The 144179-nt window shown below is 38.4% G+C and overlaps 4 protein-coding genes and 1 pseudogene across 6 annotated transcripts; 2 read left to right on the top strand and 3 right to left on the bottom strand.

Moving 5' to 3' along the window:
- Window positions 1–3550: 3550 nt before the first annotated feature.
- Window positions 3551–12491, top strand: LOC140835380 (cysteine-tryptophan domain-containing zinc finger protein 3-like). The gene is given in 12 exon segments (XM_073200872.1): window positions 3551–4103; window positions 4790–4862; window positions 4948–5081; window positions 5165–5566; window positions 5779–7052; window positions 7705–8146; window positions 8228–9634; window positions 9636–9725; window positions 9912–10069; window positions 10613–10773; window positions 11257–11411; window positions 11984–12491. Coding segments are annotated over 12 exon segments (4647 nt in total). The 5' UTR covers window positions 3551–3971; the 3' UTR covers window positions 12203–12491.
- A 4636-nt stretch (window positions 12492–17127) lies between these two features.
- Window positions 17128–20056, bottom strand: LOC140835379 (uncharacterized). Its single transcript, XM_073200871.1, has 4 exons — window positions 20013–20056; window positions 18130–19411; window positions 17630–17701; window positions 17128–17153 (listed from the first exon to the last, which is right to left on the bottom strand). The coding sequence occupies exons 2-4, from the start codon at window positions 19016–19018 to the stop codon at window positions 17128–17130; spliced, it is 987 nt and encodes a 328-aa protein (XP_073056972.1). The 5' UTR covers window positions 19019–19411; window positions 20013–20056.
- A 62039-nt stretch (window positions 20057–82095) lies between these two features.
- Window positions 82096–89226, bottom strand: LOC140833868 (cullin-1-like; annotated as a pseudogene).
- An 18147-nt stretch (window positions 89227–107373) lies between these two features.
- Window positions 107374–108419, bottom strand: LOC140833369 (nuclear transcription factor Y subunit B-5-like). Its single transcript, XM_073197729.1, has one exon. It carries the CDS (start codon window positions 108332–108334, stop codon window positions 107936–107938), a length of 399 nt encoding a protein of 132 aa, XP_073053830.1. The 5' UTR covers window positions 108335–108419; the 3' UTR covers window positions 107374–107935.
- Window positions 108420–127083: 18664 nt separating this feature from the next.
- On the top strand, window positions 127084–130452 carry LOC140833367 (uncharacterized). 3 transcript variants are annotated; one of them, XM_073197727.1, is made up of 7 exons: window positions 127084–127794; window positions 127899–128163; window positions 128273–128449; window positions 128517–128624; window positions 128693–128756; window positions 128848–128946; window positions 130235–130452. In XM_073197727.1, the coding sequence occupies exons 4-7, from the start codon at window positions 128557–128559 to the stop codon at window positions 130331–130333; spliced, it is 330 nt and encodes a 109-aa protein (XP_073053828.1). In that variant the 5' UTR covers window positions 127084–127794; window positions 127899–128163; window positions 128273–128449; window positions 128517–128556; the 3' UTR covers window positions 130334–130452. The 3 variants fall into 3 exon arrangements, 2 of the variants coding, with proteins under 2 accessions (XP_073053828.1, XP_073053829.1); XR_012118445.1 differs by lacking the exon at window positions 128693–128756; XM_073197728.1 differs by lacking the exons at window positions 127084–127794; window positions 127899–128163; window positions 128273–128449 and having other exon boundaries at window positions 128463–128624.
- Window positions 130453–144179: the final 13727 nt, after the last annotated feature.

Below are 144179 nucleotides of genomic sequence, written 5' to 3'. Positions count from 1 at the left end.
TTATGCATGACATATTATGTTGAGCTTGATATCTTTTGAGATATACCTCGTTTGTTGGGGCCGCTCAGCCCTATTCTGTATTTTGGACGATGGGGCATCGAGAGCTATAGTGTCCGACGGAACCCGCGGGATCTGATGACCAGGACATTGCAGGTCCACATCTTGATGATGAGTGTGGGAGCCAAAACATGCCTAGGGCAGATCAGAGACTACACACTCACGCGTCTCTAGACTGAACATGAGATTCTTGACTTGATCCTAGATATCCGAGCATATTTCATTTCGCATGTATCATATCAATTTGTATACTCGTACATTCTTGTATTGAGCGATTGTCGCTCACGTCCTTGTTTTCATCTTGAGCACCCCATTCCACGGGGCAGGTCTTAAGTTGGACGGTTCGGACGACCATGGCAGTGGCTAGAGCAGTTGGGTTTTCGGTGGTGATTCAGTGGAAGTTTTCTGTGATTTATCGTTTTCTCGTTCAGAATCATATATTTGTTATGGCTGTATTAATGTTTAAGACTGCTGTTATTGTTTTGTTTTCATTTGGGTTGTAAGATGATTAAGTATTTTGTTTTCGCTGTTTAATTGTTGTTATTAAGTTTAATGTTGCATATTTATTAGTCTGTTTAGTAGTGGCTCGGGTAAGGGCGCTACATAAATTTTTCTCAAGCTGCGTACAATTATGCTATCGAAACTATTAATTCCAAATTCACTCTGAAAGTAAATAAAGATAACGTGCAAAATAGATTAAAAACTTTGAAAAAATGGATGATCATTGCTTTGGAAGTCTTCAAACGAGGTAGTGGGTTTGGTTGGAATGACATAACAAAACAAATTGAAGCACGAGAGGAGGTTTGAGATACATTAATCAAGGTATGCATTGTTATTGTGTTCATTTTTAATTGTTTGTATTTTTTTCAATTGTTATTATCTTAAAATATAAATATAATGTATTAGGTATATCCTGAAGCTAAACATGTCCGAAATATTGCAATTCCTTATTTTCCTGTGCTTCGAGAAATATTTGAAAAAGATAGAGCTACTGGAAAAAGAGCAGAAACTGGAAAAGAGAAGACACGTCGTTGGGCAAGAGAGGGAAAAGAGCCGAGCTATGGAGAATCTTCAAGAATAGAAGAGATCGATCAGTTGGTAGCCGAGCAACACATAAATTTAGAAATTTTGGATGATTTTGTGGAGGAAAATATTCAACAAACATTTGTTCCTCATTCATCGTCCACAAATAATAATTCTAAAGTTGGCAAGAAAAGAGTGTCAAAATTTGATGAAATGAATGAGAGATTTGACACTTTGAATAGCACGATCTCACAAATAGCTAATGCGATGGATGTCAATGAACAGAGCAAGTGTTAGAACTTTTCAAGTTCGCAATCTTGATTTTGATGATAAAAAAACTTGTTAATTTGTGTTACTGATAATCTACCTTAGTATGCAGAATCTTGGATTATTTATGAGCTGTTTACATCGCAAGCTAAAGACCTAACTGATAGCTCAAACTGAATCAGTCTATCTGTTACATCATTTGAGCAGTCCAGCTGATTGTCCAGTTGATAGGTGGTTCAGCAGGAGAATCACAGAAGCCTAGCCAACCGATCAACTGACGAGTCAACTGATCTCACCAGCCCACCTGTAGATCAGTTGAGCTGACCGGTTCGAAGCATCAGTCAGAATCTTTCAGTTGTAGATGAAGACAAACTCTTTCAGTGGATTCCAACTGTGCGTGAAGTTACAAAGCCATTGTCCAGTAAAAAGACAATAATGGACGTTGCATCAGAGCATTAAAGACAAAAACATTTCAAAATGGCAGTCGGAAAGTCGAGACCCAAAGTCCAAGAAACAAATTCAAGATGCAACATATACAATAAATGAGTCACTGTACGTTCAGTTTTTCGTCTATATAAAGAGAAGATCAATGAAGACTCAATAACAAGAAATAGACTCAATAACAAGAAATAGAGAAGAGAAGCAAAAACGCAAATACGAGAGAAAAGAAAGGGCACGCATATTACATATTCGCTTTCAGAAGCATTTAGCCTAGAGGGACACTTTAACGTGTTATCTGCTTAGTCTAGAAGCTTATTTCCCTCAGTGTGTGGGAACATCCTTGTTCAGTTCTTTCACACAAACTCTCTCAACCACTCAAATACAGTCTTACACAAAGACGTTAAACTTGTGTATGTATCTTTGACACATAGACGTTAAAGAAGTATTGGATGGAAGGTGCTGCCTTTAGTCGTAGCTAGGAGTTCAGTTTAGGCAGTAGTATAAGTCCTAGCTGAGTGAGTTTGTACAAATAGTTGTATAAATCAAAGTCTTCTAGTGGATCCTACCCGATGCGGTAGAAGGGGTGACGTAGGAGCAGTTGAAGTCTCCGAACATCCATAAACATATCTAGTGTATTTAACTGATTAACTGTTGTTTTCAAACTGTTTGGATCAGTTGGAGTATCCGTCAGTTCAGCTGTCACCATAACTGAACTGATGAATGCAAAAACCAATATACCTTTTTTTCGGTTATTCAGTTTACATAAGTTAAAATGTTTTCTAATAAAACAGTTTTCTTCACGGATGATTACTTCGAGTTTCTTCCGCTTGGTTTTAACCATACTCGATTTAATTCATCGGTATTAATATTCTTAGAACACGAGCTATTGCAGCTCATTGAAGAATATATTGTTAAAATACCTTCGAAGACACTAGCACACTTGATCTTTTAGCAAGCGTCGATGTGAAGATGTATACACTGAACTGACAAAACTTAATGGAGTAGATGAAGGTTTCATTTTTGCAGAAAGTGATTATCTTATGTCAAATCCAATTGCAGCAGCTGATTTTTTTTTGGGGGATTCCACATCATGCTCGTCTTCGCTAGTTGAATTGGAAAATGAACAACTCATCTTACGATAAAATATGAATATGATTATGCATTAGATTCGTTTATGAATTTATTGATGTTTTAGATTATTTTGGTTTCTATATTGATAATTTTTTTGGATTTAAATTTTCGTATTTTGAATTTGATTGATGATTTTTTAATTACTATTTATGTGCACTATGATTAATAAATTATTTTAATTTTTGAATTTACATATGAAAATAATAGAGAAGAATTATTAATTTCTAAACTTGTTTGAGTTATTTATGTTTAGATGATTTCTAAAGGTAGCTTAGTAAAATTTTAAAATTCTAAATTCGATTTTTTTTCTCTAACAAGAAATGGATTTGTAAATACTATTTTTAAATTTTATACCAAACACCAAATGGAATTTAAAATACTTGAATTTTTAAATCCAATTCCAAATCCAAATCCAAATCCATATTTTGAACGAACCAAACACAATGGAAGCCGAAAAAACCAGAAATCTCGTCCTTGTTACGAGTTTTTCCGACCCACGTGTTATATATTAATTTTGTGAAATAATTATTAAATTTGTAGAAACGTTAGATAAATATTTAAAATTTTGATTCGGGATTAATTCAAATCTTTTATCTAAAGATTTTAAACATTTTAAAAAAGGGAAAAAAAAACCACAAGAAAAAAGGAAAACCTCCTCTCTCTCGGACTCAAAAATTTATCACATATGCACACTTCAACAAACAGAAATAAAAAAATCAGCATTGTGTTGAGATTCCATACAATCGTCACTTCAAGGGAGAAAAAGAGATCATCAATTCTGTGTTATTGCATTCGCTCTTCTTGGAATCGACAGTTCTTTATTGGCGTAAAATTCTGATATACACTTTTGTTTTATATATATTTTAGATGATCAAGTAGGGTTTGGATTGGATTTTCGAATTTTGTGAATTAGGGAGATCAAGGGTGTCTGTTGGTGGGCTCTTGGAGTATTTTATTTTGTTGAAATTGATTTTTTTAATTGAAGAGTGATACGTTGGATTTCAAAAATTGGTGGTGAATTAGGGTTTTTAGCTTTTGGTGTAGGGATTGGGATGAGTTTTTCTAATATGGGGAGTTGGGCATGTGGGCCTGGAATGATCCAAGCGCCAGAGCTTGAAGAAGGAGAGGCTTGCTACTACAAGGACGATACAAGAACGAACCCTGACGTTGCTCTCTCTTACATTGTAAGAGTTCATTATCTGCTGTTGACAATCACTACTATTATTACGATAGAAAGGAGTTATCTTTGAGTGAATTGGGAATTTGAAATGCGTATGGATGATGACTGATCCTACAGTGTTTGATATGATTTTATAATTAAATGGCCAGGTGTTAGTCTCTGAAATGCTTAATCGAAGTATAACTAGTGATATTGAATAGTTGAATCACTTAACCTCCGAGGCTAAAAAATGACTTCTATCTTTTCAGTTTTCCGAGTGGATTGAAAGTGCTTCTGTTCTTATGAATGGAGAAGTTCTGATGTTTGTTTGAAGAAATCGAATGATAGCCTATTTTTAATAGTGTCATGAGGTGGAAGTTGAAAAATACGGTTCTTATGATCTTGTTGGCACTACGAAATGTTAATGATCATTTGAAAAGAAACCCTTGTTCGATGTAAGTTTTGACAGTGTAAACTGACCACATTGCAGTTAAATGTGTTATCTCTTAGGTTTTCATTTCACTGCAAACTCAGTTTCATTCAGTGTCTGCTAATACATGTTTTGATAGTGATCATGAGCTACTTTACGCCTTTCTAGTACTGCATTTCGTAACACTTTGATCGATGCTTCCTCTTATGATCTTGATATCTTGCTCTCGTAATCATTCCCACTGACAACAATACTTACTGTTTGAAACTCTATTATTTTAGGGAGACAGGGTTCAAAGTTTACTGGGTCATTTTCAGAAAGATTTTGAGGGAGGGGTTTCGGCTGAAAATTTGGGTAAGTGTTGTTTCTATGAGACGTTTGTTTCTTTTTCCTATTGGAAAATATTGACCGCACGCTTGAACTTTTGGTGCATTTCTAGGGGCTAAATTTGGTGGATATGGTTCATTTTTACCCATGCACCAGCGTTCTCCTTTAGTGCCATCACAGCCAAAATCCTCCCACAAGGTTCAAAATTGCCGTGGGCCTAGATTTTCTGATACTTTCATTCAAGATGTATACAAACATATTGCAAATATGTCTTGTTTTCCTCTTTGGTTCGTATTTAGTCAGCTTTGTGGTTTACGTCAATCTGTCAGGGTACTGCCCCAAATTCTATCCAACTAAGTGATGCTCCTGCCGCTCAGAGGAATGGATTTTCTTCTTCTTCCACAAGTATTGTTCCTTCCAGAAACTTTAAAGTTTCCTCTAAGGATCGGTCAATTAAAGAAAACACATCTGTTTCTTCTCATAAAGATGCCGAGGCGTTTACTGGAAAAGCTGAACTTCCTCGAAGTAAGTCAGATAATCCAACTGAGCAGAGAACACTGAAGGTTCGTCTTAAATTGGGTTCAGAGATGATGGCACAATATAATGCCGAAATAAACAATCTCGGGCTTACATCTCCATCTTCGTCCACGGAAGTTAGTCCCGAGGAGGGTGCCAGATTTAGGCTTGAACATTGTGAGACTCCTTATGAATCTCCTGCAAAGATTCTTCAGGTACTATTCCTTTTCCCCACTGCGGTTATTAATGCGACCACTTTCTCATTTATCTCCCTTCTTGTTTTTCTACTATGGTTATTTCAAGATTATTTAACAGTTATCATCATATACCTAAGGTTTCTCCGATTATTATCAAAGAATTTCTAGTAATCTCGTTCTAGTTGATATGTTGTGTCACTTAGCATTAATTTCTGAATCTTTTCGAACAGATAATGACTTCGTTCCTAGTTTCTGGTGATTCTCTTCTTTCACCTCTTTGTGAAGATTTTCTGAGCTTGGGCAGAGATACTGAATCTTCTACAAGAAGTGGGAATAATACTAACCCCAGGAGTTCTGCCATCTCCCTTGGGTTCGAGAACAAAGATATTCTAAAGGAGAAAAAAGAAAAATCTGCTGTTAAATTTGGAAATTTTGAGAAGTCTGAAAACGAGCGTATTCCATATCTGAATGATTTGAAGAAGGAAACTTCGGGAAGTGAGACCCTGGGATGCAGACTTCAGCCTCTCAATGGCTTGAATTCAAGACCTTTGTCTGATGCAGTCTGCAGCGCTAATGAGCCTCAGAAAGAAGCTGTTAGGCCACCTGATGTTGTTAGGGTCTCTGAGATGGATGTCCCACCTGATAACGTTAGGGGCTTTGAAAAGGTTGTTCCATTGAAGAAGAGGAAAGGAAGTAAAGACAGGCTGAATGAAAGATCAGTGTCAAGTGATTTGGTCGAGAATGCTTCCTTGGGCTGTACACCAACCCAGAGTTATAGTAAGTCCGATCAGAAAGAATCCAGATGTAGTGATGGACAGAAGTTTGGCAAAGATCAAACAAGACTTTCTGAGAATGATATTTCAGTTAATCATAGGCAGGATAGCAGGAACAGAGTTAAATCTTACTCTGATGTTTCTGATTGTGAAAGTGTTAAAGTAGCCATGAATAAGTCCAGTTTGAAAGTTGGTATGAAAGTTAAATCTGGCGAACAGGAGCCAAAAGCCACTCAAAATAGTGCCAAGTTAGCATCAAAATCAGCTGTTATTTTGAGGAATGGTGGTTGTGCAGCACCAAAAGTCAAGAACAGTGGAAAGAAAAGGAATTTGGTGAATCTCAACTGGAAAGATGTTCTAGATACCAGTATTGAACATATGGATAACTCTAATCATTTGTTGGAAAGGCCTTCTGGTGACAGGTTAAAGAACTCTAATCTTGATGCAGTGAAGGAAGAGACTGGATATGCTGATAAATTTAAGGGGAGATCAAGTAATAAAAAGTACACAGACAAGATTACTTCCGAAACTCATGTGATTGAGCCTCCTGCTGAAGCAATACCTTTTAAAGAAGGAATCATCACTGGGACAGAGGGGACAACGATGGATCCTGTATTAATAAAGGAAAATTGGGTTTGTTGTGACCATTGTGAGGCGTGGCGTCTTCTACCATATGGTACAGAGTCTGAACAACTGCCAGACAAGTGGGTTTGCAGCATGCTTAACTGGCTGTAAGCTTCTTTATTGATTTGGTTGCTCATGTTTGGACATTATGTGTGTGCATTTTATTTCATTTGTGTAGACAGATTCATTTGCTTCAAAGATAAACTTTAACGGCTCTTTAGATCGGAGGACTCTTGTGCAGTAGCTCATATCACATATAATTAAATGTACACAATAGTTTATCGAGGTTTGTTCTCCTGGCACTTACTTTGGGCACTTACATGAGTACCATTGAGGTAACATCCACCTATTGGATGTACAGTTTCATCACATCTAATAGGGTGATATTATCTCAGCGGTGCTCACATAGCTGTCCGCAATGGATGCACGGGAAATCAGTTCTCATAGTCAATCATCTGGGAAAACCAGGCATAAAATACTGTCAATATTAAACATTTAAGTAAACCAATTTAAAATTTAGACAGCTGTCACTTGATTAAATGGTCAAACAGGATGTGCATTTTTGGGAGGAGTTATTATGTTTCTATTGCCACTTGTGTCCAGTTTTGTAAGTGCGTTGCATGGAACTCTCTCATTCAATGTTCAGCACATGCATATGCCGAAATCTCTTTCTCATCATGTATTTGTTCCAACACACGCTCTGTTATAAAGTCAACTGCAGTAAAACCTAACTGTGAGTTAATTTGTATTGATCTTCAGTCCAGGAATGAACAGTTGTGACGTTAGTGAAGACGATACTACTAATGCTGTACGCGCTTCATTATCAGTTCCTGTCCCCGAGAAGCACTATAATGATGAAGCTCATGCAGACACATTTGTGCCCGGAGTGGCTTCAGTTGGAGCCCATAATTTTACTCCCAACCACCAGAACTTTACTTCTGATAAAGTGGCTTGTCAAGCTAAGAGGCAAAATTTGAAAGAAAGTTCAAACAGCGTTTGCTTGAGCTGTCCAGTCCCTTCTAATGATGTTCAAAAGAACTTCCAACACCATTCCATGAATATCATTAATTTGAAGGAGGTGAATCAGCCTCTTGCAGGACCAGAGGCAACTAAAGAATGCAAATTGCAACATCCCAAAAAGTCAGCAATCAGTTTAGGTAAATTGAACAAAAGAAAAGATGAGAATATGCATGAAGGTATGTAATTTGTTCAAGCTGTCAATTTTTGTTTCTATCTTAATTATGAATTTGTTTCTTTAATTTTTGAATATTAAATCTTGCAGATTTTGAAAACCCGAAAAGAAATAATCGAAAGAGAATCTTTTCAACATGTTAAAGGGACGATGAAAAAGATTAAAAGTAAGGGTGCTCTTAACGTGGACAACTTCCAGGTTTCTGGTGGGAACCTAGATTGGGTTGACCACGATTTGAATTCTGATTTGCCACGTAAGGAACCTGTAAAAGAAGAGAAGAGATTAAGTTTACGAAAAGATTCAAGCTTTAGGGAAAAGGGCAGTGTTCATATTCATGTGAAGAAACAGAAAAACCAGATACAGGATTTACCATATGGCGAGCTCTTTGACATAAATGCAAGTAATAGAAAAGAAGTATCTACAAAGAAAAGAAAATTCAACAGGGAGCATCGAGAAGAGGCGCAGCAATCGATAAAAAAGGAGGAAAGGGATATTGATTTTCAGAGAGTACAAAAGTCTAGAACATCTCAGATTGATAATGGGTTCAAAAGAAGCAAGGGTGATGACTCATCAAAAAGGCAGGTTGCAAAAGCTAGAGTTATTTTGTCTAGAAATAATGAAAAATCAACTAACAGTGTTGTTAAGGAAAAACAACAGTCAAAGAATCTTAAAGTGAAGTTATCACTGACCAAGGAGGATATAGATGAGCTGAGGAAGGATTTGTGTTGTGAAGAATTTTCAATGGCTGCCACTTCAAGCTGCTCCAAGATTTCTGACTCCCGTAAAAATAGAGTTGGTCTCATGGAGGTCAAAAGCTCACCTGAGGAATCAGTTTCCTCATCTCCTATGAGGATGCCATATCTGAATCAGGTCTTACCAGTTACATTGGAGAGTGCAGGTAAGGTTGGTTCTAGAGTAAATGAATTTTCTGCAATGGGCAGTGGGAAGAAATCTTTGGGCATGAATAGAAATTCTGAGTTGGGGATAACACGGAAAGGGAAAACCACTGGCGTTCGTCATGTGGAATTATTGAAAAAAAGTGCTGGTTTTCGAGAAAGTACTGCCGCGGAAACACTTTGTGGTGAACATATATCAAGTGGCAACCTTCCTTGTGCGACATCTTTGGTTGATAACAAATGCAGTGTCTTGGAACAATGTGGCCAGTGTTCCCCCAGCTTACTTGTTAATTGCATTCATAGAAAGGAGGAAATGAGCATGGACTTAACTAAAGCATTGTCAGATCAACAGAACTCTGGAAAGAGGAATAGAACACATGGTGAGAGGTCGGCAGAGAAGGTTTCTGATCCATCTACTTGCTCAGAAATTTTTGAATTAAAGGAAAAACAGAAAGAAGAGACAGATATTGATGACAATTATCATGTGCATTCTGAAGTGTTGAGCAATGTGAAGCACTCATTCTCCGACGAGTCTAGCATAAAATCTGTTCATCGCGGTAATCCTGCTGCTTTAGAAACAAGCTTAGAAAATGAAAATATCTACCAATCTTCCTCTATCTGCTGCCTTAAAAGAAGCTCAGGATGCTTTGAAAAAAGCTGAAGAACTTAAATCGCATGCCAATCTGATCAAGGTCTTTTTGGATTGCCTCTTAATCTGTGGTTATTTGTTATGGTCTTCCAGATTGCTTGTTAATCTGTTTGCGCCTCCTTTTGTTTTAAAAAAAATCGTGGAAATGTCGATTATTTGATTCTTGTGATATACAAAATCCTCATGCTTTGCCACATGTCCTTACTTTTTCTCTCAATAACTTTTGCAGACTTCTGGTTTTGGTTCTGAAAGTAACTATGAATACTTAAAAGCTGCCATTAAGTTTCTTCATGGAGCTTCACTTTTAGAGGCCTACAACGGTAGAAGTATAAAAAATTTGGAGACTAATCTTATTCAAATCTATGTTACTGCTGCCAAACTTTGCGAGTAAGTATATGGCTCAGTCGTTAGTTACTTCCAACTTTGGATATTATTTGATCAGTTTTTTATTTTTGTGTGTTGTTTTTCTCTCTTTTTTCAAATATTGCCAGTTGAACATGGACTGCTAGTGTTCAATCTTCAAATTTGCATGGTCAAATTAGCAGTGAACATTTGGTATAATCTACTCGTATCTATGGACCTGCTTGCATGTCTTAGAGGAGTGAAGAGTTGATTTGATTTGATTTTTGAAATTGCGGTAATGAGGTGTCAAATGTAAGGGGGCCGCTCTTTAAGTTTTGTGCTGAAAAGTAGATTATGAGACTATGGAGTTAATTGTTAGCTTTCTGATTATACTTTGAAGTTGAAGTTCAGTATCATGTTTATTAAAATATTTTTTAGAGTATAAAAAACTTGATGTGGAAGATCATCATTGCATGTTTAAAGCATTGATTTTAGTCTCTAGAATCATTCAAATATCTTTTATTGTCTTGAAGCTTCTTTCTCAAGGGGTATTTTCTAGCTTCACAATAAACTTCATATGATTTTCAGAACCTGTGCCTATGAATATGAAAAAAGCTGTGAACTGGCTGCTGCTGCTTTGGCCTATAAATGTGTGGAAGTGGCTTATCTGAAGATAGTATACTGCAAAAGCAGGAGTACACGCCGAATTTGGCTCTATTTGCAATCAAGTATGCAGATGCTTCCACAAGGTATTTTATTTACAATTTCAAATGTAAAATTTTCGTTAAATTGGCACCAAGGGGTGTGTGCCATATGCATCTAAGTTTCATTCAGCACCAGAAAAATGAATGATGAGTACCACGATTGTCTTCTATTTCTTTACGTGTTTAATGTCTGGTCTCATTAAATGAATACAAGCATGTGCATTGTGGGTCTACTGAATTATTTAGTGGTTCATGGCTCTCTATTCATGTAGTAATCCCACCTGTAATAATTACCTTCAAGAGCCTCCATATAATTTCCTTACTAATATCACACTTTATTCACATTCAGGAAACAAAGTTATATAACAAGCTTCTCTCATACTCACTTTTTTTTTTATCTCAAGACCAATGAAATAGTGTTACTTAATAACTAATTTTCCCTCTCTGTTCTGATTGTTTTTTTTTTTGGTGTCTTGATTGATTCCATGCGACACTTGTGGACATTAATCGTGGCCTTATCATCATCAGGTGAATCTCCATCATCTTCGGCATCTGATGTTGATAACTTAAACAATTTAGTGGTTGCGGATGGGGCCGCTTCATCTAAGGGCAATGATTCTCATGCTTTGAATCATGTTATGGTTCCCCACAACCGCATGAACTTTGCTCGGCTGCTTGACTTTGTAAGTGTATTGACCCTGGTTATGCCATTTGCCTGTATTTTTCCTAGCACTTGTTTTGATTTGAATGTGGTAATGATGTAGAACTATATTTGGGTACTTGTCTGAACTTTGTCATTACTGGAAATGAGGCTTCCTGAAGTAATCAAATATTTCACTTTGCAGCAATGTTATAGTCAGAATATGAACATTGTGATGTTAAACTATCAAATATGTAGATAGCACAAGTTAATTTATGTTTCTTCTAATTTCAGGAAACCTTCAAATCACAATTGTTATATAGTTTGATACTAGTTTACCCTTTACATAATTATGTTATTATGTTTTGTATATTCTAAATAAAAACTAATAAATGTCGCTAATTTTGGTGTGGTAACAGCAGTAGATACCCATACATTTCATCCGACTCTGTAGTATTTGTTCATTTAGAAATTGGCAAATATAGTTTACATCTCTAGGGTATACTGTAAAATTTTCGGGTCCACCGATTGGCCGTAGAGTCGATGCTGATAGAATGCATCTTCTTTCTTTGGGTACATCTGGGCTATAAAATTTAAATCAGAGTTCTTTTGCAGACAAAAGATGTAAATTCTGCTATGGAAGCTGCCAAAAAATCGCTAGATACGTATAAAGCTGCTCACGTAAAGTTTGAGGAGTCACAGAATAAAGAGGCCATTGCTTCTGTCAAGAGAGTAATTGATTTCAGCTTCCATGATGTTGAGGAGCTTATAAATTCCGTATGGCTTGCATTTAATGCCATCAACCGCCGAGCTCCCAGTCGGGCCAGAGAATAATCAACTGTACAGACATCCTTCACACCAGTTCAGTTTTGATATTTGAGGTTAACAGAACATATCGTAACTAGAGAAAAGAGAGATTATCATATAGAAGTTGGGCGTATGACCAATCCATTCAAATCGAGGCTTGTCATTTTGTTTATTATGTGCATACATGGAATCAACGTTTTACAAGAGTGTCCCTTACAATTGTAAATTGAGCTTTCATCTTCGAGCCTGTCTTTTTCCATGTATAGAAAAATAAAGAAGTGATTATCTAAGGCCATCTCCATCTTACCTTGTGGAACTGTGAATGCTATTTTTGGTCTGCAGATAATAATAATCATATTGTCTATAGGATGCAATCTGCAAATTTTTCTGAAGTTGCAAATAGACTAGTATCTTAGATTCTCGATATCTTGAGTTGTTGTATCTTTTTCATCTTGTTATAGGTTTGTGAAAAACTAATATTACGAGTGTCTAATTTTTTACTAAATATAAATATAAATATAAATAAAATAAGTGTCAAATATTTATTTATTTATGTCTTCCAATAACTTGAGGGTCAAACTAAATTAAAATAAATTAAGTTATTAATTAAATTAAATTGTCATTACATCTTCAACTTTATGCAAATTATGATTTGTAACAACTCTTACCAGTTTTATAAAATAACACAGCGGAAATTAAAAAATTTACTTGAAGGGATGAAGGATTTAAAATTTTCTTGACATAAAACATTTACAATCAAAAGTATATACATGATCAGTCAAATCTTGCGTCAAAATACAAAATATCATTTTTGATCATATCCAAAATGCTAACAAAATAACTTTCCTCCTTCCATCTTGGTATGCATATGACCCTGGCTCCAATCAACGTCCCGGCTCGTCGCTCTTATCTGCATCACATGAAATAACTGAAATGAGTATAAAACTCAGCAAGTGGAACTCTTACATAACAATGGATACATATCATACTCTGTAAAACATGACTTTGAAATCATTAAATACCATCCAACTCTTGAAACTTGAATAATATAGTAGAACATGAACATAACGATGATATTTCTCTTTTCTCTGTTGGATTGATATCTAAATAGTATCTTTGTCTCTGTACCTATATCCCATCGATATAAATCGATACTCTGTTGGGATATAAGCCTATGGTCGTTGATCAACTAATTGCATACAATATCTGACTTTGTATCTATCAATCCAATAAATCAATTTGAACTCTCTCTTTGGCATTAAATCAAACATTTTGAAGACTCTTTTCTCTTGTATTCTCTTGTACATAATTGAGACATAAAAATGCCTCTAATATACAACAAAGTGTATCAATACATAATATGAATAAAATGGAAGGGAATAACATGTTAAAACCATTGAAACACAATACATATACTATCATGTGAGCACAAGGAAATAAATTCCACTTATTACACTTGGAAACCTTGAATCTAATCTCTTGGTAGAAAACCTACAACAATAAACCATGAATTGCACCATCAACATCTCAACAATCACAAAACCATATCATAAAAGCCATAAAATCAACACCATCAACAAACCCATTATTTCCCAACATCAAAATCCAAAGCATAACCAAAGCCACAAGCTTACCTTAGCTCCTTGAACCCAAAATAATCTTGTTCTAACTTCAAAACCCAACAAAAAGCTTGAATCAAAGAAAGGAAAGAAAGAAATGTAGGAACCCTAGTCTCCCTTGAGCTGCAAACCGAGAAGAATGGGGAGAAATGAGGACAACTCTTGTAATTATAACACTTAAATCTCGAACACACGCTTTTACTGTTCACGCACCGCAGATGCGCTAAGTCTTGGACCGCGGGTGCGCTGCGTGTACTGAACCATATCCAAAAAAATCTGAAAGTGACGACCGCATGTGCGCTGAGTTCTTACCGCGGGTGCGCTCTGCCTACTGGAGTTCAGCCAAAAATCTGAAACAAACGACCGCGGGTGCGGTACCTTTCCAACCGCGAGTGCGCTGCCGCCTCTGCCCAATCATCGCGGGTGCGGTGTCTTCTCCAGCGCGGGTGCAGTCTCCCCTGAAGCCAACAACAAGCTTAGCATCTAAGATCGAATCGCAACGTCGCTTCTCCTCATAATTCGGCAACACTCCCAACAAGAAAGTTGCACCTCTATATCTCATCTAATCATTATAATTGGCCTCATACCAATTGGCTCAACGTACAGTTTACCATGAATTAAACCACAACGACGCTACAACAAAACCACATATCAAGTATAACCAACAATACCATAAACCATAAATCACAATTCTTAACATCAAAACTATATTTAAACTTAACCAAATAGTCCATAAACAATAGAAATCTTAAACCGTACCGTTCACCAAGCTTGGATATTACCATCTCCCCTCCTTAAAGGAATTTCGTCCCCGAAATTGACGTCACTGCGCAAACAACTCAGGATACTTATCTTTCTTCTCATCCTCTGGTTCCCACGTGGCTTCTTCAATCAAATGATTCCTCCAAAGGACTTTAACAATGCCGATCTCTTTGTTTCTCAACACTTTAACTTTGCGATCCAGGATCTGGATTGGAATCTATTGGTACGTCAAATTCGGTGTCAAATCCAATGGCTCGTGGCGAAGAACATGGGAAGGATTCGCAATATACTTCCTGAGCATGGAGACGTGAAAAACATTATGAACTCTGTCAAGATCTGGCGGTAGGGCTAACTGTAGGCTCGATCACCGACTCTGTCCAAAATCTCAAATGGACCAATAAATCTCGGACTCAACTTCCCTTTTTTGCCAAACCGCATCACACCTTTAAGAGGTGCTATCTTCAAGAACACATGATCACCAACCTCAAACTGCAACGGCCTCCGTCTGACATCCGCATAACTCTTCTGTCTCGACTGTGCTGTCTTCATTCTCTCTTGGATAACAGCAACAACATCAGCTGTCTGTTGGACCAACTCTGGACCCAACATCTTCCTCTCGCCAATCTCATCCCAATACAAGGGAGATCTACACTTCCTGCCATAAAGTGCTTCATACGGTGCCATGCCAATCGTCGCCTGATAACTTTTATTGTACGTGAACTCAACAAGAGGCAATTTGGAATCTCAGCTACCAGGATAGTCAATAGTACAAGCTCTAAGCATATCCTCCAAAATTTGAATAACTCTCTCTCATTGACCGTCGCTCTGGGGGTGATATGCTGTACTGAATGCTAACCGTGTACCCAAGGCTCTGTGCAAACTCTTCCAAAACTCTAAAGTAAATATAGGGTCACGATCAGACACAATCGACACAGGAACACCATGAAGTCTAACAATCTCTGCTATGTACTCTTCGGCATACTGGTTCATGGAATACGTTGTCTTGACTGGGAGAAAATGCGCTGACTTGGTCAATCGATCAACAATAACCCAAATAGAGTTATAACCTTTCTGCGTTCTAGGATCACAAACCACGAAATCCATTGTAATATGCTCCCATTTCATTGAGGAATCGATAATGATTGCAATGTCGCAGCAGGTCTCTAGTGATCGATTTTTACCTGCTGACAAGTTAGGCACTGAGAAATAAATATGGAAATATCCTTCTTCATACCTGGCCACCAACTACGAAGATCCTGATACATCTTGGTACCACCTGGATGTATCGAGTATGGCGCGGTATGTGCCTCTGTCAAGACATCTCGTCGAATATCATCACCAACAGGCACGCAAATACGGCCTCTGAATATCATCAAACCATCTCCATTCAACCCAAACTTTGAATTACCTCTCTCTTCTGCTCTGGCTCTCATCTCTGTCAACTGTACATCATTGACCTGCTCTCTACGGATCCTGTCCTGTCAATGTAGCCCGAATGACCAACGCTGAATAGCGAGCAATTGTTCCTAGGACTATCAAAGCTATCTCCTCTTGTTGCAAGTCTAACAACAACGGCTTCTGAATCATCGAACTCAAAGTAGAACTTGACTTACGGCTCAATGCATCTGCTACAACATTCGCCTTCCCTGGGTGGTAACTAATCGTCACATCATAATCCTTGACAAGCTCTAACCACCGTCTCTGACGCATATTGAGTTCTTTATGAGAAAACAAGTACCTTAAACTCTTGTGGTCCGTGAAAATTTCACACTTTTCGCCATACAAATAGTGTCTCCAGATTTTCAAGGCGAATACCACAGCTGCTAGCTCCAAATCATGCGTAGGATAATTTTTCTCGTAGTCTTTCAATTGACGAGAAGCATAGGCTATAACCTTTCCACGTTGCATCAGCACTGCATCAAGACCTTTCTTCGACGCATCGGTATAAACAACAAAGTCCTCTGAACCATTGGGCAATGCAAGTACTGGAGCTGTCGTCAACTTATCTTTCAACTCTTGAAATCCACTTTGGCATTCATTGGACCACTCGAACTTCACAGTCTTCCTCGTCAGATTGGTTAACGGCAGGGCAATCTTGGAAAAATCTGAAATAAAACGACGATAATAACCCGCCAAACCAAGAAAACTGCGTACCTCTGATACAGTGGTAGGTATAGGCCACTTCTGAATCGCCTCGATTTTCACTGGATCAACAGCTATACCATCCTTCGAGACAACATGGTCTAAGAAAGAAATCTGCTCCAAACAGAACTCACATTTCTTCAACTTAGCATACAACCTCTTCTCTCTCAACAATTGAAGAACAACTCTGAGGTGCTCTGCATGAAGCTCTCTGGTCTTGGAATAGATCAATATGTCATCGATGAAAACAATGACAAAGCTATCCAGATACGGCTTCAACACTCGGTTCATAAGATCCATGAAGACTGAAGGAGCATTAGTCAGACCGAATGACATAACAAGAAATTCATAATGACCATACCTGGTCCGGAACGCCGTCTTAGGATATCATACTCTCTAACTTTCAACTGATAATAGCCAGATCGCAGATCAATCTTCGAAAACACTGTAGCCCCCTGCAGTTGATCAAAAAGGTCGTCTATTCGTGGCAACAGATATTTATTCTTGATAGTCACTTTGTTGATTTCTATGTAATCAATGCAAAGCCGCAAAGACCAATCCTTCTTCTTGACAAAGAGAACCGGAGCTCCCCAAGGCGAAGAACTCGGCCGAATAAAACCTTTATCCAAAAGATCCTGCAATTGCGTCTTCAATTCCTTCATCTCTATAGGGGCCATTCTGTACGGAGCCTTAGAAATAGGAACCATACCCGGAACTAGATCAATCACAAACTCTACATCTCTGTCCGACGGTAAACCTGGCACATCATCCTCAAATACATCAGGGAACTCTCTTACCACATCAATATCATCAATATTTAACTTCACAATTCTATCCATATCAATAATCAAAGCCAAAAACCCATCACAACCTCTAAACAACAACTTCTTAGCCTCAAGATAGAAAATAAAAGGAAGGACGAGCGAAGTACCTGCACTGGCGAGCATACCTCCTTTATCAACATCATCTGTAAATTTCACCGTCTTAGCAACGCAATCAATCACTGCATGATAGGTTGATACCCAATCCATGCCAAGTATGATATCAAACGCAACCATCGGAATAACAATCAAATCGGCAAAAACCACTCGCTCATCAATTTGAACAGAACACGTATACACAATAGACGTCGGGCACAACACATCCCCAGAAGGCAATACAACATTAAACTGGAGGGGAAGAATAGAAGGAACTAAACCCGAAGATCTCAAAAATATTTCAAACATAAAAGAATGAGTAACACCTGTATCAATCAATGTCGTAGCTATTCTGCATGAAACTAAAATAGTGCTATAGATCACAAAAGAGTCATGGTTTATACCTTCCTTCGTCATGGTGTAGATGCGACCCTGAACCTTCTCTTTACTCGATCCTCTTGGACAGTCCTTGGCAATATGGCCTCAGTACCACATTGGTAACAAGTGTGAGTACCAAATCTGCACTCTCCCCTATGATGCCTATTGCACTTGGGACACAATGGCTTCTCAGGATCAAATGGAACTGTCGGTGCTTTAGAACTCGGTTCCATCTTGACTTTCCCCTTAAAACTGCCTTTGCTTCTTTGGCTCGAACCTTGACCTCTTTGAGCAATAGCCTGTTGTCTCGCCTGTCTCTCTCTGGCAATGTCTTTCTCGTCTTGCTCGGCTAACAAGGCTTTAGCCACAATCTCTTTATATGTCACCGCCTTAGACATATTGATGTCTCTTCTGATCTCTGCTCGAAGGCTTCTAATGAAATGAGCATCTTTGTCTTTGTCATTGGAGGCAATATACGGGACAAACAGACAGCCCTCCTCGAACTTGAAAATGTACTCGTCGACATTCATACCTCCTTGACGAAGCTCTAAAAACTCAACCACCTTCCGATCTCGAAGTGCATCTAGGAAGTACTTGTCATAGAAAAGATCCGTGAAATCTTGCCACTTCATTGTCGGAACATCAACACCTACCTTGGTAGCATTCCACCAAATACGTGCAGCTTTGACTAACATGAATACTGCACAACCAACTCTGTCTTTGTCTTCATAATTGAGATGATCAAAAATCGCCTTAAGTGCTTTGATCCACTCTACAGCCACCAATGGATCAGTGCTTCCTGCAAACTCAGGCGGATCCATTCTCTTGAAAGCAGTAAATATCCCATCGGTTCCAACTGCCTGAGCAACTTGGCCTCTACTTTGGCATGTACCTTGCAAACGGAGCAACTGTTGAATCTGCTCACTATGGACCTTGGCTTGATCTTTCAATAACTTGCCGAACTCGTCGACAACTCTCGATGAGGAGCTATCCTCACCCTCTGAAGCCTTCCTCTTAGGAGGCATTACTCCTATAATGTGCTCACATAATACATATCAACTAATAACAATAAATAGATGAAGAAGAAGACATACCCGGACTGTTGAAAGTAGACGAAGTCATATGCATTAGTCCGAAGAACGGTGCTCTGATACCACTAAATGTAACACCTCTGACCAGTTTTATAAAGTAACACAGCGGAAATTAAAAAATTTACTTGAAGGGAGGAAGGATTTAAAATTTTCTTGACCTAAAACATTTACAATCAAAAGTATATACATGATCAATCAAATGTTGCGTCAAAATACAAAATATCATTTTTGATCATGTCCAAAATGCTAGCAAAATATCTTTCCTCATTCCATCTTGGTATGCATATGACCCCGGCTCCAATCAACATCCCGGCTCGTCGCTCTTATCTGCATCACATGAAATAACTGAAATGATATAAAACTCAGCAAATGGAACTCTTACATAACAATGGATACATATTATACTCTGTAAAACATGACTTTGAAATCATTAAATACCATTTAACTCTTGAAACTTGAATAATATAGTAGCACATGAACATAACGATGTTATTTCTCTTTTCTCTGTTGGATTGATATCTAAATAGTATCTCTGTCTCTGTACCTATATCTCTTCGATATAAATCGATACTCTGTTGGGATATAAGCCTATGGTCGTGGATCAACTAATTGCATGCAATCTCTGACTATGTATCTATCAATCCAATAAATCAATTTGAAGTCTCTCTTTGGCATTAAATCAAACACTTTGAAAACTCTTTTCTCTTGTATTTCCATGTACATAATTGAGACATAAAAATGCCTCTAATATACAACAAAGTGTATCAATACATAATATGAATCAAATGGAAGGGAATAACATGTTAAAACCATTGACAAAGTGTATCAATACATAATATGAATAAAATAGAAGGGAATAACATGTTAAAACCATTGAAACACAATACATATACTACCATGTGAGCACAAGGAAATAAATTCCACTTACTACACTTGGAAACCTTGAATCTAATCTCTTGGTAGAAAACCTACAACAATAAACCATGAATTGCACCATCAACATCTCAACAATCACAAACCATATCATAAAAGCCATAAAATCAACACCATCAACAAACCCATGCTTTCCCAACATCAAAATCCAAAGAATAATCAAAGCCACAAGCTTACCTTAGCTCCTTGAACCCAAAATAATATTGTTCTAACTTCAAAACCCAACAAAAAGCTTGAATCAAATAAAGGAAAGAAAGACATGTAGGAACCCTAGTCTCCCTTGAGCTGAAAACCGAGAAGAATAGGGAGAAATGAGAGAAATGAGGACAACTCTTGTAATTATAACACTTAAATCTCGAAAACACGCTTTTACTGTTCACGTACCGCAGGTGCGCTAAGTTCTGGACCGCGGGTGTGCTGCGTGTACTGAACCATATCCAAAAAAATCTGAAAGTGACGACCGCATGTGCGCTGAGTTCTTACCGCAAGTGCGACCTGCCTACTGGAGTTCAGCCAAAAATCTGAAACAATGCGACCGCGGTTGCTGTACCTTTCCAACCGTGGGTGCGCTGCCGCCTCTGCCCAATCACCGCGGGTGCGGTGTCTTCTCCAGCGCGGGTGCAGTCTCCCCTGAAGCCAACAAAAAGCTTAGCATCTAAAAACGAATTGCATGTCGCTTCTCCTCATAATTCGGCAACACTCCCAACAAGATAGTTGCACCTCTATATCTCATCTAACCATTATAATTGGCCTCATACCAATTGGCTCAACTTACAATTTACCATGAATTAAACCACAACGACGCTACAATAAAACCACATATCAAGTATAACCAACAATACTATAAACCATAAATCACAATTCTTAACATCAAAACTATATTTAAACTTAACCAAATAGTCCATAAACAATAGAAATCTTAAACCGTACCGTTCATCAAGCTTGGATATTACATGATTTCACTTACGGTTTGGTTTATGACATCGGTTTTGGTTTTGGAATCGGAAAAACGATTTTAATTTCGGTTTTGGGAGATAGTTCTGGTTTTAGTTTACGGTTTGACGATAACTGTTATCGATTGTACATGAGTTTTGGTAATTTTCCTATAATTGTTATTATGTAATCACAAATATGAGGCAATCATCAAATTTGTGTTTATCTTTACATAGATGCTATATTTTTTCTTGCAAGAATTCCTTTACGTGACAGGAAACACGAGTGATTTGAGATTTTTCTTCAATTTCGATACCATATCAAAATGATTTAATATTACAATACTCTTTTTCAAGAATATTAGAGCCGGGTTTAAAGCTACTTAAGTGACTTGTTTATTTGAGACAGCGAGTCGAGTTTGAACTAAATATGACCAATTCAAGTTGCATATATGTCCATAGATTTGTTTCGTCAATGAAAAATAAAATAGGAAAAACTGTAATTTTAATCATATATTTTTCAATATTTGGTAATTTTAGTTTTTTTTAATGAGAAATGTTGATGTCATATTTATACGCTAGCCTCATGTCAAAGTCAACACATAAGTACGATATTAACTTCAAATCAAAAAATGATTAAAATGGTGAAAAAATGATAGATGTGCAGTAAATTAGATGTTCAAGTTCAAAAAATCGATGATCGATATTGTATTATTCGTGATTGCTATTGGCTTTGTCTTAGCTAATCAAATTGCTGGAATATGATTATTATTGATTTTACTTATGCGCAACAAATTACATGCATGACTGGTAAAACAAAGTGCTCCAACTTCACCCCAAAAACAAATTACCCATATATTTAAAACAATAATATTTAAAATTGGGGAAGTTGGGGTTCAGTACCCCTTTGACCCTTTTCTTTCTTTCAACTCCCTCTTATATTTCATTTTCCCAAATTACCCCTCAACTATATATTTAAATAATTGATTTTCTATTTAAATTAATGGCCCATCATGCTTCCGTAAAATAAATTTAATTTTATACCTTTTTGACCGGAGTACCACCGGGTTATATCCACCGTATTTTACAGACTGCTCCTCACAGCCCAACCACGCGATCGCAACCGATGGTTACTGACGCAGATTCCTTCAGCAGCACTTGGCACAACCCTAATTCGTTTCCTACCTTAGGGTGTACAATATAAAATAAAATTTTGAAAATAATACATGAGAGGGGCTAGAGCAAAGATTTCTTTTATTCAAACACAACCATTAATTTATTACATAGTAACCTCCTGTAGAGGAGGAGAAACTTGTTTAGCTACTAATAGTAGCTGAACTCACTAAACACATAAAACTTGAAAGAGAAAATATTACAAATAGATTTGAAGAAAAATGAAGAGGTTGATCGATGCCTTCATCTTCCTTCTGCTTCTTTATTTATAGAAGGCTTCCTTCTGATTTGAAACTCGGACTTCAAATCTTCATAAGCCTTTACAACTTGCTTAGGGACCCTCTAGTGGTTGAGTGGTCCTTTCCTGCCTTGTCTCTTTCTAGATGATTAATCTAGACATCAACTTTTCCCATTCTTTTATTTCACCGCATTGCCAGTAGGAATGCGTTTGAAAAAGATCAGCTGTAATTTCATCCCCCTTTTCTTGGTACATTTGAGCTATTGATCTGAGGTCCTTTAGCTCACTTCTCTCGTACTTGAGTTTTCTTTTCAAAACCTTCAGATATTTGAAATACATTTTTCTTTAGGTTTCTTTCTTGGTATGTTTTTACTGGTTCCAATCTATCTTTATTTATAGATGAAAATTTCGGGACCAGTTGTCTTGCTTTGGTTCATTGGATTCCCTTTTTTAAATTAGGTATTCAATGGTCCTTGTCCTTTTCCACCCACATGATTCTTCACATGGTGGTCCTTCTTTTGGTTAGTGGGTGAGTCACATGTCCATTATCAATTTTGTCGAGGAATCTTTGGCTTTCGCTAGTCCTCGAGAAAAACGTGATTGTGGTCCCTCTCCACTTGTGCTTGTGTCGGTAAAGTGCTTCCGATCAGATCTCGGCTTGAATCCTTTATCGAATTCAGGTTCCTTCTGGTTTTGGCATTCAAGGCAGATGTTTTCTGACCATCTTCCCATATGTGCCATGTTACAGAATTTTCGGCGAGTCTCTTTACTAGCCGGCAGCTTGCTGTTCCACAAAAGATTTCTCTTTTTCTCGAATAGATCTTCTGCAAAACTTGTAGTTTTTCCTGTCATGGTATTTAACAGGAATGATCCGTTCACTGAATGATTATAGAATTTGAACGGAAACTTGACTTTGTCCATCTCGATAAGACAGACCCATAAACCCCAAGCTCTTCTGGTAGACATATCATCTTCAGAGATTGAAGCAACCAGGGGTGTTTCTTCTGTTGGAGGATCCTTGATAAATTTTTGGACATTGGTATCCGGCCTCCTTAGCTTGATGAAATGAAAGGCTTCATGAGAACCTTTTCCTGCTGGTTCTGGTGCTGCACTGAAAAAGTATAGCTCCAAAACATCTCCTCTGGACAAATAATCATTATTCGCCCAAGTCTCATGAACAGCTTCCTGGATCCATTTCGGTAGACCTGAAATTTCTAGAAAGCTGGGTGATGTAGTATAAACTGAGGCCAGAGCCCCGAATTCATACCATGCCTTGACCTCCTTTGGATATGAATTTTGTTTCATCCATACCCTGGGATATTTTCCTGAAACATCAACCCTGTTTGTAGCTGGGTTAATGCCAATACGTGTTTTCAATTTCTCCCAATTCTGCTGATAAATCTGAAATGGAGAAATTACACTTTCATTAGTATCAACCTTAGTTTTGCCTTTGTCAATACGAGGCCTAAGGTTGATCTCTCCCTCTTCGATCGCCGAGGTGAAGGGTTGACTTGAGGACTCAAGATAAGGATCAGGAGTCTCAATTTTTGTTTTGGCCGACTCATCTGGTGATGATCCCGACTTAACACTTGTGCAAGGGGTATTTGAATCCCCCGCTACAGGTATAGAGTCCTGTACTCGAAAACTCTCCATTTGAGAAACCAATGGCTTCTCAATGCCTTGGAGGATAGGCCTTTGCATTACAGACCATAACTGAGTATATGCCTGTAAACAACCTGTAATTCGATCAGAGACAATTCTCTTATCAGCTTGTTGTAGCCTTCCCGCAACTTCTGCGTTAACGGCCAACTTGTTAAACTCGGTTTGAATCATTTCAAGGTGTTCCCTCAAATGCCTCTGCATCTTGATAATAGCATCAATGTCAATGCTGTCCATCTCTTGTTAAAAAATCTGCAAGAATATTTTCATGAGATTTAATTATCACAATATCAAAAATATAATTCTGACATAGTGCTTGCCATCGTAATAATCTAGCCTTCTCAGGTTTAGACTCAATTCTATTCCTTAAAAAAGCTTTAACTTGAGTGTTATCAACTTTCAAAGTGAATTTCTTTGCAAGTAGAAATAATGGCCATTTTTCAAAAGCCCTCTTTACTGCATAAAATTCCTTTTCGTTGATATGCCATCTTATGGCTTCTGCATCTGAGAATAACCCACTACAATATCTGCATGGTTGTTCTCCATCTGAGGTGAGCTTAGTAAGAACTGCTGCCCACCAATGATCACTGGCATCAGTATATAACACCAGATCATCTTCATCTTGAGGAATAGCCATTTTCGGAAGATTTTTGCAAACTTCCTTTAAATGTATAAGTCCTTTTGTGTGTTCGTCTGTCCATATAAATCTAGCATCTTTTTTCAACAATGGACTGAACACTTTCCTGTGTTTTGCTAGGTTTTTTATAAACATCCCAGCAAAATTAACAACTCCTAAGAAACTTTGAAGTTGTTTCTTGTCTTTGAGACTTTCTGGAAAATTCTGCACCTTTTCAACTATGTGGTCTTGCAGAATTATTCCTGACTCATCGATTTCTATTCCGAGGAATTCAATCTTTCTTGTAGCAATGAATGCTTTCTTTTCAGATAAAACCAGTCCTTCTTTCTTGCAAACATTAGAGAAAATCTCCAAATGTTTAACATATTCATTCATATCTTTAGATGCTATTAAAACATCATCAATATAAACAAACATAAACTTAAAATAATCTTTAAAAATAATATCCATTTTCCTTTGAAATATCTGGGGTGAATTAGCCAATCCCATTGGTAACACTTCCCAAATATAATGTCCTTGAGGTGTGGAGAAAGCTGTGAATTTCTTGCTTCCTTCCTCCATCCGAATCTGATAAAATCCGGACTTACAATCAAATTTAGAGAATATCTTTGCATTGCGTATGCAACTAATTAGATGTTCTCTGCTTGGTATAAAATACCCATCAAACTCCAGAATTTTATTAATTTCTTGATAATTAATAACTAATCTGGGTTTACCTCGTTTAATCTCACCATGATTTCTTACCAGAAAACCTGGACTGCTATATGGTGACATACCTGCTTTGATCAAACCAAGTTCCAAATGTTCCTTGATTATAATCTGCATATCCTTTTGATCAGTGATGTTCATTGGGATGGGTTTACAACGGACAAATTCATACTCTTTGCCTTCCTTGATCTTAAGGCAAGCCCTGAGTTGATTTCTGTCCCACCATGCCAAGAGATCTTTGTTATAATTTTCTTTGATCCTCTTCTTGACATCTTCCAGTGATACCTTGGATTCAAACTCTACTTCATTTGTCTGTAGAGTTATCTTAAGGAATTCTATATCTTCTGGTTGGAGTTCCTTATTTGCTCTTAACTGGAGCATTGTTTCCCCAAACCTTCTAGAATCCTTCATTTTTGGGTTCAGAAGTTTTCCTGAATCACCACGCTTGCTGCGAAACTGAATTGGCAATTTTCTGTAAAATGCCTCTCTAAGTCTCTGGACTATGATTTTGTGAGCACATGGTGTTGTGAACACTAATCTTCTAGTCTCATTTTCTTGTGTATAGGACTTGAACATTTGTAGGAAATTATTTCCTAACAATATGTCAGCTCCTGTATCATGAAAATAAATTGGTGGTGTCTTTACCTTGTACCAAGGTGTTTGACCAGCACCGCCAATCATGATTTCAGTCATCTTAATCCCTTTACATAGAATTAAGATTCTTCTGGAAAAATCTCTTCCAACAATCTTGGGTAATTCTTCTTCCAAATTATCTGGAAAAACTCTTCGTTTTGCTGTACATATTCCAGCACCTGAATCAATATAAGCTGCAAAATATTCTGCTTTATATTGTTCATATAACATTCCTACTGGAATGTATATGGAGAATGGACTTGTGGTCATTGGATTTTCCACATTTTATCCTCTGCCATAAACTCCATTCCATACTTCAGACGTTTCCAAGGTTTATGTTCCTCAAGAAACTCTAGTCCAAGAATCAGTCGATCTGATTCTTTCCCTGGAATACCTTGGATATAGACTGCCAATTCCCCGATATTAATCAGTCCTTGGTAAGTTCCTATCGTAGGTTGTTCCAAATAGTATATGGTATTACAAGAAAATTGATTCCTTTGTTTCGTAATATCAAATACTATTTCAACTTCTTTCCACCCTTCTGGGCATCTAAGTTTTCCTATTGTAGAAAAACTTTTTAGCTCCTGTTGGGTTTCTATGACAGGCTTTTTATCCCATCTGTAACTTGTAATTCTATCTCCTTGAAAAGATAGTCTTCTTGATTCCAATCTAAGACTTTGATTCCTCTGTAAAATCGGTTTGTCTTGGATCTGGATATCTGTTTCCTGTATTAAAGGAAACTCGACTCGTTCTGGATAAATTGCCTGTGCAACTTTTCCGAATATCTCTGGTATTTCAATAAACTCGTTTCTAATAAACAATTCAGAATGATGTGTATTAGATAGAGCATATGAAATTTGATAGGTAATAGAATATGGTCTATTACCTTCTTTCATCAGCCTTTTTTCCTTGAAGTTCTGATGCAATGTCAAGGCTCGGCTGAAATCTCGATCTACCAGGTTGTAGGCTATCCTTGGATATATTACTCCTACAATTTTTCCTGCACAGAGATTTCCTGAGATTGTTCCCAGTACTGAATCTTGTAGATTCCCCATTCTTTTATCGCATATAGCAATATCAATTGGTGAATCTATCCCTTCTTTGAAAGTAGCCTTTATCATAATTTGGATTGCTCCGATATGAATCCAGGACATAGTCCTTGCTACTTCTATCTTGAGTTTTTGTAATTCCTCCTTAATTTCTTCGGAAGGAATTAACTGCATCTCCATTCTATTTCCTGTAAGTTCCATCGGGATTGCCATTTCCCTTCTAGAAACTTTATAGATTAGATGATGCTTTCTTTTTCTTAGGCCAAGATTTCCTAAGAACTTTTCTACCTGTCCTGCAGAGAAACCTTGATATCTCTGTAGACTCGGATTTTCTCTCATGATTCTTTGAACCATGTTATGAGATATTGTTGTCTGGCTGAAAAACCCAGACAGATCTTCATGTGTTTCGTGTCGAAACACCTCGTCTTCAGTCAGATTCCGATTCTGTTCCATCAGATTCTTCCTGACTTAAAACTTCTTCTTCTTCATATATACTTTCATCTGAGGCAATATCCTCAAATCGGTATACTTGAATAAGATCTTGGTAATAAACTGCTTCTTCAATATCCGGGGTAGGATCAAAGCGTTTAATACCTCTTTTTTCATTTTCTGGACAGTTGGTCGAAATATGACCTCTTGCTCCACATGTCCAGCAATTACAGTCCTTGAAACTTTCATTAGCCCGAGTATGAGCTCTTCTGAAAGTTTTCTTGGTAGGTGTTCTTCCTGTGCTTTGAGATGTACTCGATGCTTGGGATGATATCCTACTCCTTGATGGTCCACTTCTTTGTCCAGATTTATAAGATCTGGCTTTCTGTCTAGACCATACAGTTCTTGGTTTCCAAGAACTCCTTCCACTTCGTGCATAAGGATGAGTTCTAAAACTTTTCCTTTTATGCTTCTGTGGTTTACTTCCAATAATAGTTGGAAGATCATTTTCCTTACAACACAAAGGAGTTCTTTTGTTGATACCCCTTAGGCGTTTATAATTCTTTTGTAATGCTGCCATATGACACCATTCTGCCAATTTTCCTTTGAGGAAAGAGGCTCTTCTTGCCAGAGTATCTGGATTTCCAGGTACGTATTCCCTTATGAGCATTTCTCTCCAAGGGCTTGGCATTTTTGCGAAGAAAAGCTGCATAGCTATATCTTCTTCGACTCCTGAATTCCATCTATATTTGGTGAATAACATAATGTATTCATCTACCAAACATATATCATGTAATTCAAGACTATACAGAGCTTGAGTATATTTTTTCTTCTTCTCTGTATCTTGACTGTTGAAATAGTCTACCCCTATAAAGTGTGCTTTGAATAAGGTAGCCATCTTTCCAGTGATCTCACTAAGAGATTCCCCAACTAGGACTGACTCTTTCATGTCTGATGAAGTCATGTCCCAAGCAATTTTCACTGATCACATGAGACTCATTTCTAAAAGTTTAATGAATCCTTCTTTGTTGAGATCAAGTGTTCCTGCTGCAATTCTCATAGCAGATGTCCAATCGTCTATGAGTTCTTCTCTGTTTTTGAAGTCTAATACATCAAGGTTAAGCATAACCCCGTAAGGATGTATAGGATCTAAAACAGTTTTCCCATAGGGTGTTTGGTGCAAAGGAATTTAATTTCTCCTTGTCCTTGTCCCGGCTGGGTGTGATCCTCCACCAGTATGGAAATCAGATTGAGCTTCTCTCATGTTTACATTCTGAGATCCCACACTTTCCCTGGGTGGTTCTTGAGAAGATGACCAGGTTATAGCAGGTGGTGTTTCACCTACTGCTGTGTTCATCTTTAGATCTACTACTTTGAGATTTGCGAAAGATTCCGCAAGCTCTTGTAGATCCTCTAAACCAATCCTTTCTAAAGTTGTCATCAGATGAATTTCTTTTCTGAGACAGACTTGATTAGATTGATCATCTTTTCTTCTTCAGTCAAAGGTTTTGATACCACTCTGGCCTTCCCTTGTTGATGTAACAAAGGTTCAGTACCAAAAGATGGTGGTAACCAACCTCCTGAAGTTCTCCTACTGGAACTTGGTTGTTGTTCCAGTTTCTGAATTCTTGTTTGAATATCCTTTAAGGTTACAAGAATTTCTTCTTGTTTCTCTAGGACTTTCTCAATTCGTTGAGGTACATAATATAGCAAAGTGCCATAACTTTGTACCGTTTTCTGGATCTCTCTAAGATCTGAAGAGAGCTTAGAGGAATCTGGAACTATCTCCAGAAACTTATTATTTTGAATCATAAGTTTACCTGAGATCTTACCTGAGGGTGCAGTAGCTTCCCTTTCTGTTTCTGATATCTAACAATAGTTAGATGTACTTTTTTATATTCCAAAATATTGGAATATTCCTTGTAAATTATTTTCCTTGAACCGAAATTCGGATTCATAATTTCTTCAAAATTCTCCTTCTCATACAATTAGTTACTAGTAATAATAAATTTTGTGTTTGAAATAAATCAACCTTTGGCTCTGATACCATTTCCGAAAGCGCGGGATCAATTAAATACAAATTTAGGACAAAGGGTAAATTGGGTATAAAAAAGCTTTTTCTTCTCTCCAGGGAGCTAGGATTAAAATGGGTTTGGATTGGGGACTGACCCCCAATTCTCCCTTTAAAAGTTTTTGCTTTGATAAATCTCAAGTACAAGATACGTGTCCATGGTTGTCAAATGGAAACTAAATCTTAAATATGAGAGTGTAGGTATGAATCGTAAAATGAGAAGAGAACATGAAAGAACTTAAGTGGATTTTTACCAAAGTATGCTTGATTAATTCTCTATCTTTCTTGATTTGTTAATTAGTTTTTTATATTAGGGACTCTAACCTTACGTTTACCGATCTACATATTCATATTTACAGAAGAATGAGGTTCAAGATTTGTGTTGCAATTACAGAAGAACATAGCTTAAAAATATGTTCTAATTGTAGAAGAACAATATCATTAAAACAATAAATAATATGAGGAACTCATTAGAAATTCAATCGAAAAAAAACTTCAACGAATCAAGAAAGAGAGGGAATTAGTCGAAGCATACCTTGGTAAAAATTTCACTGAAGCTTGGACGGCAGACATCAGAGATTGGGCGATGGGGTTGAAGGTGAGTTCCGAGACTAGTGATCGATAGTGTGTGGAAGAGAAAAAATATCTTTTTTCTCGTTGAGTTCTGAATCTTAAGCTTTTTTTATGTATTTAATTATTTTTTAAAAATAAAAATAAAAACGAGGTGGGCCGATTCTTTGTATATCAATGGCTCCAGTGTCGATTTCTGATACCAAAGTTGGTCACACTGATGTTGTCCAAGGTTAAAAAAGACAAAATCTCCACAAATTCTTGAAAGATTTATCCGGGATTCGACCGGAAGGCCGAAATTATATAAATCTATCAAAAATGAAGTCAAATGGAACTTGAAAGCAGAAATCCATTGAATGTGTGCAAGGTTTTACAGAGAAAATAAATTGAGATCTGAAAATATGAATACTAACTATAACTAGCTATCTATTTATACCAAAACAGCAAGGAAGAAGAGTGTTTCTCTATTTTAATGTCTTATATTCCCACTCAAGATGGGGAATGAATGTTTTCAATTCCCATCTTGACCACTAATGCTCGAAATCTAGTTAGAATGAGTGCTTTAGTGAACAAATCTCTAAGTTGTGATTGCGAGGCAACATGTAGAACTTTGATGATGCCCGACTGAATCCTCTAGTGCACAATGTGACAATCAATTTCAATATGCTTTCTACGTTCATGAAACACAGGGTTGGGTGATATATGTGTAGAGCCCAAATTCAGTACACGTAAAATCCATGCATTTATTAAATTATTAAATTATTTATTTAATTTTAACATAATTTTTTAACGATGCATGATTTATGATTTGCATTATTTTAAATTATTACATGTTTATGTGATGCACGTTAAAATGTTTCCTTGAGTTTCATATTTCAGGTGATTATTCGATGCGGGATCGAGGAAAAGAGACCGACAACGATTTTTGGCAATTTTAAAATATGATATTTTATTTTTAGTTAGGATTGAGGCATTTTAAATGATTTATTAAGGTTTAATCATTTTAAAGCCTAATCTATTTAATTAGTGATTTTAGGATTTTTAAAACTTTTAAAGTTGAGTAATTGTGTATTTTATTTTGAATTAAGGGATATTAGAAAAGTTAGTGGGGATTGACTTTTATTTACCAATTTTAATTAGCTAATTAAGCAATATTTTTCCCTAATTAAACAAAAACACATGCACACACACATACTTTTACACACACTAATACACGACTCACACACACAAAATTCATTTGGTTTGTTCCACTTCATATTTTGAGCAAAGTTTAAGGTTCTTAAGGTTATCAGCAGTCGCCCACTCCTCTGAATTTTTCCAGCAATTCTCGTTGAGTTATCTTCAAGAAAATAGTGTCATGTTCGTCCTGGATCATCTCTCGCATCCTTCCCGTTCGGTATCGTCGTTACGATATTTTCAAATATCAAAAGGCATGTATAATCTTTTGTTTCTGCATTGATCTTGTTATATTATATGTTCTTATGTTTATTATTCTTAAAAATCCATGTATGTTGTAAAAGTTTGAGCAAAAATTGGTTGGATCGATTTTGAAACGATTTTAGATCTGGAAACTCTAAATTTGCTGTCAGTTTAAAAACTGCGACTTTTCGGTCAATTTTCTGAAAGAACATTCAACATATAAAACATAGAACTTTTTGATACCTTCGATTTGACAGTAAATTCGAAATATGTAGATAAGAAGTGAGTGAGTTATGACCGTTTTCGTGGGACTGCTCAAACTACGTTTTTTTGAAAAATGCGTTCTTGAAGTTTTATTGTTGCAGGATTCGTTGGGGATCGACGGGTGATGGCTGTTGTGTTTATTATATCCAGAATGATGTCAGGATGATTGTTAGTGTTTCGCTTCGTGTCGTTAGGCAATTGGTTGAATTATAAATCCTACGGTAGGAATTGATTTGGTGTCATATTTCGTGTTCATGAGTTGTATTGCATTGTAGATTGGACGTCATTGTTTTCGGGGCGTTTGTATAGGTTTAGTCAATGCCATAGTATCCTAGGATGAGTCTTGATGTGTTGGTTCACGGGTCGTATGATCGAGTTAGGAGAATTAAGTCAAAAGTGTAGTGAATTTCCGTTGGTTCGCGATTCCAGTAGGTACACGGACCCGTAGCCGGACCCTGGCACGGGGTCCGTGCACTTTTTCCTTCAAAATGTGAATTTCCAGCACCTACACGGATCCTTACCCCGTGTCCTTTGAATTTTTTTTTAAAATTTTTTTTAGGGATTGTTTTGGGGTTTGATATTATGATTTAGTACGATGATTAAACGAGGTCAAGTCCCGAGAGATTTAGAACGTTTTGTCATTTTTGGGTGTGAGCATTACTATATGTCTAAGTTATGCAAGATAGGTATTCGAATTCATGTTAGTATGTGCAGCAGTGGCCCCAAGCGAGATCCAACGAAACTCTCAATGCCAAGTAAGTATGTTCGACGTACAAAAGAAAACACTTTTAAGTTTTTGAGGTATGCTAAATGTCTTGTGACCAAATTATGAACGGGTTTGAAAGTCGATGAACGTGGCCGAGGAACTTTCCACCTTGGTAAAGCATGACCGGATTTAGATCAGGATTGGAAAGCGGTAAAGCGTGACCAGAGACCAATCCACCCGATAAAGCATGACCGAGGATCTCATGTATGTGGTAGTGGATTTTCCATGCCAGCCCGGTACTGTGGTTTAGTCAAATCAGGCGTATTTATGTATGGGTCACTTTCTTTGAAACATATCTCTACGCAAAATGATGAAATTTATGTATGTTCAAGTATGTATGAAGCAAGCATGTTTATGAAAAGTTTTATGATGATGACACGTCTACGTTTATGCTCATACGTTCAGGTTTCAAGTATGTTTATGCTATTATGTTCAAGTTTTAAGTATGTAAGCCCTACTTTAAAGATGCATGTGGTTTTATTATGTAGTACTTGCTATCTCCAGTTTATACATGTTGAGTCTTTAGACTAACTAAACTTGATCGATGCAGACAATGATGACTTTGAGCAGACGAGGGGTGGGGACCAATGAGCCGGCTTGGACTGAGCAGTAGGCTAAACCCGAGGACCACCCATGTTTTTATGAATACATTTATGCATGTGGTTTCACATACTCTGATTTTCATGAAGTTAGTTATGATGTTTAAACGATTATTACTTTTGGAAAACTTGGTGTTGGTTGTTTTTATTGCAAATGTTTTTAGACGAGCAAGTTATTTTAATGCAAATTTGAAAGTTCATTTTGTATTTAAGAAAATTTTTATTTTTCCGCAAATTTAATTAGTTTAAAAGTACAGCATGTTACAATATGAATGGTGGCTTGATTATTGAAACATAGTGAAACATGTGTGTCAAAAATAGTACATAGGTCTTTGAGCAAGGAAATCATTTATATTGATTTACAAGTGGCATTTGCCATGGATCTGTACTCGGCATCAACGGACGATTTTGATAAGGTTTGTTTCTTCTTTGATTTTATTGGAACTTTTCAAGTTCGAAATCTTGATTTTGATGATAACAAAACTTGTTAATTATGTTACTAATGATCTACCTTCGTGTGCAACATCTAGGATCACTCACGAGATGTTTACATCGCAAAACTGAAGATCCACTGTACGATAGAATAATTGAGTCTCACTGTACGATCAGTTTTCCCGTCAATATAAGGAAGAGATCAGTGAAGGCTCAGTAGAATATAAAAAAGAAGATAACCCAAGAAAAAGAGAGAAGGGCACGCCTCAAAGTTATATCAGCTTGAGAGAAGCATTCAGCCCAGTCGAGGGATCTCTTCACAAATATATCACCTTAGATTAGAAGCATATTTCCCTCAGTGTGTGAGAACAACCTTGTTCAGTTCTCACACACACAAACTGTAATGCCCGAGATTTTGTCACTGTAATTAGATGTTAATTATTTGACAGAATTGAGATTTTAGGAGCAAAAGTAAGATGTGAGGATAGAAGCCGGACGCCGGTGCATTACAAGACCAACATATAGTACAGAAGGTTTTGCGCCCGAGCGGTAGAAAAAGACCGCCCGAGCGCCAATGCACCACAAGTTGCATATTTTGACAGAACTTCTGGCGCCCGTGTGGTAGAAAATGACAGCCCGAGCGCCAATGTGTAACAAGTCTCGTACTCGGATAGAACGTTTCGCGCCCGAGCGGTAATTTGTGACCGCCCGAGCGTCGCCTGAAATGTGTGAAAATAAGCCACTTGTCTTCAGCATGCAAGTGGACATATATATATGCTATCATTCCTTCAGAATTCAGAAAGAAGAATCGAGAAAACTTCGTGAAAAATCCTTACGTCTTTTCATATTTTAGATTTAAATTGTTATGATTTTTGGAATGGATTTGATTGAGATTTGATATCAAATTTGTATTGTCATCGATTATGAGTGTGGGAATTGATATCTGTTGATTTGTATTGCTGGGTATATTGAGATTGTGCAGTTATGTCGTTGAAACAAAATTCGATTGAGTTATGATTATATCTGATATTGATTGGGGTATATGTTGATATTGTATTCCTCGAATATATTATGCCAGATTTGTATCGAAGATTTCAAAGACAGAACAGAGCCGAAACCCGACGAAAGAAAGGTATAAATCAATGTTAACCGGGAGATACGACTCGAGTTAGACTTGGTTTAACTTGAGTTTCCCTAAACCACATACTTGTTTATTATTGTTTTAATACATTTGTATTAATTGAATGTATATGCCTATTCTATTGACTTATAGAATAGCAGAGAATAGAAGATAGATTACGAGAACGAGTCATTGACAGAGGTACCAAGTCTTGGGTAGAGGTGCCTAGACATTGGATGTTTGGTTTATATCGATGTTGCTTAGAAGTAGATCGACTTCTATTGCTGAGATTCGATATAGTATGCCGACTTCAGGGAACCAGGATCCCTAGACTAGACTATATAACATTCGCGTCAGAGATATGAGTTTGATTTACAGTTTTATATCATTTCATATTTCAGAGTGATACATGGGATTGATACTGTTATATGCTTTCTTATATGATTTATATGAAATGCATGTTACATTATTTATACTGGGAATATTATTCTCACCGGAATTATCCGGCTGTTGTCGTGTTTGTATGTGTGCAGGACAACAGGTAGGACATGATCAGGGTCAAGACGAGGATGAGAGATTACATTTTAGCATGGAGATCCGGGCCTAGAAGTAGAATAGGATTCAGTACTTGATATATAGTAATTGAACCCTAGTTTGATGTTAATGTAATTGTACAAGACTTGTACTTTTATGTTGATGTTTGTTTCAGACTGATTCTACTATGTTCCGCATTTTTTTAAAAAAAAATAAAAATTTAGACCCAGTTTATTTAATTGATCCATTTATTCCCAAAGACGATTAAGAAATGAATTAACATCTGGGTCCCCACACAAACACTCTCATCACCCAAAAACATTCTTGCACAAAGACGTTAAACTTGTGTATGTAGTCATTGACACATAGACGTTAAAGAAGTGTTGGCTGGAAGGTGATGCCTTCAGTCATAGCTAGGAGTTCAGTTTAGGCAGTGGGTAATTCCTAGCTGAGTGGGTTTGTACAAGTAGTTGTATAAATCAAAGTCTTCTAGTAGATCCTATCCGTGGAGATAGAAGGGTGACGTAGGAGCAGTTGAAGTCTCCGAACATCCATAAACATATCTTGTGTATTTAACTGATTAACTACTGCTTTCAAACTGTTTTGATCAGTTGGAGTATTCGTCAGTTCAGTTGTCACCGTAACTGAACTGAAGAATGCAAAAACTAATCTAGTCTCCTTCCGTTAGTCAGTTTACATAAGTTAAAAAGTTTTCTAATATAACAGTGTTCTTCACGAAGGATTACTTCGAGTTTCTTCCGCTTGGTTTTAACCAAACTCAATTTAATTCATCGGTTTTAATATTCTTAGAACACGAGCTATTGAAGCTCATTGGAGATTCTCGAGTGCGAGATGTCTTCGAAGGCACTAGCACAAACGATCATTCAGTTGGTATCAGAGCGGGTTGTTCTAAGAAGAACATTTGAAGAAAACTGTGTTTTAAAATGTGTTACCTTAAAATAGTGTTAAAAGCTATTTAAAAATGTTTTATACATTTTTCAAAACGATTTGAAAATATTTATATGTCGCTCTTTGGTAAAGAGTTGAGAGGATTTCTTCTGCAATGTTCGTTATGGACACTTCTTTAGCCTATTTACTTAGGGGTTTTAATCAGGCTACAGGGGACTGAGGAACATTTGCAAAGATGCACAATTAATTGCTCACTGAACAAGAAATCAGTTGCAAACCTACCAAGTCAGTTGTTCTTCAGACGAAACTCATCTATGTTGGGATGTTGGTTGATTTAATCACCAGCTGAACTCCACGTGAGCCTAGTCAGAGTCTGCTCGACTAGTTGGGTGAGCACAGAGGACAAGTCCAAAGCACTTTAACTCGTTTATCTAGCAAATAGAACTCACAACTGATGTAGCAGTTCAAGCTATCAAGACAACTAGCTAATGGTAAAACCGAGTGATATCGATGCTGTTTAAATATGCTATTGCTATAGCAATTTTCCTTTTTCAACTGATGTATACACTCAGATGTAAATTCTTGAAAAACTTATTTAAATAAAACATCATGTTTATTTAGTCGTGTTCCGTTGGGATTGAACAGATATTCTTAGTTATCTTGCTTACGATACTTGAATGATTAATTGACCAATTTAAATATTTCTCAAATACGAATTTTATTCAGTTTATGAGGGGGAGCTTCCTTTGTATTAAAATTTAGCTTAAAATCTAGTTACTCTCTCAGTCAACTGAAAATATTGTATTAAATCCTTTTTGACTACTAATTCAGTTTTAAACGGGGAGATTTTCTTTAGTCTTCAAAATTTCTTTAATTCAGTTTTTAAGGGGGAGCTTTCGACAGTTTGAATGTACTAACTCTTAAACTGAATATATTGCGCTTAACTGCTCAAGTTTTGTATTCATCAAAAAAAGGGAGATTGTTGGAACTTTTCAAGTTCGCAATCTTGATTTTGATGATAACAAAACTTGTTAATTGTGTTACTAATGATCTACCTTAGTGTGCAACATCTAGGATCACTCACGAGATGTTTACATCGCAAAACTGAAGATTCAAATGATAGCACAAAATGAATCAGTCTAACTGGTTACGTCAATTGAGCAGTCCAGCTGATTGTCCAGTTGATAGGTGATTCAGCAGGAAAACCTTAGAAGCCTGGACAGCCGAAGGAGTGTTCAACTGATGAAGAAACCCAGCTGATCAATCCAACTGAACGAAGTGTGAAATCAGTTCCACTGACGAGTCAACTGATTTCACCAGCCCAACTGAAAGATCAGTTCAACTAACCAGTTCGAAGCATCAGTTAGAATCCTTCAGTTATGCATTAAGACAAACTCTTTCAAGTGGACTCCAGCTGTACGTGAAGGTACAAATCCATTATACAATCAAAGGACAATAATGGACGTTGCATCATAGCATTAAAGACAAAACGCTTCAGAAGGGCAGTCGAAAAGTCGAGACACAAAGTCCAAGAAGCCGATTCAAATGCAACGGATACAATAATTGAGTCTCAATGTGCGATCAGTTTTCCCGTCTATATAAGGAAGAGATCAGTAAAGGCTCAGTAGAATATAAAAAAGAAGATAACCCAAGAAAAAGAGAGAAGGGCACGCCTCAAAGTTATATCAGCTTGAGAGAAGCATTCAGCCCAGTCGAGGGATCTCTTCACAGATATATCAGCTTAGCTTAGAAACATATTTCCCTCAGTGTGTGAGAACAACCTTGTTCAGTTCTCACACACACAAACACTCACATCACCAAAAAATAGTCTTGCACAAAGACGTTAAACTTGTGGATGTATTCTTTGACACATAGACGTTAAATAATGTTGGCTGGAAGGTGCTGCCTTCAGTCGTAGCTAGGAGTTCAGTTTAGGCAGTGGGTAAGCCCTAGCTGAATGGGTTTGTACAAGTAGTTTTATAATTCAAATTCTTCTAGTGGATCCTATCCGTGGAGATAGAAGAGGTGACGTAGGATCAATTGAAGTCTACGAGCATCCATAAACATATCTTGTGTATTTAACTAATTCACTACTGCTTTCAAACTGTTTTGATCAGTTGGAGTATTCGTCAGTTCAGTTGTCGCCGTAACTGAACTGAAGAATGCAAAAACTAATCTAGTCTCCTTCAGTTAGTCAGTTTACATAAGTTAAAAAGTTTTCTAATATAACAGTGTTCTTCACGAATGATTACTTCGAGTTTCTTCCGCTTGGTTTTAACCAAACTCAATTTAATTCATCGGTTTTAATATTCTTAGAACACGAGCTATTGAAGCTCATTGGAGATTCTCGAGTGCGAGATGTCTTCGAAGGCACTAGCACAAACGATCCTTCAGATTTCCATGAAACTAGCAAGCTTCCAACCACCACACAAAATCCAATAACCGATTGACGTGAATCTGGACAAGCAGCTCAGTCAGAATCCGAAAATACATGCAATCTGATTTCGGACTTGGAGTTGTAAAACATTCCTTGTCCCGACGTTCCCTTGACATATCTCGGAACAAAATATACAGATGGTAAATGAGCAGATATTGGGGCAGAAACAAAGTGGCTTAGCTTGTTTACTAAATAAGAAAAATTCGGATGGGTGATGGTGAAATAAAGTAGCTTTCCCACGAGCTTACCATACACGGAGGGATCTGTTAACAACTCACCATCATCTTGACTAAGTTTTGAATTAGCATCCATGGGATTAGTTCGTGGTTTACTCCCAAGAAGGCCGGCTTTAGTGAGCAATTGAAGAGCATAATGGAATTGACACACATATATATATACATATATTTACATTTACCTCGTGAAGATCTGACTACCTCAATGCCCAAGAAGTAAAAATCACCCAAGTATTTAAGTTAGAATTGCATGTTCAGAAAGACTTTCATACTCTCAGCTTCAGTTGTATCATTCGTGGCAATTACTATGTCATCACATAGACTAAAAGGGCCAAAAACACATCACCATGTGTGCGAACAAATAATGAATTGTCCGCATTGTTCGAGTAGATGCCCGTCGAGCCAAATGTTGACCGAGTGTTCAAGTTTAAACTCTATGTATAAACAATCTTTATTTTAATAATATTTGAAATTATTGCTTTGGAACATCTTTATCTGTATACGCATACTAGATGCATAGATAAAGTCATTTAGTATACAAATAGTAGAAATAATATGAGATGCTCATATGATGAGTATCATGAAACTCATATTTAGAATATTGTATATTCTAATCAGTTCCTAGTCGATTTAGCCTCCATTAAGAAGGATAAAGGCCGCTTGAGTTTGAGACCAGTATCTGCAATGTGAGTACCAATGTTCATTGGTAGGAGACATTGTGATGTCCGAGCATGCAGATAGGTGCTCCTTGTAGAGTACACTTAACAACCCTCCATAAAGGATTTTCCAAGTGGTTCTCACTTATCGAGTGAAAACGTCCTAGTTTCTGGTTGTACACCATTAGTCCTTATGACCTGGGACAACATTGAGACTCTATATGCTAACATTGCACTTTGACTTGTTTACCGACTCTTATGTGATCATCAGGTGGCGATGTTGGGTGTTTTGTCGAAACATATAGGAGTCGATGCATCGTAGTCGGGGATTCATCGCTTACATTCGGGTATGGATATCCTATGTGATCTAATGTATATGTAGTTTGAAATCTCTGATCGGAGTGTTGGTGGTAATTAAGAAAGGAGTTTCTTAGATTACACCATCGATGCAACTACAACATGGCACATAGTATCGATTCTTTGACAGCTCTCGAAATGCCAATATTTGTCGAATCGGTCGGGATATATGAGACGAAGGGACCGTACTGTATGCTAATCATAATGGAATGGTTCTTGCAGGTACTTTCATTTGATACCTAGGGAGTCATGTAAGCGATGCTGCTAGGCGTTTAACATGATTGGTTGGGTGCTTTCAGACTTGAGTTCTGACGCTCTTATTATCAAGGAGTTGATAAATAAGAATGGATCAATTGGGGTATGCTCATATAAGGACATGTTTAGTACCGAATAACATAGAGATGTGAACACACCGCTAGTTGTATCACTGAACCATTGAGGGTTACACAAGTGCTAACTTTCGAGATTCCGTTGAGAAGGAAATTAGTTCAACTTTTTGAACGGCTTATAAAGGAGTTTAAGGAAAATTAGAAGTATGACTTCTATATGAGGAATGAAACTCTTAATTTGTGGAAATGTTTCTAAATTAAAAGTTGACTAAATAAATAATATATTTGAAAATTGTGATTTTCATAAACATTATTATGGACTAAATTAAATTAATTCAAGTGTTGAATTAATTAACACTAGTGGACCTAGTAGAGTCCAAATAATTAAATCAATTCAAGTTTTGAGTTAATTAAATAACATTGGATCTTGTAGAGCCCAATTGGAAATAAGTATTCAATTAGTAGGCTTTAGTAAATTCAAGCAAAATCTATTTGTTCTCAAATGTGTTTGAGATATTTAAATAAAATTCCATGAGCTTGGTAATTGTGACAAGCCCAAATAAAATGGATGTATGGGGAGTTTAAAGGTTGGATGCCAACTTTTGAGTTAAAGGCAAGCATGCCTTTGAGAAGCACTTTTTAACTTTTTAAAACACCAAGAAAACTCCTCCTTCTCTTCTCTCCAACACCATGGGCGAAAAATCATTCCAATTTTCTTAAAATATTTTTGCTTATTCATTTTTTATTGAAAAAACATACACTTCTCAATGAAAAATACTCTACCTTTCTAGTGCAAGTGTAGAGTGGATCTTCTTTGTTGGTGGTGGACCTAATTTGAAGGAAAGGATTCATTTGAGCTAGGAGTGCTCTTGGAAGCTTGTTGATTGTCTACCATCAAGAGCTAAGTAGTTTACAACTTACTTGGAGCCAAAACATCAATACTTGTGATTGATAGGTACAATTTCTAAACACACTATGTATGACATTTGTTTGTTTTGTTATTTGATACACAATATAGTGAGGTGCTCGGTTTTCTTATGGTAAAACCTTTTTTGAAATTTTGTTGTGCATTCGAGCACTGTAACCGATCCTATTTCAAGTGGTATCAAGAGCTTAGGTCACTTTTTGTGTAGCAAATACTTGATATTATTTTTAGGACTATTTTTAACCGTATGAGAAAATTCAACACTATAATTCTAGGGATGGTTGAGGGGCTTTTCGGCACCATGTTAGCTGCTCGAGGGGCTGGTCATTTCGGCCAGCAAGGGCAGCCCCGAAACACCCCAACTTTTGAATAAATTTTTTGTTGGTCGGAATCCGGAGACGGAGCTCTAGCAACGACGATGACGACTAGGGTTTCCAAATATATTTTGGAATATCAAAGTGTCATGGGCCATGATCTGGTGGACCATTAGATGATTAACATTTTTGTAAAATTTAAATGGCCCAAAATATTTTTGGTGAAAACTTTCTTTTTGGGCCCTTAGGTTTAAATATACAAAATTTGTATATATGTTCTTATAAAATAAATAATTAAAGTTAGACTTTAATTATTTATAATAAATTGTGATTTACAAGAAATTCCGTTATAAATAAATTAATTAGAAAGTACACAAATGAGCTTGTTTACTTTTCTTATTTAATTTATAATCGTGGCAGTTTGTGATTGGATCAAGATATATAATATTGGATCAATTGATTATTGTGATAATTAATTGATGGTATATGATATGTGATATTATGTATGAAGGATGATCAAAAGCCCAAGCCCAATTTGCTAGATGTATGCTAGGATATTTTGTGTTGAATGATTGTAATAATTATCAATTTATAAGTGAGCTGGTTTATAGCCCATTCCTACCCCATGAGATGTATCCTTATTTTCCATGGATATTTATTTGTAAATATTAGTATAATGTGGAAGATGGTGGGCCTTGATGATTACGAAGATCAAAGACATGTAAATATTATAGGCTTATTAATTATGCATTTGCATCCCATGGATTCTCTAGGATTGGACCTAGGCCCGTGTTTGGCTCATTACAGGCCATTAGTATTGGGGCGATTGATCATCCTCGTTAGTTTACTGTTTATAATATATGCATGTTATATTATAAATAATGAGTATGTGCGTTATTATTATTATAATAACTAAGTTGCATGAATCCGGCAAACATACGATCAAAATTTAAAACCCTAATTTTGAATAAGATTCAAAATTAATATCAAGTTCTAATAGAGGAATTATAAAGGTGTTTATAATTTCCATGTCTTAGATCGACAATGGATGCATGATAAACACTACCCGTGCTCAGTGCTCGACTCATCATTGAGGGAGCCCTGGACACCGGAAAGCTGTGACATCCATTGACATGGTGATGGAACTACGTGGAACTCCCATGATTTCGGCTCATATTATTGAGGGAACTCATGGCGACCGTCCATTAAGGTTGAACATCGATGGGTAACGCTTGACACATAAAGATGAACGACGTCATATTATTGGGTCCTAATCAAACGTGAGACAAAAATTTACGTAAAGGGTTGCATGGAGATGCAATTGGAAACTACCTTTTAGGAATTATGATTGGCTGATACTATTCGGGATCATAATTTGTTAATAGAACCTTACGTACCTACTGAGAAAATGAGTTCCTTGTTTTCACTAGAGGGTAGTGAAAAATGTCAAACAAAGTGGGAGTAAAAATTTATGAAGTAACTAAATATTTTAAAAATAGTCATTAACATTGATCTGTTTTTACTTTTCAGTACAAATTTGACAATGTCTTTGATTCACAACCCGTTATCTGCAATACTCGACAAACACATTTTAACCGGACCTAATTACCTCAATTGGCTAAGAAACCTAAAAATCGTCTGAATTGGGAAATGATAGCATATACGCTGACTAAGTCGCCCACTGTTGAGGCTCCGACTAGCCGCACTCCTGAGGAATTGCAGACTTACAAGGATTGGTGTGACCATGACTTGAAAGCCAAGTGTTATATGCAGACTTCTATGAATGATGAGCTGCAGAGGCGTTTTGAGGATGCAAAGAGTGCTGTTGACATTCATTTGAATCTCAAGGAGCTTTTTGGAGAGAAAACACGACCTCTTAGGCATGCTACCGTCAAAGAGCTAATCACTTTACGAATGTGAGATGGGACCTCGGTCCATGAGCATGGCCTAAGATGATTGTGCTTGTTGACAAACTCGTTGGCAATGATCTTACGTTGCCATCGGAGTTGACCACTGACGTGTTGCTCGTTTCACTGCCTAGCTCATTTGATCATTTTGTGGTGAATTTCAACATGAACAAGCTAGAGCATACCCTTGAGGAGTTGGTGAATATGCTTGTTACGTTTGAGTCCACTATCAAGAAAGTGAAGTCAGTTCTTTATGTGGGTTCTTCATCTGGTACGAAGACTGGTCCACATGGGAAGGGAAAGAAACGTTCTTTCCAACGTCCCAAGAAGAACGTGCCCTTGAAGAGGCAAACTCCGAGTCCCGCTGTGGCAGACACACCAATTAAGGCTGACAAGACTGATGATATCTGTCATCACTGCAAGAAGCCTGGACATTGGAGGCGTAACTGCAGAGAATATCTTGCCTAGAAAGGTTCTGGAAATGGTATGTTCTACATTGAAGTAAACATTTCAATTAACTCTACTTCTTGGGTATTAGATACTGGCTGTGGCTCACATCTCTGTAATTGTAGAGCCCAATATCAGTACATGTAAACCCGTGCATTTATTTAATTTGCTAAATTATTTATTTAATTTTTAAAATGATTTTTAACCATGCATGATTTATGATCTACCATATTTTAAATTATTATATGTTTAATTGATGCACGTTAAAATATTTTCTTAGTTTTATGTTTCAGACGAATATTTGACGCGGGATAGAGTAAAGAGACCGGCAAAGATTTAGGCGATTTAGAGAAAATGTGGTATTTTATATCAAGCCATGAAATTTGGTATTTTAAAAGATTTATGAAATTTTAAGCATTTTAAACCTAAGTTAATTTTTAGGTGATTTTGAGATTTTTTAAGCTTTTCCACTATGTTACTAAGTTGAGTGGTGGGGATTTTTGAACCTTGCAAATTTGATTATTTAATCTTTTAGTGGGGTTAAGTACTGAGAGTATTAGTATTTTTTTATTACTAACCTAAGCATGATTAGCCTCTAATTAGTCAATTAATTATTTAATCAAGCAAAGTTTTCTCCCTAATCACTACCATGCACGCACACACATACACACACACACAGATTCAGCACCCAAAAAACACACATACACGTTTCTTTTTTGAGGAGAAAACCTAGGGTTCTTAGGTTATATTCAGCAGCCACCTTCGCTTGCATAAATCCTGAAGATTTACGTTGGATTTTCGAACAAAAAATCATGCTGCAAGTCGTCTCGGATCGAGTCTCGCATTCCCTCACGTCGTTATCCACCTTATCGTGAGTTTTAAAGATCAAAGGCATGTATATTCTTTCGGTTTTGCATCAATCTTGTTATAATATTTGTTTTGATGTTTATTGTGTGCAAAAATTCATGTGAGATATGCAAAGTTGGAGCAAAAAATGGTCAGATTGATTTTGAAACGATTTTTAGATCTCAAAAACCGAGTTTGCTGACATTTTGATTACTGTGAATTTTTGGTCTACTTTATGGAAAACCTTTCAACATATAAAATATAGTACTTTTTGATACATTCGATTTGACAGTAAATTCGTAATTTTTAGACAAGGAACGAGTGAGTTATGATCATTTCGTGGGACTGCTCAAACTGTGAAATTTCTGTGTCACAAAACCCGCCACCCTCTATTATTTTTAACTATACGACTTATAGTTTGGTTTTCTGAAATGTTTTCAACATATGATTTGTAGTACTCTGTGTTATCTTCAATTTGATAGCAAATTCTTAATTTTCTGATAAGAAACAAAGGAGATAAGATTTTTATCGTAAAATTGCACAAGCTGTGCAATTTATGTGTTGTAAATCACGTCACCCTCTGTTATTTTGAATTCTGCAACTTATAGGTTGATTTTCTGGAAATGTTTACATCATGTGATTTGTATTACTCTATGTCATCTTTGATTTGATAGCAAATTCGTAATTTTTAATAAGAAACGAGAGAGATATGATTTTTATCATAAAACCGCACAAGCTGTGAAATTTTTGTGTCACATAACTCGTCACCACTGCTATTTTGAATTATGTGATTTATAAGTTGGTTTTCTGGAAATGTTTTCCACATATGGTTTGTAGTAATCTGTGTTATCTTTGATTCGATAGCAAATTCATAATTTTCTGATAAGAAATGAGAGAGATATGATTTTTATCGTAAAACCGCTCAAGATGTGAAAATTTGTGCATGTTCTTCACGTTTCTCAAATTTTGGTTGCAGGCTTCGTTGGGATCTACTGAATCTTTGCTGTTGTGGTTAGGGCAGCATGTCCAGAGCGTTCCAACAAAGCCCTCGACGTTTTTAATTTTGTTTGAAGTGCAAAAATAAATGTTTTATTTTTGAGGTATGCAAAATGTTTTGTGACCAAATATGAACGGATTTGGAAGCCGGTGAACGTGGCCGGGGACCTCTCCACCCCGGTAAAGAATGACCGAGTTTTGATCAGGATTGGAAAGCGGTAAAGCATGATCAGGGACAATCCACCCAGTAAAGAATGAATGTGGATCTCATGTATGTGGAAGTGGACATCCCTGCCAGCCCAGTACTGTGGTTTAGTCTGATCAGGCGCATTTATGTATGGGTCACTTGCTTTGAAACATATCTCTACGCAAAATGATGATGATGATTATATATGTTCACATATGTATGATGTAAGTACGTTTATGCAAATGTTTATGAAAATTTTTACGATTCGATGAATGCATGTGGTTTTAGTAAGTATTATTTTTTATTTTCAGTTTATACATGTTGAGTTTTTAGACTCACTAGACTTGATCGATGCAGGTGAGGATGAGTTTTAGGAGGCGAGAGGTAGGGACCAGTGAGTCGGCTCGGACTGCAAGGAGGCTAAACCCGAGGACCACTTACGTTTTAAGAAGTTTTTATGCGCGTATCAAATACTCTGATTTTCACGAGATTACATTACGATGTTTAAACAAGTGCTTTTGGAAACTTTGGTTGCACTTGTTTTATTTCAAATATTTTAGACGAGCAGATTATTGTTAGTGCAATTTGAAAGATTATTATTTATTTTAGAAAATTTTTATTTTTCCGCAAATTTGAAATAGTTCAAAATACGGTACGTTCCACTTGGTATCAGAGCGGTGTTTTTGTAAAGGGTTATGCCTACTGCCGGTTGCTAGAAGCTAACGAAGTCACACCTTAAGTCTGTAAGTTTTAAAGTTTTAAATTCTTTCATGTAGTAAACATCAAGTCTTATTTTCAGCATGTACATGTTTTAAGCTCGAATTACGTACATCTTATGATATATATATATATATATATATATATATATATATATATATATATATATATATATATATATATATATATATATATATATATATATATATTTACTCAACGCGTAGACCCAACATGCATAAACATAATATATATATATATATATATATATATATATATATATATATATATATATATATATTATGTTTATGCATGTTGGGTCTACGCGTTGAGTAAATATATATATATATATATATATATATATATATATATATATATATATATATATATATATTATGTTTATGCATGTTGGGTCTACGCGTTGAGTAAATATTTGAACAATATGCCTCCTATATGTATGGTTGCCCGTGGAGCAAAGGATGAGAATAAAGAAGCTCAGGATGAGGAGAGGGCCTTCCTCCTCGTCCACCCCCAGATATGCAGGCTCAGATGCTTGTAGGGATGACTAAGTTCTTCTCATAGTTTATGGGGAACCATGCTGCCGTAGATACATGAGAGAGGCCTAGACCAGAGGCGGTAAATTAGAGGTTCAGGAGGATGGACACAAAAGAGTTCTCGGGGACTACTGACTCGATGATAGCTGAGGGATGCCATCGAGGTGATTTTCGTCTTCATGGAGCTGCAGGATGCATACACAGATAGATATGCCACCTTTTGTTGACAGGAGACGCCAGACTGTGGCGGGAGAGCGCGTCTGTGTCGGTGAATTTGCAGACCTAGTCTTGGGACGGTTTTAATGAAATCTTCTACTCCAAGTACTTCACCGAGGAAGTACGCTCTCGCCTGACTAGGGAGTTTATAACATTGCGACAGGGAGTATCATACCCTTACTTCTATACTTGACATATGTAATGCCCGAGAATTTATATATCATGCCAATATGCGTTTATTTATTTTGAGTTGATATGATTATGAAGGATCGTTCCGAGGCTTGAAATGTGCTTGTATGTGATATCGAATGTGCGAGGACAGTACCTCTCGCGCACATGCGCGACGTGATGCGCGAAAATGCGCGAGGTGGGCAGAAGACCGGGCGCATATGCGCGGATTGAGGGCGCGCATATGCGAGATGTGCGAGGAGCCAAGTCCATGTCCAGATAACCTCGCGCATATGCGCGGAAGTGGTGCGCGCATATGCACGAGTCATGCGAGAAGTTAAACTTAATTCCAGTGGACCTCGCGCATATGCGCGGAAGGTGGGCGGGCATATGCGCGAGATGTCGAGAGCACAAGCGTTGAGACCTGAAGGTCTCGCGCATATGCGCCGTGGAAGGTCGCGCATATGCGCGAGACGTGTTGAGCAAACATGAAGCCATTTGCCCTTGGACATGCAACATATATATATATAAATCGTTCAATGATTTCAGAATACAAGGAGAGAGGAAATAGAAAGGCTCCGGGGATTGTCAAGCTTTTCGATACCAAAAGTTAATTTACGAGAAATCCGTCCGTCCGATTTTGAATCCGACTCCAGTATCGTGTTCCTATCGTTTACAGCTACAACTGGACGTAAGTTTTACTACATTTTGTTAATATTTGAAATTATGATATTGCTGGAATCGAATATGATTCATATATGATGTTCTTGACATGTTATACATCGTAGAATCGAAGTCAGATTAAGAAACAGATTGATTACGGAATCGTTATGGTTTTTCAGATTATATTGGTTGATATTGGACAGATATGAACTATGGATTGATTACAGATTGTATTGGATATCAGTTATGGATTGTAATTATTATCTACTGATGTTGTATTGACCGGGATATCGGGATTGTTCCGTTATTCCGTTGGTTTGAGTTAAATCCAGATTGATCATATTGATATTGATTTGAGCAGTATATTGATATGGTACTATTGATATTGTCATTGCCAGATTGAGTGTTGAGAGACTTTGAATTCCAGACGGGAACGGCGTCAGAACTGCAGTAAAAGAAAGGTATAAGGCAATGTGGTACCGGGAGAACGACTCGAGTATGATATACTTGAGATTCCCTAAATAACATACTTATTGTTATTATGTTCATTGATTGAATTGATATGCTTGTTCTATTGATTTATATAAAGCATTTATTAGACGAGTATTAGACGAGTGATCTTGTGACATAGGTGCCGAAACTGATGGAATCATCACTGGCACATTGCACATTGTCACAAGATAGTGAATTGACGAAAGTGCCAAAGTCTGTGACGGATAGGTCAAGACACCGAATGTTTTTTTTATATTGATGTTGAATAGAATTGGAGTTTCTTCTAGTACTGATATTCGATATGGAATGCCAACGTCTGGAAACCGGGATCCCTAGACTAGGATTGAGTCTAGTCTGAGACATGGAGTCACGAGTCTGATTGACGATTTTATATTGGTTATGTTTCAGATTTTGATACATGTTACTGATATCTGTTACATGCTTTTACATTTTTTATATGATTGCATGTTTCGTTGATTTATACCGGGATGTATTTCTCACTGGAGTTATCCGGCTGTTGTCGTTTTTGTATGTGTGCATGGCAACAGGTGGGACGGGATCGAGGTCAAGGAGATGAAGAGAGATCGGGATTAGAGTGGAGACTACGGACTTTGATTAGAGATAGGGTTTGGACACTTGATATTTAGTTGTTAAACCTTGGTTTGAATGATTGTATATAGTACAAGACTTGTACTTTAATACTGACATGTATATTAGAATGTATCTCATTACGTTCCGCATTTAATACTGTATTCTAAAAAAAAAATTTAGAACCTGTTTATTATAATTGATTAAATTGTCCTGACGATGATTAAGAAAATGATTAGCGTCCGGGTCCCCACAGCAGGTGGTATCAGAGCGATAGATCGTTTACATTGAGATAGGAGCTAGTGAGCGGGGTAGAATGAGTTTTCTTTCCTTGCTTTTGATTGCTAGCATGATTTACTGCTTTAATACATGTTTACCTGATTATCTGATTTTGATATGGTAATGTGTATTATTGAGAACGGATCAAAACCGATTCTTGATCAGAGTAAGATGATCAGAAAGGGAGTGAGACAAAATTGTTAATTGTGAGGGCTAACTCTTTTGATAATCAGATATGACTCCTCGAAGAGTACCAGAATAGGGTAGCACTTCGAATCCTCCAATGGATGTGACAACAACACTGATGGAGACATTGTTGAAGAGATTTCAGTCATTCCATCCACCGACTCTGAAGGGTACTGAGACTTAAGTTGATTGCGAGAGTTGGTTAGACGACATTGAGATGTTGTTTGAGTCCTTGGATTACACTGATGAGCGGAGAGTGAAACTGATTGGACACCAGTTGCATGATGTTGCAAAGAACTGGTGGATTACAACCAAGCGGGCCTTGGAGCATCGAGGTACAGTTATCACTTGGAATGTATTTAGAACTGAGTTTTATCAGAGATTCTTTCCAGTGTCGTATCAGAGATTTTTGCATACTTGAGACAGGGTCAACTGAACATCGAGGAATATGTGGCCAAGTTCTCTACACTACTACGATTTGCTCCACATGTGGCCGAAAATGACGAAGCTGTTGCTGATCAGTTCATTAATGGCCTGAATCCGGAAATCTTTACCTTGGTAAATATCGGGATATCAAATAATTTTACTGATGCTTTGAATAGAGCTAAGGGAGCCGAAGCCGGTCTGATGAGACAGAGAGGAGCTTCGTTTGTGCCACCAGCACCGAGACCACAGATGCCTCCACCATCTCCCAGATTTGAGAGTGGCAGTGGTAGTGGAAAGAAAGAATTTCTGAAAGCTAGAGGGAAGCAGTTCAAACGATCTGGAAGCAGTTCATCCAGTTCTAGTGGCTCGTGACAGACCGGTCAGGGCCAGAGTTATACAGGACCTTATTGCAGCACTTGTGGAGGGAAGCATTCCATATAGCAGTGCCAAGGAGTGTTTAGCAGTTATTCTTATTTGTAGACAGCAGGGACATTTTTCTAGAGTTTGCCCCCAGAGAGATTCTCAGAGATCCCAGGGTGCCGAGTCATCTGGATTAGTAGCTCAGACTGGTAGACGGCAACCAGTTGCAGTCCACTCCTTATAGCCATCATCAGTTCAATCACAGCCGAGGTCAGGAGGAAGCCAGACAGTTAGCCAGCCTCCTAGACAGCAGGCCAGAGTGTTCGCTTTGACTGAGGAGCAGGCTCAGGACGCACCAAACGATGTTGTTGCAGGTAACTGTTTTATTTCTGGTTATCCTGCATATGTATTGATAGATAGCGGTGCATCGCATACATTCATATCTGAGAGATTTGCCTTGATGAATTCATTGCCTATTGGGTCATTGTCTGTGGTAGTGTCTGTCTCTTCTCCGTTGGGGACATGTTTGATATCAGTGAAATGTGTTAAATCTTGTATACTGCAGTATGATGGACATGAGATCGAATTAGATTTTATTGTACTTGGGTCACTTGATTTTGACTGTATTATCGGTATCGATATGTTGACCAAGTACAGAGATACTGTTGATTGTATTCCACAAGATTGTGAGATTCGGACCTGAGATGGCTGATGAGTGGAAATTCTATGGTAAGGGTTCTCGAGCCAGAATTCCTTTGATATCTGCTATGAATATGACTCGATTATTACAAAAAGGAGCGGAGGGATTCCTTGTATATTCAGTTGACTTACTGAAATCGAGTCCATCATTGGCTAATTTGCCAGTGGTATGTGAGTATGCTGATGTCTTCCCATATGAGATTCCTGGATTACCTCCTGATTCGAGAGATAGACTTCAGCATTGAGTTGATGCCAAGTACAGTTCCGATTTCTAGAGCTCTGTACAGAATGGCACCGATTGAATTGAAAGAGTTGAAAGAACAGTTAGAGGATTTATTGGCCAAGGAGTATATTAGACCGAGTGTGTCTCCCTGTAGTGCTCCAGTACTGTTTGTGCGAAAGAAAGACGGTTCAATGAGACTCTGCATTGACTACCGGCAACTGAACAAAGCAACGGTAAAGAATAAATATCCATTGCCCCATATTGATGATTTGTTTGATCAGTTGCAGGGTTCTTCGGTATATTCCAAGATCGATCTGAGATCTACATACCATCAGCTGAGAGTCATAGATTCTGATATCTCGAAGACAGCATTTAGAACCAGGTATGGACACTATGAATTTATTGTCATGCCATTTGGTTTGACGAATGCACCGGCTGTATTTATGGGATTGATTAACCGTGTTTTTCAGAGATACCTCGACGAGTTTGTATTATATTCATTGATGACATTTTGATATATTCGAAAAATATGATTGAGCATGCTGAGCATTTCAGAAATGTATTGAAAATTCTGAGGGCTGAGAAATTGTATGCTAAACTGTCGAAATGCGAGTTGGTTGAGACAGGTTGTATTTCTGGGTCACATTATATCCGGAGACGGTATATCAGTTGATCCCAATAAGGTTGAGGCAGTGATTTCTTGGCCGAGACCTACCTCAGTGCCCGAGATTCACAGTTTTATGGGTTTGGCAGGATATTACCGTCAATTTATAAAAGATTTTTCCAGAATTGCCAAGCATATTACTCAGTTGACTCAGAAGAATGCTCCGTTTATTTGGTCAGAAGACTGTGAGTCCAGTTTTCTTGAATTGAAGAAGAGATTGACCAGTGCACCAATACTGACTATCCCATTAGGTACTGGTGATTTTGTGGTTTATTGTGATGCATCTCACCGATGATTGGGTTGTATTCTGGTGCAGCGAGGGCATGTTATTGCTTATGCTTCGAGACAGTTGAAGCCACACGAGACTCGTTACCCAATTCATGATCTTGAATTGGCAGCTATTGTCTTTGCATTGAAAATATGGCGACACTACCTGTACAGTGAGAAGTTCGAAATTTATTCTGATCATAAAAGTTTGAAATATCTCTTTTCATAGTCAGAGTTGAATATGAGGCAACGAAGATGGCTTGATTTATTGAAAGATTTTGATTGTGAAATCAAGTATTATCCAGGAAAATCCAATGCAGCAGCTGATGCACTGAGTAGGAAGGTATGTTCCTTATCCTTATCGACGATCGGTGTATCGAATTTGATAGAAGATTGTTGTTTGTCTGGATTAGCTTTTGAAACAGATCGTCAGCCTCTGAGATTATGTACTATTCGAGCTGAACCAGAACTGATATTGAGAATCAAAGAGGCACAGAAAGTTTATCAGAATGTGCAGAATTCGATTGCTATGGTAAGAGCTGGACATCAATCGGAATTTCAAGTTCGTGATGGTGTTTTGTATGTGAATAATCGTATTGTTGTGCCGAGTGTTTCAGATTTGAGACAGAAGATACTGACAAAGCGCACAAAAGTTGTTTTAGCATTCATCTTAGTGGCAGAAAAATGTACAATGATTTGAAGGCACAATATTGGTGGAAACAGATGAAATCTGATGATACTGAATTTGTATCCAAGTGTCTGAATTGCCTACAGGTTAAGGCTGAAAGAAATAAACCATGAGGATTGTTACAGAGTTTGTCGATTCCTGAATGGAAATGGGATCACATTTCCATGGATTTTGTGACACAATTACCGCGTTCCATTCGAGGTTGCGATGCGATTTGGGTTGTGAATGACAGATTGAGCAAATCTGCGTGTTTCATTCCATACAAGATGACATATAGGCATGATCAGATGGCCGATATTAATGTCAGAGAAATAGTTAGATTGCACGGAGTGCCGAAGTCGATTGTATCAGACCGTGATCCTCGGTTTACTTCACACTCCTGGCAGAGTTTGCAGCAGGCTCTAGATACGAAGTTACATCTGAGTACTGCATATCATCCATAGACCGATGGACAGTCAGAGCGGACTATCCAGACCCTAGAAGATATGCTGAGAGCTGTAGTGCTTGATTTTAGCACTAATTGGCAAGATGCATTGCCTCTTTGTGAGTTTTCGTACAACGACAGCTATCAAACGAGTATTGAGATGGCACCATTTGAGGCGTTGTACGGAAAGAAGTGTCGATCCCCTCTGTATTGGGATGATATCTCTGAAGTCCCTGAGATAGGACCTGACATGATCAGAGATATGACTAAAAAAGTAAAGCTGATTCATAAGAGAATGAAGGCAGCTCAAGACAGACAAGCCAAATATTCCAACATCAGACGACGACCGTTGGTATTTGAGGCAGGAGAACGAATATTTTTGAAGATTTCACCTTTCCGAGGAGTTGTCAGATTTGGTAAAATAAGGAAACTATCTCCACGATACATTGGGCCGTATGAAATTCTCGAGAAGATAGGAGATCGTGCCTATCGACTCGCCTTACCTCCTTCATTATCGGCGATACATGATGTCTTTCATGTATCTATGCTGCGGAAATATCTCCCTGATGATTTTCACATTATTCAGCCAGACGAGGCAGAACTTGATGAAAGTCTAAGTTATGTCGAAAAACCGATCCAGATTATCGATCGTAAGGAAAAGCAACTCAGAACGAAGACTATTCCTCTTGTAAAAGTTCAATGGACTCGTCATGGCACTGAAGAAGTGACCTGGGAGACTGAGTCAGATATTGACAGAGATTTCCAGAGTTATTTCATTGATGTGAGTATTTTATTCAGCTTCTGTTATACATTCCTTCTTATTGATATGATTGTTTGCCTGTGATTTCGGGGACGAAATCGAATCTTAAGGGGGGAGAATTATAATGCCCGAGAATTTATATATCATGCTAATATGCGATTATTGATTTTGAGTTGATATGATTTCGAAGGATCATTCCGAGGCTTGAAATGTGCTTGCATGTGATATCGAATGTGCGAGGACAGTACCTCTCGCGCACATGCGTGACGTGATGCGCGCACATGCGTGAGGTGGGTAGAAGACCTCGTGCATATGCGTGGATTGAGGGCGCGCATATGCGCGAGATGTGCGAGGAGCCAAGTCCATGTCCATAGAACCTCGCGCATAAGCGCGGAAGTGGTGCGCGCATATGCGCGAGTCATGCAATAAGTTAAACTGAATTACAGTGGACCTCGCGCATATGCGCGGAAAGATGGGCGCGCATATGCACGAGCTGTCGAGAACACAATCGCTGAGACCCGAAGGTCTCTCGCATATGCGCCGTGGAAGGTCGCGCATATGTGCGAGACATGTTGAGCAAACATGTAGCCATTTGCCCTTGGACATGCAACATATATAAATCGTTCAATGCTTTAAGAATACAAGGAGGGAGGAAATAGAAAGGCTCTGGGGATTGTCAAGCTTTTTGATACCAAAAGTTAATTTACGAGAAATCCGTCCGTCCGATTTTGAATCCGACTTCAGTACCATGTTCCTATCGTTGACAGCTACAACTAGACGTAAGTTTTACTACGTTTTGTTAAGATTTGAAATTATGATATTGCTGGAATCGAATATGTTTCATATACGATGTTCTTGACATGTTAGAAGTCGTAGAATCGAAGTCAGATTAAGAATCGAATTGATTATGGAATTGTTATGGTTTTTCAGATTATATTGATTGATATTGGACGGATTTGAATTATGGATTGATTACAGATTGTATTGGATATCAGTTATGGATTGTAATTATTATCTGCTGATGTTGTATGGACCGGGATATCGAGATTGTTCCGTTATGCCGTTGGTTTGAGTTAAATCCTGATTGATCATATTGATATTGATTTGAGCAGTATATTGATGGTACTATTGATATTTTCATTGCCAGATTGAGTGTTGAGAGACTTTGAATTCCAGACGGGAACGACGTCAGAACTGCAGTAAAAGAAAGGTATAAGTCAATGTGGTACCGGGGAGAACGAATCGAGTATGATATACTTGAGATTCCCTAAATCACATACTTATTGATATTATGTGCATTGATTTGAATTGATATGCTTGTTCTATTGATTTATAGAAAGAATTTATTAGACGAGTGATCTTGTGACATAGGTGCCGAAATTGATGGAATCATCACTGATTACATTGCACATTGTCACAAGATAGTGAATTGGCGAAAGTGCCAAAGTCTGTGACGGATAGGTCAAGACACCGGATGTTTTTTTATTGATGTTGAATAGAATTGGATTTTCTTCTATTACTGATATTCGATATGGAATGCCAACGTTTGGAAACCAGGATCCGTAGACTAGGATTGAGTCTAGTCTGAGACATGGAGTCACGAGTCTGATTGACGATTTTATATTGGTTATGTTTCAGATTGTGATACATGTTATTGATATCTGTTACATGCTTTTACATTGTTTATATGATTGCATGTTTCGTTGATTTATACTGGGATGTATTTCTCACCGGAGTTATCCGGCTGTTGTCGTGTTTGTATGTGTGTAATGGCAACAGGTGGGACAGGATCGGGGTCAAGGAGATGAAGAGAGATCGGGATTAGAGTGGAGACTACGGACTTTGATTAGAGATAGGGTTTGGACACTTGATATTTAGTTGTTAAACCTTGGTTTGAATGATTGTATATATTACAAGACTTGTACTTTAATACTGACATATATATTAGAATGTATTCCATTACGTTCCGTATTTAATACTGTATTTTAAAAAAATAAAATTTAGACACTGTTTATTATAATTGATTAAATTGTCCCAATGATGATTAAGAAAATTATTAAAGCATCCGAGTCCCCACAAATGATTACCATAATCAAAATAGGATTTTAATGATATATCTATATTATGATGCAATTCAAATAAGGAATATCAATTTGATGGGTTATAAAAATTTTGGCATGATGTTTTTATATTTTGTGAACACCAATAACTCAAGCAACAACGACAATATGTACATATAATCGTATTCTTATAAACAACCATACTCGGTATCGTTATACACATATATATAACATTGTAAAATTTGTTTCAAACCTTGAAATTTCATTCACTATATTACATATGCGGAAGCTATACAATAAGACGTCTAGGTTCTTGTCGAGGTAAGGCATGTCACAAGCATCCATTGGCGAACCGACATCCTATGTATCTTTATTACCTGATCCTGTAATACACGAGCTTTGTGAGTTTATAAAACTCAATAAGTTGGTACTTATACGTATCAATATACATAGAAATAACATACATATCAAGTCGTGATCAACAATGAATCTTTAAACAATGTCATATCATACCGTATATTCATGTTCAGGTTTCTACTTGAGCCTCATTAGTTGACATGTACTAGTGTGCTTGCTTTATTATATAGCGACTACTGTGTTTGACGTCAGGGAGCACCTTTGGCAACCCCACGACCCATGAACATATATTGGCCAATAGGTTTGGTGGACTTAAAACCACCCATGATGTCAACAAGCTCTATATCATGTAAAAATCAATCGTTTTTCCTTTCATGTTCATATTCATGTTCATAACATAGCACCCATCATTAATATTTATGATTTTCTTTCATATTTAATACATAACAGTGGAATATGGTGTTATGTTTTCATCAATAAACATACTACAATGTACATATACCAATAAAAAATACAAAGTATTTGAAATCCATATATTACTCATGTATTACTTCAAGAACATGCCAACTTACAATCCAAGCGTAAGAACACTGGTTTGTGACGATGTTTTTCGCTCCTATACTGTCAAATATATCAATAATTCAATCACTATTGTTTATACTAGGTGAAAGTTACCCCTCTGCATGTAGAACAACTAAAAGAGAAGCAAACTTACACACTTAGAAGCTTCTTGTGATTAAAAACTAATTTCTAACTCGAAAATGATGAAAAAAATGAAGAAGCGAGCTTTTGGGAGAAATAATTATTGTTTTCCTTCGTGTTCTAGCTGAAGAAGAAGTGGATAAATGGTTGGATTTGCCTAAAAAGTCGAAACTTATCTTTTCATATGCAAGGCGGCGCTCGGGCGGTAGTTTTCTACCGCTCGAGCGTGGAACATTCTGCCTAAATTTTGGAATTGTAATGCACCAGCGCTAGGGCGGTCATTTTGTACGGCTCGAGCGCGGAACTCTTTGTAAAAATACGGAATTTGTATCATAGGGGCGCTACGGCGGTAATATCTTACCGTTTGGGCACCAACCATTCTGTCCCTATACACTTTTCACCAAAGATCGCTCCAGACACGTCTCGTAATTTCATAATCGGAAAGAGTGATAAACATAAAAGTTGTAGTCCTATCTCTTGGCTTGCTTCTACAATTGGTTTCATGTCATTTGGATGTCCGAGTAAATAGTTATGCTTAATCTACCAAAATGTGCCATTGTTGGAATAACGATACACACGACACACTTCGGGGCACTTTTGGCTTGTCTTCCACAATGATTCGGACAAAACCCAAAACATGAAGGTTGTAGCAATATATCTTAGCTTTCTAATGGTTTAGGCCTCCCACAACTGGATCAATATTCAAATCATTATGCTAAAACTTGTAAGAATTACCATATTTTCATCTCATTTCCTGCAGTCCCATACCAACTTTCATTACACTACTTTACCTACACATCTTACTATCATTATTTAGACAAATATTGATTCTCAATACGCCATGAAAATATAAAAATCATGTTCAATCTCAATATTGAAACCTAAATCATCACGTGAAATCTAATGAGATAAATAACTACATAATAAATGACATAAGCACATTATTATCATTTGCACGAGTAACCGGGCATTACAATTCTCCCCTCCTTCAAAGAATTTCGTAAAATTTGACGTAGCATATAGTTCAGGATATCTATGTTGAATCTCGTCTTCTCGCTCCCAAGTTTCTTCTTCGATTGCATGATTGCGCCATAATATTTTCACTAAAGGTATTTCTTTGCCTCGTAACACTTTGGATTTCCTATCGAGAATTTGGACCGGTCGTTCTTCATACGAAAGATTCGATTCAAGCTCCAATGGTTCATAATGAAGAACATGAGATGGATTGGCCAAATACTTCCATAGCAAGGAAACGTGAAAAACATTATGAACGTTTGATAAACTCGGTAGTAATGCAACTTGGTAGGCTCTGTCTCCTATTATTTCCAAGATTTCAAATGGACCAATATATCTTGGACTTAATTTTCCTTTCTTACTGAAACGAAAAATGCCCTTCAATGGTGATATTTTTACAAACATATGGTCACCGACCTAAAATTCCAATTGACGACGTTGCACATCAGCGTAACTTTTCTGTCTGCTCTGGGCAGTGTGCATTATTTCTCTAATATTGGTTACCAATTTAGCTGTCTGTTGTACCAATTCAGGACCTAATAACTTTCTTTCTTCCATTTCATCCCAATGTACTGGAGATCGAAATTTTCTACCATATAATGTAGTATATGGTGCCATTCCAATGCTTGACTAATAGCTATTGTTATATGTAAACTCAGCCAACGGTAGTTTACTGTCCCAACTACCTGGGAAGTCAATAGTACAGGCCCTCAAAATGTCTTCTAAGATCTGATTTACTCGTTCTGATTGTCTATCAGTTTGAGGGTGAAATGCTATACTGAATTCCAATCGAGTTCCCATAGCATGATGTAAAATTTTCCAAAATGTAGATGTAAATTTGGGATCTCTATCTAATACAATGGACACTGGGATGCCATGAAGCCTGACTATCTCTTTGATGTATTCTTCAACATACTGATTCATCGTGTATGTGGTCTTCACCAGAAGAAACTTAACTGATTTCGTGAGTCGATAAAATAATCCATATAGCATTAAATCCTCTTTGAGTTCTTGGCAAACTAAGGATGAAATCCATTGTGATATGTTCCCGTTTACACTCAGGAATGGGTAATGGTTTCTGGAGTCCTGGTGGTCTTTGATGTTCACACTTAACCTGTTGACAATGTTAGAGTAGATGCCCGTCGAGCCAAGTGTAGGCCGAGTGTTCACAATGAAACTCTATGTATAAACAATCTTTATTTTAATAATATTTGAAACTATTGTTTTGGCATATATTTATCTGTATACCCATGCTAGTTGCATAGAGAAAGTCCTTGACTATACAAAGAGTAGAAAGAATATGAGAATGACGATACAGACGACACACTTCGGGGCACTTGTGGCTTGTCTTCCACAATGAATTGGATAAAACCCAATTCATGAAAGTTGTAGCAATATATCTTAGCTTTCTAATGGTTATGGCCTCCCACAATTTGGATCAATATTCAAATCATTATGCTAAAGCCCGCAAGAACTACCATATTTTCATCTCATTTCCTGCAGTCCCATACCAACTTTCATACACTACTTTACCTACACATCTTACTATCATTATTTATACACATATTGATTCTCAATACACCATGGACAATATAAAAATCAAGTTCAATCTCAATATTGATACATCAATCATCACGTGAACCCTAATGAGCTAAATAACTTCATAATAAATGACATAAGCTCATTATTATCTTTTGTACGAGTAACCGGGCATTACAGGGAGACAAAATCATGGCAGATTTTGTGAGGAAGTTCGAAAGGGTGCCACTTCATGCCCCTAATTGCGAATTATGCCTGGCAGAAGCTGAGGACATTTCATTGATGGTTTACGGCCGATCTTGTGCCGTGATGTTAGAGGTGCTGGTCGTACCACCTATACTATTGCCATGTCGAGAGCCTTGGCGGCAGAGCAGGACCAGAAGGACATCGAGAATGATAGGCAGGGCAAGAGGCCCTATCAGACCCAACATCAAGGACCTTCGTAAGGAAAAGGTCCTATGCCACAAAAAATGCTCTTCAGAAGCCTGAGTATCCAGTGTGCCCGAAGTGCAACCGTCAGCACATGGCCAGTGTTTATGGGGTTCTGGAAAATTCTTCAAGTGCGGAGCCAGTGATCATATGCTGAGGTATTGCCCGCAGTGTAGGCAGCCAACCCAGGGGAGAGTGTTTGCAATGCATGCCGAGGATGTGTACCCAGACACGACTCTTCTGACTGGAAATATCTTCATAAAGAGACTCGTCACAAAGGCTTTGATAAATTCTGGGGCCACTAACTCTTTTACCTCGGAGAGGTTCGCTAATCATCTGGATGTCAAGTCTATTGGAATCGACGTGAACTACTTAGTGACAGTCCCATCAGGGGAGGAATTACCAGCTACTAGCGTGGTCAGAGACATCGACCTTGAACTGCAAGGCCACTTAGTGTATCGCCGATCTAATTGTATTGTCGATGTAATAATTTGATATTATCTTGGCAATTGACTGGTTGACGAAGAACATAGTTCTTATGACTTTCAGAAAATTTCAGTGTTGATAAGATCGTTGGGCATGGAGCAGTTTCTTTTTGAGGTAGACAGATGGAGAAGTTTCCCTCTCATGATTTCTTGCAAGCAGGCACAGAAACTTATTCACAAGGGGTGTCAGGTTTTCTTGGCCAGTATTATTTCCGCATCTGACGTACCCACTCCGTCAATATCCGATGTACCTGTAGTCCGAGACTTTCCTGACGTTTTTCCTGATGACATCACAGGTCTTCCACCAGAGAGAGAGGTGGAGTTTGCCATTGACCTTGTGCCAGACACTGTGCCAATCTCTAAGGCACCGTACCATTTAGCTCCAGCTGAGATGTTAGAGCTAAAACAGCAAATTCAGGAGCTCTTAGACAAAAATTCATCAGTCCTAGTTTCTCACCTTGGGGTGCACCAATGCTCTTTGTAAAGAAGAAAGATGTAAGCATGAGGTTGTGTATTAGTTACTGAGAACTGAAGAGGGTAACGATCAAGAACAAATACCCATTACCAAGGATCGATGATTTATTCGACCAGTTGCAGGGAGCTAAAGTGTTCTCTAAGATAGATCTACGTTTTTGGTATCATCAACTGAAGGTAAAATATGCAGATTTTCATAAGACAGCCTTTAGAACTAGATATGGGCACTACGAGTTCTTAGTAATGCCATTCGGACTGACGAATGCAACTATTTTTATGGACCTTATGAATCGAGTATTTCAGCCCTACCTAGATCAGTTCGTCAGAGTATTCATTGACGACGTCCTTATTTACTCGAAGAGCCATGAGGAACACAGTCAGCATTTGGGTACAGTTTTGCAAGTCTTGTAGAGTCGCAAGTTGTTTGCAAAATTCAGTAATTGTGAATTTTGGTTGGAGAAAGCAGCATATTTGGGACATATCATTTCTAGCAGTGGCATTGAGGTGGACCCAGCTAAAGTGGTAGCGGTGAGAGAATGGGTCGAGCCAAAGAACGCATCAGAGATCCAAAGTCTCCTAGGCTTGGCAGGATACTGCAGGAAATTTATTCAGGGGTTTTCCTCGATTGCTGTACCACTTACTTCATTAACCAAGAAAAATGCTAAATTATTATAGAGTGGAAAATGTCAGAAGAGTTTCGATACTTTGAAGCAAGCTCTTATTACAATCCCAGTTTTAGCCATGACATCACGACAATGCAATTTAGTGTTATACACCGGCTCTTTTAAGCTCGGTTTAGGCGCAGTATTGATACAGCATGGTCGGGTCATAGCTTCTGCCTCCTGACAGTTGAAGGTGCATGAGAAGAACTACCCGACTCATGATCTCGAGTTAGCTGCCTATGTATTTGCGTTGAAGATATGAAGACATTATTTGTACGATGAGAAATGACAGATATTCATTGATCATAAGAGTCTCAATTATTTCTTCATGCAGAAAGAGCTAAACATGAGACAAGGACTGTGGTTGGAGTTAGTAAAAGACTACAATTGTGAAATTAGCTACCATCCAGGGAAAGCTAATATTGTGGCAGATGCTTTGAGCAGAAAAGTTGCAGTCATAGCATAGCTGTCATTCAGAGGTTTGCCCTGGAAGTTTATCCTAAGGGAAGAGCTCCTAAGCTGTCTAATCTGATAGTCCAGTCCTTTTTGCTATACCAAATCCGTAGAGGTCAGCCTTCGGATGAGCAGCTACAGAAATGGAGACTGAAGGATGAAGCCAAGGGTAGTGTACTCTACATAGTGTCTGATGGTATTGTCAGGTACAAATGAAGGATGTGGGTGCCTAGTGTTGACTTGATTAGGGAGGATATCTTGTCAGAGGTACATACATCTCCGTATTCCATCCATACAAGAGGTACCAAGATGTACAAGGATTTGCAGATGATGTATTGGTGGCCAGGCATGAAATGAGACATCCGCCGATTTGTATCTGAATGTCTCACTTGTCAGCAAGTGAAAGCAGCGCATCAATGGCCAGCAGGAATGCTTAAGCCACTCCCTATTCCCGAGTGGAAATAGGAGAATATCACCATGTATTTCGTTGTTGGTTTGCCGAGGTCAGTCAGAGAATCGAATGCCATTTGTGTTATAGTGGATCGACTTACTAAGTCAGCACATTTCTTATCGGGGAAGACGACTTTCTCCATGACTCTATATGTAGAGCTCTATATCCGGGAGATAGTCCGATTGCACGGGATCCCAATTTTTATTGTGTTCGACAGGGACCCAAGATTCACATCGTCCTTTTGGAAGAGTTTACATGTAGCCATGGGGACGAAGTTGCTATTCAGTACGACATTCCACCCTCATATTGATGGCCAACCTGAGCTAGTGATTCAGATATTGGAAGATTTGTTGCGAGCTTTTGTGATAGTTCTGGGAATTGGGAATCGAAGCTACCTCTAGTAGAGTTTACTTACAACAACAGTTTTCAATCATATATAAGTGTGGATCCCTACGAAGCACTGTATGGAAGGAAGTGCAGATTGCCACTTCATTGGGATGAAGTCGGTGAGAGGTCAGAACTTGGTCTAGAGATCGTTCAGTAGACTGCAGATGTGGTGGTCAAGATCCGAGATAGGACGAAGACCGCCCAGAGTCGTCAAAAGAGTTATGCTGAAAAGAGAAGAAGAGACCACAAATTTGTCATAGGAGATCACATATTCGTTAAGATAACACCTATGAAGGGTGTTATGAGGTTTGGGAAGAGAGGCAAATTGAGTCCGAGATATATTGGGCCATTCGAAAATCTTTCCAGAGTTGTGACACTTGCTTATCGTGTAGCCCTTCCGCCCAATTTGGCCAAAGTACACAATGTATTTCACGTCTCGATGCTGAGGAAGTATATAGCAAACCCTTCGCATGTTTTGAGTTTTGAGCCGTTGCAGCTTGCTCCAGATCTGTCATATGAGGAAAGTCCAGTCCGAATTCTAGACAGATAGGAGCAGAGAATAAAGTGACCAAGATAGTCAAAGTCCAGTGGCTGAATCAATCAGTGGACGAGGCCACTTGGGAGGCCGAAGCAGATATGAGAAGTCACTGTCCGGAGTTGTTTGTAAGATTTAATTTTGAGGACGAAATTTATTTAAGTGGGGGAGAAATTATAGAACCCAAAATTAGTACACGTAAACCCATGCATTTATTTAATTGGTTAAATTATTTATTTAATTTTTAATTTAATTGGTTAATTTATCAGGTGATTTCGAGATTTTTTAAGCTTTTCCACTAAGTTACTAAGTTGAGTAGTGGGGATTTTTAAACATTGCAAATTTGATTATCTAATATTTTAGTGGGCTTAATTAATTAGATTAGTATTATTTTTTATTACAAATTATTTACCTAAGCATGATTAGCCCCTAATTAGTCAAATAATTATTTAATTAAGCAAATTTCCCCCTTATTACTAACACTCACGCACACACATATACACACACACACACATTCAGCACCCACAAAACACACATACACGTTTCTTTTTGGAGGAGAAAACCTAGGGTTCTTAGGTTATTTCAGCAGCCACCTTCCCTTGCATAATTCTTGAATATTTACGTTGGTTTTTCGAACAAAAAATCGTGCCGCAAGTCGTCTCGGATCTAGTCTCGCATTCCCTCGCGTCGTTATCCACCGTATCGTGAGTTTTAAAGATTAATTGCATGTATATTCTTTCGTTTTTGCATCAATCTTGTCATAGTATTTGTTTTGATGTTTATTGTGTGCAAAAATTTATGTGTGATATGCAAAGTTTGAGCAAAATGGTTGGATTGATTTTGAAATGATTTTTAGATCTAAAAATCCGAGTTTGCTGTCATTTTGATTACTGTGAATTTTCGGTCTAATATCTGCAAAAACTTTCAACTTATAAAACATATTAATTTTTGATATCTTTGATTTGACAGTAAATTCATAATTCTTAGACAAGAAACGAGTGAGTTATGATCATTTCGTGGGACTGCTCAAACTGTGAAATTTCACAAAACCTATCACCCTCTGTTATTTTGAATTATACGACTTACAGGTTGGTTTTATGGAAATATTTTCAACATATGATTTACTCTGTGTTATCTTCGATTTTATAGCAAATTCGTAATTTTCTGATAAGAAACGAGGGAAATTTGATTTTTAACGTAAAATCTCACAAGCTGTGAAATTTCCGTGTAATAAAACCCATCACCCTCTGTTATTTTGAATTCTGCGATCTATAGCTTGGTTTTCTAGAAATGTTTTCCACATACATTTTTAGGAATCTCTGTGGTCTTTGATTTGATAGCAAATTCGTAATTTTCTGATAAGAAACGAGGGAGATATGATTTTTATCGTAAAACCGCACAAGCTGTGAAATTTATGTGTCACAAAACACATCACCCTCTGTTATTTTGAATTCTCGACATATAGTTTGGTTTTCTGGAAATTTTGTTGGCATATGATTTGTATTACTCTGTGTTATCTTCGATTCGATAGCAAATTCGTAATTTTCTGATAAGAAATGAGAGAGATATGATTCTTATCGTAAAACCGCTCAAGCTGTGAAAATTTGTGCATGTTCTTCACATTTTTTCAAATTTTGATTGCAGGCTTAGTTGGAATCTCCTGAATCTTTGCTGTTACGATTAGGGAAGCATGTCCAGAGCGTTTCAACAAAGCCCTCGATGTTTTTAAGTGTGTTCGACGTGCAAAAAGAAAATGTTTTATTTTTGAGGTATGCAAAATGTCTTGTGACCAAATATTAACGGGTTTGGAAGTCGGTGAACGTGGCCGGTGACTTCTCCACCCCGGTAAAGCATGACCGGGTTTAGATCAGGATCAGAAAGGGGTAAAGAATGACCAGAGACCAATCCACTCGGTAAAGCATGACCGGAGATCGCATGTATGTGGTAGTGGACATCCCTGCCAGCCCATTACTGTAGTTTATTCTGTTCAGGCGCATTTATGTATGGGTCACTTGCTTGGAAACATATCTCTACGCAAAATTATGATGATTATGTATGTTCACATATGTATGATTTAAGTACGTTTATGAAATTTTTTACGATTCGATGGCACGTCTATATTTATGTAAGTACGTTCAAGTTTAAATATGTACACTCTACTTTAAAATGCATGTGATTTTATTACATATTATTTGTTATTTTCAGTTTATACATGTTGAGTCTTTAGACTCACTAAACTTGATCGATGCAGGTGGGGACGAGTTTGAGGAGGCGAGAGGTGGGGACCAGTGAGTCGGCTCGGATTGCAAGGAGGCTAAACCCGAGTACCGCTTATGTTTTAAGAGATTTTTATGCACGTATCAAATTGTAACGCCCCGAAAATTTAAAGGTCCACGCGAACCACATGCATGCAATTATTAAATTTCTTGTGTATTTTAATTAAATATTTTAATTGCATTAATTAATTATGTGGTGCATATTGATATGTTTAAATTATATTTTTCTACATGGTTGCATTAAAATATATTTTTAAAGGTTATTCAAGTTGCGATCAAGGCACGGGGACCGAGGGCTGAAAAACGTAAAATGTTTTATTAAATAATTATTTTTAATTATTTAAAATATGGTTGATGCTTTTCTCAATTTTGAAAATAAAGGGCTTCGAGGTGATTTTATACGCCGGGGCGTAAATTTTATCGGTGTTGGTTTTTCAACAATATGCGAGCTTTTTGGAAAACCCAGCTAGTAAATTCACAAATTTATTTAAAAAAAACTTTGTAAATATTTTATTTAAATCATAATTATACTAATGGGCCTAATTTAATGGCTTTTGAGGCCTAAGACCTAGTTAGTAAACTAATTAGTATTTAAAGTGTTGATTAAGCAAAACCCTTCACTTTGGCACCTCCAAACAATCGGCCACCTTCTTTTAAAAATCTAAAACTCTCCCCACCCCACCCTACACACACACGACACACATACATATCATCCTAGAAGGATTTTTCGAAGGGTGCAAGCAAGATCAAGCCAAGGTTCGCGTCCCGTTCTTCGTCGTCAACGGATTTTTGTGCGTATATTACGCAAAGCCACGCCATACATCTCCTTTTCTCATCCATCATATCATAGTATTGTTTGAATTATTGTATGCATGAATTTCATGGAATTATTTCTGAAAATTTTGGTTTATTACTTGTATACATGAGGAAACTTGATTCTTTAAATCCAATAACTTGTTTATTGTTTAGTTAAGGGGCTGCCATGATTAGGGTAAGATCAAGTAAGGTTTATACATGTTTTAGAGTCCCACACAACACCCAACACTCGGCTGGAACAAAGGAAAAAAAAAGAAACAAGAACATGCAGCAACCGTGCAAGTTGCTGTCATGGGGTAAGGGTGATCAGGTTGCTTGAGGGAAGGCTTGGCTTGGTCTTGGCTTGGGCCAAGGCTCGGCTACAGAATGTCACGGGTCAGGGGTAGTGTCCTAGCCAATCTAGGACTCATGGTAAGGGCTGGGGAAGAGTCCTAGCCACGCTAGGACTCTACCCGAGAAGTGGCAGTTTCGCGTGCAGGGGTGCGCGGCTGCGGGGGAGGGAAGGGCTCGGCCCAAGCTTGCTGGGTAGGGTTAGGACAAGTCCTCAGGGTCCTAGTTAAGTGCTAGGTACGCTGGTTCGTGGCTAGAGTGTCGGCTAGGGTCCTGATTGCAACAAACATAGAGTCCATCCAGGTTACAAATCTCGGCCAGCATAGGGTCACATGGGATGGGCTTCGTTTTTGTTGTTTGGGCTTGATTCCTAGTGGTTTAAGGGTCCGGTAGGTTAATTAGGATGTTGGTCAAGTTTTGGATCGACATGGTTCGGGGGTAACTCGTGAAAATCGAAAGTTGGCCTGGGGTCGAAGTTTAGGTGCCAAATTTGGGTTTTTTAACTAAGAAAAATTGGAAAACGGCTCACGGGGGTCGAGTCATGGTCCATAATGGCTAAAATAATATAGAAAGACTAAATTATTAATTTAGGAATTTTATATTGAAGTTTGGGATTTTTAGGGATTAAAACACCGTCAAAACAGTTAATTAAAGATAAATGAAAAAGTCTAATATTTAAGCTAAATAAAATTATGGAAAAATTCATGTAAGCTTAAATAATCAATTGGGACATGTTAGAGTCATGAAATCAAGGAAAAAAAGTCAAAATCGAAAAGCGTCGAGTCCAGGGGTAAAACAGTCTTTTGGCACCTAGATATTAGTAAACCTTATGGCAGTGCCGTAAATGCTGTTTTTATGATATTATGGTTATTTTTTAATTTTTATGAAATTTTCATGGTTAAATTATTATTTTTAAATGTCTAAGAAATTTTTATGATTTAAGGAAGACATTTAAAAGACATGTTGCATGCTTGGTTTCAAAAACAAAATTGTTATGTTAGGCATGATTTTATAAAGTGATGTGAATGTAAAACGTTGAAGGAAGTGAAGTAATTGTGACTAATTCGTTAATGATGGGGATATCGTGAGGGTGATGGTCCCAGTGGGAGACCGACGATCGTGTTTCTATTATTGCGAATATATGGTAACGGTTATGTGGTATCAAACAAGAGGAAACTAGTGGGTTTTGAGACAGTGAAGCTTTCGGAGGAATGTTCTGCAATTTTACAAATAAGTTGCCTCCAAAAGCTAAGGACCCAGGAAGCTTCTCTATTCCTTGTACCATAGGAACTTCATTTTTTTGGTAAAGCTTTATGTGATTTAGGTGCAAGCATTAATTTAATGCCTTATTTATGTTTTGAGAAGCTAAGAATTGGTGAAGTTAAACCTACTACAATTTCCATACAATTAGCTGTTAGATCAATTAAATATCCTAAGGGAGTTGTAGAATATGTTTTAGTAAAATTTGACAAGTACATTTTCCCAGTAGACTTTGTGGTGTTGGATATGGAAGAGGATCGTGAGATTCCTCGTATTTTAGGAAGACTATTTTTAGTCACTGGGAGAGCTCTGATAGATGTACACAAGGGTGAGTTGGTGCTGAGATTTAATGATGAGAGTGTAGTGTTTAATGTTTTCCAATCTATCAATATCCCAATGATACATCAAAGTGGCTCTATTTCATTATATTCCATCCATATCTCAATTCCATTCATTTAATACCGATTCGATCCGAGCTCTTGGAATTGGAATAAGTTCGGCAGCGGATCACGCAATCTTGGTGATCTTCTCTATCTAATGAACGGGGAGTCTGCTTTAAAATCGTCCGCCTTGCACCCACCCCCGAGTATATGCTTCAACAGGAATCACACAAGGGTACATTAGAAACCTCTGGTAAAATGCCCACCCGTCACCCAGCAGATAAAGTACATTACATAGTCCAGGGATTGGCGACTTACCCATTCAGTGACTTTGGCACTGGACGTTCCAAAAATGGGTACTATCGGATCAATTCAATAATAGACGCCTGTTGGCATTCCATCCTTCCTTCTCCTTTCAGGGCCTATCCGAAAGAGAATCCATCACTTCTTGGTCGTGAATATCTGAACTGGTTCGATTTATCTTCTTTTTTCAAGGATTTCATAATTGGACACCCCCATTCAAATTTCAGTCAATTAAGATTACTCGTTTATCAAAAAAATGAGTTAATTGTGGATTGGTGGATTTCTCATAGTTGGTGTTGCTGCGCATGCAGCCATTTTCTGACTATTTTAGAATTGATGCTACTGACGAGTTTGTTGAGTATGGGTTGCAGGAATTACTTGGTGATGATCCTTTGGCGGTCTGTTTGACCCATTCAAGCCCGCAAGAATTGGGAAATCAAGAGCTAGATGAGTGTATTCATTATCTGGAAGCAGGCAGACCGATTTCAAAAACGGTAAACTCGAGGATTGGGGAGCTTGGGCATGACCTTTAAAGTCATCCATCGAAGAAGTCCCAATCATAGAGATGAAACCTCTTCCTTCGCACTTAAAATATCTATTTTTACTTGATAATGATAAATTGCCAGTGATAGTGTCCTCTACTTTGACAGGTACGGAAGAAGCAAATATGTTGCGAGTTTAGAGAGAATATCAAAGTCATAGGTTGGAGTATTGTAGACATCAAAGGGATCAGTTCATTCATGTGCGCACAAAATTCTGATGAAGGCCGACCACAAGACATATGTCCAACTTCAAAGGTGTCTGAAACCTGCTATGCAAGAAGGTGGTAAAGAAAGAGGTGATAAAGCTACTGGACGCAGGTATTATTTACCCGATTTCTGATAGTAGGTGGGTAAGTCCAGTACAAGTTGTTCCGAAAAAAGGTGGGATCACTGTAGTAAAAAATGAGAACAATGAATTACTGCTTTACCCGATTTCTGATAGTAGGTGGGTAAGTCCAGTACAAGATGTTCCGAAAAATCTGAACCCTGCTATGCGTGTTTGCATCGATTATAGAAAACTTAATGACGCCACCCGTAAAGACCATTTTCCCCTCCCATTTATTGATCAAATGTTGGAAAGATTAGGTGGACATCCTTTTTACTGTTTCCTGGATGGTTATTCGGGTTATATGCAAATTCCCATTGACCCTAAAGATCAGGAGAAATCCACGTTTACATGTCCTTACGGGACATTTTCATATAAACAAATGCCATTCGGTCTATGTAATGCACCAGCAACTTTTCAACGCTGCATGATGGCAATATTTCACGACATGATTGAGGATTTTATATAAATATTCATGGATGATTTTTCTGTCTTTTGCTCTTCATTTGAAACTTTTTTTTATTAATCTATCTAAAGTTTTGGAGAGATGCGAGGAGTCAAATCTGGTTTTAAATTGGAAAAAATGTCATTTCATGGTGAGAGAGGGAATAGTGTTGGGACATAAAATTTCTGAAAGTGGGATTGAAGTTGATAAGGCTAAAATTGAAGTGATAGAGAAACTCCCAACCCCAACAAATATCAGAGGAGTGCGCAGTTTTTTAGGACATGCAGGGTTCTATGGGAACTTTATAAGAGATTTTCCTTCATTGCTAAGCCACTAACAAATTTGCTGATAAAAGATGTACGATTTGATTTTTCTGATGAGTATGTGCAGGCATTTCAGGTTTTGAAGGACAAATTGATCACCACATTTTTTATGATAGCACCTGACTGGGGATCGCCATTTGAGGTGATGTGTGATGCAAGCGACACAGCTCTGGGGACAGTGTTAGGGAAAAAGAAGGAAAAATGCATCCATGTCATCTACTATGCGAGTATGACTCTGTCAGCTGCCCAACTGAACTATGCCACTACAGAGAAGGAGCTTCTTGCTGTGCTTTTTGCTCTGCACAAATTTATATCTTATTTAATAGGGAGTAAAGTTATAGTGCACACCGATCATTCGGCCTTGAAATATCTGATGGCCAAAAAAGATGCAAAGCCAAGGCTAATTCGCTGGATTCTTCTGTTGCAGGAATTTGACTCGGCGATAATCGATAGAAAGGGAACAAAGAACCAAGTTGCAGACCATTTCTCGCGTTTGGAGAACCCAAGTCCTAGGTAATGAAATTATTCGCGATGATTTCCCGGATGAACAACTTTTTGAGATCAACAGTTTACCCTGGTATGTCGATTTCGTTAATTATCTATCCAGTAAGTCCATTCCTCCCCATTTTACTTATCAGCAAAATAAAATTTTTTTCTCAGATTTGAAATATTATTTGTGGGGGGATCCTTATTTGTTTAGAATATATTCGGATGGTATAGTCCGGAGATGTATTCCCCAAGAAGAGGTAAGTGAGATTTTGTTTCATTGTCATGCTGTTCCGGCTGGAGGCCATTTTGGGGCAACTAGAACTGCATCAAAAGTCCTTCAGTCTTGCTTATATTGGCCTACATTGTTTAAGGATGCACATGAATATGTTACAAAATGTTCCAATTGTCAGCGCACAGGTAATATATCTAGGAGACATGAATTACCTCTCAATAATATTTTGGTAATAGTTTCTTTTGGGGACAAGTATATTTTGGTGGCTATAGATTACGTGTCTAAGTGGGTGGAGGCACTTGCATGCAAAACTAATTACTCTAGGGTTTTCATTCAATTTCTTATGAAAAATATTTTCTCATGTTTTGGCACACCTTGAGCCATTATTAGCGATGGGGGTACTCACTTTTGCAATCGTCAATTTGACATTCTGTTGGCTAAGTATGGGGTCCGACATAAGGTGGCCACACCTTATCATCCTCAAACTAGAGGCCAAGTCGAGGTATCAAACAGAGAACTTAAACGCATTCTTGAGAATACTGTCGGTGCTTCAAGGAAATAATGGTCTAGAAAACTCGACGATGCACTTTGGGATTACCGCACTGTATTTAAAACCCCTATTGGCATGTCTCCTTTTAAATTGTTGTATGGGAAGTCGTGTCACCTATCTATAGAACTTGAACATAAGGCTTACTGAGCTACTAAATTCTTGAATTTTGATGCTAAAGCCACATGTGACGAGAGAGTGCTGCAACTAAATGAATTGGATGAGTTTAGGCTGGATGCTTATGAGAACGCCAAGTTGTACAAGGTAAAAAACCAAACATTGGAATGATCAGAACATAGTCCATCGAGAATTTGTGGTGGGACAACTGGTACTGTTGTACAATTCTCGACTGAAGTTGATGCCAGGTAAGTTGCGTAAACGATGGTCAGTACCATACACCATCACACAAGTTTTTCCATATGGGACAGTGGAGATCACTAGTCAGGCAACTGGAGCATTCAAGGTAAATGGGCATAGGTTGAAGGTTTATCATGGTGGTACCATACCCGATGGGCCGACCACCGTGGATCTGCAGGATCCAAACTGAATACAGGGAGCACAGTCAGGCTATCGACTATAAATGTAGCGCTTGCTGGGAGGCAACCCAGTGTTTATTTTAGTTTTCTTTCATCTTTTATTTTAGTTTTCTTTCGTTTTGTTTTATGCATATCTCGTGAGCTAATCTCAGTTAATGGTGGTGCAGGTAATTTATTCACTGGCGGTGGAATTTCTCAAGTGTGGGGAGTCTATCAGGATGAGCGGTTTCAGAATGTCAAATAGACCAGGGAAGTTTCTGTACAATTCTTGCATCTTGTGTGCTTGATTGAGTTTCAATTTTGGTGTATAGATTTATAGAATTGTACATTCATGGCTTCGCATATGTATTTGGTTCGTAGTGTTCAGGGAATTGATTTTAAAAAAATTTACACTTTGATGTTGCGAGGAGACACGGACCACAATCCGGACCCCTACATGGGGTCTGTGTCCAATTATTCCCAGAATTTCGTATTTCCGAGATGCCACGGACCTGCACCCGTACCCCTACACGGGGTCCGTGTGCACACTTTTAGATTTGCCCCTTTTCGCGAATATACACGGACCACTTACACGAGGTCCGTGCCTTCTATTTTTTAGCAGATTCAGAATAACTTCGCGACTTCCCGTTCATAAATCCCTAAATCCCCAACTCGTTCCTATTACCCTCCGCCACCTAACGCCGCGCCGCCGCCTCCCTAGCCGTCTACATATCACCACCAGTCGCCGCCACTTCCACTGCCGCTCATACCGCCACCTACTGAGAAACCGTGAACCCACTCCACCACCATAAACTCTTCCCTAAACACCTAAACAGTTGACTCATGCCGACGTGCCGCCGCCTCGTCGCCGACCACCACCACTAAATATCCTGTGGCCGGCCATCTTCCACCACCGTTGACAGTGAGTTATTGCACTTTCCTTCAGATTCACGGCTAGGTGTTTATTTTTTTCACTTGTTGGGCGTTATTATTGGGAGTTGATTTGTCTTGGATCTAATTGTTACTGTGGTTTCTTCGGGATATTCTGTTGTTGAGCACGTTGATGTTGGATTGATTGACATTGTGTGTTGTTGTTCGGATTGATTGGTTGGATTGTGAGGATTGGTTTGTTGGAGTATTCGGATATATTTGCTTGAATCCAAACGCCTCCTCGAAAATAGAGCAGCAAGCATGCACGCAGCAGCGCCTCCTCAACCTCTGGGTCCGCCAGGTTGCCATTTGATGCTTTAAGGTTCACCTGCCGAAAAAATTTCGAGTGGTACTCGGCGCTTCATGGAAACTCCGTCATTGTGGAATGTTCTATTCATCCGCTGATTGACCACGAGGTACCACTCCGGGCAGAGTTTGATAAATTTGGATGGGGACCTATTCTGGACATTGCTGGACCTTATTACCCTAACTTGGTCTGGCAATTTTAATCGAATGTTGAGGAAAAAGTGACGACTGGGATGCCTCTTTTGCGTACTTACGTCAAAGGAGTTCCTATTGAGTTGACCAGCGCATACCTGGTCGCTATTCTAAATGTCCCTAATGACGGGCCGTCGGTGGTTTTCAATCAGGTGGATATCTTCTTATCGGACATCACTTTCTAGATCCCTGAGGAACGGCTCCCACTCCAGTACCGCATATCTCTTACCGGATCCCACTCCAGTGTCCTCCCGATGTCCCTCCCGCTGCTGGACCGCCTCATCTGTTACTTCACGGGGGCGAATATCATTCCGACGAAAGCTGGGAACAATGAGGTCCGTCATTTGGATCTCTATATAATAGACAAGATGTTGAATGAATTGGGGGCGTTCCAGCTATTCCGGTGGCGTCGATTATGATCTCCCATATGCGTTCAATCGCCCACATTGACCCCACAAAGAATAGGACGCCATATGCCCCCTTTCCTATCATCATCTCCAGGATTCTGGCGGCCCACGGCGTCGATCTCACTGTTGAGACTTCCTTCATGCCCACCTCTACACAGATGCTCATCACCCAGGCCCTGCAGGGCATGTACTTCATTTTCTGACATGGTGCCTGGTACCGTAATCCAGGGAGTCAACATATCAGTCCTCATCCCTGTGACCCACCAATGCCTCCCCTACCCTCGATGAGCGAGCCTGAGAAGATCATGTGGAGGAAGAAGCGGCGTTGGATGCCCGAGCTGGACCTCAAGCTGGTTTGCCCCATCGACAGCGCGACCCGAGAGGTACACGTCAGGTTTTCTCGTCCTTATTTGATTGCATGGACGACATAAGCACTCGATTGGCTCGCATCGAGCATCATTCTAGGACGCAGTCATTTTCAGACGATATCTTTGCACCACCTTGGGACAGATCCGCAATCGATGGCATGGAGGACCTGGAGCTGAGATCAGATGATGAGTAGTTAGCTTCTGTTTATTCTAGGACTTGTGGAGGACTTTACTGTTTTTCTAGATTTGCGCATTCCATTCTTATGTTGTTATTGATGCTATGGGACGTATTCTTAATTTAAAGATCAAAAATTAGAAATTTAGAAGTTTGCAAGACCGCACCCACGGTGCCAGCACGACTGCACCCGCGGTGCATGTGAAGAAAATGAAGTGCAATTTCCGTAGCCACACCGCACCCGCGGTAATGATAACACCGCGCCCGCGGTCTCAGCTTTTGCAAAATGGATAGGGATCAGAGCACGGAGCGCACCCGCGGTGCAGCAAGGACCGCACCCGCGGTGCGACGTGCCGTGCAAGAACTATGCCACGTTTTCAATTATGCATGTAGTATATATATAGGTGTCAAACGAAATCCCCTTCATTCTTCAGAAAGAAATCGAGAGATTGGGGAGGAACTTGATATTCTTGAGCTTAGAATTTAAGTTACGAAGAATCCGTGTATCAGAATTCAAATCTGAACGCAGCATCGTATTCCTCTCGACTAGAGCTACACAAGGACGTATTTGAGATTGTCATTTCAGATTGGAGATGGACAGACAGGACTTCGAGACTTCGTCTTCCTTAGACGGGGACGACAAAGGTATAATTCATGTGATATTCGGGAAGAAACAACTCAATTGAGATCACCATTTGAGTTGCCCAATAAATCACATACTATATTCTTGTTTATAGATTTGTTTATAGAACTTGTATGTAAATCTTGCTATGCTTTGTTTACAGATTATGTTGCATTGCATTAAGATGATTATGCTTGTTTACAGATTGTGTATTCATGCATTAAGATAGGAAAGTCTGCGAGATCATCCAGACTTCTAGACGTTCGGCGATATCACAGCTTAGGGGAAGATCATCGCCCCTATTGTAGATGCGGATACAGATCAGGCCGAAGTCTAGGAATAAGACGTACAGCACCTCGATTGGTAGGGTAGGTGACAGACAGTGACGTCTTATTCACCCCGGGATCCCTAGAGTTACAGATCGAGTCAAGTCTAGACATGATTTGATTAGGATTTCATACTTATATGGATGTGGCTCCTAGATCATGGGACCCATCGTTATTGCTTTCAGTTGTGCTAGCATGTTGTATAATTTAGATTGTTTATATGCATGTTTATCTGATTTGAGTTGCATGCTTATTTGATTTATTTCATAGAGTATGAAATATATTGTGTTTATACATGATCGCATGTTTTATGAGTTAGTTTGTTTATATACATGCTTACCATGTTTTATACTGGGATTTATTCTCACCGGAGTTATCCGGCTGTTGTCGTGTTTTGTATGTGTGCATGACAACAGGTGGGGCTGGATCAGGGTCGAGAAGATGACGAGAGAAGATGAGTTTAGCGTGGTGATTCCGGACTTACAGTAGATTGGATTTTACTACTAGAACTTTAGTGGTGAACCTTAGATTAGAAGGTTGTACATTCTTGTATTTTAATACTGAATTTGTATTTTTATATACCGACATGTATAGTATTTAGATGCCATTACCTTCCGCAGTTTATTTTAAAAAGAAAAATTTTTAGACCCTGTTTTTATCTTAATTGATAATTAAATCCCAAAAAGATGATTAATGAGAAAGATCAGCGTCCGGGTCCCCATATTTATTATCATTTGGATTTTAGTTTAGTGCTTGAGTGCTATTCCTATTTCTTTTACGTTTCTTTGTGTATTCGATGTCGTTCTTTTCAGGAATTGATGAGTTCTACCCCATTTGCACTACCTACTCGACATTTTTTCCAGTGAACTGTTTTTGCTTTAACTGTCTTGCTAATTCATGTTACATCGCTTTACACTGAGGGCATTGTCGATTTAAAGTGTGGGGTGGGCCAGTTTTGTTACATATCGTTGCACAACACTTTTCACGTAGGATGACACTATATCTAGATAAAGAACCCTTGTTTTACTTGATAACCAGATTAATTTGTTAGATTTTGGATCACCCGGAAATCGTTTCATGAGTAGTATTGAATAAGAGAAGTCGTAGTTTCAAGGAGAGAGTTAGGCATGAACCAGTTCTGCATTGACATTTCATTCCATGCACGTAGTCAGTCTTTTACTCATTGAAAGTGAATTGGTGCAAGGTGAACTTAAAAAAAAAAAGAAGTATATACATTTTGAAACTACCTAGAACTTTTCTGATTAGCCCTCGAAACGAAAATACGAACGATGATGACTTAGGGATGATTTAAGCGATCTTTGGACCGTTTGAGCCTTTCAAGCCTACCTGATACATCATTTATTGCCTCTAGTAACCCTTTTTGAGCATGTAAAAAATCGAATGGTGTGTGTCAATGACACACAATCACCCCATTCGTAATTTATTCAATGGCCCCATCAACCACCTTAATTTTTAGCCTATACACTTTTTCCTACCTACTTTTGAGAGAAATAGACCTTCTGTACACATTGAAAAGTTCAAGATACTCCAATGAGTTGAAGGAATTCGTTTGAAGGAATTCGTTTGAAGGAACCGATGAATCATATTATTCATGAAAAGAAAATGATGATGAAATGAGAAGAAAAGAGGAAAAGTGTATTGAAAACACCCGAGAAATCGGAGGGTGAGAGATGGAAGAAAAAGAGAAAAAAGAAAGGAGATGATAGAGCTTTACAGATGATGAAAATACAATAACTGGTGGCGATTTAAAAGTTGAATGAATGCACTGCAGGAATGTGTTTATTCTCTCACTTTTGATTCTCATGTCTTTTATTGTAGCCATGAGCCTTGGTCTTACGTTATAAGCTTAAAAAGACCTATTAACCAAGTCATTATCGTTCAATATTTAGTAGAGAGGGGTATGAAAGTCGAGCATATGGGGCATTTCGAAAATGAAAAAATAAATAAATACAAAAATTATGAATATAAGTGATCCTGAAACCAAGTAGCTGTTGATGAGTGTGAATTCTGACATGCATACTATACACATCTCGTTCTGTTGATCTTTACTAGGTAATGTTTGAATCTTGATTTGCGATGAAAACGAATCTTGTGATATTCAAAGCATGATCTTTTGACCGGGAGTGATAGAATTTGACAAATTGAGAAGTTTTAATTGTACTACTTGAGTTCTGAATCTAAGATATGTCTCATCTTTATTTTTTGTCTGATTTGTTAGAGGACAAACAAAGGTTAAGTGTGGGGGAGTAGATAAGCACGAATCATATAGCGTTTTAGGGACTTTATTTTGTCGTATTTGTGCTTATCTAGCGTTTTTATTCCGAGTTTTGCGCTTAATTCGTGTTATTATTGCGATTTGCAGGTTTGACCAAAAAGATGATTAAAGCCAACAAAAGGAAAGAAAGTCAAGCATCATAATGCCATGTTAGAAATACCCGGAAAAAAAGGAAAATAGTACAAGGAGATCACCCGGACCCCTACACAGAGCCCGTGTAAGGGTCCGTGCCTTAGAAGCCAAAAGAAGACTTTTAAGCGAGCGTGGACGGACCCCTACACGGGGTCTTTCTCCAGCATCAGTTTGAGAAGAAAATTTGCGCACATACACGGACCTTTACCCGGACCCCTACACGAGGTCCGTGTCCAATTTTTCCCAAAAATAAAATTTAATAGAGCCTACACGGACCCCAATCCAGAGGCATACACAGGGTCCGTGTACTGGATATCAGATCCAAAATTTTGCGCAGATTCGATGGAGATTTTAGGGGATAAAACAAAAAAATACAAGATTGGGCAGGGAGTTTTGGAGACGGACTTTTCAGACGACTTTGCAGACGAGAAGAAAGGCGAGAACTTGGAGACTTTTGAAGGCGGCGACGGATTGGGAGAACGAGAGCAAACCGCGCACTTTACACGCAAGATCCACGCACCATCGCTGAGATTTTCTCTCCTCTTGTTTTCTTATTTTCATTCATGAATTCGAATATTAGATTCTCTTCTAGTCTTGAATTTATGGAGTAGTTTTTCTTGTGATCGGGACCACGAACCTATTGATTATGTTCGTTAATGTTTGCATAATTTTCGTGCTTTTAATTTGGCCAATTATTTGCATGTTTGTTGTTTGATCTTTACTCGAAAGAGAATATATTGAATTTAGCCTCAAAAATATTAATCAACACATGGTTAAATCGACTAGAAATAATACTCGGTTTCAAGGTGCGATTTTAGGCGACAGCTGTGATTCCATCGTTGAATAATGCGTTTTTGTTTGATTAAATTCAATTTGAAATACTTGGACTGTTAAATGAAAATAGGATTATAAATTCTAGAAATAGATTTATAGTTAATTCAGGGAATTTCATCGTGGCATCGAATAATCTGTGGTTAATTAATTCCAATGCATGATAATAATTAAAGTTTGAACCGTTGTGTATTCCCGATCATTTTGTTGAATTTGAAAATTTCCCAAGTTTCAATTTGTTCCGAAATTTTGATCTTAGTTATTAATTTAGCATATTTTAATTTAATTCAACTAGTTTAAATTATCATCAAATCTCTTATTATTGTTTGCTTAGATTAAATCGAATAATTTAAATCTTAGTACTTAAATAATAGTCTCTGTGGGATCGATACTTGGACTTGTCGTCCATTTACTATAACTTGACCTAATCCGCTTGCTAGAATTTTTCCCAACCGAAATCGTCGATCAATATTCCTTGTTGACGTCGCGACCCTGAACTTGAGCACTTCCCAAACTTTGTCTACCGAGTCAGACGAGTCATTGAAGATTCTGTTATTTCTCTCGAGCCATACTGACCAAAACGTGAAATGAACGACCATATACCAGAAAGTCTTCACGGAAGGCCCTTTCGAAATCCGGGATCTATGATGAACATGTCTTTGGCCCTTCTCGGAAAGATCCAAAAGAATCTCAACTCTTGCATCACCTTAATCCAAATGCTTCTCGAGAAGGAACAATGTACCAATAAATGATCCTGATCCTCTTCGTGATTTTGACATAAGCAGCACCACTGTGGCCTTAAAGCACACGATTGCCATCTTCTTTGCACGAGATCTGAGGTCGGCAACTTGCCCAGAGTGACAATCCACAAGAAAATTTGAATCTTTAGCGGGATAGGAACTTTCAAAATATGAGTATATGGGGAGAAAACAGGGAAAATATGCAATGGAAAGAATGACTCGTAAAAAGATTGGACAGAGAAAAAACCCGTAGAATCCCCCGACCACACCCTGATATCCTCCGAACCCAACTCAATTTTGACCGAATCTAGGATTCCCACTAAATTAGCAAACTCCCCCAGCTCTAAATCATTAAGATGTCTCCTAAAGCGCACGTCCCAACGATAATTACGACTGAATCCTAAATCAAAAACCTTAATAAAATTACGAATTGGTTTGTTGATCACGGTGCAAATCATAAACAAAGAAGGAAAGCGTTCTTTGAAAGGACCCCCTCCCCCCCCCCACCAAACATCTTCCCAAAACCTAATGTAATTTCCCCCTCTCAAAACATTCCCACTCAACAGTTGAATTGCCGGGAAAGAACGAGAAATAAATTTCCAAGGGCTTCTGAAAGTCGCGTTTCTGGCCAATCTCAAATCCCATCCATTCTCTTGAAAACCATAAATGCTCTTAACTACGTTCTTCCACAACTGCTCCTTTCCCTCTGTGCCTCGCCACCACCATTTCCCTATTAATGCTTTGTTTCTCAATCCAATCTTCCCCAATCCTAGCCCTCCCCTATCCTTCGGTCTGCATACCTGGTCCCATCCAACGAGGTGAGAACGCTTATCCCCATCAGCTCCATCCCACAAGAAATCTCGCATCAGTTTTTCCATTATTTTTGCAACTTTTGCTGGCACCCAAAACAAGGACATGTAGTAAGAAGGCATTGCGCTTACAGATTTGATCAGGGTCAACCGCCCACCTCTGGATAAGAACGATTTCTTCCAGCTTGAGAGTTTTTTTGTTATTTTTGTAAGGACGGGTTCTCAAAACTCAAGAGTCATCGGTTTCCCTCCCAAAGGTAGCCCAAGATACTTAATCGGCCAGTCATTTTTTTTGCACCCTACTGCTTGTGCCAAGCAAACCACTTCCTCGTCCTAGCAGCTAATCCCCAACACCGCAGTTTTTTGGAAGTTGATTTTCAATCCCGATTTCTTCCCGAACAATTTGATTATCTCCAATAAGTTCCTCACATGTCTTTTCGTTTGTACTAGAAACAACGTGTCATCAGCAAATTGAATATGCGAGATTTCAAATTACCCCTGCCAACCACCATTCCTTTTACCTCGTTCAAAACCTTAGCCCTGTCAACCAACCTCCCCAAAGCGTCAATGACCAAGTTAAAAAGAAAAGGGGACAAAGGATCTCCTTGTCGAAGTCCTCGTTCCCCTTTAAATTTCCCTCTCGGTTTTCCGTTGATAAATATCGAAAATGAAATGTTGGACACACACACCCTCTTATCCAACTTCTCCATCTTACTCCAAATCCTTTTTTTGTAGCACAAGAAATCTCCAATCAACGTTGTCATAAGCCTTGTCGAAATCCACCTTAACACCCAACCTTTTTTTTTCTTCTTCTGGTATCCCTCAACCACTTTATTATCAACAAGGCAACAATCTATGATTTGTCTTCCTTTGATAAAAGCACATTGATTTTCGGCAATTGTCACTCTTTTAATTCTGTAAGTCAACACTTTGGCCATTATCTTGTACAAACTCGTAGTGAGGCTTATTGGTCTAAAGTCATTGATCTTATACATCTATGGGCGTCACTCGGCTCGACTCATCATGTGCATATTAAGAAGTCATGTAATGGAAGGCAAACGTTTTTGATATCTCCCAACGCTATTAGTTAATTCACTCAAAACAGATGATATAACATATCTTTCAAAGGAATTGACCTTTCAAGTTCCAGAAGGTAAAGAGATTTGTAAGCACCACTAAACCATGACTCGGTTTACGCATATTACAAGAGGGACCTATTAATCAAATTTAAGACTTCATTAACTTACAAATATCAGGTACTTCCAAGATTACAAGAATCTTGGAGAGTTGAACCCAAGAAAAAAAGTAAAACCTTTTTTTATACCTTTTTTAGGAGAAGCACTTCATAAAAAATACCTTTTTTTAGGAAGTAAAATTTCAGAAATGGAATGAGATATCGATTATATGTTGGTTCAGAATTCGAATAGAAGATGTAAGCTTGAGGAAGCTTGAGCAATCAGAAGTCATGAAGCATCAACCACTAATATCATATAGCACAAAATATCAATAGATGCTGTGTCTTGAGACAAAAAGAAAGCAGGAAATAACACAACTGCAGACTTGAGACTGAATTTACTAAATCATTACATTTACTCACGAAAAAACCCAGTATGCATTCGCATAAGGGACATATACACTCAAAACTATCAATAACACATCCTTATCAGCAAGGAACATTTCGAAGAGGTCCACCACCTTGTCAAGGGTAAAACGCCGAGGAATTCCCAAGCCCCTGCATCCAATAAATCATCCCAAAAGTTGCCACGATATTAGGCAATTTCATAGTTTGAGCTTGACAGGCCCGAGGCTTCACAATTTTTTGCATCCTCTTGCAGCAATAGAGATAGATATTCGAACATCAGCTGGCTAGAATCATGCCAAGTATTTGAACAAGTTAGGATTATCCTTGTCCCTTTCCAGATAGTCACGAGTGATTAAATCTTCAATCCTCTTCTTGATTGCTTTAACATCAGGCTGCAGAATGCAAAATTAAAGATATAATCTGTTATCTTACCATATGTATAATAAATATTAAACAAAATAGAAGTATATTCAAACAGTCGATGCTAACCTTGAACATTCGGCCCAATTGTTCAACGCAATCCATTACCAACTGTTGATATCCTAAGACTTTCCTACTCTTCATGATTCGCACAATTGAGGCATCAATTGCATACCGTCGATCTTTGTCAACATCTTCAACTACTTTCTTCTTCTCATCCACTGGAGGGAGAGGTATCTGAGTTCACATGCAAGTTAGCAACAGATTAATGTAACCATCCACACCCCACACCTTTTACAATTGAAAACTAGTTTTTCCAGCCTTTTATTCTCATTCAGTCGGTAATCTCTTTCCCTAAAACAGGAGAATAAGTAGAGTACCTTGATTCTTCTCATTTTGTCCGTGAATTTTGAATTAAACTCAAAAACGTCGGTGGGAGAAATAGTTTTGGTGTTTGGCTCCTTGTTCAGAATCTTGTACTTAGCACATGAAAGTGAATGAAGGAGCCTAACAACATCATCGTCTGATAGGTTTAACTGAGTCATGATTTCCTGATAACTCAATCTCTCCGAAGCATTGAACAACAGCAAGGCAGCAGCCTGGAAAAAGGAATTGCAGTTTTAATCACTAACATTATCAGTTGCATAAACGATGACACACATAAACAAGGTATCACTATGTGTTGTCAAGTTACCTGGTATGTCGTCACAATAAGCTCTATTGTTTTTGGTTCGAATTTGCCATTTATGTTGCAAGTACCCAAAGAATATATCCACGTAAGTTTTCTGTGCTTTGTTTTTGTCTGGTAGAACTCCCTAAACACTTCAACGCACTTGACCTAGCAAAAAAGACAATTTGATGATTAAAAGAAGTAAGCAACAAGACAATTTTCAAGACAAACACGATATCATTCAATACAACCATACCATCTCAGGCCGGAAGGTTAAGATCAAAGGACTTATAACTTGGCCAAAAACCAGTAGTTAGGACAGTCACTGTTAAGTCAATCCCTGGACCGGCATTTGAATTGTTGCTGAGATATTCCTCAAAGCTGGCTTGATTTTCCCTGGCTAGTGTCAGATCCGTGACCTAGTTTTATTCCAAAGGAAGGAAACTTAAGCAATGTCCTGATAAATGAATTCTGCTTCATAATAAGACTAATAATGTGCCAGCTCACCATCCCCTCCATTTTTGATGTAAATTGCCCACCACATTGCTGTTTCAATTTTGTCAGGATACTTCTTTCATGCTCGTCATTAGCACTTTTATCAAATAACAGACGCCGAGCAAGCTTCTTCCTGTTGGCAATAGCATATAAAGAATAAAAATGTAAATCATGGTAAAGCACAGTAAGTACACCAAGAAACTGTTAATTCTGCGGAACTTACCTATAGAATTCAGCAAATAAATCCTTATCGCTGATATAAGCAAGTAATTTTACCACCTGCAGAATATTAAGAGCCTCAATCACATGCTTTCAACAAACTTCATTAAATACAGTTGTTAAACTTAAAGCATAATGTACATGATACTCACCTTCTCCAATGTATCTTCGATTGCTTCATCGCTCAATTTTTCACTACCTCCCTTTTTAAGTATGTTGTCACAGAATGTGGCAAGGAGTTCAGCACTGGAACTTCCAGCAACACCCTTATTGCAGAAAACCTCGAAGGCCTCTTTAAGAGCCTACAATGGATGGTAAAAATAGGGAAAAGTATAACTGTCTAGAACCTCTTCAAAAGCATGATAAAAAAGGTAATGAATCAGTTATAAATTCTAACCTTGTGGAAAAGAGTGTGATTCAGAAAACAGTCATTCACATATGCCATGAATTTGTCGTGGAGCTCGATGACTTTTCTGACAAAAACCTGAGTACCAAACATAGGTTACTTTCAGAATTTGATTCATAATGAAAAATCATGAGAATTCATAAATATTTACCTGTTCCTGTAATCCAACGACATCTTTCTTTTCTGCCTGTAACAGACGGGTAGACAAAGATTCAACTATTTATGCAATAAAGTATTTGAAAGTTAACCAACAACATATTTTAAGAGATACATGAATGAGTAACCAATCAAAAGGAACACAAAAACTTCCTCGTGAGTTTCTCGGTGTAAGAATTCATGGATAGAATAATTCTAAACCAAATAATAGATTACATGCCCTCAAAGACTTTTCCCGCATTTGTTCTCCAAAAAGTAATAAGCCTGAATATTCTACGATAAGCTTTGAAATAAATGAGAATAAGATAATGAAAATTGTCTTGAAAAATTGACACGAGATTTTAAGAAAAACAAGCTTCTAAATTATTCAGCATGAAATGATTCCACTTTTAACTATTTCATGAGAATGAACACAGCATTGTAATTTTGATAATCTATTTCTTGTTTATTAAACATTTGTTTTGCAACAGATGCTGCTTCTCTTCCTGAACACTGAATAAAACCCACAATTATGCAGGCAATTACAAATCTCGCACAGAACATCACTAAATGTATGGCTTTATATGATTGTCACAGCCATAGCAGGACACACACTATTACAATTCAGGCCCAAGTCTGGAACCATGATGTTGAATAGCATCATTGTGTTATCACTCTTCACTTCCCATAATGTTAATCAACAGTTGACACATGCGACAATAAATGAATGAGATTGAACCATTTGTTCCAGTAACTTTTCATATCCATCAAATATATTTTATTCGACTAAAGTACAGAAAATCGGAAACTTCAAGCCTTTAACAACACATTAAACACCGCATTTACATTCTATTAATTAATCAAATAAAACAAACACTAGGTTAAAAGGCCCAAAGAACAAACCTTCTTGTTGCTTGCAGCATCTTCAGCTTGTTTAACCAAAGCAGTCCCTTCTGCAGTAACATGCTGTAATTGTGAATTATACGTTAAACTACAAATAGCTTGGTAAATGTTAAGAACTTGTGTCTAATGGAACTAATTAGACATGAGGGTAATAATATCAAGGGCTTAAATAAATGGGCCAAAATTGTATCTAGTTATGAAAGGAATCTTAGAGAGAATGACTTGGGGGAGGGGCAAGGGAAATATAACAGGAGTAAGTAAAATAGAGTTAGGCATTTGGTTATTTTCCTTTTGTGTGTGTGACTGTCTTAGGCTAGGGAAATACTAGCAATTAGCTAGGGTTTTGTAACAGAGTATATCTCTTGGAAACATTTTTCATTCTAGTTGCAATACAATTTCAGTTCGGGATCATAACAGTCAATATATGGGTAGCATGAAATTACATATTAATTTTACGTTCCACGTTAAGAAATATTAGCTCACCTGCTTAAATATATTAGCGACAGGGTCCAAGCCTCGAGGAACTTTTGAGAAGAGTCTATACATCCTAGATAAATCCACCACCTAATGGATTCAAAATGCTAGGATTGAGCAACAAAGAATGGGAAAAAAATACAACAATCAAAATTGTATAGAAATCATATTGCAAGTACCTTGTCATCCCTCAATAGCGCATGACAACCTGAGTGCTCCTTCTCAAGCAGTTGGGTGGCATACACAGACAATAGCTCATGTTGTACTTTCTATCAAGAGAATTAGGTTAAATTGAGTCAGAAAATATCTCACTAAATTAATCATAAACATTACGGACACACCATCATACTTGGAATCAAACACATCATTCATACACCCGCTTCGAGAACTGATTAGTCAAGAGCAAGAACAAACCTCAAGCAACTTTGTCTCACTACTTGAATGAAGGTAATGAGAAACTCTATCCTTCTCTCGTTTCAGACACTCCTCCGCCTACATTTCAAAACAATTATTAGCAATTAAATATAAAAGTAGTTTGGTTAGGGACAACTTGTTTCCCAATAATGCTAATGTTTTTCTTAGCAAATCCCAACTAGTTTGAGCAAGCTTCGATTATGCATGCAATGTATCTGAGAGTTTTGTTTTCTTTCAAGTCAAAAGAACTAGAGAATTCTGAATCAAAAGTAAATTTTACTTTCAACATATAGTCTGGACATGAATCATCTAAGATCCAATTGGAAGCCTTTCGAGAATAGTAAGCTGCAGTGGAATTCAGCATTGCTGCTTCAAAATCATTCTCATACTGATCCATCTGTCCCATTCCAATTTCTACAAAAATATCTAATACATTCTTTAATAAAGCTCGATCAATTTGCTCTCCTTCCCGTTCTTGATCAATCTGGTAAAAAAGAATTGTATATAAACCTCAAAATAACATGTAGATAGATATTAAAAAGGAACTAAAAAACACACAAACATACCAGAGATATAACAGCATCTCTTACTTTCCCATTTACCTCTTGGTACACCTGACACCATAAGCCCAATTGTGAATCATCAAAAACTAAGGGAAAATGATAAAACAAAAGGATGAAACAAAGCCGGGGAAAACGAATAGAAAACTAGAATATGTGGGAAAAATCAGCTCAAAGTTTGTTTTCCCTTAAAGCAAAAGAGTCACATTTACAGATAAGAAAATCAAGAGATGATAAAACCAGATTTAAGATATTGAAGCCAAAAGTTACCAGATCACGGAAGCATGTCAGGCCCACTTCTTTAAGCGCCGGGAGTGACCTTCTTGCTATGAAGTACCGGTCAAGGTAGTAAAAGAATCGTGATAGCCATCGTACCATAATTTTATGATTTAACCACCTATTCACAAGTTCCCTCAACATGAATTTGTCATGCTTCTCTCTCAAAGAAGGCAATACCTAAAAAGGCAAAAAAAGCCAATGTTAAAGCAAAGACTCGGTCAAATGCAGACTATATTCTAGAAACTTAAGAGGATAAACAAGCCATGGTAAAATGGATTGTGGTTAAATGTGCTTGAAGTTCATTTTCAAGTTAATTGCCCTCAAAGCTTAAATTCAGCAGGTGCCTGAATAGAGAAAATCAACCTCGTACTCCTGGAAGTGCTTCTGAAATACTACTGAACCACTTGCAAAAATATCTATTTAGATTAATTTCTAAAATGATTTGTCACATAACTCAATGCAAACCTAAGTTATCAATGCTTGCGTAGTCCACGGGATCTGAACAAAGACTAGAAACCAATTACTTGCTTCGTACATCCCGTGGAGCTAAAAGGAAAGCTATAATAGAAGCAGGGAAAGTATTTTCCTTCCTCTCACTGTCTGCAAAGATACAATGTTTGGGACAACTCCACCCTGAAGGTCTGATCTGGATTGAGGCCTATAAAAGGTACTAACATTTAATTCTCTAGAACACTTCGTTTCAGCTGTTTACATTAATTGAAATTGGAGATCATTCTGCAAATGCATACCGATTCAAGCATAAACACAGAGGGAAGAGAAACCATCTGGAATGATTAAAGTAATCACAATATTCATAATCAGTACCCAAAACATGAATTTACACTTCCATGTTAATCTCGTAATATAGTTCCTCATCATGATCTGAATTCATCCTTACCGTTGATGTAATATATTCTTCAAAAGACTCCCTGTACTTGTCATACAGCTGCTGAGAATAGTCATGTGGAGGCTTCTGCGTACACATGTTATAAATTGTCCTGTTCAAGGAAATTAAAAAGTAAATTATGAACACCTGACAAGTTAGTAATCGCCTATAAAATCAGTGTTTAATTATAGTAAGTATCAAAGTACTACGTGTAGAGCATCATGTAGTCCTCTGAGCTGAATTGTGGCTCAGGCAATCCTTCAAGAATATTTTTCAGTTTTGTAATCCCTTTTTGCATAAAGTCCCATCCTTGTTCTAAGTCAATGGTGTTCCGCTGGTTCATAGTCATCTTGGACAATAACTCAATATCAACACTATGCCGACAAGCTCAATAATTCTAATCCAAAACCTGCCATGATAAAATGATAAAAAAAAATAGAAACACACCAATCTGGTGATCATGAAAACTCTGTACTTGGGAGAAGAATAACCAGAAATTAGCAATCAGTAAAATCTCATGAAAAGTGATCCTCATCGAAAGGATTGAACCTAATCGGATAATATAGTTCAATCTCGTTTTAAAGTGCCAATATATTAAATTTTTACAGCAACTGATTTGAACAAAAATGCCTTCAATAAAAAACCTAGGGGTAATAATTGCACGTAGAACAAATAACTCAAACAAATACCGTCAAAAAATGGCTTGGCATTGCACTAAAATCATGAAACAGAGAGTAGAATCATTGTTTCAAAACATGAATAAACAAAACCAACCAACATGATCCAGAACCTCAACATGAAATCAACTCTATTTCGATCACAATATATCACCATACTGCGGAATCATATATTCACACTGCTCAATAATGCGACTCATAATTTTTTTTTATTAAAAAATGAATTTCACAAGAAAGTGTGATTTAAATACGCTAAAATATTTCCCATACAAGTGTCCATATGTCAGAATCGAAATCATTCGTCGAATCACAAATGACAAACGGGTAAGTAAAGCCTCCTACTATAACCTGAAATTTGACATAGGCTAAGAATTTATCACCATAAATGGCCCAACACAACCCTACTTCAACCAACAAACAGTAATTGGAACAAATAAAACCCTAAGAATCAGCAGAAACAAAGATCATCGTAAAAGTCCAAAAAATTCCATCCAAAAATCAATTTCAAACAAAACAAATACTGAATTACCTCGAATCACGATCAACTACCAAACAAAACACCAGAAATTCGTTGCCGATGGAGCATACCGACAGCGAATTCACGCGCAGCAAAAAGTCCAACACACACACACACACACACCCAAAATAATCACGCACAGCGCAACAATATTGCTAGTGTATGCATACGCCTAACTGAGAAAAATTTGGGTGAACTGTGAATCTCTAGATTTTTTCTATTTTTATTTCCCCCTTTTTCACTCTATTAGCTGGGCCTCTCTTTTATTATATTATTATGTCGTCATTTTATATACATTGGGATATTGTTATCAAATCTTCTTATTAATTAAATTAATAACTCGAGCATCTTTGATCGGCATTCTTCACATATTTTAATTTTTCTAAACATTTTTATAAACCTAAGTTTATAATTAAATTATTTTCTCTTTCTGGTAATTATTTCGAGGTAATGATATGATATGTATTAGAATAGTCGGAATAGTTAACTTCACTTATGCGGCCTGTCTCACTCAACCTAATAGCATATTAGTTGAGCTGATAATTCTCTAACATGTACTGACATGTTTAATGATATCCCATAAGAGCTCAGGTCATAGATGATCCGATACATTAATTAGATAGCCCAAATCATGATAAATATGCAGAGTACTTTCCTCAGCATCCGGACGGATAGATGCTCGGGACATTTTCTTCCCAGGCTCTCATGGAAGCTCCCGGGAACTTATAGCTGGGCTGTCTCAAGAAGCGCACCACATTCGAGTGCATTGATATGAGCAATCTTATCTGTCAGAACAACATGTATTTGCCGTGTTAAATAAGTCATCAGAAAGTATGGGCAGCAGTCTTAACATACTTAACAGATGATACTGAAAACAAGTTAATGACATGATTTCCTCCTATAAATACCAAGTACATTTCTCATTTACGGATTCTGAAACTTTGAATTCTCAAGCATTCCCATATATTCTCACATATATCGCTTGAACATTTTTTCTTCACCTGCTGAATTTAGTATCGAAGTTGTCACGCCAGACACTCCTCCGACGCCCATTCACGAGTTCTTTTCTTGTTTGCAGGTCTCAACTAAAGCCATTATCCTTCCTTACTCATATTTCCTAAATACAAAATTATCTTCATCATCCAGTTGATTGCTCACTTATATAATACTCGATTCACCCGGATTACAACATTTAATATAATTGTTTTACCCAAAATTAAATGTCAAATCCAAAATCGAAAGTTCATACATCAAAGACCAAGGAGGTCAAAGGAAATGTTCATCATTTTGAGATGTTAGGCCAAACTATGGCCCGAGAAGTTATGGCACGATGAATAATCGTGAGAAAGTGAAGGAACCACGGGATGATAATGAAACAAAAAGAACAATAAAGTTCGGAATCTGGATAAAAATCATCATCAACAACTCAATTACAAAAGCTTATCCAAATTTCTAAAACTTTAGTTTAATTATGTCTCATATTTCCTGTAGATTTTTCATTGTTTCCCTCATATTTTAGACATATTTTCTTCTTGTAAAAAAATATATTTCAGTTCATAATAACAAAATTAATTCGACGGTTGTTCATGAATTTCTTCTTTAATTTCTTAAGTTAATTTCCTAGTTTTTGTGGTTTATCAAGAGAGTTAGAACTAACGACTAATTCAGGATTCACATCGCTTGTTTTTAGAAGTCGGGTTTCACATACTTAGCACGATTTTCTACCTAGCATGCCCTAACAAAATTTTTGTGCAAAGAATAACTAAAGACTAGTTAGGTGAGACCAAAGGATGTTGCATAGTCCAATAGGTTTATGAACAATTGAAAGAGAATACACACTGGCATAGTTTGGTATACTTGATAACAAATTGATTACTAAGTTATCATCCTTCAGCCCATGTTTATTTCATTTTTTAACGGCCCATAAAAATTGGATGAGCCCATGATAATGCTGGTCCACTATGGAGAAGAAATCCCTCTAATGTATAGGGATATCTGGATGATAATAAAAAATTTGTGAAATGACATTATTGCGCTCAATTCTCAAGCATTGAGATTTAAATTAGTTTTAGATATTTCTTCGATAAAAAATTGTTATTGATATTGAGTTAGAATATACATAATTTATTAAAATTAAAAATATATTTTTGTTACTAAAATTTAAAACTAAATAATTAGTATTAAAATCAATCTATACTATTAATTAAATTTGAAATATTTCGAAATTCTCCAATAATTTATTTTAAAATATCCATAATCAAATTACAAACTCGTGAAACAATAAAAATTATTAAGACTTAAAATATAAATAAAATAAATATATAAAAAGGTGAAAAATAAACTAGCTTATTGCACACATCAAATAAAATTAAAAATTAAAAATATATAGGATTATTTGATAAATAATTTATTTATAATTGTTTTATGACAATGAAACATATGCACACATGCATAATAAATAAATAAATATATATATATATATATATATATATATATATATATATATATATATATATATATATCGTAATTTAAGAATTGAGATATATAAGTGTATGATCTCGATAACAATGAAAAATTAAGTTTTTATGGTAAGGTTAGTTTTGTCATTACAATACAATATTTAATTTTAATCACTCTTGTTAAAATCATAACAAACATTCAATATATTATTTTACCATCATATCTATGTTTGATTTATCCTTGTATTATATATTTCATACTTATCGTATCATGTATACAAAACTATGCATCAATAGATAATTGGAAGGAAGGACACGTGATTTATGATTTTCAGATTCATATATTAATGATCTTTCACAAGATAAGATATAGATTTCTCATACAACTTTTGCTGAGAAAATATTGAAGAAATTAGATAATGAATATTATTGGAGAAGTTTACTAGATCAAACAAAGGCACAAATAAATCCTTAAGAGCATGGAGAAAAATATAATCCAAATTTTCATATTTATAAGGTTGTATTTCTGGAGATGAAATGTGGATTTCTCGAGTTTCTTTTATATAGAGAACAAGACAATTTAAATGAATGATACAATAAAAGTATGCATTCAAAAGAATGGAACACAATGTTTGATAGTTAGGAGTGTAAGGTTTAGAAATTCGGACGACGTAACCTGACTATATGCAAATCTAGGTTTTTATTAAAGTAGTTATTTAATGATTTTTGAACACATGTTTATGACATGAATATGTACTTTTATTTCATGAATTACTAGATTGCATGTTATAGGGCTTTTAGCAGTATTTCACGCTCGAACGAGGAACGAATACAGTTAAGGAAAAATGTTTTTATTAAATAATTATTTTAATTATTTAATATATGATGTAAATACATGAGATTTTTAAGGTATTTTTACTCATCGAGTCAATTTTGAATCGGTTTGCAGTTTTTAGCAAAACGGGGGACTTTTTGAGGGTACGGGTAATATTTTCTAAAACGTACCTAAACAAAATATTTTACGAGTGTGTTATTGGGCTTAATGGGTCTATTTTAATGTATGTTGGGCATAAACTCCTATTTAACCACATTAATTTTAATTATGGCCCATTATGCATTTATTATAACAAACTGTTGGAACATTTCATATTCACTATCTTGATTATTTCATGTTCGCAATCTTGATTTTGATGTTAATAAAAATTGTTATTTTGTTTCTAATTATTTTAACAAAGTGCGTAGGAACTAGAACGGATCATGATTCGAACTGATCAGTTATCGAGCGAAAACTGAAGCAATTGAGACGCAAACTGAAAGCGCCAACTGATCGTCCAAACTGAACCAGTTCAACTGATATATCAAAAGACCAGTTCAACTGATTGTCCAGTTGATAGGCAGTTCTGTAACGTACTTTTACTACTTAAAATTTGCGGAAAAATTTAAAATTTTCTTAAATATAATCATCCATACGGGCGTCAACTCATCGTGCACAAAAATATCTTTGAAATAATTCCTCACCAATAAATTTTTTCTAAAAGAAAGCTTGCTCAAAATATCTCGCATCAAAACATAAAATCAGAGTAATAAACTTGCATAAAAATATTAAAAATAAAGTGGGCGGTCCTCGGGTCTAGCCTTCTGCTCAGTCCAAGCCTGCTCTTTGGTCCCCACCCCTCGTCTCAACATGGCCATCCTCACCTGCATCGATCAAGTTTAGTGAGTCTAAAGACTCAACACGTATAAACTGGGGATAACGAATAATACATAATAAAACCACATGCAGCATAAAAGTAGAACATACATACTTGAAACTTGAACTGAAGGTAAACTTGAACATACGTACTGATGCGAACATGGACGTCCCAAGGAAAGCATGGGATCCTTTGCAGTTGCCGGAGGGACCAATCACGAGGGGTCGACTAAAGAGATTCAAGGAGGCACTACAAGGAGTCATGAGCAAGCCTGAAGGGGTCGTGATGCATGAGAGTACGTTTGGAGGCCAACGGAATATCATTCAGGCATTGATGGAGCAGACCGAGTCTGGACAGACCTGCACACGGACCTGCACACGGGGTCCGTGTCTTGTACTTCATGATATGAGCTATTCCAGTGCCTGCACAGACCTGAAGACGGACCCAGGCACGGGGTCCGTGCCCTATGTATTTGGCGAAGACAGTGCCTACACGGACCCGTACACGGAGGTGAGCACGGGGTCCGTGTCCCTTGTTCCCGACTGAAGATTATTTACAGTATGTACACGGACCCGGACACGGAGGTCGGCACGGGGTCCGTGTCTAGTGTTTTCTGCGCGATTTTATTTCCTTCTTTAGAGTTTTACATTGTTAGGAAACTAGATTCTAGTAATCCTTTTTGATATGAAAACATCTTGGACGAAATTTTAACACACAATACACATATTATTTTGAGTTTATCAAATTTGTGAGATTTTTCTCTCAACTTTTCAAGGCTTTAGCTTTGTTAAATCAAATCAAACTTATCAAAGTTTATAACTTTGTGGCGTTTGTCGATGGTTCTTGTGCGGATTGTCGTAGGCATCGTTCTTCGAAGGTTCGTTCTAATTTCGATTGTTATTCCGTGTTTATTTGTTGCTAGACTTTCGTAGTTTAGAGGTGAATAACACAACAATACTTGATTCAAAAGATCGGGAAAACATACGAATCTTATTATCGTGATTGAATAGAGGGTGTGATTTATTTTTAATCGTGTTTGCTATTTATTCGTGTTAAGATTCATATCATTTGGTATCAGAGCTTTGTGTTTATTGAATTCAAGTAAGTAATCTTATTTTTAAATTTGCAGATCTGTATTATTTCTTCGCTTATTTTCAGATCTGTTTTGTTCTATCGTTCTTCGTCTTTTTTTTTGTGAATCTGTGATTCTCGAAATTTGTGGTGTCTTTTTTTTTTTGGATTTTCGAGTAGTACTCAAGCCAAAAAAAAAAAAAGAATACAAAAATTCCGAAAACTCACCATTAATTCTTTGTGATATCTTGTTCTATTTCCTTTAAAGAGTCATATTTAATTGTCTCTCACAGTCAAAAAAAAATTATATATTATTCGAATTCCGTGTCTAAACAGTCCAAGTGAGTCGGTTGCAATTGTTCACAAGTTGAAACTTGATTGTTTGATTTACTCAAAACACAAAGCTTGAAGCTCTTGAAAGAACTCTCAAATTTGAGTGATATTACTTGAGTGTGAGTGTTATTTCTTTGGAGTGACTAGTGAGTATTTGTTGTGAGCAAAAAAATAAGAGAGGAGAGACGAGTGAATTTCTTTGGAGTGACCGTGAGCCTTTGGGTGAGGATTATTTTATTTCTACTAACCTTTTCTTGCAGGTACAAATTTGAAATTAAATGGAGAGGGAGGTAGGAGATAGTTCGAATTCGGGGTTGTCCAAGGCCCAACTAGATGCGTTGTTTGGGGATTTTAGTAGGGTGATGACGACCCAAATGGAGTCGTTGCATGAGAGGTTGGGTAAACTTGAGGTTAGTGTTAGTGGGGGTAAACCTAAGCCTAGGGATTTGGGTAAGATGACGAGGAGTATGATCTAGGAGGAGGCGATGAGAGTCAAAATGAGAATTGGGGTAGGAATGGAAGAGATAGAGGATTTGGGAGAGGAAGAAGAGAAGCCATGCGGGGTAGGTATGAGGAGACTAGGGAAGATGGTCACATGGGTAGCATTAAGGTGAAAATTCCATCGTTCCATGGGAAATCTGACCCAGAGGCATACCTAGAGTGGGAAAAGAGGGTAGAGTTCGTATTTGAATGTCACCACTACTCCGAACAAAAGAAGGTGAGGTTGGCGGTGGTTGAATTCTTAGACTATGCTCTCATTTGGTGGAATCAATTAGTGACCACTAAAAGAAAGTATAATGAGAGACCCATTGAATCTTGGGATGAGATGAAGAGGGTAATGAGGAAGAGGTTTGTGCCTAACCACTATTATAGGGAGATGTTTAAGAGGTTACAAACTTTGAGGCAAGGGTTGAAGAGTGTTGAGGACTATTATAAGGAGATGGAAGTACTCATGATTAGGGCAAATACTGAGGAGGATAATGAAGCAACTATGGCTCGTTTTCTTTGTGGTTTGAACAGGGAGATCCAAGATCAAGTGGAGCTTCGGCACTACTTAGACCTAGACGAGATGGTGCAAATGGCCATAAAGGTGGAGCAACAACTCAAGAGGCGAGGAGTGGGCCGCACCAATCAAACCGGAGGGGCATCATCTTCTTGGCGGTCAGGCGGAGTGAAGCGTGAGGAAAATAAAGTGGTGGCCAAGCCAAGATTTGACACTAAGCAAGAGGCACCTAAGCAAGGAGTACAAGGTAAATCTGAAACTCCTTCTAATCGTTCTAGAGATGTTAGGTGTTTTAGGTGTCAAGGGATGGGTCATATTTCTAGTGATTGTCCTAATAAGCGGGTGATGATCTTGAATGATTATGGTGAGTATGAGTCTCAAAGTGAGGGAGATGGCGAGGGTAGTGATGATGATATGCCTGCATTGGTGGATCCCGATGAGGGATATGGAGCGGTTGTAGGAGAAGCGCTAGTGACTAGGCGAATCATGAGTGCCCAAGTCAAGAATGAGGAGGCTAGCCAAAGGGAGAATTTGTTCCACACTAGATGTTTTGTGAATGGTAGGGTTTGCAATGTAATCATAGATGGGGGGAGTTGCACTAATGTGGCTAGTGTTGAAATGGTGGAAAAATTGGGATTGCCTACAATAAAACATCCTCAACCATATAGGCTTCAATGGTCGAATGATTGTGCAGAGGTGAAAGTAAATAGGCAAGTTCTAGTGTCTTTTTCTATTGGGAAGTATGTGGATGAGGTTTTGTGTGATATGGTGCCAATGCATGCTTGCCATATCTTGTTGGGTAGACCTTGGCAATTTGATAGACATGTTACTCATGATGGGTTCAAAAATCGTTATTCATTTGTTTTAAAGAAAGAATCCATTGTGTTGCTTCCTTTGTCCCCAAAGCAAGTATTGGAGGACCACTTGAAAAAGAAAAAGAGAGATGAGGCCGAAAGAAAGAGTGAAATAAAAAGTGAGATGGCCTTTGAAAACAAAAATGAAGTGGCTGAAAAAAAGAGTGATCAAAAGAGTGAGATAGCCACAAAAACAAAAAAAGAGAGGAAAGAAAATGAGGGAAAAGAAAAGCAGAGGAAAGAGGCCAAAAAGAAATTATATATGGCCCAAAAAGGTGAGTTGAAACAATTATTGCACACACATGAACCACTTGTGTTAATTCTTTACAAGGAGATTCTCCTTAACACAAGTGATATAGTCGGATCCCTTCCGAGCATTATTGTTTCACTATTGCAGGAATTTGACGATATATTTCCGGAGGAGCTACCTCAAGGCTTACCACCATTGAGGGGGATTGAGCACCAAATTGATTTGGTTCCCGGGAGTGCCTTGCCAAACCGTCCAGCTTATAGGAGCAATCCGGAGGAGACTAAGGAGCTGCAACGACAGGTAAGTGAGCTATTAGATAAGGGGTTTGTGCGTGAGTCCATGTCACCTTGTGCGGTGCCCGTGTTACTAGTCCCTAAGAAAGATGGCTCATGGCGTATGTGTGTGGATTGTAGGGCAATCAATAACATAACCATTAAGTATAGGCATCCCATACCTAGACTAGATGATATGTTAGATGAATTGCATGGGTCTTGCATTTTTAGCAAAATTGATTTGAGAAGTAGGTATCACCAAATTAGGATAAGAGAAGGTGATGAGTGGAAAACTGCTTTCAAAACTAAATATGGGTTGTATGAGTGGATGGTTATGCCTTTTGGCTTAACTAACGCACCTAGCACTTTTATGAGGTTGATGAATCATGTTTTGCGTGCACACATAGGAAAATTTGTTGTGGTCTATTTTGATGATATCCTAGTGTATACCAAAAACTTAGAAGAGCATGTTAACCACTTGAAACTTGTGCTAATCACATTAAGGTCTGAAAATTTGTATGCTAACTTGAAGAAATGTGATTTTTGTACTAGCAAACTTGTCTTCCTTGGTTTTGTGGTAAGTTCACAGGGTATACAAGTTGATGAAGACAAGGTAAGTGCTATTCGAGATTGGCCAACGCCTACTAATGTTGGTCAAGTCCGAAGTTTTCATGGTCTTGCAAGCTTCTATAGGAGGTTTGTCAAAGATTTTAGCACATTGACGGCACCGATGACGGCGGTGATAAAGAAGAACGTTCCATTCCATTGGGGCGAGGAGCAAGAGAAGTCCTTTAATCTCATTAAGCAAAAATTGATTAATGCACCTTTACTTGTGTTACCTGATTTTGCTAATACTTTTGAAATTGAATGTGATGCATCAGGTGTAGGTATCGGTGGAGTGCTAATGCAAGGAGGACGACCGGTGGCTTACTTCAGTGAAAAGCTCAATGGGGCAGCGCTTAACTATCCCACGTATGATAAGGAGTTCTACGCACTTGTGAGGACCCTAGAGACGTGGCAGCACTACTTGAGGCCTAAGGAATTTGTGATCCATACGGACCATGAATCTCTAAAGCACCTTAAGGGTCAACAAAAGCTGAACAAGCGGCATGCCAAGTGGGTGGCGTTCATAGAGACGTTCCCCTACATCATCAAGTACAAACAAGGTAAGGAAAACATAGTGGCCGACACACTATCACGGAGGTATGTGCTTTTCTCTACTTTGGAATCTAAAATCTTGGGGTTTGAGCTTGTTAAAGAATTGTATGTGCTAGATGATGATTTTAAAGAAGTGTTTGAAACTTGTATGCATGGTCCACATGATAAATTCTATTTGCATAAGGTTTCTTGTTTAGAGAGGATAGATTGTACATTCCTAAGTCATCAATTCGTGAGTTACTTGTTAGGGAAGCACATGGGGGTGGCTTGATGGGACACTTTGGGGTGGCTAAAACTTTAAGTGCATTGCATGAACATTTTTATTGGCCACACATGAAACGTGATGTTGAGCGTATTTGTGAGAGGTGCGTAACTTGTAGACAAGCTAAGTCAAGGACACTACCACATGGATTATATACACCACTTCCCGTCCCTAGTGAACCTTGGGTTGATATCTCTATGGACTTTGTTTTGGGGTTACCTAGGACAAAGAAGGGGAGGGACTCTATATTTGTTGTTGTGGATAGGTTTTCTAAAATGGCACACTTTATTGCTTGTCACAAGACTGATGATGCATCTAACATTGCGGACTTGTTCTTTAGAGAAGTCGTTAGGCTGCATGGCATGCCTAGGACTATTGTGTCGGACCGTGATGTTAAATTCCTAAGTTACTTTTGGAAAACACTGTGGGCTAAACTTGGCACTAAATTACTGTTTTCTACGACCTGTCACCCTCAAACTGATGGTCAAACTGAGGTAGTTAATAGGACGTTAGGAACTTTATTACGTGCTATTCTCAAGAAGAACTTAAAGAATTGGGAGAATTGCTTGCCATTTGTTGAGTTTGCTTATAATCGTTGTGTGCATTCTACTACTAGCTATTCGCCATTTGAAATTGTATACGGTTTTAATTCTTTGACTCCGTTGGATTTGATGTCTTTACCTGTGAGTGAAAGGTTAAACATGGATGGCAAAAAGAAGGCTGAACTTGTTAGGGGGTTGCATGAAAAGGCCAAAGCCAATATTGAAAAGAGAAATGAGCAATATGCCAAACAAGCTAACAAGGGGAAAAAGAATGTGGTATTCGAGAAGGGTGATTGGGTGTGGCTACACTTGAGGAAGGAGAGGTTTCCGGAGAAGCGACGCTCAAAGCTATTACCTAGGGGCGATGGACCATTCCAAGTTCTTGAGAGGATCAATGACAACGCCTACAAACTCGACTTGCCAGGTGAGTACAACGTAAGTTCTACATTTAATGTTAGTGATTTGTCGTTGTTTGATGTAGGTGATGAGCAAGATTTTAGGACAAATCCTTTTCAAGAAGGGGAGGATGATGAGAACATGGACGTCCCAAGGAAAGCATGGGATCCTTTGCAGTTGCCGGAGGGACCAATCACGAGGGGTCGACTAAAGAGATTCAAGGAGGCAATACAAGGAGTCATGAGCAAGCCTGAAGGGGTCGTGATGCATGGGAGTACGTTTGGAGGCCAACGGAATATCATTCAAGCATTGATGGAGCAGACCGAGTCTGGACGGACCTGCACACGGACCTGCACACGGGGTCCGTGTCTTGTACTTCATGAGATGAGCTATTCCAGTGTCTGCACGGACCTGAAGACGGACCCAGGCACGGGGTCCGTGCCCTATGTATTTGGCGAAGACAGTGCCTACACGGACCCGTACACGGAGGTGAGCACAAGGGTCCGTGTCCCTTGTTCCCGACTGAAGATTATTTACAGTATGTACACGGACCCGGACACGGAGGTCGGCACGGGGTCCGTGTCTAGTGTTTTCTGCGCGATTTTATTTCCTTTTTTAGAGTTTTACTTTGTTAGGAAACTAGATTCTAGTAATCCTTTTTGATATGTAAACATCTTGGACGAAATTTTAACACACAATACACATATTATTTTGAGTTTATCAAATTTGTGAGATTTTTATCTCAACTTTTCAAGGCTTTAGCTTTGTTAAATCAAATCAAACTTATCAAAGTTTATAACTTTGTGGCGTTTGTCGATCGTTCTTGTGCGGATTGTCGTAGGCATCGTTCTTCGAAGGTTCGTTCTAATTTTCGATTGTTATTCCGTGTTTATTTGTTGCTAGACTTTCGTAGTTTAGAGGTGAATAACACAACAATACTTGATTCAAAAGATCGGGAAAACATACGAATCTTATTATCGTGATTGAATAGAGGGTGCGATTTATTTTTAATCGTGTTTGCTATTTATTCGTGTTAAGATTCATTTCACATACATACATACTTAGACGTGCCATAAACTTATTTTAAACTTGCTTGCATACTTGAACATACTTAAACATACATAGTTTTATCATTTTTCGTAGTGGATGTTTCAAAGCAAGTGATCCATAACATATTTCGCCTGATCAGACTAAACCACAGTACTGGGATGACAGGGACGTATCCACTGCCACATACGTGAGATCTCCGTTCATGCTTTAACGGGTAGATTGGTCCCCGTTCATGCTTTAATGCTTTCCAATCCTGATCTAAACCCGTTCATGATTTAACGGGGTGGGTTGGTCCCCGTTCATGATTTAACGTTTTCCAACCCCATACATACATTGGTCACAATACAATTAGCATACCTCCAAAAACTTAAAAATGTTTTCTTGCACGTCAACATACTTACTTGGTGTTGAGGGATTCGTTGGAACTCGCTTGGGGTCACTGCTGCAACATACTAACATGAATCTCAACACTTAACTTGTATAACTTAGACGTAGGTATTCGAGCTCACCACCGAAGCGCATAAATAGCTTATGACATTCTAGATCACTAGGGACTTGACCTCGTTTAATCATACTAACCATGACATCAAACCCCGAAACAAACTCTAAGATGCCGTGTGAACATTTCTCAACAATAAAAGACATGAACTCACTACTAGAACTTGAAAAGAAGGGAAAAATGAAACATCCCCACAGAATGGGCCGCGCTCGGGCGGTAATATATTACCGCTCGAGCGCAAGGTCTACTGGACGCCTACATTGGACAGAAGGAGTGGCGCTCGGGCGGTAAAATATTACTGCTCGGGCACCGAGCTTACGAAAATGAAACTCTATGATAGAAAGGGTCGCGCTCGGGCAGTAAGAAATTACCGCTCGGACTCCGAGTGTACTGTGCTCCACGACTTAGAAACTTAATCTCCCCAAATTCGATTACACCGACAGTGAACAACGCTTCGAGGCCCGTCCTAGGATACTATGGCACTGACTCGACTCTACCTAGCCTCCCAAACGTCTCCAAAACAACCACGCACTTACAAGTACACAATAACCCGTAAACACGATCTTTGACGACAAACGGTTATAAACGACTATTCAATCTCCCAAGTGTCTAACGACACGAAACGAAATGTCGATAACCATCCTCACATCAATAACAATATACCTATACGCAGCAGCGATCACCCGTCGATCTCCAACAAAGCCTGCAACAACAAAATCTCGAGAACACATCAATACATAATTTTCTGAAAACGCAGTTTGAGCAGCCCCACGAAAAACGTCATAACTCACTCAAGTTTTATCCAAATATTTCGAATTTTATATCAAATCGAAGGTACCAAAAATTTATACAATTTTCACGTTGAAAGTTCTCTCAGATTCACGACCGAAAAATCGCAGTTTTCAACAGAAGAGTAAGTTACTAAATTTCAGATCTAAAAATATTTCAAAATGCATTCGAGGCATCTTCCGCTCAAACTTCTACATCACACATATATTTTTACGCACAATAATCATCACAATGCATAATACGACAAGATCGATGCATAAAGAACAAAATATACGTGTCTTTTGATGATAAACTTTACCGACACTGCGATACCGAAGCGGAGAAAGAAGCGAGGTTGGTCCGGGACGATGGTGGCTCGATTATCTTCCAATAAAATTGCCGAAAACTTGCTGGAAAAATAGAGGGGAAGGGGGCGGCTGCTCGTTCTCTCAAGAACCCTAAGTTTTCTTTCTTTAAAAATCTGAAAATGAATGTGTAGGTGTGTTGTGTGTTTTAGTGTGTGTAAAAACGTGTAAGTGTGTGTGAGTGTGTGTACGTGTGTGTGGGTTTTTTGATTAGGAGAAATTAGTGCTAATTTAATTGATAAAAATACTAATAAAGGTTAACCCACACTAATTTTAACAAGACTTTTAAATTAAAATAACACCCACCAAAATGCTAATTTATAAGTTTTAAACTTTTAAAGTTACCAACTAACTGATTTAGGCTCAAAGATGTTAAAACTAAATAAATCATTAAATTGCCCCATCCTCAACGAAAAAATAAATTACCACACTAAAATTGCCAAAAGCGTCTCCGGTCTTTTCCTCGATTCCGCCTCGAATAATCGCCTGAAACATGAAACTTGAAAAACATTTTAACGTGCATCACATAAACATAATTAATTTAAAATAATACATTTTAAATAAATCATGCACTACTAAGACTCGTTTTAAAATTAAATAGATGCTTTAATAATTAATTAAATACATGAGTTATACGTGTACTAAATTTGGGCACTACTGTTCCTCCCCCACTTATAAAAATTTCGTCCTCGAAATAAGTCTTACCAAACAGTTCTGGATAGCGAATCCTCATATCTGCTTCTGCTTCCCAAGTGGCTTCCTCCACTGATTGATTTAGCCACCGGACTTTGACTAGCATAGTCACCTTGTTCCGGAGTCTCCGTTCCTATCGGTCTAGGATTTGAATCGGTCTCTCCTCATACGACAGATCTGGAGCAAGCTGCAACGACTCATAACTCAAAATGTGCGAAGGATTAGCTAGGTACTTACTCAGCATTGAGACATGGAACACATTGTGTACCCCGACCAGATTCGGCGGGAGGGCAACACAATAAGCTAGTGTCCCAATTCTGTCCAAAATTTCGAACGGTCCAATAAACCTCGAACTCAGCTTTCCTCTTTTACCAAATCTCATAACACCCTTCATAGGTGCTATCTTTATAAAAACGTGATCACCAACGGCAAACTCTAGATCCCTTCTCCTCTTGTCAGCATAACTCTTTTGGCGACTCTGGGAGGTCTTCATTCTATCTCGAATCTTGACGACCACATCTGCAGTCTGCTGAACTATCTCCGGTCCAAGTTCTGTCCTTTCACCAACCTCATCCCAATGAACTGGTGATCTGCACTTCCTTACATACAACGCCTTCATAGGGTAGCCATAACTATAGATGCTTGGAAACTGTTGCTGTAGGTAAACTCCACTAGAGGTATCCTCGACTCCCAAGTCTCCTGAAAATCAATCATACAAGCTCTCAGTAAATCTTCTAAGATCTGAATCACTCGCTCAGACTGGCCATCTGTCTGCGGGTGAAAAGCTGTACTGAACAGCAACTTTGTCCCCATGGCTGCATGTAAACTCTTCCAGAAGGACGACGTAAACCTCGGGTCCCTGTCGGACACAATAGAAACTGGGAACCCATGTAAACGGACTATCTCCCTGATATAAAGCTCTGCATACTGCGTCATGGAGAAAGTCGTCTTCACTGGCAAAAAGTGCGCTGACTTAGTGAGTCGATCCACAACAACCCAAATGGCATTAAAGCCTCTGACTGACGTAGGCAATCCAACGACGAAGTCCATCATGATATTCTCTCATTTCCACTCTGGGATGGGGAGTGGCTTAACCAATCCTGCTGGCCTCTGATGCTCTGCCTTCACCTGCTGACAAGTGAGGTATTCGGACACAAACCTGCGGATGTCTCTCTTCATCCCTGGCCACCAATATAGAATCTGTAGGTCCTTATAAATCTTGGTACCGCCTGGGTGAATAGAATCCGGAGATGAGTGTGCCTCTGTCAGAATATCCTCTCTGATCGAATCAACAATAGGCACCCACATTCTATCTATGTACCTCACAATACCATCTGACACTGTGTAGAGTACACTGCCTTTGGCTTCGTCCTTCAGCCTCCATTTCTGTAACTGCTCATCTGAAGGCTGACCTGTCCGGATACGGTCTACCAGAGAAGACTGGACTGTCAGATTAGACAGCCTTGGTTCTCTGCCCTTACGGTAAACTTCCAAACCAAACCCCTGAATCTCAGACTGAAGAGGTCTCTGCACTGATAACTTAGCTATGACTGCAACTTTCCTGCTCAAGGCATCTGCCACAACATTAGCTTTTCCCGGATGGTAGCTAATCTCGCAATCATAGTCTTTCACCAGTTCCAACCACCATCTCTGCCTCATGTTCAGCTCCTTCTGCGTGAAGAAATACTTCAAACTTTTGTGGTCAGTGAAAATCTGACACTTCTCGCCATACAAGTAGTGCCTCCAAATCTTCAACGCAAAGACGACTGTGGCTAATTCAAGATCATACGTTGGATAGTTCTTCTCATGCACTTTCAGCTGCCTGGAAGCGTAAGCTATAACCCGACCCTGCTGCATCAACACTGCGCCTAACCCGAGCTTAGATGCATCGGTATAAAGCACAAACTCACCTTGCCCTGTTGGCATGGCTAGCACTGGCGCTGAAATAAGAGCTTGCTTCAGAGTATCGAAGCTCTTCTGGCATTCTTCACTGCACACGAATTTAGCATTTTTCTTTGTGAGTGAAGTGAGTGGCACTGCTATGGATGAAAATCCCTGAATGAACTTACGGTAGTAACCCGCTAGACCCAGAAAACTGCGGATCTATGATGCATTCTTCAGCTCAACCCATTCTTTAACTACTGCCACCTTGGCTGGATCCACTTCAACCCCATTGCTAGATATGATGTGACCCAAAAACGCCACCTTCTCCAAACAAAACTCACACTTACTGAACTTCGCAAATAACTTGCGACTCTACAAGGTTTGTAGAATTGTCCTCAAATGCTGGTTGTGCTCCTCATGGCTCTTCGAGTAAATAAGGATATTGTCAATGAAAACTATGACGAATTGGTCTAAGTAAGGCTGGAATACTCGGTTCATGAGGTCCATGAAAATTGCTGGAGCATTCGTCAGTCCAAACGGCATTATTAAGAACTCGTAATGCCTATATCTGGTCCTGAAGGCTGTCTTGTGCACATCTGCATCTTTCACCTTCAGCTGGTGATACCCGGATCGAAGATCTATCTTAGAAAACACTGTGGCTCCCTGAAAATGATCAAACAAGTCCTCCATCCTTCTTCTTCACAAAGAGCACTGGCACGCCCCACGGTGAGAAACTAGGGCAGATAAACTCCTTGTCGAGAAGCTCCTGAATCTGTTGTTTGAGTTCTAACATTTCAGCTGGTGCTAATCGATACGGTGCCTTAGAGATTGGCACTGTTCCTGGCATGAGATCAATAGCAAACTCCACTTCTCTCTCTGGTGGAAGTCCTGTGACGTCGTCAGGAAAGACATCTGGGAAGTCTCTGTTACTGGCACCTCTGATAAAGACGGAGTGTGTATGTCATGGGTAGAAATAATGCTGGCCAAGAAGGCCTAACACCCCTTAGAAATAAGTCTCCTAGCCTGCATGCAAGAGATCACGCGAGGGAAACTTCTCCATCTGGCTGGCTCAAATATGAATTGTTCCTGATTCCTATTCAGAGGAACATGTGATGAGAATTGTCCTCTATTTCTAGTTCTGTCCTCCTCTCTTTCCCCCGCACCCCTCTTTCTTCCTCCTTTCTCCACTCCCTCAACTCTACTTCCTCTTGGCCGGTTCTCCATCCTTCTGTGCCGTTGGGCATCTTCCAAGTTTACATATTTCTCAGCTCGAGCCAACAAGTCATCATAGCTCGACGGAGGTTTCTTGACCAGTGGTTTAAAAAACTCCCCTCCTCTCAGGCATTGGGTGAAGGCACTTATCATGATGTCCGAGGTAGCTGCTGGTATCTCCAGCGCTGCATTGTTAAAACGCTAGAAAAATTCCCGCAAAGTCTCGGACTCCTGTTGTTTCATCACGAACAAGCTCAAATAATTTTTCTAGTGCCTCTTGCTGCTGGCGAATCGGTGCAAGAAGGCAGCTGAGAAGTCCTCAAAAGAACGTATGGAGTTGGGCTGCAAGGTGTTAAACCACTGATGGGCTGACCTCACCAACGTGCCCAGAAACACTCTATATCTGACTCCATCCGAATATTGGTGCCACAGAGCCGCATTCTCAAATCTCCCCAAGTGTTCTTCGGGGTACGTATGTCCGTCATATTCTCCTACATTTGACTGTTGGAAATTTGGATGAAGCCCTTCCTCCAAGATGGCCAATGAAAAAGGACTTCCTCTCTTGGGTACCAGCACTCAGCTTCCTACCTGCTGCCTCAGCACCCATATCTCCTTCCACATCTCCCCTATCTCACTAATTTCTCCACTTTGGAGGGGTTGCGTCTCTTCAACCCGGCTCTGGTGACCTATAACGTACTCCTCTCGCTCCTGGCGAGCGGGCTGCTCTTCTGCAAACATAGATTCTTGGTTCTTTTCATGGCCTCATCCACTGTCCGAGTGATAAATTGGCCAACTGCTCCAGGGTCAAGGTCTCCACATTTTCATTAGGACGGGGTTGCTCGGCCCTGGTCTCTTGACGAGGTTGTTCATTTCCCGTCTCCGGACGGGGTTGTTCCTCCCTCGCCTCAGCATGAGACTGTTCGGGTCCCCTCTAAGGACGCTATGACACTGAGTTAACTCTTCTGCTCCTTCTCCTCCCTACCATCTCTACGTCTCAACTCAAAGATTCCCACAGACGGCGACCAGTGATACTCGCGGGAAATTTAGGGCCCGCTTCCAGTAAATGTCACTAATCCAGACGCATGTTTTGAAATTACCCTGAGCCTGAAATCACAAATAAGATCGTTAGAAGGGGGCCAGGAGAGTCTCCTGGCGTAGCCCCTCCGGCGCTCAAGTCAGAGACTGAGGATATATGGGAGGAGCAGCTAAGGTTGCTGTTGGAAAAAATATAGTGAATGCCTTATCATACGCTCAAACCTGGTATTTATAAGAGAATACATAGTCTCTTGGTGGGTCTCTCTTCCATTTGGGCCAGGGATGGGCCAATGGGTAGTGGGCCCATCCATAGGATATCAGTGGATATTTATCAGTATATGTATGGGGTAGTGTTATATCGACAACATCTCATTCATCTCGTCTTTATTCATAATTAAATCCGTATATTAAACTAAAAGGACTTCAGAATTAATTGAAACCTTCAATATCATTTGCAATTTTTTTAAAGCTAACTGTTATAATTTATTAAAAAAATTTGGTAGAATTTAATTTTATAAATTGGATTAATGACGTAGCTAATGTCTGGAATGTTGTAGTTTGCGAACCAAAGTCGATAAATAGCACCGTCACCTTCTCCTAGACATTTATCATCAATAAACTCTGAGAATATTACAGAAATTGTTCTATCAAAAAGCATATAAATTTATAAAATCTCTCATATCTGTAAATTATTTTTATATATGTATGAGAAGACAATATTAATAAAAACATTTTTTTCTTAAAAAATAAAATTAAAAAAGCCCTAAAATAATAACCACGCACAAAATCAATAAAATTAAATCCCACAAAGATTAATTTCATCTGCAAGAAAATTAAGTAGCTTGAATTTTTCAACTTTATCCCAAGGAGGGTTAATTAACGGTATACATGAATAAATTCTCCTCCATTTGATCTTCACTACCACTAGCCTTACTTTGATTAACTTTGTCCCCTTCAATCTCTCTATATCTATTCAAATACCTCTTCAAAGGCCCTGCATAGTCATCGAACCCTAGTGTCTCCAAAGCGCGGCAGATATCGTCACCGTTCACCGTTTTTCGCCTCTCCTTTCGGCACGTTTCCGAGGCTTCGCTCGTGACGAATCCAATGAACTCAGACACGCACTCCTGCATAGTTTCTTTAGCTTCTTTAGAGATCTTCGCGTTCTGTGGGAGAATATTTTTCATGATTCTGCCGACGTTTGCTATCGGAAGCAGTCTTTCTGGTTCTTTGAGGTCCTTCGAAGGGCTGGCTTCAGAATTATCAACCATCCTCAGAGAGAAAAAGAGGTTTTGATTTGGTTCAGAGAAGTTTAGGTTGTTTTTGGAGGATGATGACAGAAATATAAGAGTTGGTCAAACTACTGTTTTACATTATGTTAATAATACACACACATATGCCCGCATAGGCTTAGCTCAGTTGGTCAACAGCAGTAAATCTTGGAGCAATGACCAGGGATCGAGTCTCGCAAACGGCAGTGTGGGAGTTAAATTCCCTCTAATGAGGGAGAGCTCCTTGTGCGCGGCGTAGCATAAGGTCTAGCTGCTGCTGGTTGACTGAGTCACCATGATTTACCTCCTCTCACATTCCTGTCGGGCCGGGGACGAGGGCGCCTAAGGTGAGCGATTTCACCTTTTGGAGCAATAATACACACACATATAGGTGTGTGTATGTGACAAAAACGTCATATTTCATCTCTTTATTATTAAATCGTCGTTTTCAAGTCATGGCTTATATGGGCCAATGTTCGATGATTTTGTTAACAAAAAAAACATTATAATTCGTTTCACTTCAAGAAAACAAGAATTCAAGAAAAGGAATATCCATTTATGAATATCTTTAGTAAGAGTAGGTCTTGTTAGACGGTCTTAAGAATCTTTATTTGTGAGACGGTCTTAAGAATCTTTATTTGTGAGACGGGTCAACTCTACCAATATTAACAATAAAATTAATATTCGTAGCATAAAATGTAATACTTTTTCATGGATGACACAAATAAGATATCTGTTTCACAAAATACGATATGTGAGACCATCTCCCATAAGTTTTTGTCTTTATGTAAAAAGACATGTTGTATCCGTCCCAATTACAAAGTTCAGTTTTATATTTAGTAATATTTTCCTCACTCTTTTACCAATCCACCCTTCTTTTATATCATTTACTTGTAAAATTTTCGTTAAATAAGAGTAAAATTATAAGCTGCTTTATAAAAGTTATTTTTTCAACACTACAAGAAAATACATATTCAATAACACACAAAGACAACGGTTTTTTACCGCTCATAGACAACAGTCTCTTCAAAACCGTTATTTTTGATATATCTACAACAAAAGTTTTTAAAAATCATTGTCTACGGACGTGTTTTTTTTGAGATACGACAACGGTTTTTCAAGTTTAAACCATATCTTTTAGCTGGTTTTTTTAGTTCTAAGACAACAGTGTTTGTTCAACGTTATCTTTTCTTATTGTTTTATATGGTAGAAGACAGTGGTTTTACAAAAACCGTTGTCTTCGAATTTTTTTTTATAAAATTATTTTGCGACGGTTTTGCAACAGTTTCAGTCAACCGTCGCTAATAAAAAAATTGCGACGGCGCTAACTTTAGCTACGGTTTTAAGCAAAACCGTCGCAATTTTTAAATTAGCGATGGTTGCAGAAACACCGTCGCTAAATTTAGCGACAGTTTTGCATAACCGTCGCTATAGCGACGGTGTTTGTTTAACTGTCACTAATAGCAACGGTTTATGAAAGTACCGTCGCTTACACTAAAAATCGTCGCAAATTGTTTATAAATATCAGTGTTTTCGGTCCATTTTTCTCTACAACACTTAAAATTTTTCTCTTTTACACGATTTTAGTTTCGATTTAGAGTAAATTTTTAAGTGTTAGTTAAGATCAGGAATATTGTTAGTACAGTAAGATTGTAAATTTTTTTATATTTATTAAATTATTAAAAGTAAATTTTTTTATTTTACTAAAATATCAGCGACAGAAATCATGAAAAACTGTCACTATATTTAGCGACAAACTTTTTTAAAAACCGTCGCTAATTTTAGCGACGGCTTAATTAGAGACGGTTTTGCATGAACACCGTATCTAATGTTAGCGATGATTTTTCATAAACCGTCACTAATTAATTTGCGACTTTTTTTAAAAAACCGTCGCAAATTGTAGCTACAACAATGCTCAAAACGGTTGTATTCGAGCACACTTTTTAATCACATGACCTTTAACAACGGTTTTACAAGATCTACGACAACAGTTTTTCACCGTCATCTTTAGACGTCTACGACAACGGTTTTTTCACCGTTGTCTTTGAGCACATCTTTTAACCACATGACCTTTAACAACGATTTTATAAGACCTACGACAACGGTGAAAAACCGTTTTCTTTAGCCATTTTTTTGTAGTGCAAACTTCTTAATTTTTGTCAAGACACACACAAACCTAAATAAGTAAAACGGAGGGAATATATAATTTTAAGCACTGTAAAATATAATGAGTGAGAAGATCGACCTTTTAAAATCCACATACATTTATATAAAATAAGTAAAGTTTCTTGGTTAAGCATAAGAAGCTAGTTGTTATTAAGGTGAGGTAGCTATAGTGCGATAATGATGGAAGCAGACAGGGCAATAATACATAGTACCGTACGTGCTATATATATTTTATGTTAGCGTCAGTATCAATGGATCGATATTCTTCGGGGATTCTCCAATTAGTTTTGTTGGATATTCTTAGATCGATGTGGGGCATTATAATCTTGAAAAAATAGGCTTTTAATATGCTTAAGCAAAGACCGACGGATCGTAATTAAGTCTCAATAATAATCAAAAATTTCATAGATTATTGATTATTATTGAGACTTTATCTTTAAAAAATTCTCTCTGGAATTTGTCTAAAGCTGTGTCTTTGCTACACCTTGTGTGTTTTATCAAAATCAAGCTTATCGAAGTGTCTTGCTTTGTACCATTTGTTCATCGTTTCTTCATGCGAATCGTCAAAGATTGATTCTTTGAAGTTTCATGAGGTCGAATGTTATTTTCGTATTATTTTTTACTAAACTTCATAGTTTATGGGTAAATATCACGCTACTTATTTCAAATATAAAGATCGGGGTTTACGGTAATCTTTTTGTTCATTGAATTGATGACGCGACTCAGCGTCTAAATGATCTAGAAAAATGATAGAAACTGATCTAATAAATGTGTAATCTATCGGTTGCCAGTAACTGAAGATTAATACGCAGATTTTCGAAGGCAACTGAATGACTCAGACAACTTGCCTGATCAGTTGGAACTGATTAGTTACTACAAAAAGTTGTGAGCTTATCAACTTCATTCAATCAGCTGTACACGTCATCAGTTAAGGAAAGAGACATTCAACCGACAAAAGTTGACTGCAAGAAGTAGTGGTATTGCAGCATTTCAGAAAAGATGCAATGTACGATTGTCAGAAAAATGTTGACGTGGCATGCAACGGATAGAAATGTTCACATTGTATTTAATATTACCGTTAGAGGAAAGCCTATAAATAGGAGAGAAGAGCAACTGAAGAACAATTTTTGAAACCTTATTCTCTTGAAGTCTTGAATCCTTGAACTCTGAACAACTACCTATTCAGTTACTCTAATGAAATCCTTGCAAACATCAAAGCTCACACTTACTATAAATATTCATAGCTGTTAGGCTATACTTCGAGCTTTTAACACAAACTGTAATACTCGAACTTGAAGAGATAAGTTGTGTTAAGATTATTTTCAGTTCTATTGAGTTCTGCAAAATAGTTTCTAACTAAGAGTTTCACTTTGGCACTGTTTAGTCCAAAACTAAAGTGGGTCTATACAACTGTTTGTGTCGATCAAAGTCTTTGAGTGTATATCAAATCTTGAGATAGAAAGGGTGACGTAGGAGTGCTTGAAATCTCTGAACATCTATATGTGTCTTCTTATTTCAGTTATTATTCTATCTATCAGTCAGTTTATTTCTACAGACTATTTGTTAACTGATTGATATTGACTTACAAAATTCTCGAGTATCAGTTTATCACTAAACTGACTCATCAGTCGAAAAGGTTTTGAAAATTTTAAGTGTTTATTAAACCACCCCCCTCCTTAAAAACTTTTCCACCTTTAATTGATCCTATCAAGTGGTATCAGAGAGCAGTTGAATTTTGTTACATAATATTTCTATATACAAACTGATAAACATGTCTTCATTTAACAAAATTCCAATGTTCTATAGAAAAGATTTTGATGATTGGAAAATCAGAATGCAGGCTCATTTAGATGCACAAGACGATGACATGTGGTACGTTATTACAGACGGACCCATGAAGATATTGAAGGCAAACGATGTTGTTGCCATAACTGATGGGGCATCACATCGTATTGAAAAACCCCGAGATGAATGGACAGCTAAAGACAAGAGAAAAACCAACTTGCACAACATGGCTAAAGACATCTTACACAAAACGCTGGATAGTGTCACTTTCAGCAAGATAAAAATGTGAAAACTGTCAAGGAAATTTGGGAGAAACTGATTCAGCTTTGTGAAGGCAATGAGCAAACCAAAGAGAACAAGCTATCCATTGGTGTTCAAAAGTTTGACAATATCAAGATAAAGAGTGGAGAATCTATGCATGAGTATGATGAAAGAATCAACAGCATAGTAAATGAACTGAATGCACTCGGAAAGGTGTAGTCAAATAAAGAGGTAGCACTGAAAGTGGTCAGAGGTCTTCTCAAAGAATGGATGTTAAGACCATGGCAATGCGAGAATCTAAGGACCTAAACAAGGTCGAACTTCATGATTTATTTGCTGACTTAAAAGCCTACGAGTTTGAGTTGCAAACCAGAGAAGGAGAACCTTCTACACCTAGCTGCTACAATTGCCTTAAGTGCTGTCAATCTGGAACCAACTGCTTCAGTTGACAAATCTGCTGATCAGTTAAGTAATGACGCTATGTCATTATTCTTCAAAAAGTTTGGAAGATTCATGAGAAGAAACCAATCAAATTTCCAAAGACAATATCAGAAAAATCACTCCAAAGAAGAACCTAATGCTTGCTACAACTATGGCAAAACTGATCATTTCATCGCTGACTGTCCCCAAGCCTAAGAAGGACAGTCGATGCTCAACTGAAAAGGGAAAGAAATCCTATGAGCACAAGAGAAGATCGAAAGATGACAAGACATCTTACATAAAGAAGCATGAGGTGCTTTGTAACGCCCCTAAAATTTAAAGGTCCATGCAAACCACATGCATGCAATTATTAAATTCTCTTGTATTTTAGTTAAATGTTTTAATTGCATGAAGTAACTATGTTGTGCATATTTCCATGTTTGAAATTATATTTTTCTACATGGTTGCACTAAAAGGTATTTTTAAAGGTTATTCGAGTTGCGATCGAGGAACTGAAAACCAATGGCTCAAAAATAGAAAATGTTTTTATTGGTTAATTGTTTTTAATTATTCAAATTTATTTAAGCAAAAACCTTGGTAATATTTTATTTAAATCATAATTAAGACTAATGTGCCTAATTTAGTGGCTTAATAGGCCTAAAGCCTTGTTAGTGACTTAATTAGTATAAGATATACAAATCCCACCCCAAAACCCTACCATTGTACACGCCTCCCTCTCATTGAATATTCAGAAACTCTCCCCACCTTAAACACGGCACACACGAAATTTGGAAGGAGAAATCAAGCAAGGTTTGGAAGAAAAGCATCCTAAGGTCTCCTACGTCAAAGTTCCTCGCATCGTCAACGTTTAATCGTGCGTTTAAAACGCAAAGGCACGCCATATTTATTCCTTTTCTCATCTTTCACACCATTGTAATTATTTAAAATTGTTTTGCATGAAAAACATGTCACACAAGATGGAATTTTCGTAACTACATGCATAGGTGTCTTAACTGGTGTTTTTGCTTCCCAAAATCATGTTTTTATATTGTATAAGGTGCTGCAATGATTAGGACATGGTTAAGGATGATTTTCATGAAATTAAGAGTCCTAAAGCACACCAAAAACATTGCAAAAAAAAAAAGAACAAAGCTGTAACAGAAGGCCAGAGAAAAGAGGTAAGGAACAGTGAGTTTGTTGGGTTGTGCAAAGCCAAAGGACAGGTCAGGGTGTTGGGTCCTAATGGACATGGGTCAGGGTTAGGAAAGATCCTAGCATGGTTAGGACCCCTCGCGCGCAGCCCTGGAGAAGTCTCATGGAGAAGGGACTCCTCGCACGATCTGTTGCAAGGGGCAGGAGCGAGGTTTAGGGGATCACTACGGGGCTTGGGCGAGTTAGGTAGGTGTAATAGGGTCTAAGGATGATGGGCAGGGGTCGGGCTAGGGGCTGGTGCGGCTGGGTCGCAGCTGGCTCAAGGAAAAAGCTGCAACCGTAAAGAATCAAAGACGCGCAGGTTGTATCCTTGGATTCAGAAGCTTCGATCTTGGGTTCCAGGGGCTATGCCGGTCTTGGCTGGGTCTGGATGTGGTCCAGGGAAGGTTAGGGTCGTGAAGGGTCAAGTGGTTGAGGGCTGGGAGAAGTCCTAGACTAGTTAGAAGTCCTATGGGTCATGGGAGTCTCACGCATAAATCATGCAGAAATTGGGTGAGTTTCCAGCAAGCTTTGGGTCAGGCCAAGGCTTGTTTTACGGGCTAGGCTTTGTTAGGAGGTTCCATAGATGAGTTGGCAAGGTTTTGGCTCGAGTAAATTGTGAGATGGCTCGGTGTGTTTGTCGTTGTGTCAAAACGAAAATTATAGAAGGAAAATTGAATCCATGTGTCCACGGGTGTGGCTCATGACTTGGAAGGGTAGAATAAATATTAAAAAGGCTATGTTTAAAATTTGAAATCAAAATAACGAGTTTTGGATTTAATCGGGATTTAATCGTCCTCACGAAACGCTAATTAACGAGTTAATTGAAACACGTAGTTTTAATCATTATAAAATTATGAAGAATTATATTTAAGCCTAAATAATTATTATAATTCTAGTTTTTAATTTGGGAATTTTTGTTAGAGTAGGTGCCCGTCGAGCCAAGTGTTGGCCGAGTGTTCACAATGAAACTCTATGTATAAGCAATCTTTATTTTAATAATATTTGAAATTATTGTTTTGGCAAATCTTTATCTGTATACCCATTCTAGTTGCATAGATAAAGACCTTGAATATACAAATAGTAGAAAGAATATGAGATGCTCATATGATGAGTATCATGAAACTCATATTTGGAATACTGTATATTCTAAACAGTTCATAGTCGATTCAGCCGCCGCTAAGAAGGATATAGGCCGCTCGAGTTCGAGACTAGTATCTGCGATGTGAGTACCATGTTTCATTGGTAGGGGACATTGTGATGTCCGAACATGCAGATAGGTGCTCCTTGTAGAGTGCACTGAACAACCCTCCATAAAAGGACTTTCCAAGTGGTTCTCACTTATCGAGTGGAAAAGTCCTGGTTTATGGTTGTACACCATTAGTCCTTATGACCCGGGACAACATTGAGTACTCTATGTGCTAGAATTACACTTTGACTTGTTTACCGACTCTCATGGGGTCATCAGGTGGCAAGGTTGGGTGTTCTGTCGAAACACATAGGAGTCGATGCATTGTAGTCGGGGATTCACCGCTTACCTTCGGGTATGGATATCCTATGTGTTATCATGTGTATGTAGGTTGAAATCTCTGATCAGAGTATGGTTGTAATTATGAAAGGGTTTTCATAGATTACACCATCGATGCAACTACGACATGACACATAGTATCGATTCATTGACAACTCTCGATAAACCAATGGTTGTCGAATCGGTCGGGATATATGAGTTGAAGGGACCGTACTGTACGCTAACCATAATTGAATGGTTCTTGCAGGCACTATCATTTGATACCTAGGGAATCATGTAAGCGATGCTGCTAGGCGTTTAACATGATTGGTTGGGTACTATCAGACTTGAGTTCTGACGTTCTTGTTATCAAGGAGTTGATAAGTAAGAATGGAGCAATTGGGGTATGCTCATATAAGGACATGTTTAGTCCGAATCACATGGAGATGTGAACCCACGGCTAGTTGTATCAATGAACCATTGAGGGCCACACAAGTACTAGCTTTCTAGATCCCGTTGAGAAGTTAAAAATAGTTCAAAGTGTTGAACGGCTTATAAATGAGTTTATAAGCGTAAAGAAAAATAGAAGTATAACTTCTATGAGAGAAATGTAAATTTTAATTTATGAATGTGTTCCTAAATTAAAAGTTGGCCAAGTGAATAATGTATTTGAAAATTGTGATTTTCATAAACATTATTATGGACTAAATTAAATTAATTCAAGTGTTGAATTAATTAAACACTAGTGGACCTAGTAGAGTCCAAATAATTAAATTAATTCAAGTGTTGAATTAATTAAATTATATTGAGTCTTGTAGAGCTCAATTTAAATTAATTATTTAACTAGTGGGACTTGGGTAAATTCAAGTAATGTTTAATAGTCTCAAATATGTTTGAGATAATTAAATTTAGTCCATGATTTTTAATTTGTTAAAAACCATATAATATGCATGCATGAGAGGTGAAAGGTTGGGAGACTACCTTTTGAGTTTTCAAGGCATGGCATGCAAAAATTGATTTCTACTTTTTCCACTACCAAGACAAGTCTCCCTTCCTCTCATTTGCATCACTATGGCCGAAATTCACCTCACATTCTCTCCCAAATTTTTCTCTCCTTTTGTTCTTCAAGTTGTTGAGGAATTCATCCCTTCTCTTTGAAAAATCTTATTATTTTTCTAGTGCAAAATAAGAAGGGTTCTAGCTAGTTGGTGGTGGGCCTAATTTTGGAGTAAGGAGGAAGCTTGTAGATTGTCATCCTTTTCAAGAGCCAAGTTGTTTACAACTTGGTTGGTGCCATCATCAATCTCTTGAGATTGATAGGTAAAATTCTAAACACACTATGAATGTCATTTTTGTATTTTATTGTATTTGCTACACAAAGATCATGGTGGCCGAAATTTACTATGTAAAAATTTAAATTTTTAACTTCCGTTGTGCTTTCGGTCACCGTAACCGATCCCCTTTCAAGTGGTATCCGAGCTATGGTTACGATTTTGTGTAGCAAATACAAGATATTATATTGAGATTGATTTCTAACCGCATGATAATGAAATTTGCAACAAAAATCAAGGCATGACAATGGGGAATTTCGGGCAGCATGTGGCTGCCCGTGTCGGGCAGCTCGGGCTGCCTTCGGCAGCAGGGCCTGCCCGAATGCCTCTCTTTTGAAATAAAATAAAATAAAAAAATTGTTGCCGGAATCCAGCGACGGAGCTCCGGCGACGGCGATGACGACTAGGGTTTCCAAAATTGTTTTGGATAATCAAAGTGTCATGGGCCTTGATGTTGTTGGACCATTAGATGACCAACATATTTGTGAATTTTAAATGGGCCAAAATGTTTTTGGTGAAAAATAAGTTTTTGGGCCCTTAAATTTAAAATTACAAAAGTTGCAAATTTTTCTCATGAAATAAATAATCGAAGTTGGACTTTAATTATTTATAGTAAATTGTGATTTACAAGAAATTCGGTTATAAATAAATTAATTTGAAAGTAGACAAAGGTGTTTGTATACTTTGTTAATTTAGTTTATAATCGTGGCGGTTAGTGATTGGATCAAGATATATAATATTGGATCAATTAATTATTGTGATAATTAATTGATGGTGTATGATATGTGATATTATGCATGAAGGATGATCAAAAGCCCAAGCCCAGTTTGCTAGGTGTATGCTAGGATATTTTGTGTTGAATGATTGTAATAATTATCAATTTATATGAGATGTATCCCTATTTGCCATTGATATTTATTTGTAAATATTAGTATAGTGGATGATCAAGATTGGAAGATGGTGGTCCATGATGATTATGAAGATCGAAGACATGTAAATATTGGAAGCTTATGTAATAGTTGCATTTGCATCCCGTGCATTTACCCTAAGATTGGACCTAGGCCCGTGTTTAGCTCACACGGTCCATTAGTATTGGGGCGATTGATCATCCTTGTTTTGTTTACTGTTTATAATATATGCATGATATGTTATAAATAATGAGTATGTGCGTTATTATTATGATAATAACAAATTGCATGAATCCGGCAAACATACGATCAAACATGGCGAGCTTTTAAAATAAAATTAATGATGAGACCTTTCAAAATTTAAAACCCTCATTTTGAATAAGATTCAAAAGTTAATATCAAGCCCGAAAAGGGGAAGTATAAATTTGTTTATAGTTTCCATGTCTTCCATCGACAATGGGTGCATGATGAACGCTACCCGTACTCGGGGCTCGGCTCATATTATTGGGGGAGCTTTGGGTGCCGGAAAGCTGTGACATCCATTGACATGGTGATGTGAACTACGTGGAACTCTCATGATTTCGGCTAATATTATTGAGGGAACTCATGGCGACCATCCATTAAGGTTCAACATCGATGGGTAAGGCTTGACACGTGAAGATGAACGACGTCATATTATTGGGTCCTAATCAAACGTGAGACAAAAGTTTACGTTAAGGGTTGCATTGTGATGCAATTGGAAACTACCTTTTAGGAATTGTGATTGGCTGATATTATTCGGGATCATAATTCGCTAATTGGACCTTACGTACCTACTGAGGAAAGGAGTTTCCCGTTTTCACTAGAGGGTAGTGAAAGATGTCAAAACAGTGGGAGCAAATATTTATGAAGTAAAAGTCCAAACTTCATATCTTACTAAATATTTTAAAATAGTCATCAACATTTATCTGTTTTTACTTTTCAGTACAAATTGACAATGTCTTCGATTCGCAATCCGATATCCAAAATACTCGACAAACACATATTAACTGGACCTAATTACCTCACTTGGCTAAGAAACCTGAAAATCGTCTTGAATTCGGAAAGGGTAGCATATACACTGACTGAGTCGCTCCCTGTTGAGGCTCCGACTGACTGCAATCCTGAGTAATTGTAGGCTTACAAGGAATGGTGTGACCATGACTTGATAGCCAGGTGTTATATGCTGACTTCTATGAATGATGAGCTGCAGAGGCGTTTTGAGGATGCAAAGAATGCTGCTGACATTCATAAGCACCTCAAAGAGCTCTTTGGTGAGCAGACTCGGCCTCTTAGGCATGCTACCGTCAAGGAGCTGATCACTATGCGCATGCGAGATGGGGCCTCGGTCCATGAGCATGGCCTGAAGATGATTGGGCTTGTGGACAAGCTCGTTGGCATGGATCTGATCTTGCCTTCGGAGTTGACCATCGACGTGTTGCTTTTATCACTGCCTAGCTCATTTGATCCTTTTGTGGTGAACTTCAACATGAACAAGATGGAGCCGACCCTTGAGGAGTTGGTGAATATGCTTGTTACATTTGAATCAACCATCAAGAAAGAGAAGTCGGTTCTTTATGTGGGTTCTTCATCTGGTACGAAGATTGATCCACATGGGAAGGGAAAGAAGTGTTCTTTCCAACGTCCAAAGAAGAACGTGCCCTTGATGAGGCAATCTCCAAATCCCGTAGAGGCAGCCAGACCAGTTAAGGCTGACAAGACTGATGATGTATGTCATCACTGCAAGAAGCCTGGACATTGGAAGCGAAATTGCAAGGAATATCTGGCCCAGAAGAGTTCTGGAAACGGTATGTTCTAAATTGAAGTAAACATTTCAATTAACTCTACTTCTTGGGTATTAGATACCGGTTATGACTCACATCTCTGTAATGGGTTACAGGTGATGGGAAGAAGTAGGAAGCTTAAGGAAGGTGTGACCTTCTTGAGGATGGGCAATGGAGCAAGAGTTGCTGCCAAGGCTATTGAAGATGTTTACTTATTGTTGAACAATAATTTTAAGTTAATATTATGAGATGTTTTGTTTGTACCTAATTTTGTGAAAAAACATTGTTTTCATTTCTATGGTGATAAAAATGGATATTCTTGTTTATTTTGCAAAGGTGTTTGCAACATTTACATGAATGAATGTTTGATTGGTACTGAAAACTTGAAAATGATCTCTACAACTTAAAATTGAAAGATATTCCACTAAATGTCCATTTAAAGGCAGACACCATATGAGATATGGATGGGTAAGCCTCCTAAGTATTCTTATCTTAGAATATGGGGGTGCCCTGCTTATGAAGCAGATAGTGGGAGATAAATTGGATAGTCGATCCATTTTATGCTACTTTGTGGAATATCCAATGAATTCGATTGGATACTACTTCTATCATCCCCAAGAAACAAATGTGTTTGTTTCTAGGAATGCGACCTTTTTGGAAAAGGAGTTTCTATTGGATAGAAAAAGGGAGATGATAGAACTCGAAGAGGTTCGAGAGACACCCACAATTGTAGAACCCACACCCGAAGAGCCAAGAGAGGAGATACAAGCTCCTAGAAGATCCGAGAGAGTCTCGAGACCACCTATGAGGTATGTTCAGCTTCTTGAAGAGGGCCATGATGAGCCTAACCATGGATGTGATCCAAGGACCTTCAAGAAAGCGTTATCTGATGTCGATTCATCCAAATGGCTTGAAGCTATGGAATCTGAGATGAATTCCATGCATTCAAACCAAGTGTGGGATCTTATAGATCCACCTGAGGGTACGGTTCCCATAGGGACTTGGGGCGGATGGGAAGGTATTGACCTTAAAGGCGCGATTGGTGGCAAAAGGATATACTCAAAGACAAGGAGTTGACTTTGAGGAAAACTTTTCACCAGTTGCAATGTTCAAGTCTATAAGGATATTGCTAGCCATAGCTGCATGGTATGACTATGAGATATGGCAGATGGATGTCAAGACAGTCTTTCTTAATGGGGATTTTAAGAAAGTGATTTACATGTCTCAACCTGAAAGGTTTACATCTATCGGAAGTGAGCATATGGTATGCAAACTTCAGAGATCTATTTATGGTCTAAAGCAGGCATCTAGGGAGTTGGAACCTCAGATTCGATAGTACAATCAAAGAGTTTGGTTTTGCTAAGAATCCTGAGGAACCCTATGTGTATAAGAAGGTCAGTGGGAGTGCTGTGACATTCCTTGGTGTTGTATGTTGATGACATTCTACTCATTGGGAATGATGTAGGAATGTTGCAATCAACTAAGATATGGTTAGCAAGTAAGTTTTCGATACAGGACTAGGGTGAAGCATCTTTTGTATTAGGAATACAGATCTATAGAGATAGATCAAGAAGATTGCTTGGTCTCACCTAGTCCACATACATTGATACCATTGTGAAGCGGTTATCGATGGATAAGTACAAGAGATGACATCTACCAATGTGTCATGGCGTGTCCCTATCCAAGTCTGTCTTTCAAGACTGATACAGAGATAGCGGCGATGGCAAAGCATTCCTTATGCATATGCGATTGGTAGCATCATGTATGGGATGATATCTACACGTCCTGACGTGGCTTTCGCACTAAGTGTAGTGAGTAGATATCAATCGAACCCTGGTCTTCCACACTAGAAAGCTGTGAAAGACATCCTCAAGTAGTTGAGAAGGACCAATAAATTGTTCTTGGTCTATGGGGTGGAGAACTGAAATTGGAAGGCTATACCGACTCTAGCTTCCAAAGCGATATCGATGACTCGAAGTCAACATCTGGGTTTGTATTCATGCTCAATGGTGCTATTGTCTCTTGGAAGAGTTCCAAGCAAGACAATACTGCGGATTCCAGCACAGAGGCCGAATACATTGCTGCATCAGATGCAGCAAGGGAGGCTGTTTGTATAAGGAATTTTGTCCAAGAGTTGAACGTCATTCCTAATTGAGTTGCTCCTATCCCAGTGTTGTGTGACAACACGGGAGCTTTAGCTCAAGCAAAGGAGCCAAGGTCTCATCAGAAGTCCAAACATGTATTGAGAAAGTATCACATCCTCGGAGAGATTGTGGAAAGAGGAGAAGTGTCTTTTGACATAGTCGGCTTCGCAGATAATGTTGTTGATCCACTAGCTAAGCCTTTACCTGGACCATTATTCGAGATGCATCGCGAATCAATGGGTTTGAAGCATATGGGTAGTTGGCTCTAGTGCAAGTGGGAGATTGTTAGAGTAGGTGCCCGTCGAGCCAAGTGTTGGCCGAGTGTTCACAATGAAACTCTATGTATAAGCAATCTTTATTTTAATAATATTTGAAATTATTGTTTTGGCAAATCTTTATCTGTATACCCATGCTAGTTGCATAGATAAAGACCTTGAATATACAAATAGTAGAAAGAATATGAGATGCTCATATGATGAGTATCATGAAACTCATATTTGGAATACTGTATATTCTAAACACTTCCTAGTCGATTCAGCCGCCGCTAAGAAGGATTTAGGCCGCTCGAGTTCGAGACTAGTATCTGCGATGTGAGTACCATATTTCATTGGTAGGGGACATTGTGATGTCCGAACATGCAGATAGGTGCTCCTTGTAGAGTGCACTGAACAACCCTCCATAAAAGGACTTTCCAAGTGGTTCTCACTTATCGAGTGGAAAAGTCCTGGTTTATGGTTGTACACCATTAGTCCTTATGACCCGGGACAACATTGAGTACTCTATGTGCTAGAATTACACTTTGACTTGTTTACCGACTCTCATGGGGTCATCAGGTGGCAAGGTTGGGTGTTCTGTCGAAACACATAGGAGTCGATGCATTGTAGTCGGGGATTCACCGCTTACCTTCGGGTATGGATATCCTATGTGTTATCATGTGTATGTAGGTTGAAATCTCTGATCAGAGTATGGTTGTAATTATGAAAGGGGTTTCATAGATTACACCATCGATGCAACTACGACATGACACATAGTATCGATTCATTGACAACTCTCGATAAACCAATGGTTGTCGAATCGGTCGGGATATATGAGTTGAAGGGACCGTACTGTACGCTAACCATAATTGAATGGTTCTTGCAGGCACTATCATTTGATACCTAGGGAATCATGTAAGCGATACCGCTAGGCATTTAACATGATTGGTTGGGTACTATCAGACTTGAGTTCTGACGTTCTTGTTATCAAGGAGTTGATAAGTAAGAATGGAGCAATTGGGGTATGCTCATATAAGGACATGTTTAGTCCGAATCACATGGAGATGTGAACCCACAGCTAGTTGTATCAATGAACCATTGAGGGCCACACAAGTACTAGCTTTCTAGATCCCGTTGAGAAGTTAAAAATAGTTCAAAGTGTTGAACGGCTTATAAATGAGTTTATAAGCGTAAAGAAAAATAGAAGTATGACTTCTATGAGAGAAATGTAAATTTTAATTTATGAATGTGTTCCTAAATTAAAAGTTGGCCAAGTGAATAATGTATTTGAAAATTGTGATTTTCATAAACATTATTATGGACTAAATTAAATTAATTCAAGTGTTGAATTAATTAAACACTAGTGGACCTAGTAGAGTCCAAATAATTAAATTAATTCAAGTGTTGAATTAATTAAATTATATTGAGTCTTGTAGAGCTCAATTTAAATTAATTATTTAACTAGTGGGACTTGGGTAAATTCAAGTAATGTTTAATTAGTCTCAAATATGTTTGAGATAATTAAATTTAGTCCATGATTTTTAATTTGTTAAAAACCATATAATATGCATGCATGGGAGGTGAAAGGTTGGGAGACTACTTTTTGAGTTTTCTAGGCATGGCATGCAAAAATTGATTTCTACTTTTTCCACTACCAAGACAAGTCTCCCTTCCCCTCATTTTGCATCACTATGGCCGAAATTCACCTCACATTCTCTCCCAAATTTTTCTCTCCTTTTGTTCTTCAAGTTGTTGAGGAATTCATCTCATTCTCTTTGAAAAATCTTATTATTTTTCTAGTGCAAAATAAGAAGGGTTCTAGCTAGTTGGTGGTGGGCCTAATTTTGGAGTAAGGAGGAAGCTTGTAGATTGTCATCCTTTTCAAGAGCCAAGTTGTTTACAACTTGGTTGGTGCCATCATCAATCTCTTGAGATTGATAGGTAAAATTCTAAACACACTATGAATGTCATTTTTGTGTTTTATTGTATTTGCTACACAAAGATCATGGTGGCCGAAATTTACTATGTAAAAATTTAAATTTTTAACTTCCGTTGCGCTTCCGGTCACCGTAACCAATCCCCTTTCAATTTTATGTCAAGGTTTGGTTTAATTCGGGATTAAAACGCATTATTATGTTATATTTAAAGAATAAATTAAAAGTCATCGATTTAAGCCAAATAAAAATATGAGAAAATTCATGTAAGCTTCAATAATTATTTGGGACATGTTAGAGTCAATGAAATTAAGAAAAAATAATAAACGGGAAATTTTTACGTCCAGGGGTAAAATGGTCTTTTATACCGGAAAATTAGTAAACGTCATGGCAGTGTCCTAAATGCTATTTTATATGCTAATATGATTATGTTCAATGATTTTGAATGTTTATGGATTTTATATGTTAAATCATGATTTTTAAATGTTCATAGATTATTGAGTTTTAAATTAGACATTTAAAAGATATGTTGCATGCTTGGTTTCAAAATAAAATGATATTATATGCATGTTTTTATTAAGTGGTGGAAATACGACATGTTGAAGGATGTGAAGGATTGTGACTACTACATGTTGGAGATGTCGTGAGGGTTATGGTCCCAGTGGGAGCCCGACGATCGTGTTTCCTTGGATACGGATACGAATACGAATACGTGATACAAATACGAATATGTTAATAAGTTGGCCAATGTCCTGTTGACGGGTGAGAGTGTCGCTGGTGTCCCCGTCGCCCAATACTGTGGTTACATGTAGATGGATCCATCACCCAATACGTTTAAGAATACGAGTCACAATCACGATCTGAATTCAACAAACATGAACATGAACATGATTACAAATATGCATATGAATATTGTTTGTGTGTTTTCTTGATTGCTAGCAAGCGCACGACGTCAAGTTATAGTAAAATATATTTTTGAATAAAAGTGTCGATCCCACGAGGAGTGTTTATAAAAACGTATATCAGTGCTTGTAATGAAAATAGTCTCAACTTTATTTAGAATAATCAATTAAAAGGTTGGGTTGCTTATACGAATTAATTGAAAACAAAAAATTAATCTAATCACAAAATTGAGGAACAATATCAAGGGGAGAGAAAATATCTAGAGAAATGATTTCACTAAGTTTCCACGATAGTTATTCCCAGTTGAATTTATATTCTTGAATTCCAATTATTTAATGGCCAAGAACACTTAATTATTTTATTCCCCCTTTCCCGAGTGACGAATAAACTGTATCAATCAAAATTCGATTATACTATTCCAAGTTAAAATCTCAGTTTCATTGGTAAATGCAAACAATGCTCTTACCTAAGCCTCATTAAAGTTATACGCCTTCTGAATGATATAAACATTCAACGATGTATCTCTAATGATCTATAATTCTAGTCCCTCTCCCGAGTTATAAAATTAATCAGACAACACACAATTTATGACCAGTAAATTGCAGTAGAATAAACGCAAAGAAACACAATTAAACGAGAAGGGATTCAATCATATAAAAACTGAGCCAAATTATCGTATCCACAAAGCTACATCATCCTCTAGAATAGACAATTAGTTCATAGTGAAATCTAAATAAAAACAACGAATGTTCAAAGTTTTAGACATCGAAATACGAAAAAAATATAAAAATGGAATAACATAATAACAAATCCGAAGTGTCGTCTCTGTCCCCAGATCCATCCTTCTTCGTATTTTCAATCGATCTTCGCGCTCTGGATCGTCGTCTCGTGTTTTCTCCTGCTATCCTCTATGTATTTATACCAAAAACCGTCTTCCTCGTTCTGAACCCTCGATTTCTTCTTATGTACCCGTCTGGGCCGCGAGTTGAAGCCCATTTAGTCTTGTTTCACAGCCATTGGCACCTAGGCCCTGAATAAGTGGCGCCTAAGCGCCCGTCAATTGTGAATGTTAGCGCCGCAGCGCTTGTTCCTTAGCGCCGCGGCGCTTGTCTCTCGGCCTTGAGGCGCCGCCGCGCTGTGTGGGCAGCGCCTAGGCGCTTCTTCTTCGGCAATGATGCGCCATGGCGCTTCTTGGTCCAGCGCCTATGAGCTCGTCTTTCGCACAAATGAGCGTTGTGGCGCTTATTTTGGCGTTGCGGCTCTCGTCTATCGCAGTTTCACGCTCAAAAATATCTATAATGCTCTAAACCATCAACTAGTTGTTTATCCCCTGCACGACACAAAAACCACATGTAATTCTGTTCGAAACCAGCATAGATCAAAAGGATTAACATATAAATTAAGTGCAATTCTTGCGCTTATCAAACCCCTCAAACTTGAACTTTTGCTAGTCCCGAGCAAAATTAAAAGTAAAAAAAAAAAATCAAAGAATGTAGACTCAAGCAAGGAATTAACGCTGACAACTATAGTCATAACAAATTGACTAGTAGATTTGTTTGGCCGAACAAAGATAATCCTGAAAATTTGATTTCTCCACCAAGTCAGTATCAACTCCCACTAGCGGATTGGAAAGCATTTGTGGATGCGAGACTGGATCCATCATGGGAGGTACTTTAATAATTGATATGTTTCCTAACGAATTTATTAAATTCATTAATTAACTGTGCCAACATAGTGATGCAGGTTACTCATGAAAAACAAAAACAACGGACCATGCATTGTAAATATCACCACAGAATGTCTCGCAAGGGTTACATCGGCTTGGAGGCTGAACTGGTAAGAAACAAAGCAATATATTTGTAATTTTTAGCATGTTCTTCATGTTATTAAACATATGAGTTTTGAAATTGTAGCGGAACAAAAAATTGGTTGTTGAAGATGAGGAAGTTGATAGATCTGTGCTCTGACCTAAAGCTCGAGAAGACAAATCTGTCAACATATCACGTTCGGAGACATCAGAAGTAGCTGAAAAAATGGTAAAAGTTTAGTTTTATTCAATCGCCATATTGCCTAGATAAATAACACTGTAGTTTGTGAATTGATTTGTCATGTCTCAAATTGTAGGATGAATTGTTGGAAAGAAAGGCAAAGGAGAGTTCAAATCTTCTGGAATGAATGACGTGTTAACCGCTGCCTTAGAAAGCCAAGAACACTATGGAAGGGTTCGAGGTGTTGGAGGTTTCGTAAAACCACAAGTATACTTTAAAACTCCAAGAAAGAAGAGAGAAACAATCTCAAAAGCTGTGATTGAAAATGTAAAAGCAAAATCGGAGGAGACTAAAAGTTTGAAAGCTGAATTGGAGATGCTGAGGTCTCAACTTGCTGCTGTGATTCCATTAATCAATGATCGATCTTCTGATACTGTAGCATCAAACAAGTTCTCAGGAGTGAAAGAATCAAAATTGTCAGATGATGTGGAAGAAGTTTATGATTGCAGCACTTCACATACGAAGGTTGTATGTCTCTGAATTTTGATGTCAATTAAATTTTATTCACCTCCATATAGAAATATAGCATGTCTTTTTGTTCTTGAAAGGGGAAAAAATGTCACCTGGCTGTAAAAGAACGCGAAAACATGGTGGCTTATGGCACAATAATATCATAAGGAGGTCCAAATGTTATGATTCACCATGTTCCACTTGGGGAAGAGAACTTCAAGGTATCTATTGATGTTGTCTTAGATGAAAAAGCATAGCTTCCGATCCCAATTAAGTTTGGACCAACAATCATCAATGATGTTGTTGGAGTCATTGTTGGTTGGCCTAAAGAGTTGGTTATTTTTCCAACGACAAAGGTACTTTAGGTTTTCATTTGACTTTGTGTTTGCAACTGTCAGATATGTTGCTCGAACAATGTTTTATTTTAAAATACTTGTATGAGTAATATTTTAAATTGTAGAGGAAGGGGAAACCTCAATCATTTCCGCTTGCGAATGTTCCTGGTCAGCGCGACAATTTCAAAGAAATTGAGAAAACATTACCCATGTCGTGCAAGTATATCTACTCTCATGTTGTTAGATTGCTGAATGAATCGGATACCATATACATTGAGTTTGAGGACGCTATGTTTGGACGTCCTATAAGCATACGGTTGCTAAGAGAATATATCTTACGCTTTATGGAGATGAGGGAGATAGGTGCCAGACAAATTTTAGTTTACATGGGTTATATGTCTAACTTACAATATTTGTGCATTTATATAATATTTTTGTGGTACTTGTTCATATTTTAAAAATTTTCTAAACGATATATTTGTGCATCTATATCATGCAGTCACCTCTACAAAGATTTGAATAAAAAAGACAAGGCTGATTATTTTTCGTTTGTGGATCCCGGTAATATACCTACATGCCCGATTGGCACAGACGGCCGTGACTTATCACAACATATTGCTGACCAGTTGGAAGCAGTGTGTAGAGATAGCATCTGCCTCATCCCATACAACACTGAGTAAGAATTTAGTTATTTATAGATTTCTACTTCATGATAGTCAATGCTTGTAATTTCATTTTTTCAGGTACCATTGGATCTTGACAATCGTCAACGAAGATAAGAATATGATATATTTATTGGATTCTACGTCCAACAGGAACCGAGATGATACATGGAAAACTATTGTGACAAAGTAGGTAGTAGCTTTTGTTGATTTTGAATACATTAACTTATAATAACTTCTTACTTTTTAAAATGTAGTGGGGTGAAGATGCACAATGCCTCGAAGGGTATTTCTAAAGGGCGAGGTTTTAAAATATTGACGGTATGTATCATACTTATTTATGAATACATGAATTGGTAGTGGTTGTTAATTAGATTGTGATTGTTGCATTAACTTTTCAATTCCATTATAGGGTAATCTGAAACAAAGTGGTTCGGTTGAATGTGGATATTGTGTCATGAGGTACATGAAAGAGATAGTCGATTGCGATGATCCACAGTTGGAGAAGATGGTGAATTTCTTCTTGGGATAAATTTGTTGATTGATTGAGATGAATTGTTGCCATTAAGATACATTTTATTGTTGAGATAATGTGTTGCCATTGGGATATATTTTATTGTTGAGATAATTGCTTGAGATGAATTGTTGTCATTGTGATATATTTTATATTAGTGATAAAAAAAGAAATTTTGTTCCTGATTTTCATATCTTATGTGTTGTAATCTTAAGCTTTTGTGTTTATTCTGTTTATTGCTGATATATGTTTTGGTTAAAATACTTTCTTTTCATTTGTTTTATTTGGTTGGTTGTTGGTTTTATCAAGAAATTTGAAGCCCGAAAATCATATACGGGAGTATGATTCTGGACTGTAAGTGTTGTCTTTTTTTCAAGATTCTTGTATCATTTCCAAGTGGCACAAATTCTATATGTTCTTACTTTTAAGTAGATTTTGCTTCTGGAAACAAGAAGTTGGGTTGCTTCAGATTTTATTGGAGTTTAAGGTGATCTGGTTTTGTCTTTTCCTGTTTTTTTGGTCTATATCTGTCCTCACGCAAATGTAAATGCAACTAACCATCTTGAAGGTGTAGGTTCCATTGTAATAACTATGCTGGAAAAAAAAATTATTAAGGTTTCGAAGTGCCTAATTTGATTCATGTTGGTGTAGAATAAAACAATACAGCTGTCATTTGGGTGGAAAATTTATGATGCTGCATCTTATACTACCATCATAGACAGATTGAGAAAATAATAATTTTTTGGCGCAGTTTACTTGAAATGTATCTTCAAATAATGTTTTTTTGTTGTGGGAAATTGATTTCTTAGTTTTTTAGTAATTCAATTGGCTTTTACTGCACTTAGTTTATTGTTGTTTTGTTTCTTCGCATTACTGCTAATGAATTTTTTTTATGCTTTCCAGTTGTTGCTTGAGTAGTTCATTTATCGGTGTTGATTGAATGAGCTTCAGTACTTCTGTCTTTTGACAAGTTTCCTTCTGATTTCTGTAATATGTTTTTTCGTGAGCTGCATTATTCTTTTCCAATCTCTTTCTTGCGTTGGCTTCAACAGATATTAGGATCTCTGGTTTAGTAAGTGCAATTGTCTTCATGCAATTGGGGTAATCTGTAATTGATGTAGACTAGATGAAAACAACATACGCTATCTCAGCTTGGAGAGTGGTGACATGTTATGAATTTTTATCCGGTGAAACCTGCCTCTACCAGTACTGATATATTTTATATCTGTCAATTTTTTTTTTTGAAATAGAAGAATCTAATGTATTTTCTTTTTTTAAATTTCAGTTTGCAAGATGCATCAAGAACCAATATTACACCCAATCTCAATATGACGAGTTCAGAAGTGAATGGAGTGAATTTGTTTACTCCTATGTAGGTTCTTAAATGGATGGTGTATGTTGGGATAAATATTTTGTTTGTCATTGTGGATTTTTGGATATACTTTTGGTTTTGTGGATAAATTTTTGGGTTATTTGTATATTGATGAATATGTAATGGCGAATTCGTGGATATTCATCATTTTTAGATGGATAATTTATGAATTTAATTGTATTAGTGTATTAAGTCATATATTGCGAAGTCTTTTTAACAATTACTTCATCAAAATAAAAAATAATGAAGTGTAACAGGTAAATTACTTTGTTGTTATTTGCAAATTGTGAAGTAACATAATATTAAATACTTTGTCAATAAGAAATCAGACAAAGTGATAGAATAAATTTACTTCAATATTGTTCTGTAAAAACGAAGTTGTTTTACGCAATTACTTCACCAAAATACAAATTATTGAAGTCTTTCGAACCACTTACTTCGTCACTAAATGTAAATTGTGAAGTAACATAATATAAAATACTTCAAAAAATAGGATAAATGCTGAAGTTATAGATTATATTTACTTCAACAAATAGGATAAATTGTGAAGTTGTTTGTGTCTATTACCTCACCAAAATACATAACTACGAAGTCTTTCAGATGAATTACTTCGTCACTCAATGTAAATTGGGAAGTAAAATATTATAAACTACTTCGCTAAATAATAATTAAGACGAAGTTATATAGAATATATTACTTCATTACTTACAATAATCGATAAAGTAAAACACATTTCTTACTTCGGCACCGGTCCAATTCTGGACCGGTTTTCCTTCGAAAACCGGCCAAATACTTCAGTATTTTCAATCATACAACTTCGGTTATTATGCGAAGTAAAAGGTACATCTATTACCTCACGTCCATATACTTCGGCAATTAGCTACCTTATTACTTCATTGAATATGCGAAGTAAAAAGCGATTTTTATACTAGTGAAGTCATGCTTTTATATTGTCTACTGGTTTAACAGCTGCTGGTTTTGATTCGTATCGCCACAATAAATTTAGGTCTAACAGTTCTGTAACAACACACTTTAGCTAAGACTTATCACTGCCAAAACTAAAATTCTTAATGATCACTTTACAATATTTGGATGTTTAAGAATTATCGGTTCACTAGAAAAACAGAACAAAATAACCCAAAGTTCAGCTTGACGTCTTGAGTTAGTAGTGTAGCAAAGAATGATTCATGGAGATCTGATATAATCTCATAACTGTGTGCTAAGTGAATAGCTTAAAATTGAAATCTTGAGTGTGCTCAAAGTTCTTGGAAATAAGCAGACTTTGATAGAATAATCAAATATTTCAATAGTTTATCGGGATATTTCTTCTCTTTTAAATCTATATATATATATATATATATATATATATATATATATATATATATATATATATACATACATACATACATATATATAGTTGAAAAGCTCCAACGATCGGATTTGTTTTCTAATATCATCTGTATAGTTACCCGACATGTCGTTTTCAATCATCGTAGGAATCATTAAATGCTCATTTAATGTTTTTTGTGCTTTTCGACTTTAAGCTCCTTGATTTTCAAAAAACTGCTTTCAAAAAGCTAACATGTCAAGGCCGAAATAAGTAGCTTTCTGTCATTAGAGAGTTGATAAAATACCGTGTAATCATTCTAAATACAACTGTTGTTGAACGGCTTGACTTGCAGAATCATTTTTTAAATTACTCAATTTTGATCGATTACAGTGCAGTTGCAGTTTCAGCTGTTTGAACACCTGCTTCCAGTGTCATTTTTAAAATTACTCAATTTTGATCGATTACAATTTAGTTACAGTTTCAACTGTTTGAACATCTGCAAAGAGACTTTGATCGTGTCAGTTTGACAGATGATTTCTTGTAGCTAGAGTTCAAATAATATTCATCTTGACTTTCTTGTAAAAACGGCTTGAACTTCTGATATTTTTATATGAATAGTTTGAAACAATTCAGCTATCTGAAAACCTGAAATTACAATTAAAGAGTGGTTGAATCTGAAACAACTCAATGTTGTTATTTTTCAATCACCAAAACTTAGGATAATAGGAATATTCTAACAAATATTTGACATAAAAAATAATATTTTTCAATCAAACAAACATTTATTAAAAAGTAATATTTTTGACATAAAAATAATAATAATTTAAAAGAAAATGTAACACTTTTGACTTAAAAGTGATAATTTCATTCAAATAAACATATATTACAACTTCATGTTTTTAATATAAAAATCATATTATTATAATAAAAATCAAAGCCTTTGATATTAAAATTAATAATTTTAAATCAAACAAACATATATTACAAAATAATACTAAAAACATAAAAAAATAATACTTTTTTAATGAAAATTAATATTTTTTACCTAAAATTTAAAAATTTCATTCAAATTATCATATATTACGAAGTAATATATTTAACTTAAAAAACAATACTTTTATTATGAAAACTAATACTTTTGGTATAAAAAGTACTACAAAAAAGAATCCTCTATACGTCTGACATCTTTCTCACCATCTATTCTATGCTTTTCAGTCCCGATATATATTTTCTTTCTTGGTTTCTTTGTGGTATTTTCACCTCTTATCCTATCATCTTTGTGGTCATCTTCATTATATTTATCTGCATAAATTTCATCTGATGATGCCCCGATATGTCCCGGGCCATTGATAGGTCCCGCGATCTCTCGGGTCATGGGGCATGCCCGTGAACGGTGCCCGGGTCAGGGCAGAATATTTTCAAGTTGAACGTGACAGCAAACGCTCACATCCTGGGTTATGGGTTTGCCTAGGACGTGACGCCCGAGTTCTGGCACGGTTACCCGAGAAGTTTTCTCCTCTGCCACCTCGATGCGGGGGGAGCATTTAATTGCGTTGACTTGATAGAGCACACATACAGCCGACCTATCCCTGATTAATATTAATGGCTGAAAGGACAGATGGGACATGATTAGCGTATGATTTGACATGTCAGAACAATAGGGTACAATCAGCTACCCTACTATATTTAATGCTCACGCGCAAAAACGAAGTCATCATTGCTTCCTCTACTATAAATATCAGGTTTCTTATTCGCATTTATCATCTACCTCAGATATTAATTGACATTTAATACTCTCATTTACTACACACCAATCATCACAGCCATCACTTGGCTACATTGGTTTTATTGCTTGAGTACCCTGCTGACTTAAGCATCGGAGTGGTCACGCCGGACACCCTTTCGGCACCCATTCACGTGGTTATTTTTCTTGTTCGCAGGTCCCTCAAAGTATTCAAGAAGTCACAATCCAGGTCCAGCGTCTAACTCATATTTCCTTCGATATTTTTGATAGTTTACCCGGCAGAGTTTCCTGACCCGATTCGACCATTTCGCCCGAGTTGCATCATTGGCGCCGTCTGTGGGAAAACTTTGAGTTCTAAGGCGTTGATATGGCTCCTACTAGAAGAGCAAACCAAGACACCTCTCGAGTCCAAGAGGAAAACAATACTCATCTTTCTGGTGTGGGTGGTCCTTCTCCTAATGGTCCTCAGACCACCATCCATCTAACTCCCGAGGAGTTACAGAAGATTATAACTGATGCGGTTAAGATGGCCACGGCGAAGAAGGCGACCTCTCACCATGACAGTCATCCCGAGCAACAGGCGTAAACAGTCACTAGAAGAAGAAAGAAGGGAAGAGGAAAGTGAATCAAGCGCGGGTTCAAAGTCTCCCACTGTTGCGGAAGAATTGGAAGAGTTGAGGAAAAAGGTGAAAGTGTTAGAAGGGCAGGTTGGTTCTAAGGGCAATGTTCCTGTTGTTAAGGGTTGCCCATTTTCTGACATCATTGTTCGGGAACCACTCCCCGGGCATTTCAAGTCGGCAAAGATCAAAGATTACGTTGGAAGTTCTGATCCTGAGGAGCACCTCGCTCGTTTCGAAAATATGGCCATGCTACATTGTTATGAGGACCAAATTAAATGTAAGGTGTTCCTCACCACCCTGGTCGATTCTGCACAGAGGTGGTTTGAAGGGTTGGCACCACAGAGCATCCATTGCTTTGAAGACTTCCAAAAGGTATTCTTGCATCAATTTAGCAGCAGCAAGAAGTACAAGAAGACTGCCTTCAGTTTATTTGAGGTAAAACAGAGGCCAAGACGAAACCCTGAGGGCATATCTCCAAAGGTTCAACCAGGGTGGCCCTGGATGTACCGACCTGTGCACCCAAGACAAAGACCACAGCGTTTATGCAAGGGCTATGGGAAGGGGATTTCTTCCGATCCTTGACCAAAAAACTGCCCGGGAATTTCGAGGATCTCTTATCTCGAGCGGAGAAATACATTAATATGGAAGAAGCGCAAAACCAGAAGAGAGAGGCCTTGAAGAGAGCAAGAAGAGATCGGGATGTCAAAACCGAAGATAGAGCCCCCAAGAAGAACGACTTGGGGCATTTCTCCCATGTACCTTTAAGAGTTGCCCGGGACAGGGAGATTCAAAAATGCAGGTCAGATGAAGCCCCTCTTCCCAATTCTGTAGCGAGGACCTCCAGGCCAGAACAGAAAGGGTATTGTACCCTCCATAAATATTGTGCCCACAATACCAATGAATGCCGGGTCCTGGGGGGAATTCCAATAGGCGTCCTATGTCAGCGCCTCACCCTCCGCGAGATAAGTTTAGACAGCCACCCTGGTTGTCTAGACGTCCAATACCGAATATTCTCCCAAAGACGGTGAGCACCCCAAGTGGAAGTCAGGGGGGAGAAGTGAGTACCCGGGAGGAAAGAATCAAGCCGACAGAAAGAAAAAATCCCTCCCCGAGTCGAGGAATAATCAAGATGATTTCGGGAGGATCTACCGATGGTGACTCCAACCGGGCCAGGAAGGCGAGGAGTAGGAGGGAATGTCTAGAGGTTGATGGAAGAAGTAGAGACGAGCCGGTTATAAGCTTTGGACCAGAGGACCTCCAAGGAGTTAGCCTACCTCACAATGACGCTCTTGTCATTCAAGCCCGAGTGGCTAATTACGATGTATTGAGAGTTTTTGTGGACAATGGGAGCTCTGTCAATGTTATTTTCAAAGAGACCCTAGTTCAAATGGATCTACATGAATACCAGCTGGAAGTAGTTGAAACTGCCCTATTCGGGTTTGCTGGCCACGCCGTATATCCAAAGGGAGAAATTGCTATACCCTTGACCCTGGGCACGGGAGACTTGAGGAAGACTGTGATGACCGCTTTTACAGTAGTGGATGCCCCGTCTTCGTACAATGTCATACTGGGAAGGCCGGCCATGAATGAAATGAAAGCCGTGGCCTCAACTTATCAACAAAAAATCAAATTCCCAGTGCGAGGACAGGTTGGAGAAGTTAAAGGAGATCAGCCCTCTTCTCGAAGATGTTATGGGGAAACAGTCCGGATAGACCAAAACAAGGCCAGAAGGGAAGGGAAGGGGAAAGAACGCCAAGAGGAGACCCATGGAAGAGAAGTACACTTCGTGGCTGAAGAAGAACAGGAAGTGGTGGAAATTGAGCCGGGAAAGAACGTCTGGGTGGCCCGAGACATCTGCGCGACCACCCGGGTAAATCTCTTGCAATGTTTGAAAACTAACATTAATGTCTTTGCTTGGTCCCAACAGGAATTGTCCGGGATCTCGCCCCAAGTAGCCGAGCATAAATTAACATCCTCCCGGGATCCCGGCCCGTTAAGCAGAAAAAGCGACATTTTGGCCCTGAAAAAGATAAAGTAATTGAAGAGCAAGTGGGAGAATTGCTGAAGGCCGGGCATATTAGGGAAGTCCAATTCCCTACGTGTTTGTCAAAAGTAGTTCTCGTCCCAAAATCTACTGGGAAATGGAGAATGTGCGTTGAGTTCAGGGACTTGAATAAAGCTTGCCCAAAAGATTGTTATCCACTCCCTCGGATCGATCAGCTGGTAGATTCCACTTCTGGATGTGAATTGTTAAGCTTTCTGGATGCATATCGAGGATATCATCAGATCCCTTTAGCTTTGGAAGATAAAGATAAAGCTAGTTTAATTACCTCCGGGGGCACCTTTTGCTATGTCGTGATGCCTTTTGGATTAAAGAATGCAGGGGCTACGTATCAACGATTGATGAATCTTGTTTTTCAAAAACAGATAGGTCGAAATATCGAGGTGTATGTGGATGACATTGTAATCAAAACCCGGGAAGTCACTCATTTCATTGATGATTTAGCTGAAACTTTCGCCACTCTGAAACAGTACAGAATAAAACTTAACCCGGCCAAATGTGTGTTTGGGGTTAAAAGCGGAAAGTTCTTAGGGTTCATGGTCACGGACCGAGGAATTGAGGTTAACTCGGATAAAATCCAAGCCATCGTGGACATGCCCTCTCCTCAGTCTGTCCGGGACGTGCAAAAATTGACAGGAAGAATTGCGGCCCTGTCACGCTTCATTTCCCGATCTGCCCACCGGAGTTACCCTATCTTTCAAATCGTGAGAAAGGCGCAGAAATTCGGTTGGGATGGCAATTGCGAGAAGGCCTTTCAAGATTTGAAAAAACATCTGGCTGAACTACCCGTTCTGGCAAAACCCGAGCCTGGGGAGATTATGGGTCTACCTCTCCGCCACTGAATTTACTGTCAGTTATGTGCTGGTAAAGGAAGAAGGAGCCGATCAGAAGCCTATATATTATGTTAGTCACGCCTTTCGAGGAGCAGAATTGAGATACATTGAATTGGAAAGGATAGCATTAGCTCTGGTAGTGACCGCTCGAAAGTTAAGGCCGTATTTTCTCTCGCATCCCATTGTAGTCTTCACCAATTCTCCCCTCAGGAGAATCATGACTCACGCAGAAGTCTCTGGGAGAATGGTCAAGTGGACCGTAGAACTCGGGGAGTATGATATTGAATACAGACCCCGAGCTACAATAAAAGCGCAGGCATTATCGGATTTCTTAACAGAGATGATTCAGCCCGATGAGGAAGATGTATGGAGGGTGTTTGTTGATGGCGCCTCAAACCTATCGGGGTGTGGAGTGGGGGTTGTCTTGATCTCCCCACTCGAAGAAAAAATCAAACTGGCTCTGAGGATTGATTCTAGGGTCACAAATAACGAAGCAGAATACGAAGCTGTTTTTGCAGGGTTACGTGCTGCCCGAGAAGTTGGGGCTTCCCAAGTCATTATCTATTCTGACTCTCAGCTGGCTACCCAACAGATTAAAGGAGCCTACGAGGTCAATAACGAAAAAATGCTCAAGTATTTAAAGCTTATCACTGCTCAAGTTTCGTCCTTTACAGACTGGAGTATCGAACAAATTCCCCGAGAAGAAAATACAGAGGCCGACATGCTAGCCAAACTGGCTGCTTCCTTGACAGAAATAAGTACCCGGGAGGTTCTCTGTTTTACCCAGTTAGTATCATCCATTGAAGAAGAAACACCCCCGATCCAGAAAAACTCTTGGATGACTCCCATCGTGGAATACATAAAGGATGAAAAGCTTCCAGGAGACCGAGCCCATGCTATAAAGATTAGGAAACAGGTGCCCAGGTTCCCCCTTTTGAATAATGTTTTATACAGACGATCCTTTCAGGGCCCATTACTCAAATGCCTATCAGAAGAAGAAACAGAGTACGTCCTTCGAGAAATACATGAGGGATGTTGTGGGGAACACCTTGGGGGAATGGCTCTGTCTCGGAAGGTTGTTTTGGCTGGATTTTGGTGGCCTCAAATGAGCCAGGATGCTGCTCGGCTCGTCCAAAAATTTCAGGGTTGTCAACATCATTCTAACTTTCACCATCGCCCGACCGCAAATATGCAACCAATCTCTGCATCATGCCCTTTCGACCAATGGGGTTTTGACATTGTGGATCCCTTTCCACCAGCTCGTGCCCAGAAAAAGTTCCTCCTAGTGGCTGTGGATTATTTTTCCAAGTGGGTAGAGGCCGAGCCATTAGCAAGGATCACTGAGGATGAAGTCATGAAATTTTTATGGAAGAACATTGTTTTCCGATATGGCATCCCGAGGAAGTTAATTTCGGACAACGGGAGACAATTCCAAGGAAAGAAGATCACCTCCTGGTGTCGAGAAATGAAGATTATACAATCTTTCACCTCGGTAGCCTACCCTCAAGCCAATGGCCAGACTGAAGTAACTAACAGGATCATTGTGCAAGCCTTGAAAGCTCGGCTCCATGGGAAAGGAAAAAATTGGGTAGAAGAATTACCCAGTGTCTTATGGGCTTATCGAACTACACCTCGATCGTCCACTCAGGAAACCCCGTATGGTCTTGTCTACGGGTTAGAAGCAGTCTTGCCGGTGGAAATCGGACAATCTTCCGCTCAGGTGGAATCCTACTCAAGCAACAATAACTTATCTCGCGCCCTTGAACTTGACCTTGTGGAAGAAAAAAGAGATAGAGCAGCCATCCGGATGGAAGCTTATAGCAGCAGGGTAATGAAATCTTATAATAAGCATGTTCGAGTGCGGGACTTTCAGATAGGAGACTTGGTCATGAAAAAGGCCAAACCAATGGGTGATGTAGGGAAGTTAGAAGCAAAAGGAAGGACCCTTCAAAGTAATTAAGAGAGTCAGCTCGGGTACAGCTTATTATCTTGAAGATTCTCAAGGGCATAATCTCAAAAGGCCATGGAATGCTTTTCATTTAAAGAAGTATTATGTTTAGAGACATTTGTATCTATTATTTCTACATCAAATGAAGAGATTATTCAAAAGAGTATCTATAAAGCCCAGGGACCCGTACCTTGGCCCGGTGGACCCGTACCTTGGCCCGGTGGACCCGTACCTCGGTTATACTTTAAAGCCCAGGGACCCGTATCCTTGGCTCGGTGGACCCGTACCCCGGTTATACTTTCAAGTCCAGGGACACGTACCCTGGCCCGGTGGACCCGTACCCCGGTTAAACTTTCAAGTCCAGGGACCCGTACCCTGGCCCGGTGGACCCGTACTCCGGTTATACTTTCAAGCCCAGGGACCCGTACCCTGGCCCGGTGGACCCGTACCCCGGTTATACTTTCAAGTCCAGGGACCCGTACCTTGGCCCGGTGGACCTTGTACCCCGTTATACTTTCAAGCCCTAGGGACCCGTACCCTGGCCCGGTGGATCCGCACCCCGGTTATAATTTCAAGTCCAGGGACCCGTACCCTGGCCCGGTGGACCCGCACCCTAGTTATACTTTCAAGCCCAGGGACCCGTACCCTGACCCGGTGGACCCGTACCCCGGTTATACTTTCAAGCCCAGGGACCCGTACCCTGGCCCTATGGACCCATATCCCGGTTGTACTTCCCGGTCCAGGGGCCCATACCTCGATCATAGTAAAGATTAATATTGTATCGGGCCCACAGATTTGTGAAAAAAGAAAATTATTGATTAATGGGTGATAAAATCCAGAGTTAATATAAATTTTAAGATAGTTCGGAGAGTATCGGGGAAGCCATTAACAAATGCGATGAGAGATTTCATTAACAAAGGAGACCTTTACAAATTGCCAAGAACTCAAAAAAAAAAAAAAAATTGGGTTTATTTGGGATCCTGCTCTTTGCTCTGCTCCTCTTCTTCGTCTGGAAGAGAAGCTGCTGCCTTCTCTAAGTCTGGAAAGCCTTCCCGGTCAGCTGGAACCAAACCCGCCTCCTCGAATTGCTCCAGGCACTTGTTGAAGCCTTGTTCAAAGTATGGGAAGGCCTTAGCTAGCATCAGCTTAAACTCGGGAGATTTTAGAAAGTTATTCATTTGCTCCTCCTGAGCAGTCTTAAGAAGGGATACAACAGCCTGGAGACCCTCAGCTCGGGCACGGGAAGACTCGGCTTCCTCCCTCAATGCTTGTGTCTCCGCTCGGGCCGCTGCCAGCTCGGCCCGTACCATATCCATATGTTGCTCCCAGACAACCCTCTCTCGAGCCAACACATGCTCGTGAAGCTCGCTCAAGCGATCCACCTCTTCTCGGAGTTTGGCATGCGTCTCCTAAGCCGAGGTAGCCCGAGCATTGGCCCCTTTAGCTACAGTAGCTACTCACTCATAAGAATGTACGAGCATCTGCAAGCCCTGAAAATATTGTTTCAATTTGGGATAAAGCCACAGAGTTTAAAGGAAGAGAGGGAGAGAGAGGAACTAAGGAGGGGTTACTATTTCACGAACTTACAGAAAACACCCTGGACGTCCCCTCACAGAGAAGCATGTTGGGATGGAGTCCCTGAAGGTGTGCCACCTCGTCAGGGCGCAGAAGACTTCGGATCATTTTTAGAAGGTCCGAACTGATATCTTCCCCAAAAATGTTGGGAATAACCCAAGGCCTTCCCCCAGAAGGCCCAGCGGAAGAACCAGTCATAGGAGGAGACCTGGCGATCTCTTCGACCTCATCCTCCACTACCATCGGCTCTTGGATGGCCTTCCTCTTTCGCTGATTAAGAGGAGTTGGATCCTCTTCGGCAGCAGGGACGATGGATTATTCCCGGGGAAGAATGGGTTCCTCCCGAACCATCACTTCTGTTTTTTCCCGGCGTCCTTCAATTTCCCGGGCTTCGGCCAACGCCCGAGCTTGGTGTTCTTCCTCCTCCTGGTCTTCCCGAGCCTTTTTCTCGTCCCGGGCTTTCTTCTGTTCGGCTTTTCTCTTGGCCGCGGCCTCCTGGAAACTCGCCCTGATCATGTCTTCGGCTACATTACAAAATCAAGCATGTCAGATAACCAAGCATGCGAAGGATACATCCAAGAAAATAATGGCGAGATAATAATTTACCAGCCTGCGACCCAGGGTGATTGAACTCATCTATTATCCTATCCACGGGGTCTTCAGGCCGGGACCCAATCCCATAATAAATCAAGTTGTCCCCCCCAATTAATACCGAAGAAAGATAAGATTGTTTTTCTAGGGTCTCCCAGGCTTGAACAAAAAGGGGGAGGAATTTGTAGTCCCGGGGAAGCTTGGGTTGAGAGGGCATAACAGAAAGGAAGCCTAAGGCACTTGAAGGGAGAGTTGGGAAATGAAGAAAGAAAAATTTTTTCTTCCACCCTTTCAGAGAGGAAGGGATATCGGACAAGAACCGATGATGCATCCGGGCCATGAAAGAAAAAACCCCATCATTAAACCGACAAGAGTAAAAATAATGAAAAATGGAAGAATTGATGGGAAGTTGTTTCATACGGAACAACACAATAGTTGCAGCCATAATGCGAAAAGCATTAGGATGTAGATGGTTGAGGGAAAGGTTGAAAAATCGAGAAACTCCTTCAAAGAAGTGATGTACCGGGAAGCGGAGACCACTCTTAAGCTGCTCAAGAAAGAAAGCATGGTATCCGGGCGGAGGGGTATCAGGGGTGATCATTCGGTCCGGGAATCCTGATTTCATAAGAGGAGGGAATGGATCCCAGAGACCGGATTTCTCCTAAGCTACTCGGGCGAAGGGTGGAAGTCACAGTGGAAAACCAAAAGGGCCCTGCTATTTTCTCTTTTCCCTTGCTCGGGGAACCCAGAGGTCGGGAGGAAGACGCTTTAGCAGCCTTCTTGGGTAGGGGTCGAGAGGAAATAGTAGGGACACCCCTCGGAATTTGGACAGATTGTTCGGAAGGGGTGGGGGAATTGTCCTCCGATCGACCTCTAACATTCTTACCGGAGGTAGAGGAGGTAGAGTTGGACATGATGAAAAAGAAGGGGCAAATAAGATACGAGAAAAGAAAAACTTACTGAAAAGAAGCGAAAGTGGTGGTTGGGAGCCGGAGAGGTCGCCAGAGAGATCTACGTAACAGAAAAACCCGAAAGAAGAATTTGGCAGAGCTTCGCTACAAAATGAATTTGCAAGTGATTTTTGGGAAAATCGGTGAACTGCTATATATAGGGGAAAAAAGAAATCTATACCGTTGATCCGAAATAGATTGGACGGGCCAGATTAGCCTTGTAAATTGAGCGGCATGATTAGGCGGGAAATTTGAAAAGACAGGTGCTGGAGTCGAGGCGTCGTGATTATTTATTTGCTCGGAATGCGTACAGACTCTGACAACACGTCAGCAGAAAGTCTGTCATTATGACTACACATTGATTACCCGGGGAACGCAAATAAGAAAAGAATTTCAAGCCCGGGAGACTTGAGGCCCCGACATTCTATGATAAGTTTTAAACCAATCTTTTCAACTTTTCGATTATTAGTTATTAGGTCTGTTCGTGTTAATCCACTTGCAGAAAATCAAAAGAACACGAGAGGCAATAATTAAGAATTTTATTAAGGAAATGGTCGGCGTCGTATTACAGATATTTCAGAGGCCACACGACCTTTCCATTCATCCATCCAGTCGGTAACTTCCTGGATATGAAGGTTGGTAAAGGACTCGGTGTTCGAGATCTTGTTTAAATGATGTCATTCTTCCATAACATGGCATGCAGCAGCTTCTGATCGGTCAACAAATCTACAATTCGAGCTACCCCTAGCTCTCGTCTGTATTTCCTCATTACTAACCTTTGAGCACGGGTAAGGACCGCACCGTTCAGGTGTAAGAGGCCGATGAATTGAAGTTTGTGCCAAGTACATATGACCTTGGCCAAGTTATACTCGTGAACAGTCCTTTTAAAATTCTCCACGTAAGGACGCAACTCGGTCGGTATCTGACTTTGTGCACCAATGGAGGAAACGGTACTGCTGCAGGTACTAGAATCGCTTGAGCTCGACATTATTCTGCTAATGCAGATGCATTTCGTCCACAGGCTTATTTATAGAGGGAGGGGGCGTTTAATATGAAGAAATTCGAAGGGCCTCGAGCTACTCGAAGCATACCGTCATTTATTTGGAAAAAGAGAGTTCATCAAGACCACTAATATACATACACGTGGATGATCAGTAAATGCCTCGGAAGTCGCATCAGGTAGGCAAAAGGGCATATGCGGTTATCGAAGCGTCTCAGAATATGAGAAGTTTTCTGAGCCAAGATTTAATGATGATTCATGCATAATTATGACTACCATGATTCGGGAGATTAAAAGTCCTGACGTCTCGTCACTATCTCGGGAAATATGAAGAACCGGCATGATGTTCTAAGCCAGGGGTATTAAAACCGGTAATCAATCATTTCGATTATTAATCAGGTATCTTATCCAATTTAATAGTGTGCACCCGATAGTGAAAATTAAATCAAGGCCTCAAAAAGTAAAGAACAGAGATGAACAGAAGATGCATTTTATTTACTGAAGTGTGTTTTTGCGGACTACATTGAAGTATTCTTCCTCTATAAAAAAATGACCACATGGTCCTCCACTTTCTTAACTCGCTGGTGGACGTCTTGAGAAAGCTATCAGAGCCCGTGATGTCCGAAAGGATTTTCCTCTCCTTGAGCAGCATCAGTTGGTATACATAGTCGCCTTCGAAAATGTTCACCTTCTCGGTGACATTTAGGCGTTCCCGGTACTTCTCCATCTTTACCACCAGTCTCGAAGCATTAGCTTCGCCGGCTTCGTAAAGAAATTGTAATCTCTGGAGCTTCTCCCAGTAGTGGATAATTTTTTGGAATACCTCATCTTCCATCTCAGCTTTTCTCTTCTCGGATAATTCATGCGAAATTTTCTCCATGTCAAGAGTCTTCGGGTTACTTGAACTCGCCATTTGATTTTCCAGATAACAAGCTGATCGTTGTAATTTTAGAGAAAGGATGATGCTATATATAGGAGTAAGGGGCTAGTCGCAATCGTTGATCTCTTGATACGTGGACGGTTAAGATGGGTATGGGAAGTTGTACCAAACAGTTGAAAAGACGTGTACAAATATCGAAATATTACGATAATCCTCCTCGAGAGCATAAAATACTTTGGATAAGGTTGCAATATAAGACATGTCTCAACAACGTACAAGTATCAGTACACTACAGTCAGCCAGAAAGCGTGTTAAAGTGATTTTC

The sequence above is a fragment of the Primulina eburnea genome, chromosome 6 (assembly GCF_022965805.1).
Source record: "Primulina eburnea isolate SZY01 chromosome 6, ASM2296580v1, whole genome shotgun sequence".
In the NCBI taxonomy this organism is placed as follows: Eukaryota; Viridiplantae; Streptophyta; class Magnoliopsida; order Lamiales; family Gesneriaceae; genus Primulina; species Primulina eburnea.
Note: the sequence above shows the minus strand (reverse complement) of the source record. Positions and strands in the feature narration are given on the sequence as shown.

Coding starts and splice junctions, on each gene's coding strand:
- LOC140833369 (XM_073197729.1), bottom strand. CDS start 108,334: ATGGTTGATAATTCTGAAGCCAGCCCTTCGAAGGACCTCAAAGAACCA.
- LOC140835379 (XM_073200871.1), bottom strand. CDS start 19,018: ATGCCTCCTAAGAGGAAGGCTTCAGAGGGTGAGGATAGCTCCTCATCG. Junction 17,702..18,129: donor TAGGGGAGAGTGCAGATTTG/GTACTCACACTT, acceptor CCTATCATGCAG/TGATTGATTGCGTTGCTAAG. Junction 17,154..17,629: donor AGGTATGCTCGCCAGTGCAG/GTACTTCGCTCG, acceptor GATCAACTGCAG/GGGGCTACAGTGTTTTCGAA.
- LOC140833367 (XM_073197727.1), top strand. CDS start 128,557: ATGATATATTTATTGGATTCTACGTCCAACAGGAACCGAGATGATACA. Junction 128,625..128,692: donor TGGAAAACTATTGTGACAAA/GTAGGTAGTAGC, acceptor TTTAAAATGTAG/TGGGGTGAAGATGCACAATG. Junction 128,947..130,234: donor ATCCACAGTTGGAGAAGATG/GTGAATTTCTTC, acceptor TTTAAATTTCAG/TTTGCAAGATGCATCAAGAA.